General features: G+C 53.6%; 15 protein-coding genes across 15 annotated transcripts; 11 read left to right on the top strand and 4 right to left on the bottom strand.

The window, feature by feature from the left end:
• Positions 1-5,873: 5,873 nt before the first annotated feature.
• Positions 5,874-6,951, top strand: MIND_00403200 (uncharacterized protein; the record flags this gene model as incomplete). The annotated part of the gene is made up of 4 exons (XM_037360857.1): positions 5,874-6,370; positions 6,425-6,519; positions 6,565-6,650; positions 6,742-6,951. The coding sequence occupies 4 exons, from the start codon at positions 5,874-5,876 to the stop codon at positions 6,949-6,951; spliced, it is 888 nt and encodes a 295-aa protein (XP_037223742.1).
• Positions 6,952-39,276: 32,325 nt separating this feature from the next.
• MIND_00403100 (uncharacterized protein) lies at positions 39,277-40,611 on the top strand (the record flags this gene model as incomplete). The annotated part of the gene is made up of 4 exons (XM_037360856.1): positions 39,277-39,429; positions 39,484-39,617; positions 39,678-39,866; positions 39,918-40,611. 4 exons carry the CDS (start codon positions 39,277-39,279, stop codon positions 40,609-40,611), a joined length of 1,170 nt encoding a protein of 389 aa, XP_037223741.1.
• Positions 40,612-41,483: 872 nt separating this feature from the next.
• On the bottom strand, positions 41,484-44,171 carry MIND_00403000 (BHLH domain-containing protein; the record flags this gene model as incomplete). Its single annotated transcript, XM_037360855.1, has 8 exons — positions 41,484-42,251; positions 42,302-42,392; positions 42,441-42,757; positions 42,978-43,040; positions 43,338-43,491; positions 43,551-43,725; positions 43,773-43,903; positions 43,954-44,171. 8 exons carry the CDS (start codon positions 44,169-44,171, stop codon positions 41,484-41,486), a joined length of 1,917 nt encoding a protein of 638 aa, XP_037223740.1.
• Positions 44,172-45,339: 1,168 nt separating this feature from the next.
• MIND_00402900 (uncharacterized protein) lies at positions 45,340-46,424 on the top strand (the record flags this gene model as incomplete). Its single annotated transcript, XM_037360854.1, has 5 exons — positions 45,340-45,418; positions 45,469-45,669; positions 45,716-45,828; positions 45,874-45,904; positions 45,955-46,424. The coding sequence occupies 5 exons, from the start codon at positions 45,340-45,342 to the stop codon at positions 46,422-46,424; spliced, it is 894 nt and encodes a 297-aa protein (XP_037223739.1).
• Positions 46,425-46,603: 179 nt separating this feature from the next.
• MIND_00402800 (uncharacterized protein) lies at positions 46,604-47,891 on the bottom strand (the record flags this gene model as incomplete). The annotated part of the gene is made up of 4 exons (XM_037360853.1): positions 46,604-47,291; positions 47,336-47,512; positions 47,568-47,677; positions 47,733-47,891. The coding sequence occupies 4 exons, from the start codon at positions 47,889-47,891 to the stop codon at positions 46,604-46,606; spliced, it is 1,134 nt and encodes a 377-aa protein (XP_037223738.1).
• An 11,719-nt stretch (positions 47,892-59,610) lies between these two features.
• On the top strand, positions 59,611-60,603 carry MIND_00402700 (uncharacterized protein; the record flags this gene model as incomplete). The annotated part of the gene is made up of 1 exon (XM_037360852.1): positions 59,611-60,603. The coding sequence occupies one exon, from the start codon at positions 59,611-59,613 to the stop codon at positions 60,601-60,603; it is 993 nt and encodes a 330-aa protein (XP_037223737.1).
• Positions 60,604-70,216: 9,613 nt separating this feature from the next.
• MIND_00402600 (uncharacterized protein) lies at positions 70,217-71,565 on the bottom strand (the record flags this gene model as incomplete). The annotated part of the gene is made up of 7 exons (XM_037360851.1): positions 70,217-70,337; positions 70,411-70,596; positions 70,654-70,726; positions 70,780-71,060; positions 71,114-71,293; positions 71,343-71,451; positions 71,499-71,565. 7 exons carry the CDS (start codon positions 71,563-71,565, stop codon positions 70,217-70,219), a joined length of 1,017 nt encoding a protein of 338 aa, XP_037223736.1.
• Positions 71,566-72,191: 626 nt separating this feature from the next.
• Positions 72,192-73,211, top strand: MIND_00402500 (uncharacterized protein; the record flags this gene model as incomplete). The annotated part of the gene is made up of 3 exons (XM_037360850.1): positions 72,192-72,492; positions 72,541-72,650; positions 72,696-73,211. 3 exons carry the CDS (start codon positions 72,192-72,194, stop codon positions 73,209-73,211), a joined length of 927 nt encoding a protein of 308 aa, XP_037223735.1.
• A 631-nt stretch (positions 73,212-73,842) lies between these two features.
• Positions 73,843-74,991, top strand: MIND_00402400 (uncharacterized protein; the record flags this gene model as incomplete). The annotated part of the gene is made up of 9 exons (XM_037360849.1): positions 73,843-73,931; positions 73,973-74,071; positions 74,121-74,136; positions 74,193-74,267; positions 74,318-74,405; positions 74,453-74,562; positions 74,611-74,712; positions 74,769-74,826; positions 74,885-74,991. 9 exons carry the CDS (start codon positions 73,843-73,845, stop codon positions 74,989-74,991), a joined length of 744 nt encoding a protein of 247 aa, XP_037223734.1.
• Positions 74,992-79,437: 4,446 nt separating this feature from the next.
• On the bottom strand, positions 79,438-80,819 carry MIND_00402300 (FAD/NAD(P)-binding domain-containing protein; the record flags this gene model as incomplete). Its single annotated transcript, XM_037360848.1, has 3 exons — positions 79,438-79,905; positions 79,955-80,560; positions 80,625-80,819. 3 exons carry the CDS (start codon positions 80,817-80,819, stop codon positions 79,438-79,440), a joined length of 1,269 nt encoding a protein of 422 aa, XP_037223733.1.
• A 1,152-nt stretch (positions 80,820-81,971) lies between these two features.
• On the top strand, positions 81,972-83,286 carry MIND_00402200 (uncharacterized protein; the record flags this gene model as incomplete). Its single annotated transcript, XM_037360847.1, has 2 exons — positions 81,972-82,725; positions 82,778-83,286. 2 exons carry the CDS (start codon positions 81,972-81,974, stop codon positions 83,284-83,286), a joined length of 1,263 nt encoding a protein of 420 aa, XP_037223732.1.
• A 372-nt stretch (positions 83,287-83,658) lies between these two features.
• MIND_00402100 (uncharacterized protein) lies at positions 83,659-84,751 on the top strand (the record flags this gene model as incomplete). The annotated part of the gene is made up of 5 exons (XM_037360846.1): positions 83,659-83,685; positions 83,736-83,959; positions 84,006-84,037; positions 84,086-84,132; positions 84,188-84,751. 5 exons carry the CDS (start codon positions 83,659-83,661, stop codon positions 84,749-84,751), a joined length of 894 nt encoding a protein of 297 aa, XP_037223731.1.
• Positions 84,752-94,473: 9,722 nt separating this feature from the next.
• MIND_00402000 (FAD/NAD(P)-binding domain-containing protein) lies at positions 94,474-96,045 on the top strand (the record flags this gene model as incomplete). The annotated part of the gene is made up of 2 exons (XM_037360845.1): positions 94,474-94,866; positions 94,918-96,045. 2 exons carry the CDS (start codon positions 94,474-94,476, stop codon positions 96,043-96,045), a joined length of 1,521 nt encoding a protein of 506 aa, XP_037223730.1.
• Positions 96,046-111,474: 15,429 nt separating this feature from the next.
• Positions 111,475-112,154, top strand: MIND_00401900 (uncharacterized protein; the record flags this gene model as incomplete). The annotated part of the gene is made up of 4 exons (XM_037360844.1): positions 111,475-111,624; positions 111,680-111,742; positions 111,796-112,043; positions 112,094-112,154. The coding sequence occupies exons 1-4, from the start codon at positions 111,538-111,540 to the stop codon at positions 112,152-112,154; spliced, it is 459 nt and encodes a 152-aa protein (XP_037223729.1). The 5' UTR covers positions 111,475-111,537.
• A 5,326-nt stretch (positions 112,155-117,480) lies between these two features.
• On the top strand, positions 117,481-119,517 carry MIND_00401800 (Defective in cullin neddylation protein; the record flags this gene model as incomplete). Its single annotated transcript, XM_037360843.1, has 7 exons — positions 117,481-117,589; positions 117,701-118,237; positions 118,282-118,447; positions 118,498-118,637; positions 118,695-118,784; positions 119,229-119,323; positions 119,398-119,517. The coding sequence occupies 7 exons, from the start codon at positions 117,481-117,483 to the stop codon at positions 119,515-119,517; spliced, it is 1,257 nt and encodes a 418-aa protein (XP_037223728.1).
• Positions 119,518-141,056: the final 21,539 nt, after the last annotated feature.

Genomic DNA, 141,056 nt, shown 5'->3' with positions numbered 1-141,056 from the left:
CCCGAACGTGGGCCGTATGTTGTTTCGGATCGTCCGAATAAATCAGAATGTCATCCAAATAAACAATAACGCACACGTCCAGCAAATCTGCGAACAGACTGTTGACGAAGCGTTGCCAGGCTGCAGGGGCGTTGGTCAAGCCTTCAGGTACAACTCGCCATTCGTAAGAGCCGTAGCGAGAGCGAAAGGCCGTTTTCCATTCATCGCCCTCCGCGATGCGAAGTAGGTGGTAAGCGTGCCGCAAGTCGAGTTTGGTATAGATTCGGGCCCGTCCCGGAGCGTCCAAAAGGTCAGCGATAAGAGGAAGTGGATAACGGTCCTTTTTCGTGATCTTGTTCAAACCACGATAGTCAACGCATAAGCGAAGCGAACCGTCCTTCTTTTTCGCGAAAAGTATGGGAGCTCCGTGAGTCGATTTAGAAGGGTAAATGAAGCCAGACTTAAGGTTTTTGTCCAGGAAATCCCGAAGGGCCGCGAGCTCCTTTTCAGAGAGCGAGTAGATATGGCCAATTGGAGGGACTTCACCCTGTTCGGTTTCGATGTGCAAATCGTACTCCCGATGAGGTGGTAAGTTGAAGGCTTCCGACTCAGAGAAAACGTCAGCAAACTCCCGGTATTCATTCGGAAGAGCCGAGAGGTCTTCATCAACAGACCCGGCTCGCGCCCGTGCTTCCTCCGAGGGTTGCATTCGGAGGACGTACTGAACTGTACCTTTCTGAGCGAGAACAGCAGAGAAAGCACTAGCGGAGACCAGAGAGACAAGCGGTGCGGAGATGGGGGTTTCTGATGTCGAGGGAAGGGAATAAGGAATAGGATCCGACGAAGGTGTTAAAGTTGGGTCGTGAGCCCGAGGAAGGTTGGCAGGGTGCGAGCTAGGGACAGTTCGGGGCAGATGCGGAACTTCCGAAGCAGAAGGAGCCAGAGGCTCGTGTGTCGACACAGAATCTTCAATAACTGTAGTCCGGAAAGAGATACTAGCCATCGACCAGTCAATCAACGGATTGAAGCGGTGAAGCCAGTTGTATCCGAGTACCAAATCACTGGGAGAATCAAGACGGGTGACAAAGAAGTCCAGGAGGTGCACTTCGCCAGAAGGAAACCGAATAGGCAATCGGACTTGCCGATCGATTAGAGAGAAAGAGCCGTCGAGGTATCGGAGTCGAATCGGAGCGATCGAATACGAGGAAATATGATGCGTTTCACAAGTAGACGAAGATATAAAACAATGAGAAGAGCCCGAGTCGACAAGAGTACGCAACAGGATGTTGAAACCCGAGGCTACCTTCGCTAAGTCCGATACTACCGTGGTTGAATACGGCTGGGAGAGTCCGAGAGAGAGAGGAGAAACTAGAGAGACGAGTAGATCAAGGAAAAGGGCATTAGGGGAAAGAGCGGACGCGTTGAGGACAACCTCGGAAATCGCACCTGAGTCAACGCAGCTCTGGGCGTGCGAGGAGGTATCGCCAGAGCTGCTAACTATTTTTTTGACTCGTTAGCGTTGGAGGTGTTTGCGGATTTACCGGAGGTCTCCGCGGTCGACGCTTTCCCAGAAGCCGTCTTGTTGGCCGGAATATGGGGACATTTGTCCCGCATATGGCCGTCTTCGCCGCAGTACAGGCACAACTTGTTCTTTTTGCGCCTATCCTTTTCGGCTTGACTTAGCTTCCCGTCTTTGTCGAGCACATTGGCGTAGGGTTTGGAGGTATTCGGAGAACCCGAACCCTTTCCGTTGTTGTTGCCCCTGTTGCCGTTGTTGTTGTTGCCCGAGTTGTTAGACGACGAGGAAGAACCAGAATTTCCCGAAGAGGACCGATGATTGTCCTTCTTCTTCCCACCACCCTTCTGGTTAGAATTCGAACTCTGAGCAGAGCTCGAAGAGTCGGAGCGTCCGGCATTACCAGACGTCATGCCTTCGCGTTTCTTCTCGGCTACGCGTTGCCAGTAACGGTGATCAGCTTTCTTAGCTGCCGCGCTGACGCCGAGGAGAGTAGTGTCGTATTCCATATTAAGGAGTGCATCCTTAACCCGTGGAGCCAAACCTTCGTAAAACTGAGAACGAAGGGCGACTAGACCCCAGCCAGCAAGCGAAGCAAGACGGTGAAACTCGACCAAGTATTTCGAGATGTGGTCGCCGGAGGACATACGGAGATGCCGAAGGGCAGTCTCGGCGTCACCGACGGGGTCCACAGGGCCGAAGTGGTCTTGCAGCTCTTGAACAAAAGCTGGAAAGTTGTTATGCCAGGCTGGCAAGAAGTTGGGGTCGGCGTCGTAGATGGCCGGCTCGAACCAAGCAAGTGCTGATCCCTTCAAGTACGAGAGGACGTAGATGATGCGAGATTCATCATCGGGGAAGGCGTCAGGGCGTTCAGCAAAATGCAGGTAAACAATAGCCAAGAAGGGTCTTAGCTTTGAGGATTCAGAGCCATCAAACGGGTCGGGGTTCCGAAGGTTGGATCGGGATTGCCGCTGAGTCGTTGGACGTTGCTGGCCATTGCGAATGCCAGTCAAAACGTCAATCAGGGCGGCCATACCGTTACGGAACCACTGGCGATCTTCGCTCAGATTTGAAGACGCAGAAGACTCAGGTCTTCGACCTCCACCACCTCCACCAGGACCGCCGGGGCCTCCGGGGCCACCCGGGCCACCAGGTCCACCAGGTCCGCCAGGGCCACCTCCCGGAAGGGGAGAGCCTCGGTTCGGAGGGGTATCGGGTCCTCCGCCTCCTCCTGGCCCTTCATTTCCACCCTCGGGTTCCCCACCTTCATCCCCACCGTCGCCGCCATCACCTCCCGGATTTCCCCCACCAACACCTTCGTTAGTCTCCACAATTTCGTGAAGACGGGGCGAAGTTTGAGCGTCGGCGTATTTACGGAGGGGCCGAGGGAGGAGCGATTCATCAAAAAAAATAGCATCAGATGAGTGGCGACGAGGTTGAGGCATGAAGTATGGTGGAGCGGTATTGACAGGAATGTCTTGATACCGGGGAACCGCGAATTGAGGGGGAACAATGAATTGTGTGTTTGGACCAGGAGAGGAAGAGACGTACTGAGTAGGAGAGCGCAAAATAGGTACTTGACTGAACAAGCGGGATTGACGACGGTCGGCCATAACACGGACTTGTAGGCCTTGCTCCGTATGCGAGTGTCGATCCCGAGAAGGCATTTGAACCAAAGGAGAAACCAAAGGGGGGTTGTGAGGCGCTGCGTACAGAACCGCGCGTTGGGGAGAGGGAGTCGTTGGGGAAAAGTGTCCAGACATGGCAAGGCGAGTAGTTGAGTTTCGTTATACTGTTAAGTGCCGTGCAAGAACCGAAAGGAAGTAACGGAAAGTCCGAAGCAGAACCGAGTGGCTATCACAACACTATATCGGAGTGAGCGACTACACGTCTTGCAGGCCGAAAGCAAGTCTGAACAAATACGTGAACTCCCGCGGATACGTTCGGAGAAGCCGAAGGCGATAAGGCTTAGAACGCGGGGAGGAGTCGGACGAGAGCGGAGAGCGAGGCAAGAAACGTTAATAACGAAACTGAAGTACAGGAGCGTAGAGTATGAGTATTTATACTAAGTGGTAAGCATAAGGCATATGACCTCGCAGGGAGATCCGATGTGGTCCGCAGGATCTCCCTGCGGGTTAAGTACAAAGGCATAGTAAGTAAGGGGAACGAGAAGACATACACGAGGCAAAGGAAACAAGGCGAACGCCTAAAGGATATAAGTAAACAAACGCAAGTCCAAATGGGTAAAGATCCGAGTTGATGGTCGGAGGGTCCGAACAGGTCCGAGAGAGTCTGCGTGCAGATTAACTGTTTGAAGGGAAACGCTCAGATACCTTCATCGCGTAAAAACCCTGTTGCGCTCCAAGGATAACCTCGGAGCGTCCGAAGATGCACGGGATATAACAATATGTCTATTAAGTTATGGTTTGGTGAGGGCACGCAAGGTTAGGACTTTTTCTGTCTAAGGAGCCCAATCATTCAGAAATAGCATATGAGGGTGCTGATATGGGTAAGGGGAGCATATGATGTGACAGCTCCTCACAGAGACTATATACAGAAGAATATTATAATGTCTGGTGGCTGTCCATCTGGCTGTATTGTGTGTGCAACTGCAAACAGTAGAGCAAACAGTTTGTCATGTCATATTTCATCAGTACGCAGTTGTCATATCTCTGCCTGATGGGAATAGAGAGGGCAGGATTGCAGTGTCTTATCTGGCTGATGCACATTTTAGCTGAAGGCTGGGGTCACACTGGGACTAGTGCTCCCAGACATTCTTACTGGGAGAGGGTGCCACCAAGAAATAAAGATCCAGGGGGTCCAGTCATGCCTGTGCTGTGTATAGAACACAGTGTTGCCGGAAGACACCTTTCCAATCATCAATGCATTATGCTGAGGCGAGGACAATTCCGGTGCACAGGGCTTCGGTGGTCTCTTATTGGTCGAACTTGTGGCTGATACAGTCCTTTTTCCCAGGCCCAAGAGTCTGGGGTCTGGCACAGGGCAGGCCGGCCAGAGCAGTGTAAAGCATACTGGATGGAAGCATCAAGAAGGGTTGGCGTAACATTTGTGCAGGATGAGACTGCAGAGGAGCCAGCACATGCTGGAGCGGGTGGCAGAGGATGCAGAACAGCTGCCACGCTGTTTTGTGTTGCCCTGCGCAGACATTGGCAGAAGCTGCAAAAAGCTTAAAAGGAAACTAATGCAATCGACATATGCCCACGCTGTGCGCCGAACACGGTGTCTCCTCAGATGATCGATTGGGCTGGTATATAAGGCCGGGACAGACTAGCCAGTTCACAGGGCTGGTGCATCAAAGATGTTGGCGAGGCCTGTTGTGTGTTTGGGCACATCAGCAACAGCCGGCTGTCGCTGCCCTCTGTGCCAAAGTCTCTGACGGTTTCGAACCACCGGAGACCACTGCCGAGGCCGGGTATCCGGGCCGGGCGCAGAGGCCTGTTCTCACAGCCCGTCGTTGTGCCACGCAGCTTGTAATGGCCACTTGGAAGCAGCTTTTGAAGATCTGGGTGTGTGGGAAAAACCAGTTTAGAGCTCCCAGTGGCTCAGACGGGGTCTATCAGCCCACGTTTGACACTGACTGTAACTCTGGGGAGCCTGATGCGGAAGGGAGGACACTGGAGATGCCCAGGTTAAGCAGACAATCCCTGCAAATCAAAAGTTTTCAGGAGGCTCGCGCGAGTCCTTTTGGTGTCCTTGTAAATGATAGATATTCAGTTTAGACCATTACGAGGATAGCAAAAGGATGATATTGCAGTTGTCAACATGTTGAAAGAATGATATCAGTGATATTCCTTTGAAATGATTGATGTTTTGCATTGCCGAGTCAGTAAAAAAAAACTAGGAGGAAACTTAGCAGTCTGTTCCTTATGCCTGTGCTGTGCGCTGAACACAGTGTCTCGTGGGATCATAATGTGGACTGTGCTGTGAGGTGGGACCGGCCAGATGCCACACGGGGCTGGCAGTGGTGGGTGGAGGGCTTTGACAGGGGAGACTGCGGTTGTCGAGTATGTATGTGTGGAAATCCGGTAGTGCAGACTTCCGATCGGGCGCTGCATCCGCTGGGAGCGCTAGCGCTAGCAGTTGGTGTAGGCAAAAAGGAAGGGTTCCACGACAGGATCGAACCGGCGTCTTGCGAAGGAGGGACGGCGCGTCACGTTTGTTACTTGTATCCGCTTCGTTCTCCGTGCCATGCCGGAAGCGCGTGGGAACGCCGTGCAGGGCGGCGCTCGCACGGTCGGCTAATCTCCCCGACGCGATCACCTTCCTCAGGCTGTCTTCCTCCGCAGTGCACGGTGCACCGCCCCACACCGCCTCGAGGGTCACGGTGGGGCGTGGCATTCGCCCCTTGCCTCAGGCGATGATCCTCCTCCCCGAAGACGACGGCGACGCGCACGGCGAGAAGGGCGAGGGTGGCGGGACGGGCACAGCGGCGCAGTTCGCCCCGGGCTCGCCGTACCCGTCGGCGACCGTGCGCTCGTGGGCGACGTACCCGGGCGCCGCCTCGTCGCTCTCCCCTGCCTCCGAGTACTCGACGCTCAGCCCGGCGTGGCGGAGCGCCCCGCCCGCCGCGAGCGACGGCCACCTGCCCCTCTCCCCGCATTCCCCCGCCCATTCCCATTCCCACTCGCACTCCCACTCGGCGCTGAACCTGCACCCCGTCACCGTCGTCGGGCCGGCGCAGCCCGCGTCGCTCACGCGCCCGCGCGCGGCGGTGGCGCCCGCGGCGTTCGCGCCGATGTTCCTGCTCGCGGAGGGCAACTCGCTCAAGCGCGGCTTCCCCGTGATCCCCCCGCCGTCGGGCCAGAGCCCGCACCCGTTCAGCGTGCACGACGTCGGCGAGGGGGACTGGCGCGAGTGCGTCGTCCGCCACCATGATGCTGTCATGAGTTTAACTGAGTGTTTCTGCAGGTTCCTTGATGAGCTCAGGACCGCCGCGCGCCTCACGGAGAGGGACCGCCAGAACGCGTACCGCGTGCCGATCCTGTCGATGCTGCCCGTCATCAGTGCGCCGCCCCCCTCCCAGTAGTACCCCGTGCTCACGGCCCTAGACGCCGCCATCGCGAGCGCGCTGCGGCACCACATGCAGGGCAAGAAGGCCGCGCTCGTCGCGCTGCTCGTCGACAAGTGGAACCACGTGCGTCCCTCCTTCTCCCTTCCCCCCCCCCTCTTCCGTCCCCTCCTCCCTCCCTTTCATCCCGCCCGTTGCCGGCGCTGACGCCCCGCAGCACTTCTTCCACGCGCGGTCCCTGGAAGTCATCCTCATGCGCGGGCAGTCGCGCCTCAGCGGGCAGAGCGACAAGCCCGTCCCCGGCCTCCACACGCCGCGCACCGTCCGCTTCGCCGCGCCGCCCCTCGCGGCCGCGGGCACTGGCAAAGAAGGGGACGGGGACGGGGAGAAGACGTATCGGCTGTTTGTGGTGTCGATGGTCGCGTAGCGGCGTAGGGTTACAACTTACAACGGTTTGTTTCGGAAAAAAATGTACCCACTTATTGTACCGTCTAATGTGTATGCCGCATGCGTGGCAAATCGGTCCTTTCGCGTTTCCGCGCAGGAAGTACTAACATTTTAGCAGCGTCACCGGGCTCCGAGTCCATTCGGGAGCGCCTGCTAGTAGCGCGGGATCTCTCCGCCGGGGACGCGGACCGCGGCCGTTCGCGGCGGCCCGGCGCCCATGAGCGTGAGTTTTCTGACCCTTTTGACTTTTGACTTTTGGCGCGCAGCCTGAGGACGCCGGCACACGGTGGCCATGTGTGGTCACGAGTTGCTTTGGCGGTTCTGCGAAACTGGGTTGGATCAGTTGAGGGAAAACCGCGATCGTCCGCGGAAAGGACCGCGCGGACGGGGGGAAGACCATGAAAGAAACGTATCGTGTCGGGATTCGGCTGTTCGTCGTGTCGATGGTCGCATAGGGTTTGCGTTGGACGGCCCGGGTTGGGGTCGGGAATGTAGGACTAAGTATGTACTGTAATGCCAGTGGTTATGAATGTGTACTAGTATACATGGATGATGGAGTTGGCTGCATCCGGGAAGCGCCCAAGAGCGGAATCTTGTGTGACTGCTGAAAATCCTGGGCGAATTTAGCCTGCAAGAAAAAATTTAAGGTCTGATGGCTTCTCGACATTTGGCATCCGGGCTGTAAGCCCGTGACACGCCAAATTTTTTTGGCGCCGGAGGGTGACGCGTGACTGCTGAATTGAATAAATTACTACAGTAAAAGCTGTGGCTTGCAGGCCCAGCAAAGATTAATGAATCACTCAGCAAGGTTCAAGGCAGCAGGGACTAAAAAAAATCACCGTCTTCATATCCCCATGTCTATGCCCGGGCCATGTGCTGAACATGCTGTCCCCTGAGAATAAGACAACAACTTTGGGAATGTTATAGGGCTGGGACAGTACACAGGGCTGGTTTGTATGCTCTCATACCTATTAGGGGTGGTACAAGTTACAACGGGCCTGGGTACAGGTCACACCAGAGGCATGTCCCAAGGCATCAGGCTGCCTGATGCTTTACGGGCATCAGGCAAGCCTCAGGCAGATTAACTCACTTCTGGGAGAACTTCTGGATGCTAAACCACAATTTTGAAGTAAGTGGAATGTCTGATAGCTTAGTTTGATATCAGCGATGTAGATATGCACTGACGTGCTTGCTTGCCAAATGACAGGGTTGTATCTGTAGTCGTGTGGATGTGGGCAGGCTGATCTTCGTGCGGTTGATGGCACGGCTCGTGAGGTTGATGGCACGGCTCGTGAGGTTGGGCAACGGGCAGATCCCCGGTCGGTTATCTCCATGATCTTCGTGAGGTTGTCCGCATCACACTAAAGTGACAACTGACAGCTGTTGTCACACCACGGTGACGACAGCTGTCATTCTTTTTTGCTTCTTTCCTCCATCTCGTCCCCCACATTCTCGCCGTCGTCGACGACGACGCTCGCGTGTATCCAGCCAGGTATGGTCTTACTGACGTGCTTTCCCGCCCTTACTCATTTCTTTATGGCAGAGTTTTCCGCTCTCCTGTAGGATGTACGGCAACTACGAGGATCCATCCAGATGGAATGGCGACGCTTCTTGGATGGGAACTGTCAACGGAGCTGAACGTGGCATACCGTGGTGCAAGAGTCATTCAGTGTCTAACGTGTTCTTACCACCTGACCGTGTATGTAGGGAGCAATGGCAGTTGCTGTCAAGCTCCATTGGCCTGGAGCACACGTTTCCCGGACCAATGGACGCGTCTCCACCCCAATTCCCTGATTTGCGGTTTGCTCCGCTGTTCCAATCTGGACCAGCTGATGCCTACACCGGGGCCGAACCCTATCCCTCGTTTTCGACGGCTGGACGAACGCTAATGACGCCCGGGCATCTGGATAACCGGTGCGCAGCCGCTTTTGCATTTCTCATGTTACTGACCAGCTGGTGCAACACAGGTTTGCAGCTTTTGAACAGGATTTGTCTTCCTCCACGCACACCCAATCGATGGAGCTTTTCTATGATAGGTGCGTGATGCGCTGTTTTGATTTCCTTTGTATCGACCAATATCAGAGCAAGCACCATATCCCGCTGGTCGTCGACTGACCCCTTTGACTGGGATTGTGCGTCCACTTTTGCATCATCAACAAGGTGTGTTTTGTCTGTTCCCCGGAACCATCTCACATCCCGCAGATCAAGCAGCCCACCAGCGTACGAGCCGCCTATCATGCCTACTCACGGCTTGAGGTATGACTGTTGTGTGCCTTTGTTCTCTCTTATTCCCCTGGCAGTATTCCCTCTCCGCTCCCACCTGATCATCAGGCCCGCCCCACGAGACGTGCTCGTGGCCGTGGAAAGCGGCCGGCGGCAGTCGATCCATTCACCTGCGGCAATATCTTCGAGCTTGACTGGAAGCCCTCGGACCGGGTTTGGCTCGACGAAGGAATCCACTCCGAATATGTCGAATTCCCGCAGGGTCTCAAGCTGACCAGCCACAAAACAATATATCGACTTGAACGCGTCCATGGCATCCCGTCCGACTTCCCACACCCCGAAATCGACGGGCAACACCAATCTGTGGAGGCGTGATGGCATGTGAAGCGCTGGACCCGAGTTTCATCAACAAGGAGCAGCGCGACCTTGACCCCCAATCCCCGTACCCGTCTCATTCAGGCAACTCTTCGACAACACGAACAGCAAGATGATACTGAGGTTGGCCGAGCCGTCAGGTAGCTTCCGCTTTTCCTGTCTCTTTCACGAATTATTTCTCAACAAATTTGCTAGTTTTTCGCGTTCGTTGGAACATGTATACTGTCATGCTATTCTTGCTGATGGGACTCGTTGCAAAGGGACTGTGAGCACCGTTTCGGCGCTTAAGCAGGTAATATCTCCGGTTTGCACTCACAAGTTCTGACCAGTATCCTTGCAGCGTGTGCATGGCAAAATCTATGGACTGCAATGTAATAATAGTAGCGCACCTGTTAGCATAGGCTCAGTCCACTCGTCCGCGCCAATTCCCGGTGAGGTTGACGACAAGATTCTGCATGCGGCGGAACGATGAGAAAGTCTTAGAGGATGAGGATTACGAGGAAAAGTGTGCGATGGTGTGTAGTTTACGAGGGTTCTCTGGGAACTGTCGAGAATGTGGTATGTTGCCCATCTTTCTTGCGTACTATTGATCGATACCTTGTAGACTTCAATCATTTCAGAGACGGCAAGCCCTTTACCGCGATGTTGTACCACGTACCATGCATGGCAAAGCTCACCATCTATTGCCCTGTCGAGCTATCATACCGCGACGAGACCAAGTTTCAAGACTTGGTTCGGTGCTTCATTGTCGTTCCCGATCCGGAAAAGCCACACAAACATGTCTGCCCGATTGGGTCAAAATGTCCGTGTACGGTCGGCGAGAAATACAAAGAGGTGGGACAAGCATATGGACTGGGTGCGACAGTATCTCGCGTTGAAACTGGTGAGACTATATTTGTCTCGTCTGTCCTGCTTTCTCAATTAACTCTCAGTGCCTTCGACATTGGCAATCCTGGGCACCACGCCAAGCGAATATCATCCAAGTCTTATCAATGTCAAACTCAAGCAGCGACTTTTGCTCGAAGTACGATCTGAGACGTCACTGACCCATGATGTTGGCACCACCGCAGAAGGTTCGCTTCATATTATTTCCAGAATATAATCTGAGCTCGCTGGCAGAAATCGCAACCTATGTGGCACGTCAACAAGCTCTTGATGATCCAAAGTCTCGCTACATCCATGGTATGGTCTCTCACAGCGGTTCGCGGCTCATCTTCGGGCAGCTCCTATAGTCAGATCTATGCATAAGATATGGGTGGTGTCCAGGGAATATTATGCATAAGATATGGGTCCAGCTATTTGTAATATATAACAGGCCTTGAATTTATTATTATTAGACTACCTGAGAGGGTTATCAGTGATGAAGTGATGGCATCTAGATATATACCTTGATGTGGAACCATTTTTGATTGGCATCAGTGATTCTGATGGCTATATAGAGATCCATCAATTTCATCCCAATTAGGATGATAATCTCTTTTCCCTATCACACAGTCCCCCTAACTACATACCGGGTCATCGGCCTGAAGAAATAGGACTTAAGGATATTATATATGATATTACATAAGTGATATCTGTCAATCCTGTTGTGTAATATCAGTTTTGATCTCCTGTCACAATTTCTGTCACAAGTCTCACTTAGAGGTCTCTGGTGGAACACCCATATCTTATGGATAGCTTTCTGTGGACCTCACCAGCATTTTATGCATAGATCTAGCCATAGAGGGTGCTTCGGGGCACATCACGCGCTGCTGCGTCATGTCCATGATCTGCGGGCATTGGACTTTGACACTAGCTTCAAACCTGTCAAGGGTAAATTTCATATGTTTGAGATCAACGGTTGGCTTGCATCCCATAACTGCAGTGCGTATTTTCCCACTGGTGACTGGAATTCGCTTCCATCGTCAACCAACATCGGTGAAGGCCAACATAAGTGGAACAACGTTCAAACTGGCATTGACATGACGCCTGTGGAATCGATGATTAAGTGCGTAGTCCCGGATTGTTCAGCCCTGTTGATTGACTTTTAACAGATACGAGAAGTTAGACATCTCGACAGAGGCCCACTTGCAACAGGCTAGTGACACTGGCGATCTCCGGAATGAGCGTAACAATGTCGTCCCACCGCTATGCTGATCGTACGGCGCGCCGACCGCTCTCGGCAGGGCCGAGAAGCTGACCGACGGGTCCAACTGTTTTCTGACTCAGTTCATAAGTTGTCACGCGAGTTAGAAGAGGCAAAAGCGGCTGCCAAGGTCTGCCTACACCCGAACCCGAACTATTTTTATCACTAACACGCCTTTCAGTCTTCACCCTCAGTTACCGCTACCGAACGTGTACGTCAGCTACGAACGGAGCTCACAGAGGCCAAAGAACACCTTCAACAGTCGAAGGCCGAAGTTAAGGTTTGTGTACGACTACTCATTGTAATTGATAAGTTGACTTTTGGAAAAGTCCAACTCCTCAGGCCGAGTGACAGTTCCTTGTCGCAATTCAACCATGTTGCTTGCCAACGAGATTGTAGCTTCGCCGTCCATTGAGCCCAATCTAACAATACCAGATGACTCCGATGTAGCTTCTGCTGACAATGTGGAAGTCGTTGAGCAACTGGTGAGCTGCAGCCCTTCTCCGTCACTCAATATTGAAAGTCTAGTGTAAGGGCAACCTCGCGAGGCTTGAAATCAGAGTCCTGAGCAGAGGGGGAATCCTTAGTGAACTACTACAACAGGAAGGGACGCTACAGACTCACCTGAGCAGAGGGGGAATCCTTAGAGAACAAGCCAAGGAGCCCTCTGCTCAGGTGCACTACTATATACTAGTGACCGGAGTAATGATAGAGTGACTGCATAGCGACGGACGATGCATGGGAGAAGTCAGGTGTCGCTAATGGACCCTAGGTGAGTGTCGAGTAGCCCTCGAAGCTCCGGAGAGGCAGGTTTGGGACCGTGATGCCAAGGGAGGAGCCCAGGCATCCTTAGAAGGCCTAAGAAGGGCTTCGGGAGGTCCAAGCTGCCTATGAGCGTCTCCGCTTGTGACCGTGACCGTGACAACCGGAATCGGAACCGGAATCGGAACCGGAATCGGAATCGACTCCGGGTGTGTGAGCGTGACGTGACGGCCGGAAACCGGAGAGGGAAGGCGTGGAGCGGAAAGGGAAGGAGTCTGGTCTAGCCCAAGGGCCGGGGAGTGTCGGAGAGGACCAATGGGAATGGCGGCCAGCCATGACCACTGGAGGGTAGCGACAGGAGGGTCACTCGGAGACGTCCCCGGACGTCTCCAGAGAGGTGGGTGTGAGGGCGTGCAGCCTGGGGCGCTGCGGTAGGCACGAGCCTTAACGGCAGTAGGCCTCACCCAAAGGGAGACCCGATGACGGGGGGCCGTGGTGGCGGAGTGGGAAGCGGAGCCATGGCGAGGCTCAGCCATCCGAACGTAAGCCTGAACGCTGACATAGGTTGGAGACACCTAAGAGGTCCAGCAGGTAGAGATCGTAGGGAGACCTTGATAAGTGACAGCCCAGAGAGGCTGGCAGGCCATAGGCTCAAGGTCTAGAGGGAAGTGGTGCATCCACATCCGGAGAGGTCTCCGATGGCATTAGTGATCCCTGATGGTGACTCCGGAGAGGCTCCCGGAAAGGGGTGGCCAGGGAAGTCGAAGACTAGGGATTACTGGATGTGGGATGTGGTGCGGGCAGTGGAGGGAGAGCGTCAGGGTGTGGAGACACGGAAACACGAGCGGAGACGTGGAGACGCGAGCGGAGACGCGGCGCTTGATGGGATCAAGTGACGGCATCAGGGTTTCCCCTGACATCTAGTTACAGCCTGAGACGATGGTCGATACTGGCTCCAGCTCGGAACCATTGCCGATCCATGTGGATGCCTTAGGGCCAGCTTCAGGCTCAAGTTCCACTGCTCGGTGTCCAAAACGAGCAACTATTCCAAGCAAGCGATCGATGCCCATTGAAGTCGCTAAGGCGCCGCCCGCCAAACGAACAAAAAAAGACCCTTTGGGCTGGGGTTGTGAGGTTGACGGAGTAGAATACAAGACAGCTCGATTATTTGCACAGCAAGAACCGGAAAAATTCCGTGCTCTTTACCCTAGCTACGTTATACACCTGAAATAATTGTTTCGTGACTCACTGGTGCTGCCTTTGCATCCTTCATTCAAGTTTGTCCCTCAACCAACAGTTAACGTTCTTGTTGGCACCCTTTCTTCACTCTGCATCCGCTCACCCATTTCGACACCATCACCGTTCTGCGCACACGTTCGTGTGCTCCTCTGTGCATCGTCCGCAAAATCACGCCCTCGACTCCAGCCAACTGGCCTATAGTCCTCCTTCCCACCATCCCCAGCCCCCTCCCTCGTTGTACCTTACCTTATCCCAGCCTCCGCCCTCGTTGTACACGCCCGTTTCGCCCTATTCTGGGCTTAAATCTCGCAAAACAACGGCCCCACCGCCGCTCCCTCTCCCATTCAGCTCTCCCGCCCTCCGCGCCCCTATACTCGCTCAGAACCCGCTGACACGCACTAAACGAGCCACCGGTCAGCATTCTAGACGACGACACTCACATCTGGGGACTTCTGAAGCCCACGGCTCGTGTGGACTGGTGTGTCGATCCGAGGTCTGATCAGTGGGTAGGAACGGGACTCGGAATGGTGCAGGTGGGAATGTGGTCAAATATCTCCATTGAATGAGCAGCAGTACTCGCAACTCACTATTGGCAAGCGTCAGCTTTTGTCTCCAGTTGAACCAATGGCGAGCAACTCTTCATTGGCGATGAAAGTCGACCCCGGGCCTGCGACAGCCGCATGCAACAACACAATGGCAAATCTACTCGGAATGGTAAGCACGCGCTTGCTTGTTCAGAGGGAAAGACTCACCTTTAGTGCTGCAGCAAAGACGATGCCCTTTGTCCCAGCTGAGGACAGATCCGGCATAAACACAAACAAGCCAACGGCGGGCTCGACTGCTGTCGATAACAGGTCAGCAACTTCAAGAGCAACATTGATAAATACCTTCTCTCCTCCGCATTGCACTCCCCTGCCTGCCGCAATCGCACGAACTGGAGCGGTCACGGTTGCGGTACATCTCCCTTACGGAATCTCTCAAAGTGGTCTCTGGCAGCATGCGCTTTCCCTAAGACTCGGAGAGAGAAGCCATCTACTTTCCAACGTTGTCCTAATCAATATTGTCAACTTGAACGACGGGAACCAATGATAGACTTGTGGGCGTACCATGGCCGTCGAGCATCGGGGTATGATACCCCGCTCGCCAAACATCCAGACCTGAGACGAGTATGGCGTACAATTTCGGCGAATCGTCGAACGCGGGGCTGCTGTTGACATAATGGGGTGCCAGGCGGGTGTCGGCAATGAGATGACTAGATGTTCTCTCTGCGTCGGCACTATCGCACCACCACCGACTCCCATTTTGAAGTTCTTCTACCAGCTGTGCTTATCCACGTGAAGCATCCGTCACTGCCAAGTCCTGCATTGCATCTCTGCATGCTATCCGGTAGTGCTGGAGGGTGGGCATGAGAAGCGGCCGGGATTTAGACTAGTCGGTCGCCATTGCAGTGGAAGACAAGCGCAAGAGAGAGGAAGGACGTGGGAGCGCTGATCGGACATTGCCCCAGTCGGCGCCGATTGGCTCGTTGCACGTGCAATCAATGACACAACCGCGTGCCACATCCTTCCACTGCCTCGCGAGTGCGTGCACTGGTCTCACTTAGATCACATGAGCGCGGCACGGAGTCTTGGCATCCAGTGCTCATTATCTCACCCCTGTCAAATAATTGAATTGAGGTGCTAACCTCACGAGGACAGGCAAAGGCACCACCACACGAAAGTGGGACCCTCCCCAAATGACAAACAAGGACTAAGTGTGCAAGTGCCTTCAGAGCTAACAGTCAACACCAAGAACTCAGGAACTCAAAAGAGAACTCAAACTCAGGAGTGGAAAGGAAAGCAGCTCTGGAAGGAAGAGGATATGATGGAAGGGTATATGATATGATGCTAACTACTAACTATAGACAGGCTTTTATAGACTAAATAAATCAGGGCTAAATGAAATAGAAACTAAAATCAAATGAAAAATGAGCAACAAAGTCAGGAAAGATAGGGAATGGAAACTAAGTCAGGATGTGAAAACTAAAATAGGAAAATGGCAACTAGAAAAGGCAGTGGAAACTAAACTAGGAAATCAAACCATGTGACAAACTGTGACTTGTGACAAGCAGGCTTGTCACCACTTGAAGCTGCCAATAAAATATGATACGCCAAATAACAAAACAGCCGATTATTGTAACTTGTCATGCCTGTGCTGTGTATAGAATACAGTGTTGCCTCGAAAGATTTTTGTCATTGTGATGCCAAGGCAAGGACAATTCCAGTGCACAGGACTTCTGGAGTCTGGTTTGTTTCTCTTATTAGTTGCTGTGTGTCAGTGCTGACATGCCTAATGCAGGGGTTTCACCATCTCATCCCTAGGAGCACAACAGCCATTTTAGTACTGTAGCATTTTATTCAGTTTATTTGTCACACATCACACTAGCTATAGAATTCAAATTTTTTCACATGTCCCACCATTTTGCTCAAAATACTCTCACAAAAAAGTTCTGGCACCAAGAACTTCCCAAATAGGAAATAATTCAAATTTATATTTTCGTATCAAATCTAACACTACTTTGAGCATTCAAATTGAATAAAAAGTGACAGTATACCTAAAAAGTCATATCTCAGCCAATTGATATATATTTTGTATGTCAGTCTGAGAATACTTGGTTATATTTTCAGCATAATCAAATATAGACTCAATGTCAGTGATTATAACTTGGAGTATGAATAAAAATGTAATAATGTTGAGTTTAACCAAGACTTCAAATGGTCAAATATAATAGTCAAATACTTAAACGATACACAGATATTATTAAGTCAAGACAAAACTGGAACATCAAAACTAAAGATTTTGGTATAAAACTCTCTTCTTGCCATGATACTCACATTCTTGGCTAAAGATACAGGGGGTTCCTGGAGGCTGTAGCTGCCTTCCTACAATTTTTCAGAAAAATCTTTTTTTTTTTGCCTTTGAGTGTGTTGAAAGAATAGATGCAAAATTCAATGCCTATTGCAGAGTAACTACAAAGTATTTATACTACAATGAATATTCTAGTAGTTTCTATAAGTGTGAGTCAAAAGAAAGATGGAGAATATTCCCGACGCTGCGCGTCGGTGATGGCGCCGGAGCATGGGCCGGCGCTGAGTCATTACTCGGCGATGGCTCGTGTTCGCCTCTCCTTCAACAGAGTGTCCCCCCACTGTATTGATCAAAAGACATCTTCCAGGTGTCCATTGCGCATCTCCTGGTGCGAACAGGCGATCGGCGTCTTGAACAGTCCTGTCAGATCTAGAGATTCTGGCAGTGTGTTGGCTGGGTATGGCGAAGAAGGAGGATCTACTTCGCGGGAGCGGACCTGGCGCGTGATTGAGCAACGTCTATGCCTAATTGGATTCGACTTCTATGCGTAATTGGAATCGGCGGCGAGGATGCGGCTGCGGGCGTCCCGAGTCTTGCGGCTTGCCTCAGCTATGCGCGAGCCTTAGCGAGGGCGGCGTCGCCGGGCCGGATGTGCCTGCGTCCTCCGAGTCCAGCACCGGCATATTTTGCAGACCACTGCAAAGAAGCGCGGGTATTACGTGAGGGGACACTCCGAGCTCGACACGCGCGCCTGTTTCGCGCTTCTAGGCTCGCGCGCGGTGGAGAAGGCGGGCACGCGGCGCGCGCGTTAAAAGGACTGCCTTTTTTTGTGCTCTCGTCCTTTCCTTCCCCCCAGCTCCCTTTCTTTCCTCCCCCCACTGGCACGCATGCCCCTGCCGCCGCTGCGCCAGCTGTTCCCCGAGTACCTCTCCCACCCGCTCGGGCCGCCGGACGCGCTAGAGGGCCCTCGCCACGACACCACATGGCGGAACGCGACAGATTGCATTCCCCACGAGCGCCCGGAGTTTGGGCCGCCCCAGGGGCCTGCATCTGGTGCGCATTCGAGCTACCGGACCTCCTGGGCGCTGCCGCAGCCGGCTGCAACCGCACGCGAGTTCGTCGTTTGTCCAGTGGCGTCTGCACATTCCTGGTCCGGGCAGCCGATGACGGTGCTTCATCCCGCGGCTTTCAGCCTTCCGCTGAGCGGCTGGCGCGGGGACGGCCATGAGAACGGCCCGGCCAGGGTTACGGTGAGGGGGGGCATGCGCCCAGGGCACGACGTGCCGCGTCCCTATGCATCGGGGTCTTCGTCGGCGCATCGGGCGTCCCTTCCCACGCACAACCCGCCGCCCCGGCCGGCCCTGACGTCCGGCGCAGACTCGCGGGCACGGCTAGCTTCGGTGCCGGTGCTCCGGCCCGCCGTGTTTACACCTGCACCAACAGAACATGTGCACAATCGGCCGCCCGCCTTCCGTCCCGCTCCCGACGCGCCGCCGAGCTTCGCCGCTAACTCGGACTCGGCGCCGGCGGCACGCGCGCGGCTCCGGCCCGCCATGGACGTCAACACGATGCCCCGCGCCGACGTCCCTCCGATCGTGGATAGCGGCGGATGGGAGCCAGGGAGGCCTCTTGCTCCTTCGCTCTTCCCATCGACGACGCCGACCCAACCGCGGGATCATGCCCCTTATCTAGCGGCGCCCAGACCAACGCTGTACTTCCGGGCCGGAAAAACGAACTCCGCGCGCGGCGCGGCGAGTGCCAGGGAGCGCCGAGCGGGCCCCTCGCCGCCGAACTTCGCCGTCTGGCGGCCCGACGGCGTGCGTATTCCCAGCCCGCGCCCGCGCTTCCGCCCTGGAGCGGGCGGCACGTGTCCGCATTGCGGCCGGCAGTTCGTCTACCGGCGCAGCCTCGCAAAGCACGTCCAGCGACACGCGCGTGCCCGTCCCGCCAGCGCTGCCCCCGTTCCGGCGCCCACGCCGACAGCACAACCAACGCCGCGTGAGGTGATAACGCCAGCACCTATGCACACGCACACGTGCCTGCACACCGAATGCGGCGCGGTGTTCGCGGACGAGCTCGACATGCGCCGGCACTTCTACTGGCACTGGTTCACGCCGCCCGAAGACGAGGCCGATGCCGACACCGAGGCCAGGGACGCGAGCATGTCCAATGCCTCGGCCGCTCCGAAACCCGCGCCGGCACCGCCAAGTTCCCCCAGCCGCCCCCGGCGCCGCCGCCATCGCTACCACCTGCGGCCGCAGCCCCGTGCCGCGCGCCCGCGGATCCCGCGCTCCGTTCCGCCGCCGACGCCGACGCCACCCTATCATCTGCGCTCGCGGTCTCAGTCGCACGCTGGGGCCGTGGTGCCGGTCGCGAAAGCGGCGCCGCCTGCGGTGATTGTTGTTGTTTCGTTCGTTTCTTGGTATATTATTATGTTAATTGGTGTTGAATTTAAATTTGTGGTGGCAACCAGGAACAACAGTAATGTTTTATAATCCCAGAAAGTGTTCACCGTCCAAGCCCACTGCATATCCATCTGTTGAAGTGCAACTTCCTTCAGTGCACCAGTTTGATGCAAGCACAGACAATCACACATGTATTTGTGTTTTTTGCTGATGGATAAGTATCAGTCGTTCTGTCCCCTATGGCACAGATAGTACAGTTCTAGATTAGAGGTTGTCTGATGTCTGATCAATCTATACTTCTAGATAGTGTGCAACACAGCCATAGTTCTTCTTCTCTGTGCACACCTTGTTAGTGCTGTTTTGCACTATGCAGCCTGTTGGACACGGGTGTGGGCAATAATATCTTTGGAAGATGTCTGTGTTTTTGCTATACCACAGTGGCACTAGACTCCAGTTGGTGCTTTTACCCTAAGGTGTACCAGTGGTGCACCCCTGATTCAATAAAAGGAAAATTTCTTTTCCCTTTTAAACATGTGTTGAATTGAATATACACTATTAGATACATGTTTCCATAGATAAGAATTTTTTTACCTCCAAACCTTGGTCCAATTTCACCCCCTTTTTCTCCACTGCTTCTCTCAAACATTATTTATTGATATGTGGAAAGGACTAATGGGTAATACACTGACAAGTATGGGTTTTTGGGCTGCTCTGGGAGCCAGTGTGGGAAACTAGTCAACCCCTCCACTTGTTTTGCACATTGCTTACCCCATATAGACACCAACCTGCCTCTGTTGAGATTGATGGTGAATTGGTACTAATAGCAGTGTAGAAAAAAAATGCTTTTGTTTTTAAAAAGTCAGGTTACATTAAATAGTATGCATGGCAATGGGTTGCAAAAACACAATCTTATTTTGCAAGAAATTTATAAGTGTTCTATCCTTCTTGTTAGTATAAATATTCGAGGCAGGAGTAAGGAAACCATTAGAATTAGCTCTTCAATATCTCCATTCTGACTAGTAATAATAGAACCAGAGGATGATGTCTTCTTGCTAAGAATCACAGCTAGTGATATGCCCACACTTTATTGTAATCGCTGTTTGCTTCGTTGACTCTAATAGTTAACTAGTGCAGACAAACAGCTTCTTACAGCTTAGTAGAAGGAGGGCCATAAAGCATCAAGCAAAATAAGTTTGCAAGAGACCTTACCAATGCCCCTGTCACTGACATTGAACAGGTGAGGGGGTACATTCATATACAATTATTTTCATCCAGCTTCCGATTAGAACAGAAAGCATATCTATTAGGTGGGGGAGAAACAGTATTCAACAGCCAACCTTTTTATCTAACTTTCATCTATGGGATATATTTCACTCTTTTCATAAATAAGCTGTTTATATTCTCGTTTGTTCATTATATAAAAAAAAACATATTTTCATCCGTTTAAGAAAGGCCTTCTTTCTATACACCTTTAGCAGTAGATGCAAAAAAAAATCCAAGAAAAAAAGGAAGGTATGCTTTTTGTATCATCTTTCTAACTTTTTTAAAATAATGTGCTTTGTTTTTGTATGACAGATGAAACAAATTTTCCACTACAGATGTAAAGATGTTGTTTCTACAGATGTAAAAAAGCACCTGTAGGTGTAAGATTTAGCCTGGACTCTAGGAATAGCTAGAATAGCAGTAGCCTCAAACTCTCGGAAGACTTTTCCCAGCCAAGAAAGACTTTAGAAATGGGTTACCAGTGCTGGCTCTGCCAAGTTCCACCACTCATCGGCGCCGGCGCCGCCATCGCTACCACCTGTGGCCCCAGCCCCGTGCCGCTGCCGGCGCCACCGTATCATCTTCGGTCGCAGTCTCGGCCGCACGCTGAGACATTGGCGCCTCTTGCGAAATGGCACCGCCTGCGGTGATTGTTGTTGTCTTGTTGGTGTTGTAGTGCACCATGCAGCCCGTTGGACACGGGGGTGGGCAATGGAGGAAATCTTCAGAAATTAGAATATGTCTGTGTTTTTTCTATGCCACAGTGGCAGGAGACTCCAGTAGGTGCTTTTGCCCCTATAGTATGCATAGGCAGCATAGTGTGCCAGTGGTGCTCCCTTGATCTAACACAAGGGAAATTTAAAAATAAATGTCAGGGGAACCTCCCTTTCGACCCCTCGGAGACGATTCCGATTCCGGTCCGACTCCGGTTCCGACTCCGGCGATCGCATCACCGCCTCCGTCAGGCGCATCGCCGCCCCCCTGGCGATCCCCCTGGGACCTGGCCTGCGACACGGCGCAGGCATACTGCACGGAGCAACGATCAACCTTGGCGCGTCAAGAGCGCAGTATATAGTTCCGCTACCTAGCAGGCGGACCCTTAGAGTTTCTTCTCTTTGGATCCTCCCCTGCTAGGACCTTGATCTCAGGCCTCCGGGGTTGCCCTTACAGCAGAAGAAACTCTCTACGGGATCAACCGGACAAGATTGCCAGGTTCGGGCGCTGACTCAGGCTCGGAGTCCGAGTCCACTCCGCCCTCGCCACCGCCCCTGCCACTTGTCCCCTCCTCCTCTGCCACTCCTGTCGTCCCCGCACCTGTCATGCCTTCCGGAGCTACTCCTGACGCTGACACTCGGCTGGATGCACTCGAGGCGAAAATCGACCGCCTAACTGAGGCCCTTACTCTCCTCACCACCCAGGCTTCCGCTGCCGCTGCCGCCGCTAATACTGCTGGCGGACCCCAAACACCACCACCGGAGACGTCGATTCCGACTCCGACTCCGGTTCAGGGCGATTCCGAGGCCCTCTTTGGCGACATCAACCTCGCCTCAAAATTGGTTTTACGACCAAACCCCCCGTTCACCTTTAACGGCGATCGGAAACGCGGCCGCGCGTTCCTCTACGCGGTCCGCACCTACGCCCGCCTTGCCCCTGAGGCCTTCGTGGTCAATGGAGAGGCGAGCGAGGAAAAGGCCGTCCGCTATGCCATGTCGTTTATGGCAGAAGGACCTGCTCAGCAATGGGCGGAGTGCCACGGAAGCAAAGCCCCGTTTCCGTTTCCGTCCTGGGGCTCGTTCGTTTCCGAGTTTCGACTCCGGTTCGTCGAGGAGAATGAGCAAGATCACGCTCTCTCCAAACTGGAGACTTCCACCTATCACATGGGCACCAAGGATGTCTACCAGTACACCGACGACTTCGAGGACCTGATGGACCTCGCCGGGTTCGAAGACGCGTTGGTCAAGGTGACCAAGTTCCGCCACGGACTTGATCCCCTGATCAACAACGGAATCACGTCCTCGAATGACCCCCCGGACCTCCGGGACTATCTTAGCTGGCGCACCCGGGCCTTCCGTCAATACGAGGCCCTGGTCCGGGCCAAGCTGATCAAGTCAGCCGCCCCCAAGATGCCTGGCGGTTTGATTCGGACTCCGTTTCCGGTCAACCGCGTCCCGGCTCCGGCTCCCTTCCGCCCGGTGGCTCCGGTCGTGCCACCCGCGGCCCGCGCCCCCGCTCCGGCGCCTCCAGCTCCCGTCCCTGGATCGCACTCGGGGTGCCCCTCGTCGCGCCTGCTTCAGGTGCGGCGACCCAAACCATCTCGCCCGAGATTGCCCCCTCCCCGCGGATGTCCGCTCAATGGACATCCTCGACGAGGTGATCCAACAACTCGGTGACGAGATGTTAGCGGAGTTGATCGCCCGCTACTCGGACACAGCTGCGCTGCCGGAAACAGCCGCGGAGTCGATGGCCGGAGAGGATTTTGTCCCCCGCGACGAGTGACTGGTGTGCCCTCGTTCGCGTCCGTAAATCGTTTCGCTTGTTTGTATGACGAATCAATTCCTTTGCCCTACAACGAGCCTGAAACGAAAGACATACCCTCCTCCGCCCCCGTTTCGACTCCGTCTCCGACTCCGTCCGCGACTCCGGTCATCGTCCTTCGCCGCCTCACTGCCTGGGAAAAGAAATTGCCCAAGCAGTACACTGTCGCTGCTTCCCCTGGAGTGAACTCCCTCCACCTCCCGTTGGAGCTAGAGTCCACTACCAGCGCGCTTAAGCTCTCGCTCTCTGGCCTGGTTGACTGTGGTGCCACCTCTGACTTTATCGACACGAACTATGTCGCTCGGAATGGCATTCCGGTCCGCACCCTGGCGCAACCGATTCCGGTCTTTAACGTTGATGGCACTCCGAACGACGCCGGCTCCATCAACCAGATCGCGGACTTGGTCTTACGCTACAAAGGCCATTCCGAGCGTGTTCAACTCGCCGTCACTCATCTTGGTAAACAAGACCTTATTCTGGGGTACTCCTGGCTGCGGAAGCATAACCCGGAAATCAATTGGGAAACCAAGGAGGTCAAGATGACACGGTGCCCCCGCGGTTGCTCCACTTGCCGCGAGGAAGAACGCGTTGAACGGACTGAGCTACGGCGACTCCGGCTGCTCCAGAAGCGACTCCGCTCCGGCCCGTTCCCCTCGGTCTGCGCCATGGACCTCTCTGGGCCTGACGACGGAGACGATTCCGTCTCCGGTGACGACTCCGCCCTGCCTGATCTGATGCCGGACTCCGACGATGATGAAGACGATGGTCAGCTTGAAGATGGTGACCGCATCTTCTACACCTCGTTCCGCCCCTCGGAGGAGATACGCGCTGGCAGTACTGTCTCACAGCGCCTGGCCGAAGCCTTCGCCAGGAACTCCGCCCCTCCGCCCTCCGAGATCCCGGACTGGGCTAAGGAGTTTCAGGACGTCTTCAACAAGGAGTCCTTCGACACGCTACCGGAGCGGAGAGCCTGGGACCACGCCATTGAACTCGTCCCCGACGCTAAGCCCACCAACTGCAAGGTGTACCCCATCTCGCCCCTCGAGCAACGCGAGCTCGACGCGTTCATCGAGGAAGGGCTTTCGACGGGCCGGATTCGCCCCTCCAAGTCTCCGATGGCGTCTCCGGTCTTCTTCGTCAAGAAGAAGGACGGCGGACTCCGCTTCGTCCAGGACTACCGTGCTCTCAATGCGATGACTGTCAAAAACCGGTACCCCCTTCCGCTGATCAACGACCTCATCAACCGGCTCAAAGGCGCTCGTTACTTCACCAAACTCGACGTCCGTTGGGGCTTCAACAACGTCCGGATCAAGGAAGGTGACGAGTGGAAAGCGGCTTTCCGGACTAACCGAGGCCTGTTCGAGCCCTTAGTGATGTATTTCGGCCTGACAAACTCTCCCGCGACGTTCCAAACGATGATGAATGACATTTTCCAGGACCTTATCCTCTCCGGAGACGTCATGATCTACCTTGACGACATCCTGATCGCCCATTCCGACCTCCGGAAACACCGGCAGATCGTTCAGGAGGTCTTGCGGCGACTCCGAGAGCACAAGTTGTACCTCCGAGCGGAGAAGTGCGACTTTGAAAAATCGTCAATCGAGTACCTCGGAGTCATCATCTCCCACAACCACGTCGAAATGGACCCCGTCAAGGTCGCAGGCGTCTCCGCTTGGCCGACTCCGGAAAACAAGAAGGACATTCAGCAGTTCCTTGGGTTCGCTAATTTCTACCGCAGGTTCATTCGGGACTTCTCGACCCTTGCGCGCCCTCTTTTCGTGCTCACCAAGAAGGACCAGCAATGGACTTGGGGCGACGCAGAGGCCTCCGCGTTCCAAGCAATCAAGGACGCAGTCACCTCGGAACCGGTCCTGGCGATTCCGGACGACGCACGGCCTTTCCGACTCGAGGCGGACAGCTCTGATTATGCGACGGGGGCGGTTCTTTCACAATCCGCCCCGGACGGGAAGTGGCACCCTGTAGCATTCTATTCCAAAAGCTTAAATGATGTCCAGCGCAACTACGAAATCCACGACAAGGAGATGCTGGCGATCATCCGCGCACTCGAGGAGTATAGACACTTCCTCGAGGGCGCCGCACCATCCCGTCGAGATTTGGACTGACCATAAGAATCTGGAGTACTTCAGGAAGACGCAGCACCTCAACCGGAGACAGGCCCGCTGGTCCCTCTACATCTCCCGGTTCGACTTCACGCTGCACCACAAGCCCGGCCGCGACATGGGCCGACCTGACGCCCCTCTCTCGGAGACCCGACCACGGAATCGATTCCGACAACTCCGATGTCGTCCTTCTGCGGCCCGAACTCTTCCATGTCCGCGCTCTCGAAGGTGTTTCCGTTTCCGGCCCTGGTTCTGAACTCCTTCGACATCCGCGATGCCCTCTCCGGTGAGCCTGACTTAGAGGAGCCCGTCGCACTAGCGGCCCGGCAACTCCTAAAGGTCCAAGGTCAAGCTCGAGGCCCCCGCTCCTCGCGCTCCGACGAGTGGGCTGTCTCCGGTGGTCTTCTTCACTTTCGTGGGAAGATTGTCGTACCTAAGGATAAGGACCTCCGGAGACGCATCATCGAGCTCTGCCACGACACTCGAAGTTGCCGGACACGCTGGTCGCTTCAAGACCTTGGAGTTGGTCTCCCGGAACTACTGGTGGCCTCAGATGTCTCGCCATATTGGCCGGTACGTTGCGACCTGTGACTTGTGCTGTCGCACCAAAGCACTCCGGAGACTGCCCCACGGAGAGCTGCACCCGACGGAAACGCCCCCAGAGCGTTGGCATACCGTCTCCGTCGACTTCATCGTCGAGCTTCGGAGGCCCATGGGTACGACGCGATCATGGTCGTCGTCGACACCCTTGGGAAGTGTGCCCACTTCTCGGAGTGTCACACCACGGTCGACGCAGTAGGGGCGGCTCGCCTCTACTACCGGAATGTCTGGCGCCATCACGGGACTCCGGAGAAGTACGTCTCCGACCGCGGCTCGCAGTTCATCGCGGACTTCACCCGAGAACTCTGGCGTCTAATCGGCATCAAGCCTGCCACGTCCCACCGCGTACCACCCGCAGACAGACGGTCAAACAGAGCGCGTCAACCAGGAGCTGGAGCAGTACCTGCGGATCTTTACCAACTATCAGCAGGACGACTGGGATGAGCTGATTCCGGCCGCGGAGTTCGCCTACAACAACCACGTTCACTCCTCCACGCAACAAGTCCCCTTCATGACGGACACGGGACGACTCCCGCGCATGGGCTTCGAACCCGGAGTCCGTTCCGCTATGGAGTCCGTGAACGAGTTCCGCGACCGGATTGCCACTGGTGTTGCCGGGCCAAGGCCGCGCCACTAAGGCCAAAGAGGAGTACAAGCGCTACTACGACCGGAGATGCACTCCGTCTCCGGAGTTTAAGGTTGGCGACCGTGTTTGGCTGGATGCCTCTGACATCAGGACGACTCGCCCCTCGGAGAAGTTCTCCCACCGCCGCCTCGGACCGTTCAAGATAGTCGCGGAGATCAGCAAAGGTGCCTACAAGCTCGACCTCCCTCCGCGCTACTCGAAGCTCCACCCGGTCTTCCCCGTCGTCAAGCTCGAGCTCGCCCAAGACGACCCCCTTCGACGGACGCCCCGGCTACGACCAGCCCCTCCGGACCTCGAGGACGGAGTCCCGGAGTGGGAAGTAGAGGAAATCCTGGACGCAAGGGTGAGGTATAAACGGCTGAATTACTTCGTCAGATGGAAAGGCTACGACGCGTCGCACGACCAAGTGGGTCCGCTTCGACCGCGTCTTCGCCCCGGAGAAAATCGCGGAGTTCTATCGTAAGTACCCTGGCAAACCACGGCACATCGCCTCTGCAACCTTCGACTCGATTCCATTCCGGTCTATGCGTCGGGACGCCGCATTCAAAGGGGGGGGGTGATGTCAGGGGAACCTCCCTTTCGGCCCCTCGGAGACGATTCCGATTCCGGTCCGACTCCGGTTCCGACTCCGGCGATCGCATCACCGCCTCCGTCAGGCGCATCGCCGCCCCGCCTGGCGATCCCCTGGGACCTGGCCTGCGACATGGCGCAGGCATACTGCACGGAGCAACGATCAACCTTGGCGCGTCAAGAGCGCAGTATATAGTTCCGCTACCTAGCAGGCGGACCCTTAGAGTTTCTTCTCTTTGGATCCTCCCCTGCTAGGTCAGCCTCACTTGTATTTGCTTACTTCTATTCACTCTTTGGATCCTCCCCTGCTAGGACCTTGATCTCAGGCATCCGGGGTTGCCCTTACAGCAGAAGAAACTCTCTACGGGATCAACCGGACAAGATTGCCAGGTTCGGGCGCTGACTCAGGCTCGGAGTCCGAGTCCACTCCGCCCTCGCCACCGCCCCTGCCACTTGTCCCCTCCTCCTCTGCCACTCCTGTCGTCCCCGCACCTGTCATGCCTTCCGGAGCTACTCCTGACGCTGACACTCGGCTGGATGCACTCGAGGCGAAAATCGACCGCCTAACTGAGGCCCTTACTCTCCTCACCACCCAGGCTTCCGCTGCCGCTGCCGCCGCTAATACTGCTGGCGGACCCCAAACACCACCACCGGAGACGTCGATTCCGACTCCGACTCCGGTTCAGGGCGATTCCGAGGCCCTCTTTGGCGACATCAACCTCGCCTCAAAATTGGTTTTACGACCAAACCCCCCGTTCACCTTTAACGGCGATCGGAAACGCGGCCGCGCGTTCCTCTACGCGGTCCGCACCTACGCCCGCCTTGCCCCTGAGGCCTTCGTGGTCAATGGAGAGGCGAGCGAGGAAAAGGCCGTCCGCTATGCCATGTCGTTTATGGCAGAAGGACCTGCTCAGCAATGGGCGGAGTGCCACGGAAGCAAAGCCCCGTTTCCGTTTCCGTCCTGGGGCTCGTTCGTTTCCGAGTTTCGACTCCGGTTCGTCGAGGAGAATGAGCAAGATCACGCTCTCTCCAAACTGGAGACTTCCACCTATCACATGGGCACCAAGGATGTCTACCAGTACACCGACGACTTCGAGGACCTGATGGACCTCGCCGGGTTCGAAGGCGCGTTGGTCAAGGTGACCAAGTTCCGCCACGGACTTGATCCCCTGATCAACAACGGAATCACGTCCTCGAATGACCCCCGGACCTCCGGGACTATCTTAGCTGGCGCACCCGGGCCTTCCGTCAATACGAGGCCCTGGTCCGGGCCAAGCTGATCAAGTCAGCCGCCCCCAAGATGCCTGGCGGTTTGATTCGGACTCCGTTTCCGGTCAACCGCGTCCCGGCTCCGGCTCCTATTTTTGCACTAAAGTTGCATATCAGAATAAAACACCTTTAAGATTCCACTCTAAAATAAAGCCTTCAGAGATAGCATATAGGTAATAATTATTAAAAAAGTATTATAAAACATAAGGGGAGATAGTATTAGGGGAATGCAACTATAAATAAGCAATAGGCTGACAAGAGCATCTCGACTAAGGTCTGAGTCAAGATTTATAATATTTGTAACTGTAGTATACTAACAACAAGCTGCATTGCAAATAAAGAACATGTTATTTGCAAGGGCAGGTGTAGTAATAATTACTACAAGTAGGCTTGTTGTAAAACTAAAGATTGGTTAACTAACAGTAAACAAAAAGTAACTAAATATAGCAAGAGAGTAATAGGTGGTCAAGTAAACAAAATAGGAAAAGTTCTTATTATAAATAATAATAATAAATTATAATAATAAATTATAATAATAAGAAAGCTGGCTAGGTGTATGTAGGTGTAATAGTGGTTATATTAGAAGAGGGGAGTGATAGATAAGAAAATAGGTGTGGTGGTGCAATATGCTGTAATAAATAATGCTAATGTATTTAATATTGTTACTGCTCTAGAAACTGTAGAAAGGGCAGATAGCACTAATATATTAGCTATTACTCCTTGTAAGTTAAATGGAGAGCATAGCAAAGAGCGAAAGGAACAGTAGAAAACTATACCAAGTTAATAAGAATGTTAGATCAGGTATTTGTAAGAGTTTTACTTGTTAAGAATATTAAAGTGTAGTATGTGATCATTAATTTGGCGTGGAGCATTATACTTTTTAAGTTCCAAGTGGGTAGTTAAATATAGGGATATATCGGAACAGACAGTGAGTTTAATTTTATAGCTAGGTGTTTAAAAAGGTAAATTGCTAAGAGGAAGGGAAGTGCTCTTATAATAGTATCACTGTAGGTGCATGGAAAAAAATTTATATTCCCAGTAAAACTTAGGTAGAACAATCTAGTGGTCTAATTGTTTCTGTTAAAAGTGTATAACTAAGAGGTGTTGTAATTCAGTTTAATTGCATTAACTTAGACATACTAGCTGTTAAGCTATTAGTTACAACCTACTGGGCTTAAGGCTCTAATAGTACTACTTATATACTACTAGTGCACCTACTAGAATATTTTACAATATTCTATCATTACAAACAATAATTATTTAGCCCTATAGAGGACCTTAGGCTCAAACCTTAACAAGAGGAAGGGAAGGGCTTTATTAATAGCACTCTTAATAGTGATATGTGAAATAAATTGTATATATGCTTTAGAATGCTTGCTGGTCCTGGGGATATACTACTAAAACGGGGTGGGAGCGTTACTGAGCAATTTTTTTCTTTATATTTAGACTTTTAAAAAGATAGTAGAAATTAGGTATGGGTAGCCCGAATCACTGCAGAGCTCAGCAAAGGGTCTAAGAGATAATAAGACCCTTGGCTGGGGGTGATTCGGTCTATCCTACATGTACAGTGATATAGTGCTACACGTACGGTGATATAGTGCTATACGTATAGTAATGTAGTGTAAATAGAAAGAAAAAGTGTGATGTTACTATGTAAATCTACCAAGTCTATAGATGGACACACACAAGGTTGTCTAAGCAAAGGATGCAGAACAGCTGCCACCCTGTCTTGTATTGCCCTGTGCAGACATTGGTAGAAGCTGCAAAAAGCTTGAAGGACCTGTGCTGTGTGCTGAACACAGTGTCTCCTCAGATGATCAATAAGGCTGTTACATAAGGTGGGGACAGACTAAACGGTACACAGGGCTATTAACTGGATTGGATGGCCTTGGCAGAGGAGACTGCAGTTATTGTATGGGCTTGTGAATATTGGGTGGATATCCTCTGGGAAGCCAGCTACTGAGCCGTAGTGGTAATATTTAGGCTAAAAAGCTCTAGGAATAGCTAGAATAGCGGTAGCCTAGAAATCTAGGTATTCCTAGTCCCTATGTTTTAGCAGCATAATTACTGTAATATTATTCTTTATTTATTTATTTTCTGCCTTTATATTGCCTTAATTTTGATGGGGATTGTGATCCTTGATATATATTATTGATGTGGAACGATTTTTGATGGCCATCAGTAGTTTTGATCACTGTGTCAAGCTATATCATTTTGGTCCCAATTAGGATCCTACGGGTGGGGCTCTCTTAGTGTGCACCCGTTCCCACGGAGGCCCGTCCTCACGGCGCATTACGGGTCACGTAGCCCATGACAACCACCAGGCTCTCTGGGACCTGGCAGCTTTTGAAGATCTAGGTATTGGAAAAACCAGTTTATAGTTCCCGGTGTCCCAGACTTGGATTTATCAGCCTGTTTTTGTGCCATCGTGTTGCTTTCTTTAGCGCTGCACTCTGTTCTAAAGATAGCATTTGTCTGATGTATAAGTTTAATTATTAAGTTAGCTATCTTTCAGGCTCGGGAGAGGTCAGAGGGGCTGAACGGTGTGAAAAAAGGGGGGTGGGTGGAGGGGAAGTTGATTGTGCAGATGTGTCATAGGAGATTTATGCGGGATGGTGAAAAGGAGCTGGGGCAGGGGCGGGGGCACGGTATGCAGCGGTGCTAACAGCTGTCACTCTGTTTTGCATCGCTCTGCGAAAAAAACGAGAGAAAGAAACTTAGCACTCTGTTCCTTATGCCTGTGCTGTGCGCTGAACACAGTGTCTCCTAGGATGATTGTGCGGGCTGTAATATGAGGTGGGGACAAGCCAGATGGGGCACAGGGCTGGTGGGTGGGTGGATGGCTTTGACAGGGGAGACTGCAGTTGTCAGTATATGGGTGTATAAATCCTCGTGCGATCGGGCGCATCTACGGGCGGCCAGTATATGTATGCAAAAAATTAAAAGGCAGATCAACAATTCCAGAGCGGTGCCAAGATCGAACCGGCGTCCTGCAGAGGATCGACATACTTGTCCTTATCAGGTAAGCTGACAAGCGGCGTAGCACAAACTGATTGTACACTGAAGTCAAACTCAGAGGTTTTAGAGAGCAACCTCAAGGCTGCAAGCCCACTTGTAAACAAAAACTACAAATTTCTGGAATTGTTGACCAGGCTTGGACTGCCTAAAGACTCTGAATCAGATGTAGATAGCACACCTTGACTTCAAGACAGACTAGGTATATTTTATCTACCTAGCATGCATCAACCATGGAATGTATAACAGTATTATCACCAGAAAAGAGGCCAGCCTGGTATCCGGTTTGACATGAGAGCCATCAGTGTTACAGGGGTCGTGAAGTACTCGACGCTCAGCCCGGCGTGGTGCAGCGCCCCGCCCGCCCGCGAGCGACGGCCACCTGCTCCTCCCCCCCGCATTCCCCCGCTGCCACCCACTCCCACTCGGCGCTGAACCGGCACCCCGTCACCACCGTTGGGCCCGCGCAGCCCGCGTCGCTCACGCGCCCGCGGCGTTCGCACCGTTGTTCCTGCTCGCACCCGTTCAGCGTGCACAACGTCAGCGAGTGGGACTGGCGCAAGTGCGTCCCATTTTTTTTTTTGTGTGGCGGTGTTGCTGACTGCTTGCAGGTTCCTCGATGAGCTGCGGACGGCCGCGCGCCTCACGGAGAAGGACCACCATAATGCGTACCGCGTGCCGATCCTGTCGATGCTGCCCATCATCAGTGCGTTTACCCCCTCCGTATACAGTGCTCACGGTCCTAGACACCTTCCCCCCTTCCACAGTCCCCGCAGCTGACGCCCCTGCCCTAGCACTTCTTCCACGCGTGCGCACTCGAGGTGATCCTCATGCGCGGGCAGTCGCGCCTCAGCGGGCAGAGCAACAAGCCCGTGCCCGGCCTCCACACGCCGCGCACCGTCCGCTTCGCCCGCGCCGCCCCTTGCGGCCGCGGGCACTGGCAAAGAAGGGGACGGGGAGAAGATGTATCGGCTGTTCGTGGTGTCGATGGTCGCATAGGGCTTGCTTTGGTTGGTTGGGTCGGGAATGAAAGTATGTACTGTAACGGCTAATATGTATCCACAGAGGCGGCTCCATCCGGGCAGCGCTCAAGCGCGGAAAAAATCGGTCCTTGAGGTGCGGACACGGTGGCCATGTGTGGTCACGAGTCGCTTTGGCGGTTCCTCGAAACTGGGTTGGATCAGTTGAGGGAACACGAGGGCTGCGCCGCCGCTCCCCGGCTCCGCTATCGTCCACGGGAAAGGACCGCGTGGATGGGGAAGAGTCAAGACCAAGAAAGAAATGTATCGTGTCGGGATTCGGTTGTTCGTCATGTCGATGGTCGCAGAGGGTTTGCTTTGGACGGCCCCGTGTTGGGGTCGGGAATGTAAGACTAAGTATGTACTGTAATGCCAATACATGGAGTTGGCTTCATCCGGGTGACTGCCTAAAATTTTGGGCGAATTTAGCCTGCAAGAAAATTTTTTAAGGTTTGATGGCTTCTTGACATTTGGCATCTGGGCTGTAAGCCTGCCCAAATTTTTTGGCGCCGGAGGGCCGGTGTGACCCATAACTGCTGAATTGAATAAATTACTACAGTAAAAGCTGTGGCTTGCAGGCCAAGCAAAGATTAATGAATCACTCAGCAAGGTTGAAGGCAGCAGGGACTAAAAAAATCACCATCTTCATATCCCCATGTCTATGCCTTGTGCTGAACATGCTGCAACAACTTTGGGAATGTTATAGGGTGGGGACAGTACACAGGGCTGGTTTGTATGCTCTAATACCTATTAGGGGTGGTACAAGTTACAACGGGCCTGGGTACAGGTCATAGGTCACATTTTTTTCTGTCCTTCCTGATGTGGCGGCAGTGCTAGTATTGTCAGGCCAAGCCCTCAAGCCCTGCCCGGCCTGGCCCTCTCAGGCCCAGCCTAGGTCTGGACTTGGGTAGGGCCTGTCAGGGCTCAGGGCAGGCCGGGGCTTGACTGGGGTAGAGCCCTCAGCCCTAGGGCTAAGCCTTACCAGGCCCTGATGGCCGGCAGAGTGACCTGATGTCACAACATGTCACGATTGTGATGCTCAGAAACTTTCAGTCCCATCACAATCTAGTGATCGCTGTGATGGCGGACCATTTGTCACAGATAAGAACCAGCCTGTCCGCTCCAGCGCTGATGTTGGGCCATTGCAGGCCCGTAAGACACAGCACATGGCTTCACCCGGTCTTCCCCGTTGTTAAGCTCGAGCCTGCTAAGGACGACCCCTTTGATGGACGACCTGGTCCCCCCGAACTAGATGACAGAGTCCCCGAATGGGAAGTTAAGGAAATCTTGAACGCCAGGATAAGGTACAGGTGGGTGATGTCAGGGGAACCCCGGGCGTTGGCCTCCTTCGGACCGTCTGAGCGCATCCGAGGCGCATCCGACCAGCGCCCCTTGGACGCTCCGACCTACCCCGACCCTTGTCCTTGGACCCGCACAATCACCGATCCGTCAAGACCCTCCCAACAATCACATTGGGACAGAGCCTGCGACGCCACTCAGGCCTTCTGCGCTCTACGTCGGCAGTTACGGACGACCAGTATATAGTTGGCGCCCTAGCAGGCTGACCCTTAGAGCTTCTTCTCTTTGGATCCTCCCCTGCTAGTCCCTCCATGTATTTCCGTAGCTTTTATTTACGCTTGTTTCTTTAACAGTAAAGACACTGAAAACAAATAGTGCTGTCCAAGGATATGATAGGACAGATATATTTTGGATATATGGGTCAAAATATAAATACAATATGTGATTTCAGTGCGCATATCGTATCATATTGGTTTGATGGAAAATCATCAGTACAGAATTCATCTATATTGAGGCTCACCAGTTTTGTTAGGGGAACTCCTACTTCAGCCTCCTTCAGACCGTCCGAGCGCATCCGACCAGCGCCCCCTTCAGATGCCCCAACCCACCCCAACCCTTGTCTTCGGCCTCCTTCGCCTGCACAATCACCGATCCGTCAAGGCCCTCCCAACAATCACCTTGGGACAGAGCCTGCGACGCCGCTTAGGCCTTCACTGTGAGTCGCGAACGGGATGACTTTCATAGACCCAGTCAATGAAATTCAATTTTCATCCAGTATTATGATGAATCTAGATTGGGATTTCATACACCTAGTTCATCCAGTTATAATGCGGATATTTACCAGGCCTTTTTCATCCTGTTTCAGTACAAAAAATTTAAGTGAATTTATCTTTCCACTGTGATCATACGACATCACAGTGCTCCACTCCTTCCAGGAAACGACCACAAGCAACCCGGCACTCTTCATCGACAACCACTCATGTCTCCGACTTGGAGCCTGAGAAAGAACGTGAACGGTTAGCTGCAGAAGCTGCTGGTCAACGTCGCCGGCGCCGGTATCGAGACACCTCATCGCCCCAACAAACCCGAGCGTGAGAACCATTATCTGCCGTTGAAAACACCCTTCAAGTTCAAGGCCATGAATGCCATGACTCGAAAGACTCCATACGCATGTTGGAGCGCCGAGTAGATGCTTTGGAGAGGGATTTAAAGGTTCTCAAGGGTCAGAACAGTGCGTACTATTTTTTCATGCAAATATGAATCACTGACTGGTCAGTAGTCGCCGGTCTATTCGTCTCCGCCTCCCTCTTCTGTATGCCTCCCTTCAGAGTCCGGCCCCTACACCATCCAGACTGACCCAATCCTTGCACCATTACTTAACCAAACGTTCCAGAAGATGAAGGCCAGCGACCCCACATTATATGTACTACCCACACCTATTCGTCAGCAGCAGGGGTCTCGTGGAGTAACCCGTCGTCTTGGACATTGTTAAAACACATAGTTTAAGTTTGAATATATTTATTTTTCCGCAAAATTACATGATCGCACAACAGTGCATGATTGTATTCAGGTTTTTAGGCAGATCCCATTGAGTCTGGACGCTCATACAGCGCGTAGATGCATGGGCCACTGCTATTAGCTGGTACACGCGCGACCAAACAGCTTAAATCATCAACATCGATAACCTCGATTAGCTAGAATTGACCATCCTGATATACCGGAAATGGGTATGGGCTTTTCTTGGGCTCTTTGACTGGTTGAATTGCAGCAAGAAGTACAGGGGCATCAGTCACCCCACACCCAGCTGGAAGATCAACAGAGAATTTGAGGACACGGAGGAGTTGTCTATAGGCCACTCGTCACTCATACACAGAGAGAATATTATAAAGTTAAATCTAAGGAAAACCTATTTTTGCACTAAAGTTGTATACCAGAGTAAAACACCTTTAAGATTCCACTCTAAAATAAAGCCTCAAGAGATAGCATATAAGTGATAATTACCAAGAAAGTATTATAGAACATAAGGGGAGATAGTATTAGGGGAATGCAACTATAAATAAGCAATAGGCTGACAAGAGCATCTCGACTAAGGTCTGAGTCAAGATTTATAATATTTGTAACTGTAGTATACTAACAACAAGCTGCATTGCAAATAAAGAACATGTTATTTGCAAGGGCAGGTGTAGTAATAATTACTACAAGTAGGCTTGTTGTAAAACTAAAGATTGGTTAACTAACAGCGAACAAAAAGTAACTAAATATAGCAAGAAAGTAATAGGTGGTCAAGTAAACAAAATAGAAAAAGTTCTTATATTAAAAAATAATAATAATAAGAAAGCTGTCCAGGTGTATATAGGTGTAACAGTGGCCATGTTAGAAAAGGGAAGCAGTAAATGAGGAAATAGATGTAGTGGCGCAATATGCTGTAATAGATGGTGCTAATGTATTTAATATTGTTACCACTCTAGAAACTATAGAAAGGGCAGATAGCGCTGATATATTTGCTATTACTACTTGTAAGTTGGATGGAAAGCATAACGAAAAGCGAAAGGAACAGTAGAAAACTATAATAAGTTAATAAGAATGTTAAATCAGGTATTTATAAGCGTTTTACTTGTTAAGAATATTAAAGTGTAGTATGTGATCATCGATTTAGCGTGGAGTATTGTACTTTTTAAGTTCCAAGTTGGTAGTTAAACATAGGGATAGATTAGAACAGACAGTGAGCTTAATTTTATGGCTAGGTGTTTAGAAAGGTAAATTGCTAAAAGGAAGGGAAGTGCTCTCACAATAGCACCGCTGTAGGTGCATAGAAAAAATTTATATTCCTAGTAGAACAATCAGTAGCCCAATTGTTTGTGTCAAAAGTATATGACTAAAAGGTATTATGATTCAGTTTGGTTGCATTAACTTGGACATACTAGCTGTTAAGCTATCAGTTATAACATACTGGGCTTAAGGCTCTAATAATACTACTTATATACTACTAGTGTACCTACTAGAATATTTTACAATATTTTAGCATTATAAACAATAATTACTTAACCTTATAGAAGACCTCGGGCTTAAATATTAACAAGAAAAAGGGAAGGGCTCTGTTAATAGCACTATTGCGTGTGCTTAGATAGCAAAACAGAGGTAGTGCTGACTAGTCGTGGCACAGCCATAGGCTTAGAACAGAAGACAGAGACAAGTGTTAGTGCATAGGGCATTAATGGAAAAGAGGTAGTGAAAACTGGTAGAAGCGTAGCCAGATCTTCCTAGGAGAAGTGGGGAAGAAGAGTTTGCATGGAGATTACATTCTTGGTGGTAATATGTTAGTTAGATTGTATATGTGTTTTAGAACGCTTGCTGGTCCTGGGGATATCATACTAAGGCAGGGTGGGAGCGTTACTAAGCAAATTTTTTTTTTATATTTAGACTTTTAAAGAAATAGTAGAAACTAGGTGTGGGTGGCCTAAAAATACTAAAAAGCTCAGCAAAGGGTCTAAGATATAATAAGATCCTTGGCTGGGGGGTGATTCGGTCTATCCTACATGTACAGTAATGTAGTGTAAATAGAAAGAAAAAGTGTGATGTTACTATGTAAATCCACTAAGTCTACAGATGGACATACACAAGGTTGTCTAAGCATGTGGTTGGTGCACCAGTTACAGATTTTATGTTACATGCATGCAAATGTGTATACCAGCTATATATAGTAGAAGCGCATATGACCAGCATCTGGTTACAGTGATCTTTTGGCCTAGTTGGATTCTGTGTTAGTGCTTCTGCACAGATTTCACACAGAACTAGAGCGGGTGCAGGGTTGGTAGGCATCCAGACAGATGGTGCAGGCCATCCCTGACCTGGCTATTATTGAGCTTGTATATAAGGCCAAAATGACTGATAAATGATGGGATCAATGCCTTTATATATTGTCTTTGATGTGGAACCATTTTGATAAAGATTAATTGATTTGATTAATAGGCTCTGTTCCATCAATGTGACATGTGATTACATCAATTCCCTTGCCCTGTATTATAAACTGTTCTAAATTACATATCAAATCATCGGCCTGAAGAAATAGTGACTTTCATTACGATATATAGCATTAGCTTAGTCATAGCTATCAATTTGGCTCTTTAATCTAGTAGTTATATTACAGGCTTGTGACTGGTGGGCAGTGGCCCACATCTTTTGCAAAAGACCAGGTATACAGGGTGGTTTTGGAAACTGGACATCCTTGATGAAGAAATCCAGCGGTAAAATGCTGGAAGAACTACTTATTTGCTTATTGGCCGCGTTACAGTGGCACTTTGCACAGCCGCGGTGAGCAGCAGCGTAAGCGTCACTTCCATACACATGACATCATCCTTGTACTTGCATGTAGTTTGAGTAATTTCATTTCATTTATGTCCATATCAACAGCTAGTATACAATGAAAATATGTTTAAAAGCTTAAAAATGTCTGGTCATACTTGTGGTAAACAAGTACAAACAGCCGCTGATGGCTCCGCACAGCCTCAGCGGCACTAGTACTGCTGCACTGCCGCTGCATGTCACATATACAGTGCTGCTAGTAACAGACTAACAGTGCTGTGTGTGCTGTCTTAAAAGTAAATTCTTGCCAGCAACAACATACCTCAGTTAGGACTTACGACAACGACATCATTACATAAGTGTCATCTGACACAACACAGCTACACACCTCTTAACTCCAACATCCATCTATGTCTGGACACACAATAGCTTCTTGGCAGCTCAAACCTTGTTCTCTTACTAATCCTGGGGCTTTACCATCAGACATCCTCTCCACTGCAACCCAGCTTCACATAACGTAGAGTAACTACAGCCCTAGTAAAGGCATCTTTCAAGATTCTGCAAAGGATTTTGTCACTCCCAATGAGTAACTGGAGTGCCCTTGTTTGTGTCCATAAATCATGTCAGGCCTTCTGTGCCTGAACATTGTGGTTATGGATGACTAGTATATTATTGGTGCCCAAGCAGGTAGATCTGTTTCCTCTCTTTAGATCCTCCTCTCCAGGGTTATCCTTATAGATATATCCAATTTATATATGTATATATTATATCTTTGGACATCATATTTTATAATAAGATAATAATATAATATCATTATAATCTTATATTCTGGATATGCTGACCCATTTCGATCAATTCAGCGGGCCTGTGACCCATGACCGTTTGGCTGAAATGTTCAATTTGGCCGCAGGCCGAATTTCGAGTAAACTATTACCTGATTAGGAAATTCGGTGCACCGCAGGTGCAGAAAATTTAAAAATTTCACTGATTGGGAGTTTTTTTTGGGATGATTTGCCTGTAACCTGTAACCCGCCGAAATATTTCGGCCAAAAAATCTGACTTGACCGTGGCCTAATTGAATGAAATGGGTCAGTATCATACTTAACATCAGCATAACATTAATAGGCCAGCACTACTTGGCAGAGGCAGTGGAAGGATAAGGCAGATGTGAGACAATCAAGTGAGAAGCTGAACGACGAGAAAAGGGGCGACGTGAGAAATCATTTCTTACGTGGCACTACCGATTGATCCGATACCCTCTTTGCTTCTCACTGTCATCTTTGCCGGAATTTTCGCCTGACGACGACGGCTTCCAGCGGAATCGAGTACAGCAAGCACTAGACGGTCTTTGCATGTAGCACTCCCATACGTGTTCGCCAGGCCAGCCGCCAGTACCAGTGCGACGAATCAGCAATGCTGCCAATGCATCAGATACTGTTCTGAGGGGGGCAGATTCCAGTTACTGTGCCGCAGAGGCAGCCAATCCGATGAAACCACCTGTGTGAGTAAAACACTCACCCGCATGGTCTCCGTCCCCACATCCAAGATATCTCACCGCGGCATCGTCACTGGCATGTCGTCGGAGAGATGGACTGGCATAATTATGACCGTTAAGTGCGATGCACTGGTGGCGACCCATATAACCCTTCTCGTACGCTACCCACATCTCGCTCCCCTCTTTCTTCGGGAACATGCCGCCACTCATTCGGGCCTTCCCTTTCACATTCATTTGTCCAAGCAATTTCGGCGGCGCACTGACGGATTCAGACATCGATATTCAGGACGGGTTGCTTATGTGCTCATACACAGATGCAAGGGCTGCAGATTGTAAATACTTTCTTTCGGTACGCACTGGTGTTCAGGCTGACTGCTGCATGATGCCCTAACATATTGTGCAGGATGGCACTCTTGACCAAAGCCTCTCGCGGCCTGACTGTCCCGGCAACGCTCAGACGGCTGATGAGTCGACGACAACACGCATTCAGGCCGTTCCCGTCACGTCAACGGCCTTCAGGACGATGACTGTACTCGTGTGGGTTTGAAAGTTTCCCTTCAACTTTCTGCAACTACAGCTGACTCAAAACCAAAACAGAACGACGACCCAGACCCAACTACAGACCGTGGCGGGTCTGGCGACTGCGTTCACTCAGAGCGGCATCACTGTAACCCAGACAGTTGCAACTTCTGGAAGTCAAACCCCCGAGCTTCGTTCACTGATAGAAACAACGACTCTAACGAGTCAACCATCCTTCCTGCCAGTGCCAACAATACCACAAACACTGTGCGTTCAAGTTTGTTTCAGTCCTGTGTTCTAAAACTGAACACCTGGCAGAGTTCCAGCTGCCCAGCGCGCGCTTATCGCGTTATCCGTCGTCACCGGCATCTTGCTTATCTCCTTCTGCATCATTCTCATTCTCTTCCATCGTTTCTGGCGATCACGGCGCTGGGACACGGGCAAAAATACGCGCGATATCGACCCGGAGAAGGGCGCCTTCATCATCCATCGAGTTACGGGAGACGCTGGACTTGCGCAGGAGGTCCCGATATCACCATTGGCTGGCGGTGCCGTACAGACGATTGATCCGCCCCGCTCGACATTTGCTCCCGTTCCGGTTACCACCCTGTCCGACGAAGCCGTCGCAAATCCTTTCTCCAGTACCCCCAGTCTTGTGCAAACCTCCAGCCGGCTGTCTCAATCTACTGCACAAACGAGCAACCAAGTTGTGACCCAACTCGAGGACGACGAAACAAATATCAATATACTTGCACAGCGCGTCCTTTCCGTGGATTCATTCTCCGTCCCACCAGAACTCCGTCCACCATCGACCCAACTGGACATCGCACGCCAGAACGAGGTCCTGCGGCTGCGGCTGAGCCGGCTGGAGATGGAGCTGGGGCTGTTGGACCAGCTGTCCGTGGAACACGACTCCCTCCCGCCGTCGTACCACAGCCCCAGTCAGAAATCGGGCGCACAGCTGCTAGTAGAAGAAACGGCAAGCCAGTTCGGAGAGGGGAGGAGCATTTAGCGTTATTTTGCCCAGATGAGTATGATTCATTTCTTCTGGGTATCCTACGTCATCTATGGCTTCTGCAGCTTTGATTACACTTTGGGGAATGGTGTACACACCTGTTGTAATCGATATCCGACTACCTGCTGCTTATGAGTTCTACATGCGATCTACATCGCCTTCTCGGGGGGGATATTCTCAACACATTCATCCATAGCTAAAACCACGCATCAAACTTCCACGCCCACACAGCCATCTGCCTGCGCAAGATCCTTCCGAAGCAACGATACTTACCCTGGGACGATCCACCCAAGCAATCACACCGGTCCCCCCCACCCTCCACACGGTTGCTAGCTCAATACAGTATATATAAACTTAACGAACGTACACGCAGCAGTACAAGAAAGGGTCGGTACAAAAAGGAGCGGAGGGGGCTAAGCCTAACACAGATGACACGCATCCACCCGCGGCGAAGCGTGCCATATCTGCGAGAAGCGCCGGAGCAAGCCCGCCCGGAAGCATCTGGCAGATGGAAGCCGGGCAGTGCAGCGTGTCGCAAGGAGGAGGCGAGCAGCAAGCGCAAGTACGTGTACGTGCGCAGGGGAAGCGATGGTGGAAGTGGAAGTAAAGGAAGGAAGGGCACGCAAGCAGGCAGACAGGGCAGCAGGCAAGCAAGCATTCTATACGTATAGCAATAGAATAGATAGACGAGGGCGAGTCGTGAGCGGGAGACGAGACGGGTCAAACGAGTGTGCGATATAGTAGTCAGAACGACCAAGCAGGAGAGAGAAGACGAGGCAAAAGCAAAAGCAAGAGGTACAGTCCGTCAACGGCGGGGGCAGCGAGCATATGGGGGTAGGGTATCTGGCGTTGTTCTCGAAGCAGCGCGTCTAGAACGTCCCCATCGCCCGCGGCTGGTGGAGATACTGGCCCGGGGCGACGCCGGCCACGCCGTAGAACGCCGGGTGGGCAGGGTTGACGTTCGCCCAGCCCCCGTCAAATCCGTTGTACGACTGAGCACCAGCAGGGAATGCATCGTATCCATATGCGCCAGCGTTGTTGTAGCCAGGCTGGGCTGACGCGGGGGCATACTGCGGCTGTTGCTCGAAGCCCATATCGAGCCCCAAATCGTACGCCGCGCCGGCGCCCTTGACTTGCTGCTGCTGGTGTTGATAATACTGCTCCTGGTTGTAAGTCGGCGGCTTGTTGCGGTACATCGCCTTGACCGGGCTGGGCGGAGTCCGCGGGCCGTCCCACGAGCCGGCATCCGACGATGCGCCAGGACTGGGCATCGACATGGAGCCCCTCGTCGACGGCGGGCTGGGGATAGGCATGCCCATCGCCATCGCGCTCATCGGCCCCGAGATCGCGCTCATCGGGGACACCGGCGACATCTCGAATGCAAAGCGCGCGTCGTTGGCGTTGACGGGCGGCTTCACATCCTCCTCGTGGTAGCTGTTGCTCATCATGTTCTCCTCGCCCTCCTCTTCTTCGTCGTTCTCGTTCTCCTCCTCAAACTCGCCGATGACGTCTAGGTCGACCTCGAGCTCCTCGACTTCGCCGCGGAGGACCATGTCGAGGGCCTGGTTGTCTGTCTCGCTGCGCAGCGGCGCATCCAGAGTCGGGATACGTGCGCGCGTACGCCATTCGTTTACTTCCTAAACAAACATTAGCCCCCAAAAAATACAAGTGTGCTTAGCGAACTCACTCGGCGCAAAGCCTCAGTCTCCCTCAACATCGTTTTCAAAGTCTGGGCCGCAAGCACCCGGTGGCGCCTCGCAGCCTGGACGGTCGCAATACTATTCGACGATTAATCTGATAACGCTGCAAGGAGACAAGAAACTGACCTCGAATTGACGATGGCGCTCTTGCTGGGCCTTCGGATTACCCTCAACGGCGGCAACAGACTCGCCAATGCGAGGAAGCGCCCGTTGAGGGTCTCGCGGCGCGCGCGCTCGACCGCATTGTGGGTTGCCCGGCGCTCGGCCGTGGGGGCACGGCGCCGGGGGCGTTTGATTGGTGCAGCAGGGTTGGGGATGGTGGCGTCGGTGGGGCCCGTGGCTGGGGCGATAGCAGTGGTGGTGGTGGGGCTGCTCGACAGTGAGGCAGCGGGTAAGTTGGCGAGGGTGCTGGTGGTGGTAGTGCTCGACATTTCTTCTTCTAGCTGGGAAACAGTGGCGTTGGTGGTGGTGTTGATGTATGCGGTGGACAGTAGAGAGTAGTCGCGAGATTATCAGCGGTCTACAGTCTGATTGGGCTGGTTGTGGGGTTGGTGGGTGCAGCGGGCGTAAAACCGTGTGCGAGCAAGCGGTTCTGTCTGACGCTGTTGTGGTGTGTAGGGGGATGTTGGTCGTGGGGCAGTCGCGAGCTAGGCTACAGCGTACTGGGCGGGCAGAGGGAAGGGGTGGTGGAGGTGGTGAAGATGGGGCTGAAAAGGGTCGCGAGATCTGGACAGCAGGTGAGCATCGTCGTCATCGGCGTAGCGCAGGGAGGGGAGCGCCAAAACACAGGCATGGGCTGGCCGGGGAGCCAAGACGGGCACGATGCCCGCCCCAGCGAGATGCGAATCAGGCCACGTCGCCAGCGGGCCAGTGAACAAGCAGGCATCCCTCGAGGACCGTTGCCAGCCCGGCGTCCTTGTCGCAGGTCGCCTGCCCTCTCGCTCGCCTCGCTGCCCTTCTCGCTCCACCCCCACCCAGCCAGCGCCTTCCCCCAGAATCACAAGCGAAGAACAAGGGACTCACTCCAAGCGGTATCCTCAAGCAGCAGGGTGTGCGGGGCGGGGCGGAAAGAGGGAAGGACCGGGGAGGGGAAGGGGGCGTCAGACAGAGGCAGCGGGCATAGGTGGGAGAGCCGTCAGACTGGGCGGCAGCATATATAAGAGGCGGCCGAATAAGGCTAGGACACGTCGTGACACTGATGGCGTGACGAGATCTGCAGGCCCCGATCGCGATTACGCGAGATGGGGTGATAAATGGGAAAGTGGCGTTGGCGTGGCTGATGCCCGTGTCCGCTGTCGAGCGTCGTCAACAGTCGCAGGTGGCAGAGTCGTCGTAGACAGAGCGACTAGGCTCGTTGGAGGATGGAGGATGCGGAACGGAAATTGGCAATGTCTGGACCGGGGCCCATCAGCTGGGTGACAGATAATCAGACCATCCTTATCACATCGCTGCGCGCACGAAAATAACTCGGCAAAAAGACATGCGACCAAGGAGCGACATCGCGCAGGAACAGCCGCCCAGCGATGCAGGAGCCCAAACGGATGGCGCCCCGCCCAAGAGTCGGCGCTAAACCCGCAGTGTTATGCGCTCTAGCCAATGAACGCAGTCCAGCGCAATAGCCAGCCGCGTCAGAACCCACGGGACGATGAGGCATAGACGCTTACGGGCAGTCTTCTCGTTCTTCGGAACAGCCATCGGTATCAAAGTACACCCTATCAGCGAAATTTGAAACACCGCCCCGCGGCGCGCCGGCATCCGGTCAAGCCAGTCGCCGGAGACCGGAGATGCGTCCATGTTTGTGGCCATGGCGTCGTCCGTCGAGCGTCGAAGGTAAGCTACACATGCCGTCGAGGACATGGTGCTCGTACCAACAAGCCAAGGCCCTCTTGGTCTCGCGCAGACGAGAATCCTCCTGTTTACCTGTATTTGCATTCAAACTTTTACTACGGCTCCAGCCGCACATGGCCCCTCGAGGCTAAGCCTAACATCGTCCCCTCTCCAAGTTTGCCTCAGGATCCCCCAGCTACGCGAGCCTGAAGGTCGCGCCTGATAATCTTATCTTCCTTTAAGCCTTCTCGACAACCGCACACCCGCGCCGCTTCTTCGCCCAGGGAGGCGTTCTCGGGCATAGGCTCCTTCGGGCTTCTTTCGGGCTTCTTCGGCTCCCTCGCGTCACAGCCCAAGAAGCCTAGAAGTAACGTCGGTCAGGTGTCACGCCTCGAGGCGCGCTAATCCTGATTTAGCGCCAGTTCTTGGCGAAACAATAAGTGGGCCCGAAATGGAAGGTGGCGTGATGCACTCGGGTGGTGAAGCGTCGAGGCTGGGGGCGGAGCAGGCAGGTCTATGCAATGGTAATAGACTGAGAGGGAAGAAATACGCCGTGATGCCAACTGGAGGAGCGATTGGCGTGACACGGCGTGACCCGCTACAGATCTGACGCCTAGTTGAGGAACTCGCCCATCGGCCTGATGGTCTAGTAGTATGATACCTTGTTAGGGCGTTCTTGTCACTTCGAGGTGGTCCCGGGTTCAATTCCCGGTCAGGCCCGTTCGGTTTCTTTTGCGCCACGTCCTAAGCTTGGCCAACGTCTTCCGCCAAACCCTGTCTACTTGATTGCGTCCATTTTACTCCATATCTGGTCCAGCAGGTGTCACCTTCCGCAACAAGATGCCATCAAATGGATCTGCGCACAGCCCTGCGCGTTGTCATGTCGACTGCTCTCTTGCTTTCTTCTTCCATCCCGTCTGCGGCGTCAGCGGAGGTGTGTGCCTCCATTATTGCTCCGAGAAAAGCCCTGAACGCAGGCAGTGCCCCTCTGCAGCTGCCATGTCCGCCACAGCCGACGCTCCGAGAAGCCACTCACTCAGGCACACTGGGACGGCTCCAACTATGTCCTGCATCACGTCAACACGTCGCGACCCCCGCTGTCATTTCTGCAGTGGTCTCCCGCTGGTCGAGCTTTGATCTCTTCCCGCCTCTCCTGGTGACGTAGTCAAATCCTCCAATATAAAACGAGAGGGACACCATGCGCGTGCCGCGGCCCTGGTCCCACTCGACCATGAAGCTCTGCCCTCCGTTGCTTCTTGCGGCAGCCCCGACGTTGAGTGCGCTGTCATGCTACCAAATAAACGCTCACTTACTATCCGATGCACAGACGTCCTGGCGACGGAAGTAACGCTCTGGCAATTTGGCGCCGGCGGCGTGGTCGGCACCGCGATTACGACCTATCCTCTAGTGCCTCTGGGGACGGCTCCCGGTGCAGCGGCGACAACATACCTCTACCAGGCTATCAACCAGGCCACTATCATCACGAAGTTGAGGGGGAATACGAAGACTACGGTCTCTACGACCACAGGTGAGCCGCTCTAGGAATGTTATACTCCAGCCGAATCCATTTCTAGCTCCACGCACTATTGTTGCGTCTGCGTCCGGCTGGATTGAGCATGTCCCGCCGAATCGGGATATCGCCTGTGCTTTCGTGGATGCGACACATGGGGAATGTTATGACCGAAAGGTAACAACAACAACGCTCATTGGCCAGGGAAAGCCCACTCCCCAGGTGTTCATCGTCTCGACGCCGCCAAGCGATGGTCAGTTGCCGTTTTACGCCCTAAAACGTGGAATTTTGAAGGGTCTTTAGCTCCTTCGGCAAACCGCACCTTGACATCGACCATCCCGAACCAAACCCCCACATCGTCTACCCCTGCGCTCCCACCACCGACTCACGGCAAAGCCCAGACGGCGAAAGTTATCGGGGGCGTCATCGGGGGTGTCCTACTGTTGACGGTTCTAATATGCGTCGCCTTGCTAGTTCGCCGTCGACTCTGCCGACAACGCAACCCCCATGTCGAACGCTCAACAAAACCTTGGCCATTCCTCATCGATGACCCCGCACATCCCCATGTGCTCCGCCCATCAGATGCCATCCCGTTAGATCTTCCCTCAGACCTGCCCTATAGCACTGACATCACGGCCCCGTCTCCCTCGCCCAAGACACGTAAACGCATGATGTATTTGACGTCGACGCAGCCGCGAGGCTCATCCGACTCCCCGGAAAGTGTAGCGCCGCCCATGTACTCGGAGAATGTTCCGCCTGAAAAAGCACCGTAGATTGTGTGTGAACAGAATAATGTACAACTTGTAGTCGGGCGATATAGTAGCCCCTGATAACAACAGTGTACGATACTGTCCCATATTATAATACAAGTTAGAGAAGTGTATACAAATCCCCGCGAAATAAACGAATGTATAGCGACCGTCTACTAGTCCGAAATACGTGCAAAAACACGCTACATGGTCGTCGCCTCTCCGAACTGGGTGCCAGATTTCTGACTTGGACTGTGGTATGACGGCGGGAGAGAGTCGTGTTCGAGAGACAATTGGTCCAGCAAGCCTAGCTCCATCTCCAGCCGACTCAACCGCAGCCGAAGGACCTCGTTCCGGCTTTCGATGTCCATTTGAGTCGATGGTGGATGAAGTACTGGTGTGACGGAGAATGAATCCATGGAAAGAATGCGCTCTGGAAGCTCAGGCTCCATTATAGTTATGTTGATTTCGTCGTCTTCAAGTTGAGTCACAATTTGGCTACTCGTTTGTGTTGTCGACTGAGATAGCCTCCTCGAGGTTTGAACGAGACTCGGGGTACTGGCGAAGGGATCTGTGAGGGCCTCGTTTGACGGGGACCCAATGTCGCTCAACAGAACGGCAGCAAATGACGAGCTGGGCGGAGAGCGCTGTAAAATCTGCTCGGCGCTACCAGCTGATGATAATGGTCGTTCTTGCACAAGTGCGGAGTCTCCCGTAACGCGATGTATGACGAACGTTCCTTTCTCAGGCCTGGCGATGTCCCGCACATTGGCGCACGATCGGTGTGCTCGCCTCAGACGACGGAATAGGATAAGAAGGATGCAGAACGAGATAAGCAATATGCCCGTGACGACGGATAATGCGATAACTGCGCGCTCTGCGGCTGGAAATCTATGCAGCAATGAGTTACTGAGGAACTACGAGGACGCACGCACAGTGTCTGTTGGACTTCTGGTAGAAAGGATGGTTGCGTCCGAGTCAAGGTCGTTGTTTCGACCCTCTTCGAACTAAACTCGTCGGATTGACCCATAGAAGTCGTCACTGTCTGGGTTACCGTGAGACCGCTCTGAGTGAATGTTGTCGTGACAGTCTGTATTTCGGCGACTTGGGTTCTTGTTCTGTTTCTCAGTTCACCACAGCAACAGGAATGAAAACTTCAAGACTCACAATACCACAGTCACTGTCCTGAGCTCGGTGACGGTACTAGTAGTAGCGGCTTGAACATCAGCGTTGCCCGGACAGACTGCACCGGCAATGCTTTTCTTGAAGGTGCCATCCTGCATATTATATTAGTGCGTCGTATACTTAAGTTGAGGGCACACAGAAGCGAACCGAAAGAAAGTAATCACATTCAGGCAGCCTTTGACCTGAATAGAAACAGGCCAGGGTCCCCCCCTCCACGTCAGTTTGCGAACCAAGCAGTTCACCAACAGTGCTGGGACAAGTAAATGCGACATTCCGAGTGGATAGGTCTCGGCGGAGCGGTGGCATGTTGCCGAAGGGAAGGAGAGTAGGATGTCAGGAAGTTCAAGATGACTCGGTTATATGGGTCGCCGTCAGTGTCTCGGACTTAACGGTCCTAATTCTGTCCATCGTCCCAACAAGATGATGATGGCGCGGTGAGATATCTGAGATGTCGGGATGGAGACCCTGCGGATGAGTGTTTGACTCACACAGGTAGTTCTATCGGATTGGCTGCCTCTGCGAGCCTGCAACCGGAATCTTCCCTCCAGAATAGGCCATGATACATTGCTTTCGTCGGGTGGCAAGTCAAAAGTTGTGCTGTTGAACACGTATGGGGAGCAGTGCTGCAAAGACCATCTAGCCGTTGCTGTACTCGATTCAGCTCGCAGGGGTCGTCGTCAGGCAAAAAACTGAGGCAAAGATGACAGTGAGAAGCAAAGAGAGTATCGGATCAATCCGTAGTGCCATGCCATATGACGTGGGGATGTCATAACGTGATTTTCACCTCTTCCTTTTACCCGTCGCGCAGCGCGCTGGTGGAGCATTCGTCGCCGTGGCGGTTATGCCGATTATGTGGATGACTCGGACCCGGGTTCTGACTGATGGTCTCCCGTCTGCCTCATCCTTCCTGCTGTCCACTGCCTCTGCCAAGGTCTCAGCTGGCACCTTTTCAGCAACCTGAGCTCATCTTCGGATCCTCCCCACATGTTTTGCACGAGAGGTGCCGTTTTGGCGTGGCCGAATGGCGTGCGCCAGCGCCAAGTGGCGTGGCGTGGCGTGGGAGTGGCTTTTGGCTGACGATCAAAGCCCACGCCAGCCATCAGGCGTGCACGCCATTTGGTCGGCTTGGCACGCCCGACCAAAATGGCGTGTGCCCAGCATCTCCAACGCCACCCAACGCCACCCTCCGCTCTTACTGACACAGAGGTCACGTTTCCGACCTCGCGGGCGTTGCACCCGGTTCCTCGCTGCCCGCCTCCACATCGACCACATAGCCGTTCACTCCAGCATTGGCAAGCTGCCCGTCCGCGACCGCCGCCGTCGCGCCCTGTGCCTCTGCGTCAACGACACGCTGACTGTGGAGGTTACGCGTGACCCCATCGACCACCCTCACCTCCGAGCCCCCGCCACCTGCTACCCGCCCGCGCCCGCTGCCTCCGTGCCCAAAGTCAAACTGCCACTGGAACACCCCAGCCAGCACTGACCGCCGAACCGGCGCATCCGGGCTTGTCTCGGGCTTCCCGACAGCGGGCTGGGCCGGGCTTCGGCCAGCGTGCACACCGAGTCACCGACATCCGCGCCGGGCGTGGCGCGGGTCCGAGCACAAAGTCAAACACCCCAGCCAGCACTGACTGCCGAGACATTGAGAATGGTTTAGGGCCCTAATTATAACAGTAGTTGCGGAGTGGCCAAGTCACACATGCTGGCCAGTAACATCTGTCACACATTCCTGATGCGCCGCCGCCGGGCGCGTTGAGGCCACTAATTCGCACCTTGTCATGTCACATAAGTTGCGAAGGCTTCCCAGACGCCATATGTCATCGGAGTATGGGCGAGGGAGGCATATGGTTGCCTCGCCGGTTGATGCCGGGAAGGCCGGAGCACACCGGTCGGCGACACCGGAATCGTAGTAAGCAGCTATATGGGAAATCGCTACAGCCACTGGGACGCACCGAGGAACACGCCGAACGGCGACGAACAACAGAGAGAACCCTTCGGAAGTGTCCCACGCCATCACACGCCACGCCACCACCATCAGTGGCGTGCACGCCGGCGTTTGGCGGGCGCACGCCATTCGGCCACGCCACTATGCAAGCTCTGTGTTTTGCACCCTCCTCACGGTCCTTGCGCTAATTGCATGTATTTAATCGTGCCTTTGTTCGATTAGGATGTCTGCTGACCCCCAATAGCAACCCATTCTCAGACGCGAGTCACAATTTGGCAATTTGGGGCTGGTCGTCTTGCGCCGGGCCGCTCCACCATTCTCCCCCTTGTGCCGCTGGGGACGCGTACGGCTCCCGATGGGTTTGCGACGACCTACCTCTATCAAGCCGTCAACCCAGGGGTTATAACAACAGCGGTGAATGGCATTCAGTCAAAGGAGACGGTGCCGGTCACTGGTATGTGCCAGTGCCCAAAATCCCTGAATATTAACTCACTTGAATAATGTTTTTGCGAAGATTCACGAACAATCGTTGTCTCCGCTTCGGGCTGGGTGGAGGATTCCGTCAATTTCGACAACGGATTCCATATCTCTTGTGGGCTCGTCGATGTAACATTTGGCGAGTGCTTCGACGGAACAGGCACAACAGCGACCTTGGCAAACAGTGGAAAGCCAACACCACAGGTGCTTGATATGGCCACAAGTGTGTTATTTTTGTATGTCAGGGATATGGTGATACTGACAATATTGGATAGCTACTAGTACAGCAAATGTACTATCTTCCATGAGCACGAACACACAAACTGCGACATTTGGGGTCCCTCCCACCCCCACAGCCCCCCGTTCGACGCCTGTTTTCCCACATCCCTCGAGAGTAGGTCGCATTGTCGGCGGAGTTATTGGCGGCCTGGTTGCTGTGGCAGTTCTAGTTGGGGTGCTCCTGTGGCGGCTAAGAAAATATCTCCCGGGGCAACAGCGGAAAGAAGGAGGCGACCTTGGCACAACCATAGTGCCATTTCCCAGCACTAATCCGAACCCACCTCCGATCACAGAGCTGTATCTAGACTATCCTCCCTCTGCTAGCTCAGACCTTCCCTACACCAGCTCAGGCAATGGAACGGTTGGGGATGGAAGCTTTGGCACCACAACTAGTAACTATACTGCCAGTGTCTGTCCTGCACGCTCACCAGGGGATCGCAAGCGTAACAATCATGGTCAAAGTGATTTTATGGCAGCCCCACCCAGGACTGGGAGGCGCTTTGGTTATGATGAGCCTCTGCCAGAGTACGAGCCACATCATGATATGTAGGGGTTACACTGGGGGCACAGGCTACGGCGTGCCGGAACACGCGGACTGGCCGCGTGGCCGGCCGCGTGGTTGGCTCCTACCTACCGCGTTCCTACCGCGGGCTCACTCTGTTGCAGTAAGATGAAAGAAAAATGACATCATAGCTCGAATTTTTCTCACGTCATGCCGACACAGCTTTCCTCTGCCTACGATGACAATCTTTTTTCAACCTGCCAAATGGCTCCAAACCTCACTCCGACATCTTCAAAATGCTCGACATGTGGCCTACTTCAGCATTCAATATCTAGTAAGCCTCATTTAAAGTCCTGAAAACACCTTAAAATGCTGGTGAAGGCAACGCGTCACCCGGCCGTTTGGCAAGAGGGATCACACATGTTCGGGAGGCCTTACGGTGCGTGGCCGAATTGCAATAGTAGACCGCTCACAAAGCCTGAAAGACCACTCAGAGTAGCACACGAACTTGACCCCGAAGGCTTCGTCGTTCCTCGCCAGAACGACGCTTGTCTCTGAAAACAGAGGGAGGGCCGCGCAGATCCAGGCGCCGGCTCGTTCCGCCTGAGATTCTCAGGAAATGGAAGGGAGCATTGCGCCGTCGTATTCTAAGACTTTCAGGCGGAACACGTCGGAACTAAGCCTGCTGGACGCGAATTTCGCGCAACAAATGTCAGCGAGCGCAGGGCTAGCCGCTGGCCCGTTTCCTTCAGGATTCGGAGGAATTTGAGCACCATGTTGGCGCTACCCGTGCTAATGGTTTCAGCCAGAACGACCGAGAACTGAGCCCGGCACTCACCGATCTCTGGGAGAACACGCCCTGGTCCCTAGTAGAGCGGCACCGAGCGCTAAACCGCGCCGAAACGATCAGCGTACGTTCCAAGAGCTTTCGCCGACATGGGCGACGCGCACCGGGGCCATTCCAAGCCGAAGCGACTCAGATTGAGCTACCCTAAGCTCTGCGCTGGCCCAACAACACCAGCACCATCTTTCCCTCCCCATCTTCAACGCTCGCCCCTCCACCACATCAGCAAAATTACATTTTCTTGGGCGGTCTTGGGAGCCTTGGGGCCATGCCATCCCAAGGCACCCAGACAGCCAGAATGAGTTTTGGGCCCAGAATTTATTCTGGGAGCATATTCGCCTCATAATCCCACTATGTGTTCTGAGCACAGAACAGGCAACTTCTGGGCACCCCCTAGCTATTTACTTATACCAATGCTCATTCATACGGATGACGACTAACAGATAGATTGACTGTATTTGTATTTACATACATCCAGAGTGTCCCGATTCATTCCCCAACCCACACCACTTCAACATCGCACCCGCCTTCCTATCTCCACCTCCCCATCTCCTACCAGACCATCTTCCGCCCCTCGAACGTCTCCCTCGAACGCCTCTGTGTATCTTCCCCGCCCTGTTGGCACACATATCCCGCCCGTCAAGGCCCGCAATGGTGCTGGCCCGCTCCTCCATGTCTGGAGCGAGGAGACCCAGGGCAGCGTCGTGCACATCTCGCGCCAGCCCCAGGCGCCTCCGCTGTCCATCGCCCTCTGCCGCCTCCACATCATGTGTCATCCCCACTCTGTTCGCTACCCCATCTCGCTTTGCACGCTTGAGTCCCGAGTCTTCGGAAGCTTGATGAGTTGCGCAGGCTGGAGGGAAGCTTGAGGGGCTTGACGAAAGCCTTGACCACTTGACAGCATTGACTTCACTACTTGCGGCGCTTGCGAATACTTGCGGCAGGGTAGTTTGGGTCTTGGGTGATTGAGGGATCGTTGTTTGAGCTGGCAGAGGTAACATTGGGGGCAGATGAGGACAGGGATGGAGAGTGGTCGCAGGGGACATGGGGGGAAAAGGAAGGAAGGACGGCGGGTGGTGCACCGCATTTGGTATCATTGACATCAATCAAGCACGCCATATCACATGTGATCACCGGCCCGACAACTTCCGACTCACAAGCGATCAAGTTAACTTCAGAAATATTTATTATGAGTGTCTTCAGACACAAATGGAGCCTGCAAGCCATGTTGGATGAGAATTTGGCATTGAAACAAGCTACAGTCACCTTTCAGCAAAATTATGGGAAAATATTCCAGAACACCCAAGACATCCATGTCACCCAGTCTCCCCCAGAGCTCCCCAGGGCGCCCAACAGAATGTAGTTTTGCTGATGCACGCATTAGTATCAGACCTACCTGACCGGTCACCCATTTCGCGCGCCTCGGCGTGGCCAAGCCGTGCAGTCTGTGGGGCTGCGAAACGGGGGCCACCTGCGGTCCGTTGACCAAACCGCACTTCAGCGGGCATCAACGGGAACGGGTACAGGCCACCCCGGATTTATCCGCGGGTGGTGATCATCTCGCGGTTGGTGCGTATCCGCTGGGGTATACACCAACGAAATACCCCGGGCTTGTGGTGCAGATGCAAGTTGCCTGTTGCGGCGGCGCCGGCGGCCAGGATCAAATTTGGCTGGAGGGTGCGGAATCCCTAGGAGAGTTTCAGGCACGACTCAGCCCAGCAGCCCCGGGCTCGCCAACACATACCCTGGCAGCGTCCCTTGCGCGAGCGCAGAGGCAACGCCTGGCCCATTTCCCTTGAAAGTTTCAGGGATTGGACCCCGCTCCCACTAGTACTGGTAGGAATTTCAGGCCGGGCAACCAAGAAATGGGCGCGGCGCTCACCGATCCTGTGGAGAACGCCACCAACACATCCTCTGAGAATGTCCCGACGTGGCCGGAGCAGGCCGAGGCCAATCCGGGCCCAAACGGCGAGGTTTTGCGCAAACTGGTGCTCTTGCGCTGTTAGGATGACCGCCAAGGGCACTCGATCGCGTCGTGGAGGGTGGCGCAGTGGCGTGGGTGAGTACTCCATGCCTGAAAACACCTGCGCTCACCACCGGGAGAAGATGGGATGTTGTGGGACGGCGGCGGTGTCTCGCTCGAGCTATGCATTAAAGTTAGGCGCGCATATAGGCTTTACCCCGGTGTGCACTCTCGCGAAGAAGAACACGCAGCAGATGGGCTGGAACGCCGCAAGCCGCCAAAAACCAAGGTCGGGCCACGCAGGGCCAGCGACTGACCCGTTCCGCCTGAGAACTTCAGGACATGTGACCACACTATTCCCATCGAATATTCGCAGGTGAGACGCGGCCACTGCCGAGCCTGGCACACGCAGCCCGCCGCCAACGTCCGGGACGCGCCGAACACGCTGGGACAAGTCCCTCGCCCCTTCCTCGACTGGCCGGACGTGGCCGAGGGCCTTTCCGGGGCGAAACAGGCGGTTTCTTACACACTCGGCAGGTTGCTGGGGAGCGTCATCCAGCTGGTCGATCGCCGCCAAAGTCCAGTATATTGCCGAGGACGCTAGATTGTGCACTTCTCGTGTGAGTAGGAACACTTTGATTTGTCCACCACTTTCCTAATTAACACCGCTTACTAGGTCATAACCATCACTCGAGCCTCAAATTCATCCAAACCAACCTTGCTGAAGTGTAGACGAAGGAACGAAGGACGATTGGATCAGTAGTGTGGGGTTGACTGGTGCCCGGTCTGGTATAAAGAATTCCCTCCTGCTAAATCTCACCCTGGAACTTGAACTGGGGAGACGGTAGAAAGGGCAAAATGGCAGTAGAGGATGGATGGATGTTAAGTACAGGGGTTGTATTGAACTCTAATTGGAGTGGGCAATGCCCTGGTCTGTTTGCTGTGAGACAACCGAATCTTGAGGGTTGCGGGACACTGTGCTGCATGCGAAGCGCTGTGGTGGATTTCGGGCTCATCGGGTGACATGCTGATGACAACGTGCACTAAATGCGGTATCAGTTTCTTTCATGACTAAACATAATTGACAGTACCTACTCTTTGTAGCAACGCCAGAGGTCAGAGGCAAGAACGCGGGGTCAGAGGTCAGCCCGGAGTCAGTCACGCGGCCGCGCCGCGTGTTCCGGCACGCCGTGGGCTGTGCCCCCAGTGTTACTAGATTGGTACAGCGCAACTGAATAGCACTACCTCTAATATGGCCCTGTCAGTGAATAAAGTCAGGTGTATAGGGTTTTTTTTTAAAAAAAAGATCACTTGTAATTAGAATATTAACATTTTTAAAAAACATCAGTGATTTACAAGTCTTCCCCTCATTTTAATAAAATCCACGCTGTCAAACTCTGTATCTTTCTTGGCACCTTGCATCAACAATTTTTTTCATCTTTTTTAGCCTTTCCCCTACTCAGTATTTTCCCCATACTTAAGGAATTTTCCACACATCAGGTCTGGGGCCTTATAGCTACCACACTGCCCACCCTGACAAGGCTTTTCAACCTTTTAAACCTTTTTTTGATCTCTCATTTCCCTATGTAAAACCCGCCTTTTGGCAGGGACATAAATTAGAGGCATTTTTTAAAAACATTAACACTGGTAATGAGAAGGCTTTTTTAAAAAAAAACCCGTGTACAGGTGATAAAGTGGGCAAAGCAAGTCCACTGCTTCTGAGTAAAGGTGAATGAATGCTTCCAGAGATGTGACTGTTCCAAGTCCCATCCCAGTCAATAAAACTAATTTTGTCAGAAGTGAACTAAGGCATCAATATATATAGTATAATATAGATGTGTATAACAAACCCTTAAATGTCACATACCAGTGTCACATCTTGTTGTCAGAGTAAACCTGACAATTGGTTAGAGGTAATAGGCAGGACACATATCATGGTTGCTAATACAAGATTATCATCAAGTTACTATACCTTAGTATCGTCACAAAATTCACTATCATCACAGAATGTCACACTGACCTTGTGCGATAATACAAGAAATAACTTAAAGCCTGGGGTCTCAAAGATATTGCAGTTTTATAGCCCCCTTTATTGTAGTATAGGGCTTTTTACATGCAGGTGACCATTCTAATCAGAATCACACCAGAAAAAGCAAAATATCAGCTCGAACAGAAACTGTAATTGATTTTAGACCAATCTGAAGTAGAATTAGGCCGACTTAAATGCAAAGTTTTAATTGAGCAGAAACCTACTCAGAATTTGGACAAACATGTACAAAAATCAGCTCCAACAAAACCCCTTCTTTCTTCTAACCCAAAACGGCCACGGAAACTACGCCTATCAACACTAGTTTCCGCGGTATTGAAAGTGGCAATTTATAGCTCACTGATTCTTGTACAGAAACAAAGGGTTTCTGTCACTGGGCTGATTTGGAAATTTACTCCTTTGGAAAGTTATAAGATAAAGGCAAGAGTAAATTTTTCTAACTATTTTTATGTAATAAAATGGCTATATAAATGATAGCTTTTAACACAAAGAAAATCTGTGGACAAAGCTGTCCTTTTTCCACCAGAAAAACGGGAAGTAAAACTGTCTGATAAATGCCACATTTATTCACTAATTTGAGTTGTGATTTTGACAAAGGAAAAAACTAGGTATAACACACGGGAAATTCAAAAATTTCTTTTCCCTTTTAAACATGTATTGAATGTACATATTTAGATACATGTTTCCTCAACCAAGAAATATGATATATTAATTATTTCATAAATGACTCTTCTTTATCAAGCTTTCTGTAAGAACAAAAAGAATGTCTTTCACAGGGATGGAAAAGTTATTGAAAAGCTAACCTTTCCATATGGCTTTGAATACCCCTTTCTGTGTACTATAAAGAATATATTTTCCCTCATTTCAAAAATATGTGGTTTATATTCCTCTTTATTTGTGGTATAAAAGATGATATTTCTGCCATTTTTAGAAAGGTCTTCTTTATATGCACCTTTGTTAGCAGATAGAAAGAACATCTTTCAAGACAAAGAGAAAGGTGTGCCTTTTGATCACATGAAAGATGCTCTTTGTTCTTGTATGAAAGGGGAAACAAATGATGTCCTTTCTGCCAAAGATATAAAGATGTTATTTTCATTGACATGAAAACATGAATATAAATAGCTTCTTTGTGAAAAAAATAAAAACATTTCCTTTCTGCGACAAAGAAATAGGTATACAAATCTGTATTGAAAAGATGAACTTTCAATTGACATTTCAGTTTTTCCTGAAACAGGTCCTTTCCATACAAGGGAAATATCTTTGAAAAGCAACTATTTATGCTAATTCAGATATATGATCTTTCTTCCCTATAGAAAGAAGAATTAAAATGTTTACATTAAATTCATCTTTTAATGGGAAAAGAAAGTTTTGAATTTTCCCTGTGTAAATCTTAGATATATCTGAGCATTGATCTCCAGGAAAAACCTGAGATTTTCCTGACAGATAAAGCAACAGATAAACTTGGCTTTGTCTTTTGAATGGCAATTTTTTCTGTGGCTTTATCCAGTAGGAAAACCCCACATTTTTCTTACAGATGAATGTCTGGATTTATCCAAAATTTATCTCTAGTTTTTTCCTTTGTGGAAATGTCAGGTTAAATTGGTGTATAAATATGGTATTTATCTATAAGTTTTACCATGGGTTTGTGTGCTGGAAATATGTCAGTGTTATTCCTGGATTTTCCTTGTAGCAAAAACTATCATTTATACAGGGGTTTTATCATACAAAAAAATCCACAGATAAATTTGGAATTTATTCATCCGTTTATCCTGTACCTTTCCCAAAGGGGGGAATTCCTACATCAGCCCAGTGTGTGCAAGAATCAGTGAGCTAGAAACAAAGCACTTTAACAATGCTGAAACGCGGACAGAAACATTGAGTTTCTGTGTCCATTTCAGTCCTCCACAAACAAAGGGATTCCTTAAGCACCGGTCCGGGTCTGGGTTTGGGAAGGCTGACCCTGACCCTGACAAACCCTGACCCTTCCGGGTATGGGTCCAGCCAGGTCCAGGTTGATCCACAGGTTGGAGATATGGAAGCAGAAGATGTGTTTGGGACAATAATTTGGATATAATATATATGTTTCGCAATATGATATGGTGTTAGGTATAGTATCTGTAGGCTTGAAGTGTTGCGGCTCTATCCTTGCTATAAGTGCCATGCCCCTTTGGACTTCCCATGCCATTCACCAACTGCCCAGTCTCACAAGGCCTCGGCTCCTACTTAGGCTATCGCTATGAAACTTCACAGCCCTCCGAGACTGCTGTCCACAGCCCTCACCCGAGTTTAAGCCTCTGCCTTCCACTCCAGGTCGAGGGAAAACTGGACGATATCGGGCTGGACTTCAACTCCCGGACGCACCAAAAGGCAGTGCCAAAACGGCATTTGCTATGTCGGTCGTCCCATGCTCAATAAGCCAAGCACTACGAGGACCCAATGCCCCATACTGGGAAGCTGCTTTTGGAAAATAAAAATTGGGACACTCGAGGCACATCAGACCTTCACGGTCATTCCCCGGACTGAGGCTGGCGACGAGCCAATTCTACCGCTCATGTGGGTTATGCAACACCGACACGACGACATTGGCGACATCCAAATTTTACATCGAACAACCCAAAGGCATGGATTCACAAAAGATGCCTCGTCGTTCCTATATCTGGAAACTACACAAAGCTCTCAACCTCAACGCTCTTCTCCAGCTAAAGGAGCAACTCCATGCCAAATTCCCACTCAAGGTCAATGGCAAAGCGACTCTCTATCTGGGTACGACTATCCAACAGGATCACGCCGCCGGTACCATCTCACTTGGGCAAGCGGCATACATTCACAACGATGTCGCTCTCGCTGGCCAACAGACAGCCAAAGCGGCACCAAATCCGATGGCGCCGCGTTTGGGAAAACGGAATGAGGGGGAGTGTTAACTATATTTATTCTACATACTTTGCTTTCTTACCTTTCATTCCGCTACCTACCGCACTCGATAATAGTCATTACTCATCACACTTATGTCAGCTCATCTTTTCTCTTAGAGCTGACACAATATTCTAACATTATTTTTGAAGGGGTCCATCTTATGATGTAGCATCAGTTAATTTACCTACAAGCCCATCTAGAGCAGTATTACAAGTGAGGAAATGATATCTTCCCTCAACTGAACCTCATTAACTCAAGTATGCTATCACAAAATTGTTGATCATTTTTATGTTCCATTTTCAAACCTTAATAAATGTTTTCTTATCATTTACATTAAACATTTAGTTTACCGCAAATGAGAAACTAGATAATGGGAGCCCATCTGTAGGTTGGCAATGTTCTTTACATGAAGTGTGTTCTGTAGCATTAAAGAGCGGGGCACCCGCCATGGACCGGCGGAGGGCGGGCCTCACAGTTGCGCTTGGCTGGTGTCGCAGATAGTGATGTCTGATCGGGGGAGAGGAGAAGCGCAACGCGAGGATGGCAGGTGCGCGTGGAGCCCGGGTGCGTGCCTCGGGTCGGCTCGCGAAGCGATCGGGTGTCGCGGGCGGGTCGCGGGTCGCGTCGGGATATCGCGCTGTTCCCCGGTTCGGGCGCGCTGCACGGAGGGAGTACTATAGCTAGCCAGCTGGTCTGGTCGACGCGGGGCTCGCATCGTCGTTCGTCGCCCGACCGACGTCGAAACGCCCGCTAGTTCTGAAACGGATGGCCAAAGTTTATGGTTTACCCGACGCGCGGGATCAGTGCAGCGCTGATTGTGATCCGGGCGGAATTGAGTCAGTTACGCGAGCGTGGGAGCCCCGCAGGCGTTCTTCGCACTGTCCGTCAGCAGTGGAGTGGGTATTCATTTTCTTTCTTTCTTTCTCCCTCGACGCTTTGCGCTTTGCCCTTCGCCCCTCGCTCTCGACGAGCCGTTTTCCCCTCTTCGCTCCTCGCTGCCCTTTTTATCTTTTGTCACGACACTCCTTCTTTTGCTTTTCATCCACGACACGACCATGCAAGCACGGACGCCGCACTACCTCCCCCACAGCGCGTACCAAACACACGCGGCGACCAAAGCGGACAGCAGCGCGCCGCTCTCCCCCGCGAGCGAGTTCTCGGCGCGCCTCGAGACGGCCAGCGTCGTTGCCGACCACGGCCATGACGCGACGACGAAGCGGGCAGCGCGGATATTCGTGCCGGTCGCGTCGCTCCAGCCACCCCCGCCGTCGAACACGGCAGCTGGCAGACCGCAGCTTTTCCTCCTCCGCCAGCCGGTCTCCCCCGGATCGCCCCGCCCGTCCTCTTCCCCGTCCCCGTCTCCCTCGGGCCGCTCCTTCCCGTCCACACCCTCCACGCCAATGACGCCGCTGACCCCGCTGACGCCCGCCCCGGTGCCGGACCCGCGCAGGAAGATGGCGAAACTGACGCGCACGCTCGGGCGCCCCCCGCCCGCCGAGCTCGTTTTCGCGGCCGAGCACGAGCGCCTCATGCCGTCGAAGCACGTCGTCCCCGCGATCCTCGGCGCACTCGGGCCTGCGCCGCCCCGGATCCCGCGCCGACAACGCCAGCGGCAACACCCGGGCCCCGCGCCGTCCGTCTCGTCCGCGTCCGATTACTCCGCCGCATCCTCCGCGTCGCACCTCAGCCTGCACCGCACGCACTCCGCGTTCTCCTTCGACTCGGCCGCCACCGGGCACTCGGCCCCCTCCGCCCCAGGCCTCCGGCCCGCATCCCCGGCGCCGCCGCAGTGGCACATCGACGACGCGCCCGCGCACCCGAGCACGACCTCCGGCGCCACCCGGCACGCGCGCTACCTCTCGCGCGAGATCGCGTTCAGCGCGCCGAGCTCGCGCGCCGCCAGCCCCGCGTCCGGCCCGGACTCCGATGACGAGAGCCCCGCCGAGGACGGGCTGCGGCGGCACGAGGCGCGCGAGGGCTGGAGCGGCGAGTGGCGCGGCGCGGCGGGCATGCACGACGTCGTCGCGCGCCTCCGCGAGCTGCGCTGATTTGTATGATTTCATTGCCATTGTTGCTATGAACTGAATCCTTGTTATCCGGACCCCTCTCGCAAAATTATTGTTATTAAGTATATTAGCATAGTTGTTTTATTTAGCTTGCCAGGCACTATTGTGCCTTTTTCAAGAGAGAAAAAGTATATCTGAGCATCGAGACTCTGCCCTGAGCATATACAGCTCTTGTCAAGTGGCAGAGGGCAGCTATCTTGCAAAAACACACAGTTGCGCAATACTCAATTGACTCAGCCAGTGTAAGTCTTTCAAACTTTTTCTCAATAATGGAAAAAAAAATGCGCATTGTCAGGCTATATCAGCACGCCAGCATCCTGTGTTGAACAGATGCAGCTGGCCACACACCATCAAGGAGTTTGGATGTCCACTGATATGCTCATTACTCAAGAGCCAGACCAACAGTAAAGGGGAGACCCAGCAGAGCAACGGCCCAGTGGAGGCTCCGCTGCACACCTAAAACCTATAACATATCAAGCTCGCACCCCCAGCCCCGCTTATCGGGACTGCTCTTGTTATGATCTACTTATATTACCATAATTGGCTATTTGGCATGCCACCTCTTGAGCCAACTTTGTGTCTTTTAAAGAATAGATCTGCCAGTGGCCCAGTGAATACCTCTTTCCAGAAATACACAGGTGTGCGTATGCTGTAGACAAGAAGACTGGTTCAAGTTTAGTAAGAGTCCAAGATCCAACTCACAGATATAGGGTCGGAATGTCGTGCTTGTGGGATAGTTGTGTATAATGAGATAAGTAATAGTGGATGATTATGAAACATTATATCAAATTGTGGATAGGTTCCCTGTAGTGCTGGCCTATTATGATGTTATCATGCTCAAAGCCTAACAACAATATAATAATATCATCCTCCACGGCATAATATATCTATAATATAATATAATAATGATAATGTGAAATATTATATTATAATTCTATTGTGATATGCTCCACAAACTTCTGGCATTTTCAACCTTAGTTTTCAGTATATCATGCAGTAGCAATATTATGCAATACTCTGGAATAGTAGCTCACTCAAATTGCTCTGTTAGATTGTGTTTGGAGGAGGCTTTTCAGTCACATATCTGCAGTGAATTGTCATAATAATAATAATAATAATAATAATAATATGGCATAATGATCAGATGTAATATAATATTCAAGGCCAGCACTAGTTACCTGGCGGATTCCCTGATGTGTTTTGGTCTAGGCTTAAGATAAGTGTTGTCTAAGACAAGAAATACTTGTGAGAAGCTCAGCTAGCTACTTTATCTACTCGTGCTATTAGTCTACATGACATGTAGGAGACTGGATAGTGGATGCATACCTCGTTCAAATCGAGGCGGGGCAGCCACCTCGCAACATGAGCAGATTCTTTTGTTCTCCTGTCGGGCGCTGAGGCGTAAGAATGCACTGGAGTGGCAAACACTCCCTTAGACTTTTTATCTTTTGTTGTGAAAATAAATGACTGGTTTTACTGTATTCCATTTGCTCGGTGTGACAAATGGCGTGATAGCAATCTTTGATCCATCTGACATCAGCCCGTTGTTTTCTCCTTCTGCCGTCATGCCTCAAACCGCGCTGCCCACCCTTCCTCACCATATCCCCTGGTGGACCCGCGATGCTTGACTCATTTCCTTTGCTGTTAGCTTGTCGGCTTCCCCCCTCAGTTGACCTCGAAGGAGTTGAGATAGGAGGAAGTCCGGTGTGTGACTGTGCCCTTATACTATAAACCCTGCGCCCTTCTAAGCACATCATTTGAAAGATTAGGACTCAAGGCTTGACTGCCTCTCTCACACATCTCAAATTATAGTTACTATTTCTTTGCAAGCAAGATGTTGTTGCGCACCTGCGCGCTTTGCGCTCATTTGTACGACTGTAAGGGCAACCCCGGAGGCCTGAGATCAAGGTCCTAGCAGGGGAGGATCCAAAGCATGAACATTGGTAAGCGAATACAAATGAAGCTGACCTAGCAGGGGAGGATCCAAAGAGAAGAAACTCTAAGGGTCCGCCTGCTAGGTAGCTGACTATATACTGCTTGTCCGTAGCTGCCGCTGTCGGGCGCAGAAGGCTTGGGCGGCATCGCAGGCGAGGTCCCAGGGCGACCGTCGGGAGGGCGTTGACGGATCGGTGATTGTGCGGGCGAGATGGAGGGCCGGACCAGAGTCGGAACCGGAGTCGGACCGGAATTGGGCGCGTCTCCGGGCCGAAAGGGAGGTTCCCCTGACATCACCCCCCCCTTTGAATGCGGCGTCCCGACGCATAGACCGGAACGGAATCGAGTCGAAGGTCGCGGAGGCGATGTGTCGTGGCTGCCAGGGTACTTACGATAGAACTCCGCAATTTTCTCCGGGGCGAAGACACGGTCGAAGCGGACCCATTGGTCGTGCGATGCGTCGTAGCCTTTCCATCTGACGAAGTAGCTCAGCCGTTTATACCTCACCCTTGCGTCCAGGATTTCCTCTACTTCCCACTCCGGGACTCCGTCCTCGAGGTCCGGAGGGGGCTGGTCGTAGCCGGGGCGTCCGTCGAAGGGGTCGTCCTGGGCGAGCTCGAGCTTGACGACGGGGAAGACCGGGTGGAGCTTTGAGTAGCGCGGAGGGAGGTCGAGCTTGTAGGCACCTTTGCTGATCTCCGCGACTATCTTGAACGGTCCGAGGCGGTGATGGGAGAACTTTTCCGAGGGGCAAGTCGTCCTGATGTCAGAGGCATCCAGCCAAACACGGTCGCCAACCTTAAACTCCGGAGACGGAGTCCGTCTCCGGTCGTAGTAGCGCTTGTACTCCTCTTTGGCCTTAGTGAGCGCGGCCTTGGCTTCAGCAACACCAGTGGCGATCCGGTCGCGGAACTCGTTCACTGACTCCATGGCGGAACGGACTCCGGGTTCGAAGCCCATGCGCGGGAGCCGTCCCATGTCCGTCATGAAGGGGACCTGCTGCGTGGAGGAGTGAACATGGTTGTTGTAGGCGAACTCCGCGGCCGGAATCAGCTCATCCCAGTCGTCCTGCTGGTAGTTGGTGAAGATCTGCAGGTACTGCTCCAGCTCCTGGTTGATGCGCTCTGTCTGACCGTCTGTCTGCGGGTGGTACGCGGTGGATGTGGCGGGCTTGATGCCGATTAGACGCCAAAGTTCTCGGGTGAAGTCCGCGATGAACTGCGAGCCGCGGTCGGAGACGTACTTCTCCGGAGTCCCGTGGTGCCGCCAGACATTCCGGTAGTAGAGGCGGGCTGCCCCTACTGCATCGACCGTCGTATGACACTCTGAGAAGTGGGCGCGCTTTCCGAGGGTGTCAACGACGACCATGATCGTGTCGTACCCATGGGCTTCGGGAAGCTCTACAATGAAGTCGACGGAGACGGTATGCCAGCGTTCCGGGGGCGTTTCCGTGGGGTGCAGCTCTCCGTGGGGCAATCTCCGGAGTGCCTTGGTGCGACAGCACAAGTCACAGGTCGCAACATACCGGCCGATATGGCGAGACATCTGAGGCCACCAGTAGTTCCGGGAGACCAACTCCAAGGTCTTGAAACGACCTGCGTGTCCGGCGACTCGGGTGTCATGGCAGAGCTCGATGATGCGTCTCCGGAGGTCCTTGTCCTTTGGTACAACGATCTTTCCTCGGAAATGGAGAAGACCGCCGGAGACGGCCCACTCGTCAGACGTGAGGAGCGGGGGCCTCGAGCTTGACCTTGAACCTTAAGAAGTTGCCGGGCCGCTAGTGCGACAGGCTCCTCTAGGTCTGGCTCACCGGAGAGGGCATCACGGATGTCACGGAGGAGTTCAGAGCCGGGACCGGAAACGGAAACGCCCTCGAGTGCGCGGACGTGGAAGAGTTCAGGCCGCAGAAGGACGACATCGGAGTTGTCGGAATCGACTCCGTGGTCGGGTCTCCAAGAGACCACCGGGCCTGTCTCCGGTTGAGGTGCTGCGTCTTCCTGAAGTACTCCAAACTCTTATGGTCAGTCCAAATCTCGACAGGGTGCGCGGCGCCCTCGAGGAAGTGTCTATACTCCTCGAGTGCGCGGATGATCACGAGCATCTCCTTGTCGTGGATTTCGTAGTTGCGCTGGACATCGTTTAAGCTTTTGGAATAGAATGCTACAGGGTGCCACTTCCCGTCCGGGGCGGATTGTGAAAGAACTGCCCCCGTCGCATAATCAGAGCTGTCCGCCTCGAGTCGGAAAGGCCGTGTGTCGTCCGGAATCGCCAGGACCGGTTCCGAGGTGACCGCGTCCTTGATCGCTTGGAACGCGGAGGCCTCCGCGTCGCCCCAAGTCCATTGCTGGTCCTTCTTGGTGAGCACGAAGAGAGGGCGCGCAAGGGTTGAGAAGTCCCGAATGAACCTGTGGTAGAAGTTAGCGAACCCAAGGAACTGCTGAATGTCCTTCTTGTTTTCCGGAGTCGGCCAAGCGGAGACGCCTGCGACCTTGACGGGGTCCATTTCGACGTGGTTGTGGGAGATGATGACTCTGAGGTACTCGATTGACGATTTTTCAAAGTCGCACTTCTCCGCTCGCACTACCTATTGCTGATTCTATGCAAAAGATGCTGGCAATTGCTTACCAGGCTAATGCAAAAGATGTCAGGCCCCTTGTATTTGCTAATTTTCTCAATGGAACTGATGCATATGACTAATGTTTTGACATATTATGTCAGATAAATCACCTTTTCTTCAGGCCGATGACTCGGTATGTAACATTGGAGACTTGATAGGACAGAAACAAGGAAATAAATAATGGCTTAAGTAAGATTGATCTAACAGAATTCAGCTATCAAAAGCAGTGATGGCAATCAAAAATCGTTCCACATCAGTCAAAATACCTTATTACCATCAATCCCATCAATGATATCATCTCCCAGGTGCTAAAAACACAGTAATACTTCTTTGAATAATATATTATAGGCCCTTGCCATCATCTTTTGCATTAGCCTGGTAGGCAGTGGCCATCATCTTTTGCATAGATGGAGCTATATGAGCTGCCGCTCGAAGGTACAACTTGTGCTCCCGGAGTCGCCGTAAGACCTCCTGGACAATCTGCCGGTGTTTCCGGAGGTCGGAATGGGCGATCAAGATGTCGTCAAGGTAGATCATGACGTCTCTGGAGAGGATGAGGTCCTGAAAAATGTCATTCATCATCGTTTGGAACGTCGCGGGAGAGTTTGTCAGGCCGAAATACATCACCAAGGGCTCGAATAGGCCTTGGTTAGTCCGGAAAGCCGCTTTCCACTCGTCACCTTCCTTGATCCGGACGTTGTTGAAGCCCCAACGGACGTCGAGTTTGGTGAAGTAACGAGCGCCTTTGAGCCGGTTGATGAGGTCGTTGATCAGCGGAAGGGGGTACCGGTTTTTGACAGTCATCGCGTTGAGAGCACGGTAGTCCTGGACGAAGCGGAATCCGCCATCCTTCTTCTTGACGAAGAAGACCGGAGACGCCATCGGAGACTTGGAGGGGCGAATCTGGCCCGTCGAAAGCCCTTCCTCGATGAACGCGTCGAGCTCGCGTTGCTCGAGGGGCGAGATGGGGTACACCTTGCAGTTGGTGGGCTTAGCGTCGGGGACGAGTTCAATGGCGTGGTCCCAGGCTCTCCGCTCCGGTAGCGTGTCGAAGGACTCCTTGTTGAAGACGTCCTGGAACTCCTTAGCCCAGTCCGGGATCTCGGAGGGCGGTGGGGCGGAGTCCTTGGCGAAGGCTTCGGCCAGACGCTGTGAGACGGTGCTACCTGCGCGTATCTCCTCTGAGGGACGGAACGAGGTGTAGAAGATGCGGTCACCATCTTCGAGCTGGTCATCTTCGTCATCCGAGTCCGAGTCCGGCGTCAGATCAGGCAGGTCGGAATCGAGACCGGAATCGGAATCGTCTCCGTCCTCAGGGCCAGAGAGGTCCATAGTGCAAACCGAGGGGAACGGGCCGGAGCGGAGACGCTTCTGAAGCGACCGGAGTCGCCGCAGCTCGGTCCGTTCGACGCGCTCTTCCTCACGGCAGGTCGAGCAATTGCGGGGGGCACCGTGTCATCTTAACCTCCTTGGTTTCCCAATTGATCTCTGGGTTATGTTTCCGCAACCAGGAATACCCCAGGATGAGGTCTTGCTTGCCAAGATGGGTGACAGCCGGTTGAACTCGTTCGGCATGGCCCTTGTAGCGCAGGACCAAGTCCGCGATCTGTTTGATGGAGCCAGCGTCATTGGGGGTGCCATCGACATTGAAAACCGGAATCGGCTGATCGAGGGTGCGGACTGGAATGCCATTCCGAGCAACATAGTTCGTGTCAATGAAGTCGGAGGTGGCACCACAGTCAACAAGCCCAGAGAGTGAGAGCTTCAGCGCGGCTGGTGGTGGACTCAAGCTCCAACGGGAGGTGGAGGGAGTTCGCCCCAGGGGCAGCGGCAACAGTATACTGCTTGGGCAGTTTCTTTTCCCAGGCAGTGAGGCGGCGAAGGACGATGACCGGAGTCGCGGGCGGAGTCGGAGACGGAGTCGAGGTGGGGGCAGGAGAGGGTGTGTCTTTCGTTTCGGGCTCATTGTAGGGCAAGGAACTGCATTCATCATACAAAGAGGCAAAACGATTTATAGACGCGAGCGAGGGCACACCAGTCACTCGTCGCGGGGGACAAAATCCTCTCCGGCCATCGACTCCGCTGCCGTCTCCGGCAGGGCAGCTGTGTCCGTGTAGCGGGCGATCAACTCCGCTAACATCTCGTCGCCGAGTTGTTGGATCACCTCATCGAGGATGTCCATTGAGCGGACGTCCGCGGGGAGGGGGCAATCCCGGGCGAGATGGTTTGGGTCGCCGCACCTGAAGCAGGCGCGACGAGGGGCACCCCGAGCCCTAGTGCGATCCAACTCCATGGGGACGGGAGCTGGAGGCACCGGAGCGGGGGCGCAGGCCGCGGGTGGCACGACCGGAGCCACCGGGCGGAAAGGGGCCAGAGCCGGGATGCGGTTGACCGGAAACGGAGTCCGAATCAAACCGCCAGGCGTCTTGGGGGCGGCTGACTTGATCAGCTTGGCCCCGACCAGGGCCTCGTATTGACGGAAGGCCCGGGTGCGCCAGCTAAGGTAATCCCGGAGGTCCGGGGGGTCGTTCGAGGACGTGATTCCGTTGTTGATCAAGGGGTCAAGTCCGTGGCGGAACTTGGTCACCTTGACCAGCGCGTCTTCGAATCCGGCGAGGTCCATCAGGTCCTCGAAGTCGTCGGTGTACTGGTAGACATCCTTTGTGCCCATGTCATAGGCAGAAGTCTCCAGCTTGGAGAGAGCGTGATCTTGCTCGTTCTCCTCGACGAACCGGAGTCGAAACTCGGAAACGAACGAGCCCCAGGACGGAAACGGAAACGGGGCTTTGCTTCCGTGGCGCTCCGCCCATTGCTGAGCGGGTCCTTCTGCCATAAACGACATGGCATAGCGGACAGCCTTTTCCTCGCTCGCCTCTCCGTTGACCACGAAGGCCTCAGGGGCAAGGCGGGCATAGGTGCGGACCGCGTAAAGGAACGCGCGGCCGCGTTTCCGGTCGCCGTTGAAGGTGAACGGGGGGTTTGGTCGCAAGACCAATTTTGAGGCAAGGTTGATGTCGCCAAAAAGGGCTTCGGAGTCGCCCTGGACCGGAGTCGGAGTCGGAATCGATGTCTCCGGCGAAGTTGTTTGGGGTCCGCCAGCATTATTAGCGGCGGCAGCAGCAGCGGAAGCCTGGTTGGTGAGTAAAGCAAGAGCCTCAGTTAGGCTATCGATTTTCGCCTCGAGTGAGTCCAGCCGGGCATCTGTGGTAGGAGTGACTCCGGACGGCATGACGGGTGCGGGGACCACAGTAGTAGAGGAGGAGGGGACAAGTGGCAGGGGCGGTGACGAGGGCGGAACGGACTCGTACTCCGAGCCTGAGTCAGCGCCGAACCTGGCAATCTTGTCCGGTTGATCCCGTAGAGAGTTTCTTCTGCTGTAAGGGCAACCCCGGAGGCCTGAGATCAAGGTCCTAGCAGGGGAGGATCCAAAGCATGAACATTGGTAAGCGAATACAAATGAAGCTGACCTAGCAGGGGAGGATCCAAAGAGAAGAAACTCTAAGGGTCCGCCTGCTAGGTAGCTGACTATATACTGCTTGTCCGTAGCTGCTGCTGTCGGGCGCAGAAGGCTTGGGCGGCGTCGCAGGCGAGGTCCCAGGGCGACCGTCGGGAGGGCGTTGACGGATCGGTGATTGTGCGGGCGAGATGGAGGGCCGGACCGGAGTCGGAACTGGAGTCGGACCGGAATCGGGCGCGTCTCCGGGCCGAAAGGGAGGTTCCCCTGACAACGACTTCCTTTTCCTTTCCGGCATTGTTATCCGAGCTGCTCTCCGAAAATTATTGTTGTTAGCTATATTCCCATAATTCTTTAGTTAGCCTGCCGCCCCTAATGTTGTTGCCCTTTGAACAACAAGTATCTGATGTCCTGCATAATCAGACATACAGCTACATTCTAGTAGCAAAGTATTCTTTCCAAAAAAACAAAAAGCCAGACAAGATCTGCTAAAATTCAGCAGGAGTCAGCACCCCACATTGAACAGAGATGGCAGACCCAAGAGAGCCAAGGAGCTGTGACAACATCATGCAGAAGATGTATTATCCAAACCTAGAAGGTGTGAGCTAGTATTACCTCATGATCTGTTTATTCAATATTATTTACATCATTGCTAAGAGTTATATTATAGTGTGTTATGAGGTCTGATTAAGAATGTCATCAAAGGCGAAGGCAGTTGGGAAATGGGAGACTGATGGCAGACCAAACATGTCAGGTGTCAGGGAAACCTCCCTTTTGCGGATACGGGTATGGGTAGGGGGTCCGGTATCCACGGATCTATCCGTGCCCATCCCTAAAGGCGCTGTGGGTGACGACTGGCGCCACCTTCCTCCAAGACACGGCCCGCCGTCACTCAATTGGAGCGAGGTTTCACGGGCAAGTTGAGATACTGTGGGACAGTAAGTGCTACGCTGAATCGCCCAAATGCAGTGCTACACTGCTGTAGCTCAAGTTCCCAACAAGATTGGCCAAAAATATCTTTCCAACGTGCGACTCTCGATCGTCGTAATTGATCTACGTCATATGCTGACTCAGCACTTCGGCTTTTCACCTGCCACTACTTGCTCGCTCCCCGCTGCTTCCAACCGACAAACAGAGCCCACAACCACCTCTAGTCAAACGATATGCTTGTCCCTCGACATCCCTCCCCTCCTATCACCCCTCCCACGGCTCTGACTCGTCCACCCGACGATCGACTCTTAGCCGGATCGACCTCTGACTCCGCCATTGTCTGCGATGCCGCCGACAGGCACACGCTAATTGTCTAGAAACAGTCAAAAGCAAAGGTACTGCGTCGACTCACCTCCATCAAAATGCCCGTCTGCAACGGCTGCGGGAACGAAGTTTCCTTGGGGCGGTAACCGCTGCTCCCGTTGCCTCGACCGCGATGTTGGGAAGGAGAACATGTTCGCTCAGTGCAAGGGCTGTGGGGGTACCTTCGAGTACCTCAATGCAGCGAGCTGCGGGGCATGCAAGAAGAAAGGTGCATGTTTACGATATGACACTCGCCGTTGCTGACAAGTTTGAAGATACCTCACAAACGGTCGAAACTATTCAAGATGCGATGGCCCACCCTCCAAACCCACGCTCGCGGCGACATATACATCCCCCCTGCTAGTGTGGCTCATGCCCACAACCCACAGGTGCCCCCAAACAAACACGGCCACCTCCCTAGAGTCCAAGTCAGACACGGTTAAGCTCACTGTTTAGGAGCACAGTGCCACACTGGCAGAGCAACACTCACTGGTGGATTGGGTCAGCCGGGTGATACCCTGCCTCGATCTTCCCTGCTTCGTACTGATACCGAACGTTGGCAAGTTCTTTCTCCCAGAGAGGTCGCCAGTTCCGCTCACGAGTGATGTTATACACACTTTTGACCGATCGATGGGCTGGGACCACCTCGAGTGAGAGCTCGGGAAAAGACTGTTCGCTATAATATCAATTTGAGCCTGCGGTATGAAGAACGTGAAAATGTTGTATAACATACCGAAGACTTGTTTGAAGTGCTGCAAGGATGCCAGTCTCGGTGCCCATGTCCGTCGTAGTTTGGATTGGCATCCCTTCATACATAGGAATCAGAATTGGAGTGAAAAAAGATCGGGAAATCACGTACCGCCCAGCTCGTGGACAAGTCGAAGATACAGTGCAGGAGGAATGTTCGCGCGACGAACCGAACGCATAGCAAGGAGGAGAAGCTCTTTCCGCGAGTATTTGTCAATAATGCCGTAGATACCGATGCCCATAGATTCAAAGATTTTTTCGTGGCCGTCAATGCACCATTCCTCGTTTGGCCCACTGCTGAACAAACCACTCTTGTGTACCTTTCTAGTGGCTGGATGGCGTTTACTGACAGCGTCGGCGTTGAGGGTGCGCTGTACGTCATTAATTTGAGGTCTATAGATTTTGCACTATCAGTAAACCAAGTGAATGGGAGGGCATTGACCCACAGAGAGATATGTACGGTGTCAAGCGCAAGCTTTTCCTTCACCCTTCGCCCTCCCCATCGACCCAATGGATCATCCTCAACAAGCGAGAGAATGGCAGTGACCTTCTCAATGTCGGTAAGGTTGGAGTGACGCGTTGTGCAGAGATTGTGCTTTTGGATGATCCGCTCGACGCTCCGAAGCCTGACATAAAAGAGTTAAATCAGCACAGTGAGATCGAGGCTGCACAAACCCAATTTTGATTCCGTTCTCCTTCAATAGCGTGTCTGGAATATTTTCCTGTCGGACATGCTCGTCGATGCATTTCTGAATAAGGCGGGGAAGCTCTGGATGTTGATCCACTAGCGTCGATATTGGTCAAGGCTCATCAAGGAGGATTACCACTTACCCAGTCTTCCTCGACGGTGCTGATTGCCCTTGAATTTCGAGGGCCCTGGGTCAACGTCGGAGCTCATAGCACACGCTCGGTCTTTGCCTCATCGCGGCCAAGGTATAAATAGCTTAAGAGAACAACTAATACTACATATAGAACAACAACAGACCGACAAGGTCTCTGAGAACAAAGCCCAACCTAAAAGGGTACAATGGCTGGCTCGGATGGGTACCATGCCAGGAACTGAGCCAGCATCAGTCCATCACGTCAGATCTACCTGGCGGGTAATGAACACCGTAAGCATGACATAATCGGTTTTTTTCCTCTTCCTGCCGTCATGCTCCAAACCCGTGGTTCGTCGATGGGCTCCATCTCAAGCATCGACTTTGAAGGAGTTGGTTGAGGTGGCAGACACTGGCAGTGGGCGCCTCTGTGTAAGTCTGGCCTCATCCCGCTTGCGTGCTTATGGTCTTAGCAGTGGAGCAATGGGACCTGAGGAAACTCCGTTTAGCCGCCGTTCTCAGCTCTTCCAAACTACTAATTAATGGCTCAGCTAACAGGAAACGACATCTCACCTGGACAATTCGTGCTCGGTACCTCGGCCGTGCTCAGTCACTTCTCAATTGCCGTTAGCAAGCCATTCGGCGGCCTTCCGAATTAGCGGACTATAAGCCTCCCTTCCGCCACACTCCTTGTCTGCACACTACAATGCTCTTCTATCGCCTTCTTCCCCTGCTTGCCTCCACTGTCGCTGTCCTCGCCGCACGGTACCCGTCCTTCGGGACGCTGCAGACGCAAACTTCCAACGGCGTCATGCACGTCGTAATTAACAACACGTTCTCCGAAATCAACGTCCTCGACTACCACCTCGCGTTCGACCTGGCGAACCTTCTCGAGCGCCTGCAGGGGAATGGGACAGACTCTGACGTCCATGCCGTCGTGTTCTCGAGCGCCAACCCAAAGTTCTTCATCGCGCATGTCGACATAAACCTCTTCGTTACCGGATTCGGTAAGTTCCGTCCCCTCCTTTGCCTGGTTTTAAAAGTCAGCGCCGCAGAGTCTCCGCTCCCGAAGTTCGACCCGTTTAATCCGGACATACTGTTCTTCGACGCGCTCATGTGGAACATAACAACGCTCCCGCAGGCGACCATCGCGGTCATCGAAGGGGTACATGGCTTGACTACCCTCCAATTGGACACTAATGATTCTCAGCGTGCGCGCGGGATCGGCAACGAGTTCCTCATGGCTTGCGACATGCGCTTTGCGCTCTCTTCCCCGAACGTCCTCCTCTCCCAAACGGAAAACTCTGTGGGCGCCAACCCCGGCGCAGGCGGAGCGATGTACCTTTCCAACCTCATCGGCCACGGACGGACGTTCGAGTACGTGCTGTCTGCTACAGACGTCAATGCCGACACAGCTGCGCAAATTGGGTGGGTCAATCGCGTCTTCGACACGCCTCACGAGCTGCATGACTACGTCGATAACCTGGCTGCGCGTATCGCGCTATTCCCGCTCCCGGGGATTGCCGGCACGAAGCAGGGCGTGAATGCTATTAGCCGGCCGCCACGAGACGTGTTTGTGCGGGACTCGCAAGACGTCATTATAAGCGTGACGTCGACGGCTGAGGGCCAGGAGTTGCTGGATGCCGTGTTGAAGGCAACGAATAACCAGAGTCTAGGCGCATTCGAGCTGGACTGGCCGACGGAGGTGGTGAAGCTCTACCAGTAAGGTCGCTGGCCGGGGCGAGAAGCCGGTTCTTTTCCGAGTTTCTTTGTGTTTACTGCGGGTATTGCAATGATTGTTGACTATGTTTAAAGCTTTATTAATGTCGTTTGCATTCCATCGGTGCGTCGAACATGCTTGCGCGCGCTTCCGGCGGTCTGCTGACGCTCTATGACAGGCTATACTTAGCTGCCGACTCGGCGCCGATCGGCGCTCCGTGTGATTCCCGCAGCTGTCTGTATTGCGACCACGTCATGCAGCCTGGCTTCTTCGCTCCTCCCATCGCGCAACAGCCACCTGGTGCCGTCCAACTCGTCTCTGCAGGATTCATCTGCGGTCGACATCGTTGCACGGGGCCGTCTATTTCCGTTTTGTGGAGCGAAAAGGCCTCGAGTGGCTTCGAATATCTGATTGCTGCCCGTGCGGCGCTCGGCGCTGGCACTAATGAGCGGCGGTGGAAGCACATATAACGGCAGATTGGAAGACCAGGCTAGACTCTGCACGCGGGTACGGCGTCATGAGGCTTACCCTTGACCGGTGGAGCTGCGTATAAAGGGAAAACACGTTGGAACGGTTCGGTAGCAGACGCGTTCGTCTCTCTCTCTCCCTTGCCCTCCCTCCACAAGCGCAAACAGCAATGAAGTACATCGCATCCACACTTGCGCTCGCTGCAGCCGCCTCGGCGCGCACGATCACCGTGTACAATGCGTGTCCGTTCACGATCTGGTGCGTACTCTCGTTCAATACTTACTGAACTTACGGTGCAGGCCTGCGCTGTTTACCTCAGCAGGCGGTCGGCCGTCACAGCCTACGGGCTGGTCGGCGGGCTCCTTCACCTCTGTGACGTTCTCCGTCCCCGACCAATGGTATCGGTCTCTTCAATTCATGGTCTCACATGTTTACGCATATCCCCAGGAACGGCCGCATCTGGGTAAATCCCCCCATTCACACCAGCTAATCGTCCACTGACACATTCCTGTTCAATAGGGCCGCCGCGACTGCGACTTCTCCGTCAACCCGGGGCCTAACTCGTGTGGCGATGGCGGCTGCAATGGCGGACTGGTGCGTCTCCACTCTCCGGCCTCACCCTAGGCTCCGTTGATATCGGCTAGCTCTGCGACCCCTCGACGGGAACGGGCGTGCCCCCCGCGTCACTCGCGGAGTTCAACCTTAACGCCGGCGGCACGGACTTCTACGACGGTGTGTCCCGCATCTCTCCTGGCCGCAGAGGCTGACGAAACTGGCAGTGTCGCTCGTTGACGGGTATAACCTCCCCATGCGTATCGACAACAGCGCCGGGTGCGGCGCGCCGGCGTGCGCTGTCGACCTGGGGCCAAACTGTCCAGCGGAGCTCAAGGTAACGTCCCCCATCAGCCCTATCAACGCGAGTTGATCGTCTGCGCAGGGCCCCTTCGACTCGACGGGCTTCCCGATCGGGTGCAAGTCCGCCTGTGTCGTGGATGCGCTCAACGGAAACGCCGGCAACTCGCCAAACTGCTGCAGTGGCGTGCGTGCTTTCCGCATAAACTAACCATTCGGCGCTCTGCTGAGGAAATGAAATAGCAATTCGACACGCCGCAGACGTGCCCGTCCAGCGGAGTGAAGGACTACAGCTACTTCAGTGCGTATTCAGGCTGTTATAGTTAGCGATCTCACGCTGATGACGGGACATTTCATAGAGAACGCGTGCCCCACGGCCTACGCGTACGCGTACGACGACGCGACCGCGCTCTTCACGTGTCCCGCATCAAGCGGCGCCACCTATACCGTTACATTTTGCCCCTGAGCCCCCAGCCTGTATTTTTTATGAACCAATTTACAAAGTGTTTGTGTATGAATCCAGAATATGGCCATATTGGTTGCCCTGTAGCATGTTGCTGTGACGCAATCAGACTTCACGTTCAACATTCAAGTTTACGAAATAAGCATATGTTGCAACTTAAACGGGAAACAACAACCCTAAAAAAATTTGAAACTTGAAAAAAAATATTGCAGAGGGGGATTAAAAGGTCTTTTGATGATTTTAAAATTGTCTTTCTATATCAGCATTCTCTTAGTGCCAGTGACATTAAGTATATATATAATAAATGATATATTTATGTGTATATTTGTTTAAATAATAAAGGATATATTGTTGGATATTAGATGTTGTAAATACTCCTAATTACTCTTATATTAAGCAGATGTCGTGTGAATGTATGCGCATGTTTGGTATTAGCTTTAACAATTGATTTACTCCGCACTTCCATTTTTGGGGGTCACTGCTGTCAAAGTCCTAAATTGGTAAGAAAAGCTGTAAAATGTCACCAATCCTGATTGGGATGCAAAGCTGTAAGTGATATCTTGCACCCAGTACTGTGAACAAGTTGTATGAAAGGTTATATTCTCAAATTCCCCACAAATTAAGAAATTAAGTACACAAAGCCTGAGTTTAGCACTCGACATAAACTAGCAACAGATATTTAAGAAGGCAATTGGGCATCTGTGTGCCATTCTATAGTTAGTGGCAATATTCTTAATGGAGAAAATCATGTTATTCAAGCAACATTCAAGTTCAAAGCTGGGGCGTAGCCCCTGCCCTGTCTCGTAGTGCATATAATTGATACCCAGGAAAAATCAAAGCCCACACAAAGTTCAAGACAGTTATAACCATGTGCAAAGGTTTGTACACTGACAGTGTTGAATGGCTGGCAGCACCACTGGGTAATCTACTTATCTCTGGCACAGTGCAATAATTACGTCATTAGCTTCTTTGAGTATACCTTAGTATTATCTTTGTCACTATTAGAATTCTTTGTATATATATACTAAGTAGTATTACTCTTATATTAAGCAGATGTCGTGTGGATGCATGTGCATGTTTGGCACTGGCTTTAACAATTGATTTGCTCTATACTTCTATTTTTGGGCTCACTGCTGTTAAAGTCCTAAATTGGTAAGAAAAGCTGTATAATGGAACCAGTCCTAATTGGGTTGCAAAGCTGTAGCCTGTAAGTGATGTTTTGCACCCAGTACTGTGAACAAGTTGTATTTAAGGTTATTTACGAGCAAATATTCTCAAATTGCCCACAAATTGAGAAACAAGTACACAAAGAATGTGGAGCAAATGAATTGCTCAGGCCTGTGACGGTTCGGGTCGGGCCGTCGGGCCCTATACGGCCCAACGGGCCCTCACCACCCTTAGAGCCCTAGGGCTTGACAAGCCCTCATATATTCACAAGCTCAAAGCACTGAGCAACAACACTAATATCCCAGAGAAGGGACCTAATCACGGATCGCGCTCTAGTCAGCCATCAAGCCATCATGACCCGCCATCAGGGATCATGATGCGCCGCCGGACGCCCTTGACAGCGGGCCCAATCGGCCCCAGACAACCACAGGGATCAGGAGGGAGCTCCTTACTGTTGCATTGCCAAACACTCCTTAGTGTCGACTTTGGCATGGCTCCTTTCCAGAGGAATGGTCCCTGGGCTCCTAGCGGAGCGACCAGGGACGACCAGAGACATCCCCTGCTCCCTTCTGATCGACCCTCAGCGGGCCCGATCGGCCCCTAGCGCCCACCGTATATAAAGACTAGAGTATTACTCCTGTACCTTAGGTTTAGCATTGAAGTCTCTTCCTTTGAACCCTACTCCGGCCTGGTCCCCTAGAGCGGGGTTGCTGCGACCATACCCCGGGAAAGGGGCGTCTAGACGACTTCCAACACTCCAGGCTAGCTTGCCTCATTGACCTGAGCCCTTGGTTGGGCTGGACAGCTCAGGCTCTTGTCTCTTATGTTCACCCTTGTCCTAGCCACTTCTTCTTGCTCTCTGGCCTCAAGCTCTGGGTTCCCCTGGTACGGGGCGATGGGAGGGTGCGGGCCCGATCGGGCCCGCATGCCACGCGTCACACCGCGCAGTCACGCGGTGTCTAGGAGCCACAGCGACTCGTTTCTCCAGGAAAGGAGATATGTCGCCCCTTGGACTGGCAACCCTTCTCAAGCGCTCCAGGGGTCTCGGGCCCGCAGCCCCTGCTGCGGGGCGACTCCCCTCGACCCTCCGAACCGTCGGGTGTGACCGCGTTACGTCACGCCCCGCCCGAACGGCTTGTTCAACTGGCCCAGCCTATGCCTTGCCCTATGCCTTGGGCACCAACTCTACTAGGCAGCACTCTTTGGCTATGGACTCGTTCCCTTCAGCAGGGGTAGGACACTCTAGACGACTACTCGTATCCTGTGACACCGCTGTCACACAACGTGACAGCGGGGCATCTCGAGTCGCCCCGAGCTGTCCCTACCCTGCTCTCTATTGCAGCAGTGGCACCATCTACGCTGCCTGGTTGCCGACCACCCAGCTATGGGGGTTGAACCATCTTTCCCACACTTGTCAGACTGGCAGGAGACCGTCACGTGGGCCCGGGCCGGCCCCGTTCCTGACAAGGCCAGTGCCAAACATGTGCATACTCGTACATTCACACAATATCGGCTTAATATAAGAGTAAAAAATGCCTCTAATTCATCACCCTAGCTAAAAGAACCCATTTAGATACTATTGAAACTACTAGTAGTGATCAAAGAGAGTTTGAAATGCTTGAAAGGCATTTTATGGTGGACAGGATGGTGCTTATAAGGCCCCCAGACCTGTAGTCTACTAGATGTCCCTGAGGCATTGGGGGTGATACTGAGTGGGGGAAAGGTCAAGTATGAAATGGCATTCAAATCGAGTCAACAACATCAGTTATCATTTATCATACACTAAACGCTGGGGGATTCTCCAAATTGGTTACTGGATACCTGACTGGGACTGTGGTATGAGGGTGGCAGAGTATCTTGGGATTCTGATTGCTGTTCCCAGTCCCTTTCTTGGCTGCCAAACCTTGAGTGCAGAAACACATTCTGGTCCTCCACTGGTATGGAGCTGGGAGGTCCATGGAAGTTGGATGAATGAATCTGTATGAGCGCAGGCTGGGCAGCAGTATTCAGCTTGTTGTCTGGAGATATTATGAGGTTATGTCTTTCTGCTGTGGATTGAAAGGGCTGGCTTTGGGGATTGGCAATGTCTAAACTCAGGGAAGATGGATGATTTGGGACTGCTGATCCAGGACATATCACTGGGAGCACTGCTCCATGTGACAGAGGTATGAGGATCTCGTTGTCCTCTATAGCACTGACACCGGCACTTGTTGATGCTGCACCGGTGACAAGGTCACGGTGAATGGTGAATGGTGCCACTGGATTTGTGCGATATCCATGTCGAAGTTGGTGCAATTGACAATGTCGATAAAAGAGGACTAGTACAATGGCAAATGCGATGACGAGGACTCCCATAAAGGTAGATAATATGATCAAAGTGTGTTGCGATGAGGGAGTGCTATTCTTGGAATAAGTGCTGAAAACAGTTCATAGTGAGCTACAAACATCATTTGATTGATTGGTGCTGTGAATGGCGGTGGGAGGCTCTGACTCTGGCTGGCAGATTTTGTCTCGATAACAGTGAATTGCTGGCTAGATAGCTCCTGCCCGGTGGTCACAATCTGGGTGACAACACCCTTTGTAACCTCAAGGGTTGTTGTATGAAGTTCAGTTTGAAACCTGGTGCTGTTGCCTGGATTAGCCAGACTAAATGAATGAGGCGGACAGCAAGACACCCACACAACATCAGTTCTGGTTGCGAATACGGTAATACGGTCATTGGTGACTGGTTCCAGACTCGACCCATCCGCGTTGGGCGGACAGAGCAGGTTTGAGCTGTTTCCATCGAGGTTCCCATCCTACAGCTTGGTATGATATGATATAAAGGAAAGGAGCACTATGTCCCACCGAAAGTGAATATTGACAGGTGAAGTTGTCGGAAGAAGAGCCGGAGTATTGACATGCAAGAAAGCCATTGTCCAAAGCACGGACTTCTTGTGTCAGTGTTCCGTCCGAGGCGGCACTGGGACAAATGAACCTGATGGGTGAGCGGGATCGGAGGGTTGGCATTCACACAGGTCAAAATGGACTGGGAGAGACAGCTGCTTATGAACGGAGTTGGAGGTGCTAAATTTAATGTGATCTTCCAACACGGATGTGTATTGATTCGTGGTGGATAGAGACCATGCGTGGGAACTTGGTGTTCGCGTCAATGGAGAATCTTGGAATTGAAAGTGTATGGATATAGAAAGAAGCTAGGTTACCGTCATCATGGAATGACCGGCAGAAGGCTCGTCCTAAGGGTCGGTTAAATCACGTTCCGACTACTCGTAAAACTCAATACTAATGTTTCCCGGAATGATCCAACTGCAGGGTATGCAAGTCCGCCAGCCCACTTATCCGGTACGCAAAGGAGCGGCGGACGAGCTGGAACTTGGTCAGCGCCCAGAGCACGTAGCTGCGGCCCCACGAGACCCAGTCCTCCCCGCCCGCCTCGACCTCCATCACGCCCTCGACGATGCCGATGACCTTCCGCGCGACTACCCGGCGCTGGTTAGCGTACTGCGCCAGACTCCCGCCCCCGCTAACGGCCACGTGCTGCGCGATCGCATTCGCCAGCGCACATCCGTCGCCCAGACCAACGGTCATGCCCTGCCCGCCCGCCGGGCTGTGCTTATGTGCCGCATCGCCCGCCAACAGCACGTGAGCATGACCCGTCGCAGTGCTCCGGAGGAAGTGCTCGGCCAGCGCGGACCGCGTGCGGTAGCGCGTGCTCTCGAAGACCTCCGCAATTTGTGGCACGGGATGGGTCTTCTTGTGGCTCCCCGGGCCGCGGGTGTCGAGGATCGCCTGCAGGTACGCCTGGCTCGGGTGCTTGGGCGGCACGTCCGGACCGGGGATCGCGAAGTAGATGCGGAACGAGTCCATGGCGTCGTCCATGCGCAACGGGGCGGAAAGTACCATGCCCCCCGCCGCCGATGATCACCTGGACCGCGTCCGTGGGCATGTTCGGCGGGATCGGCGTCTTGAGCCGGACGTCGGCGACGATGAAGTTCGGGTCGTCAGGTGACGCGGCGGAGATTTGGTTGGTGTGTGGGTTGAGATAGCGAATTCCGGCAAGGTCGCGGATGGTGGAGTTGGAGCCATCAGCCGCGACGACGTATTGCGCTGAGAGAGTTTCGCCCGACTCGAAGCGGACTTGGTAGGCGCTGCCGTCGGCGCTCTCCTGCAGTCCAGTCACGCGCTGCTGCCAGTATATTGGCTCCCTCAACGCCTCCCGCATCCGCAGCTCGAATCGATGCTGAGGCAAGACGAGCACGTAGGGGAATTTTGTGTAAGGGGCCAGGTCGCTGACGGTGACGTAGACCACGTCACGTTCCCAGACGTCTTTAGTGCAGAAGGTGCCACAGGGAACACCATCAGCGACAAGGATATCGGCCAGGGCAGGAGACAGAGCGTGGAGTGCCTAAGAACAAAAAGAAATACTTAATGTCAGTGGAAGTAAGTAGTACGTGAGATGGCTGACGCACCTCCATCCCCACCGACTGCACGCCCATCGCCCTCGAGCTGTTGTGTCCCGCTGCTAGCGCATCCACCATTACAAAGGGCACACCCTTTGCCTGCAGCCCCAAGGCGCACGCCAGCCCCGTTGGCCCTGCGCCGACGATACACACCGTCGTCGACGCAGGCAGCGCTTGTGGTTTCTTTTCGTCAGAGGGGGCCATGGTAGTTGTAGAGTGCTATCCGTCCAGGGTCTTTAAAGGCCTGCGCCGGTCTGTACGTGGGCTCGAGGCTGGCTCGAAGAGGAATGAAGTTCCGCGGGGCCAATCCGTAGTTATGTGGTGACCAAGGCTGGTTGGTCAGGCTGCGAAAATCGCGTCAGCGCGCTTGCGTGAGCAGGCGTTGCCACGCCGTTGACGCGCGCGGCGCGCCAAGTCGATGGGGGGTGTGGAGGAAGGTGATGGCGAGCCGTGGCCATTTCACGCTTTGACTTTCGGCTGGTAGGTAGCGTTTGGGGAGTGCCCACCGACGACCGGGACGACTGTGAAGTACGTGTGTGCATGCTCATAGTCCGTCTATCCGCGAATCCCAGTTTGCCCACGCTCCTCTCGGTGCGATCGTCAGCCTCCCTCACGTCCATGCTCACAAAGCCAGCAGAACCGTTGTCACTGGCCATGGGTCATGCGAGCCGAGGGAGCCCGGGAGATCTGTATATCCTGACGTGACCAGTGAAAGTCGAGAAAGAGGCTCCCACGCACCGTAGAAGTGGGCCGCACATTTCTGAATTCAGACTTTCGGAGTGGCAGTCATCCCACCCATTGGCCATGCGTCGCTACGAGAGACAGGCTCAAAGCTACCCGTCACTGTGCAGCGCGCTACGCGAGCATGGACAGTTCAGAGGGGAAGAGGAAAAAAGAAGCGCTGAGTCATCGGAAGGCGGTGATGCGTGATGTGTCCCGCGGTGATGCGTGATGGTCACATCAGCACTGCCTTCGCTTGCCATTTTTCGCTTCATTCTCTTCTGCACAAGGAGCTGACGTCGCTGGCGGCTTGGAACGGTCCGGGCCAGCGAGAAGGCAGCATTCCGTCCCAAGATGGATTTCGAGTGGCGCTCCGGGGATGTGGGGCAGAAGGTGAAGGTGGTGGAACTCGACGGGCACTGGCAAAGTACGTGATCGCATTCGCCTTGCAGCGGCCCCCCTGACGCAGGCTCACAACTCTCCCTCAGACAGCAGACGACTCGGGCATACGCCATCACGTCCTCGGTGAAGTACAGGTCCCGCCCGACGACATCTGACTCGACATGATGGCTGTGGCTGCCAACGCCCATCCTGCTTATAACGACCACCACGACCACCTCTGGCAGGCGGGTTCCAATGGCTGTTGCGCTTCCCCCAGAAATCACCGACTCTATCATCGAGCAGATCTACCTCTCCGCCTCGCCGCCCTCCGCCTCTTTCCCCACACTGCGGGCCTGCTCGCTCGTTTGCCGCGCCTGGCTCCCCGCCAGCCGTCATCACCTCCCGTCGAAACTCTCCCTGTCTCCGCTCAACTTTCGCCTCTTCGTCAGACACGTGGAAACGCCGGAAAACACCCTTTTTGCCTACCTGCGCGAGCTACAAGTGTCGTCCCCGCTGAACCCCGTCCACCTACGCACGCTCGTCGACCTCCTCGGGCGATTTAGCGTTCTCGCAGTGCTCAAGCTCACACAGTCGCCCATCGCATTCGAATTCCCTCCCGTCCAATGCTTGACAAGCCTCGAATTGCGCCACGTCCGATTCGATACCTTCGACCGGTTTACGCAGATGCTGCGCTGTCTGCCGAACCTGCGGCGACTTTGCGTAGCCCAAGTGGTCTGGGCATCGAATTCGGGGGAAATTTTCGAGGCGTTGCCGCTGCCGGTGGCCGAGGGACCGCCCATCGAATTGGAGCTGTTTGAATTCGATTTGTGGCCAGCAGATGAAGGCTTCGGAAGCCAGAGATACTTTTTATCCTGGTTGAAAGCAGAGAGTGGTTGGCCGCGGGCGTCCAAGCTCGTCGTCAGGATACAAGCAGGAACTGACGATCTTTCTAACTATCTCGAACGACTAGGGGCGCACCTGATCGAACTGAATGTTCGGGACGTGAATGGTATGAAACTACCCCGTTTATAATTAATATCCGCGTTAAATATTATCTTCAGACAGAACCCTCTTGGTCGAACTACGGCACAACACCGCTCTCCGCAGACTTCGTCTCTGCCCCGCGCCGACCTCGTATGCGTGGCGCAGCACGCATCACTACCTCATGTACACCCTTCCGAACTTCTTCTCGCAGTCAAGTCTGCTCTCACCACATCTTGCCGTGCTCACCTTGGATCTTCCCGACATCACGCCTGACGACCTTCGCGACCTCCCGCAGGACGCGATGGACCGACTTGCAGCGCTCGTCGCCACTTGGTCGAGCCCCTTCCCGCGTCTCCGCCGCATCGAGTTCAATATCCGCTGTCGGCGCCATGTCGAGGATGAATATGGGCTCGCGGCCGGCCACCACCGTCCAGGGAGCGGCGAGATCGGCGAAGACGGGCTGAAAATGTGTGAGGTCGAACGCGACTTCCGCACCCATGTTCTGGACCCGCTCGTCACTGCCAGCGGTAGGTTTGATATAGACATGGTGATTGCGTTGGCGGACGTTCCGGGGTCCCTCGCTTAGCGCTGATGATTTGTTCACCGCTCAACCACGAACCTTAAATTTGTGCCCTCACACCTCCAATGATCAGATGGTTGACCAAAGGTCCTAGCTCAAAATTTTGGACTAATTGATTTTAATGTGAGTAAGTGTCCTGTAGTCCGGATTTTGGTTCTGGAATGTCCGCTCACTCCATATCACCCCTTGAAACACTCTGTGCTATTTTGATTCCTTGGAGATCGTTGCTGCCAGTGCCAAAGGGTGAGGTCCGCATAATAACAAAATCGGCAGAAGATCAAGAAAAAGATGGCTTTCCCTTTGATAGACTCATATAAACCCGACAAGGTTTTGCACCGTGAAGGGCAACTTCTAAGGCCTCCCTCGTTCTCTACTATCATGTCTGGTCTAAACTGTAGCTCACTGGTAATTTCTACACCTATTGATATACTTGGCTTCTGCTAAATCTGCTCAAGGCCAATGCGGATGCCCAAGGTCCCTGTGATGTTGCTAACAACTTCTGCTACGACCTTCCCATTCAATATGGCGCCAGTATTGCTGCAAGCACGACGCACTGTGAATGCAGCACTTTGGCCTTTTTCCTCTGCTCTGCTTGTGATGTTTGCGCCGGGCAGGCCGCAAGCCCTGGCCCAGCCTGGGGAGTGTATTCTGAGTCGAAAAGCTGCTCTGCCGATACACCGTACGTGGCGCTTTCAAGTGTTATAATAATCTGATCCACATTGAAGCCCCACGTTGCCTCCAATAAAAAATGGGACTGGTAAGCGCCAGAATCTGCTGTGTCCCAGAACACTTACTTCATCTGAAGTCGCTGTCCCGTCATGGGCAATGCGGATGGCATCGGCGACCCCTACGGTACGTTACGTATGCGCAAGAGAGTATACCCTACTGACGTGATTTTACATCACAGGCGAGCGTGTTTGATCTTCAAGCGGCGCTCGATCTCGCAAAGGCCAGCACCATCGCCACCTCGTCCGCCGACAGCTCCCGCTCCCCAAGCTCCCAGGCCAGCACCACGGCGTCTTCGACGCACCGCCTTCCGCCAACATCCTCCAGCTCCGACATTTCCCAAGCGCACCACCGTGGCGCGCGTCAAGCGGCGATCATCGCCGGGGCCATCGTGGCTGTGCTCGTGGCTGTGGCAATCATCGGCGCTTATCTGTGCTGGCGTCGCAAATCGATGCGCGCGGTGCGATCACAACTCTCAGCGCGTCCCTGGCTTGCCGGAGCGGAGCGCGGCCACGAGGAGCGCAGCCCGGCAGAGCTAAAGCGAGGAATGCGTAGTCTAAGCAGCGTGGGAAGCGATATGCAGACAAGGGGGCCTGCGCCGGCCGGTGATGCGATACTGAGACAACAGGTGCAGTCCGTACAGGAGGAGCTTCAACTGCAGCGCGATGAGCTCCGACATTTCCGGGCAGCGACACAGCCCCCGCCCAGCTATGTGTCCGGCGCGGCCCAACTTCACGGGTACTAAACATCGGGTATCTATGTAAGAAAATAAACATAGTTATTGGAATGTGGAGCCAAGTGTGGATCCGTGGGTGCCGGACACACCAGATGCGACTACAGGCAGTTAAACAGATGTGACACTTCCTTTGGACATCCATTCAGATGCAACATTTATACCTTCAGATGCAACACACGGGCACAGATGCAACCAAGGGGGTATCAGAAAAAAAATAACGGAACATACGTTGGACTTTTTGTTTAAGCCCTTCCAGGGGACCCACCGACCGTGACTGTGACGTGACATTACCATATTAGGAAGATAATTTACACAGTCATGTGATCTGATAGCATCAAACTCAGTCAGTCCTCTGAATTTCCAAGAACATTAATAGAAACATAGACTTCTAGCTATATATATATCTTGTAGACAAAGTCCTGATATAGTCATTGTCTTACAAATCTCACTCCAGAGTACAGATATCCATCCCCATATGGTCTGATTTGTCACAATGTTCCATCTGATGATGAGATACTGAAAAATAACCACTTGTGAGATTGTTGATACTTAATTATGGATGTATAGTGCACCAAACAGTACTTGTAACCCATCCTAAGACAATTTTGACTTACCATTTCAGCCAAAAAGTTTCTACCAAAAAAATTTTTTAAGGGTCCAGAGGGGGGACCGACCGACCATCCTGGTTGTCACTTTTTGACACGTGACACCCCCTTGGATGCAACAGTCTGTGTCAGGGGAACCTCCCTTTCGGCCCCTCGGAGACCCCTCCGATTCCGGTCCGACTCCGGTTCCGTCTCCGATCCGGCCCTCCATCTCGCCCGCACAATCACCGATCCGTCAACGCCCTCCCGACGGTCGCCCTGGGACCTCGCCTGCGACGCCGCCCAAGCCTTCTGTGCCCGACAGCGGCAGCTACGGACAAGCAGTATATAGTCAGCTACCTAGCAGGCGGACCCTTAGAGTTTCTTCTCTTTGGATCCTCCCCTGCTAGGTCAGCTTCATTTGTATTCGCTTACCAATGTTCATGCTTTGGATCCTCCCCTGCTAGGACCTTGATCTCAGGCCTCCGGGGTTGCCCTTACAGCAGAAGAAACTCTCTACGGGATCAACCGGACAAGATTGCCAGGTTCGGCGCTGACTCAGGCTCGAGTACGAGTCCGTTCCGCCCTCGTCACCGCCCCTGCCACTTGTCCCCTCCTCCTCTACTCCTGTGGTCCCCGCACCCGTCATGCCGTCCGGAGTCACTCCTACCGCAGACGCCCGGCTGGACTCACTCGAGGCGAAAATCGATAGCCTAACTGAGGCCCTTGCTTTACTCACCAACCAGGCTTCCGCTGCCGCTGCCGCCGCTAATAATGCTGGCGGACCCCAAACACCATCGCCGGAGACGTCGATTCCGACTCCGACTCCGGTCCAGGGCGACTCGAAGCCCTTTTTTGGCGACATCAACCTCGCCTCAAAATTGGTCTTGCGACCAAACCCCCCGTTCACCTTCAACGGCGACCGGAAACGCGGCCGCGTTCCTCTCTACGCGGTCCGCACCTACGCCCGCCTTGCCCCTGAGGCCTTCGTGGTCAACGGAAAGGCGAGTGAGGAAAAGGCCGTCCGCTATGCCATGTCGTTTATGGCAGAAGGACCCGCTCAGCAATGGGCGGAGCGCCACGGAAGCAAAGCCCCGTTTCCGTTTCCGTCCTGGGGCTCGTTCGTTTCCGAGTTTCGACTCCGGTTCGTCGAGGAGAACGAGCAAGATCATGCTCTCTCCAAACTGGAGACTTCCGCCTATCACATGGGCACAAAGGATGTCTACCAGTACACCGACGACTTCGAGGACCTGATGGACCTCGCCGGATTCGAAGACGCGTTGGTCAAGGTGACCAAGTTCCGCCACGGACTTGACCCCCTGATCAACAACGGAATCACGTCCTCGAACGACCCCCCGGACCTCTGGGATTACCTTAGCTGGCGCACCCGGGCCTTCCGTCAATACGAGGCCCTGGTCCGGGCCAAGCTGATCAAGTCAGCCGCCCCCAAGACGCCTGGCGGTTTGATTCGGACTCCGTTTCCGGTCAACCGCATCCCGGCTCCAGTTTCCGCCCGGTGGCTCCGGTCGTGCCACCCGCGGCCCGCGCCCCCGCTCCGGCGCCTCCAGCTCCCGTCCCTATGGAGTTGGATCGCACCAGGGCTCGGGGTGCCCCTCGTCGCGCCTGCTTCAGGTGCGGCGACCCAAACCATCTCGCCCGGGATTGCCCCCTCCCCGCCGATGTCCGCTCAATGGACATCCTCGACGAGGTGATCCAACAACTCGGTGACGAGATGTTAGCGGAGTTGATCGCCCGCTACACGGACACAGCTGCCCTGCCGGAGACGGCAGCGGAGTCGATGGCCGGAGAGGATTTTGTCCCCCGCGACGAGTGACTGGTGTGCCCTCGTTCGCGTCTATAAATCGTTTTGCCTCTTTGTATGATGAATGCAGTTCCTTGCCCTACAATGAGCCCGAAACGAAAGACACACCCTCTCCTGCCCCCGCCTCGACTCCGTCTCCGACTCCGCCCGCGACTCCGGTCATTGTCCTCCGCCGCCTCACTGCCTGGGAAAAGAAACTGCCCAAGCAGTACACCGTTGCTGCTGCCCCTGGGGCGAACTCCCTCCACCTCCCGTTAGAGCTCGAGTCCACCACCACCGCGCTGAAGCTCTCACTCTCTGGGCTTGTCGACTGTGGTGCCACCTCCGACTTCATTGACACGAACTATGTTGCTCGGAATGGCATTCCGGTCCGCACCCTCGATCAGCCGATTCCGGTTTTCAATGTCGATGGCACCCCCAATGACGCTGGCTCCATCAAACAGATCGCGGACTTGGTCCTGCGCTACAAGGGCCATGCCGAACGAGTTCAGCTGGCCGTCACCCATCTTGGCAAGCAAGACCTCATCCTGGGGTATTCCTGGTTGCGGAAACATAACCCAGAGATCAATTGGGAAACCAAGGAGGTCAAGATGACACGGTGCCCCCCGCAATTGCTCGACCTGCCGTGAGGAAGAGCGGGTCGAACGGACCGAGTTGCGGCGACTCCGGTCGCTTCAGAAGCGTCTCCGCTCCGGCCCGTTCCCCTCGGTCTGCGCCATGGACCTTTCTGGGTCTGATGACGGAGACGACTCCGTCTCCGGTGACGACTCCGGCCTGCCTGATCTGACGCCGGACTCCGACGACGACGATGACGATGGTCAGCTTGAAGATGGTGACCGCATCTTCTACACCTCGTTCCGCCCCTCGGAGGAGATACGCGCTGGCAGTACTGTCTCGCAACGCCTGGCCGAAGCCTTCGCCAGGAACTCCGCCCCTCCGCCCTCCGAGATCCCGGACTGGGCTAAGGAGTTCCAGGACGTCTTCAACAAGGAGTCCTTCGACACGCTACCGGAGCGGAGAGCCTGGGACCACGCCATTGAACTCGTCCCCGACGCTAAGCCCACCAACTGCAAGGTGTACCCCATCTCGCCCCTCGAGCAACGCGAGCTCGACGCGTTCATCGAGGAAGGGCTTTCGACGGGCCGGATTCGCCCCTCCAAGTCTCCGATGGCGTCTCCGGGCTTCTTCGTCAAGAAGAAGGACGGCGGACTCCGCTTCGTCCAGGACTACCGTGCTCTCAATGCGATGACTGTCAAAAACCGGTACCCCCTTCCGCTGATCAACGACCTCATCAACCGGCTCAAAGGCGCTCGTTACTTCACCAAACTCGACGTCCGTTGGGGCTTCAACAACGTCCGGATCAAGGAAGGTGACGAGTGGAAAGCGGCTTTCCGGACTAACCGAGGCCTGTTCGAGCCCTTGGTGATGTATTTCGGCCTGACAAACTCTCCCGCGACGTTCCAAACGATGATGAATGACATTTTTCAGGACCTCATCCTCTCCGGAGACGTCATGATCTACCTTGACGACATCCTGATCGCCCATTCCGACCTCCGGAAACACCGGCAGATTGTTCAGGAGGTCTTGCGGCGACTCCGAGAGCACAAGTTGTACCTCCGAGCGGAGAAGTGCGACTTTGAAAAATCGTCAATCGAGTACCTCGGAGTCATCATCTCCCACAACCACGTCGAAATGGACCCCGTCAAGGTCGCAGGCGTCTCCGCTTGGCCGACTCCGGAAAACAAGAAGGACATTCAGCAGTTCCTCGGGTTCGCTAACTTCTACCGCAGGTTCATTCGGGACTTCTCGACCCTTGCGCGCCCTCTTTTCGTGCTCACCAAGAAGGACCAGCAATGGACTTGGGGCGACGCGGAGGCCTCCGCGTTCCAAGCGATCAAGGACGCGGTCACATCGGAACCGGTCCTGGCGATTCCGGACGACACACGGCCTTTCCGACTCGAGGCGGACAGCTCTGATTATGCGACGGGGCGGTTCTTTCACAATCCGCCCCGGACGGGAAGTGGCACCCTGTAGCATTCTATTCCAAAAGCTTAAATGATGTCCAGCGCACCTACGAAATCCACGACAAGGAGATGCTCATGATCATCCGCGCACTCGAGGAATATAGACACTTCCTCGAGGGCGCCGCGCACCCTGTCGAGATTTGGACTGACCATAAGAATTTGGAGTACTTCAGGAAGACGCAACACCTCAACCGGAGACAGGCCCGGTGGTCTCTGTACCTCTCCCGGTTCGACTTCACGCTGCACCACAAACCTGGCCGCGATATGGGTCGGCCTGACGCCCTCTCCGGAGACCCGACCACGGAGTCGATTCCGACAACTCCGACGTCGTCCTTCTGCGGCCTGAACTCTTCCACGTCCGCGCACTCGAGGGCGTTTCCGTTTCCGGTCCCGGCTCTGAACTCCTCCGTGACATCCGTGATGCCCTCTCCGGTGAGCCTGACCTGGAGGAGCCCGTCGCACTAGCGGCCCGGCAACTTCTTAAGGTTCAAGGTCAAGCTCGAGGCCCCCGCTCCTCACGTTCTGACGAGTGGGCCGTCTCCGGCGGTCTTCTCCATTTCCGAGGAAAGATCGTCGTACCAAAAAGACAAGGACCTCCGGAGACGCATCATCGAGCTCTGCCATGACACCCGAGTCGCCGGACACGCAGGTCGTTTCAAGACCCTGGAGTTGGTCTCCCGGAACTACTGGTGGCCTCAGATGTCTCGCCATATCGGCCGGTATGTTGCGACCTGTGACTTGTGCTGTCGCACCAAGGCACTCCGGAGACTGCCCCACGGAGAACTGCACCCCACGGAAACGCCTCCGGACGCTGGCATACCGTCTCCGTCGACTTCATCGTAGAGCTTCCCGAAGCCCATGGGTACGACGCGATCATGGTCGCCGTTGACACCCTCGGAAAGCGCCCCACTTCTCAGAGTGTCATACGACGGTCGATGCAGTAGGGGCAGCCCGCCTCTACTACCGGAATGTCTGGCGGCACCATGGGACTCCGGAGAAGTACGTCTCCGACCGCGGCTCGCAGTTCATCGCGGACTTCACCCGAGAACTTTGGCGTCTAATCGGCATCAAGCCCGCCACGTCCACCGCGTACCACCCGCAGACAGACGGTCAGACAGAGCGCGTCAACCAGGAGCTGGAGCAGTACTTGCGGATCTTCACCAACTACCAACAGGACGACTGGGATGAGCTGATTCCGGCCGCGGAGTTCGCCTACAACAACCACGTTCACTCCTCTACGCAGCAGGTCCCCTTCATGACGGACACGGGACGGCTCCCGCATGGGCTTCGAACCCGGAGTCCGTTCCGCCATGGAGTCAGTGAACGAGTTCCGCGACCGGATCGCCACTGGTGTTGGCTGAAGCCAAGGCCGCTCACTAAGGCCAAAGAGGAGTACAAGCGCTACTACGACCGGAGACGGACTCCGTCTCCGGAGTTTAAGGTTGGCGACCGTGTTTGGCTGGATGCCTCTGACATCAGGACGACTCGCCCCTCGGAAAAGTTCTCCCATCGCCGCCTTGGGCCGTTCAAGATAGTCGCGGAGATCAGCAAAGGTGCCTACAAGCTCGACCTCCCTCCGCGCTACTCGAAGCTCCACCCGGTCTTCCCCGTCGTCAAGCTCGAGCTCGCTCAGGACGACCCCTTCGACGGACGCCCGGCTCGACCAGCCCCCTCCGGACCTCGAGGACGGAGTCCCGGAGTGGGAAGTAGAGGAAATCCTGGACGCAAGGGTGAGGTATAAGCGGCTGAACTACTTCGTCAGATGGAAAGGCTACGACGCATCGCACGACCAATGGGTCCGCTTCGACCGCGTCTTCGCCCGGAGAAAATTGCGGAGTTCTATCGTAAGTACCCTGGCAAGCCACGACACATCGCCCCCCGACCTTCGACTCGATTCCGTTCCGGTCTATGCGTCGGGACGCCGCATTCAAAGGGGGGTGATGTCAGGGGAACCTCCCTTTCGGCCCCTCGGAGACCCCTCCGATTCCGGTCCGACTCCGGTTCCGTCTCCGGTCCGGCCCTCCATCTCGCCCGCACAATCACCGATCCGTCAACGCCCCCCCCGACGGTCGCCCTGGGACCTCGCCTGCGACGCCGCCCAAGCCTTCTGTGCCCGACAGCGGCAGCTACGGACAAGCAGTATATAGTCAGCTACCTAGCAGGCGGACCCTTAGAGTTTCTTCTCTTTGGATCCTCCCCTGCTAGGTCAGCTTCATTTGTATTCGCTTACCAATGTTCACGCTTTGGATCCTCCCCTGCTAGGACCTTGATCTCAGGCCTCCGGGGTTGCCCTTACAGTCTGGTCCAAAAACAGATGCAACAGTAGAAACATGAATATTTTGTTTTAAGTAATATTTGTTAGTATTTGTTAGTGTTGGTTAGGGTTGATTAAGGTTCGGTTAGGGTTTGGTTAGTTAGGGTTAGGATAAGGGAAAGGTACATCTATATACTGTAGCAATTTATTCAATTTGGCAGTCACGTGTCACACCGGCCCTCCGGCGCCGAAATATTTCGGGCGTGTCACGGGCCCACAGCCAGATGCCGAATGTCAAATGCCCATCAAAGCATCAAAAAAATTTAATTTAATTTCGGTGCCGATGTCACACCATTTTGGGGTGCCAAATTGAATAAATTACTACAGTATGCTGTTGGGGGAAATGCTGAGTTAATGTTGTAACTATTTGTTAGGGTTTGGTTAGGGTTGGTTAGGGTTATTTTTTGTTCAGAGGAATATTAACTACCAGTGTGATACAATCAATTGATTTGTCACGGATAAGACCCGGCCAATCAATTGATTTGTCACGGATAAGACCCGGACCGTCCGCTCCGGCGCTGGTGTCGGGCCATCCCGGGCCCGTAGCACGCAGCATGTCACGATGGGGAACATGCGCCCCAGTAGGAGGAACGCACACGTGGGAAGCACATGACCGAGAACGGCGCCTCCAGCCGTCGCCAAGCCCAACTCGACACAAGGGGACTGGGGAGGAGTGCTAGGAGGTTAGGAGTAGCGCCTGGCCTGCAAGGGATGTACGATCGTCCCCTCTGCAGCCAGGAATGGGGACGAGGAGGAGCAGGAGAGGCCAGGGTGTCCGATTACCCTCTTTGCGGGCCCGCATATATAAGACGCGATAGTGTACCCTTTACTCTATCGCTTAGATCGTCTGAAGAACTACCTTACTCTGTGCAAGGAGGCGTTATCGACTCATCGGGCCTGACACGACCCGATTCGAACCTTCGACCACCGATAGCGACAAGGGACCGAGTTCACGGGCCCTTTCGGTTTAGATCTACCCGACCCACCATACTTGCGGGCCCGACTATCCGTCCGTTCTGTTCCGGGCGCGCGTTCTTAGGAGAGATCCTTGCACGGCCCGACCCGCAGTCTGACATGATTGCTGTTGTGGTGTCACATCTGGGCCATCGAAAACAGACGCACCAGCAGGTATGGAACAGATGCGTACACCTGTCGCGTCTGTTTTCCTGCCTGTTGTCACATCCGTATAATCCGTGGGTGAATCGGGGTTCAAACTCTGAATCATGGATATTATATATGTGCCAGCTTTATGTGATGGACTGATGAATGCCGCGCGGTACCCACGAGGTCTAGTCGTGCCACTATTAATCATATTAAAGTGATCTGCCAAGGTCATAATATATTCATATCATATAATTCTGGTCAGCACTACTATGTAATGGTTGGCTTTAAAATCACCTTTCTATCCTTCAAGTTTCTAAAGAAATTTTTTTTTCAGGAAAAATCAATAAGTAGCCTATGAAAAGATGATCTTTTTTTTTTTTTCCTTTTTTATATTTTTGGAGGGTTTAGAGTAATGAACTTCAGTCTGCAGAAGCATTCCAAAGAACATCCACTGGGTGCACTGGGAATAGCCAGTAAAATGCCGGGAAGTAAGCTCAGGGGGAAATGCCTTTATACACGTTTTAAAACCAGTGTGGGACTCCTACTACTAGTGTGGTTCATCCAACACCTTTCTTCAAATGTAGAATACCCACTAAAACCTGATCTAAATATTTTTAAAAGGCACAAGAAACTGTGGTTTTTATTCTGTGCTTGCCTTTCACAAGTGTAATATGTCCCCCGGCCTCGCGCCTACATGTATCGACCAGCCGAATAAAAAAAACATAGCCTTTGGTGGGTAGTGAGAGAGTACAGGCGCCGGCCCGAACCGATCGAGCCGCCGGCGTCTAGAGTGCGTAGGCCATGGCCATGGCCTTTCATGGGCGAGGCCAAGGCTGGGCCAACAACGGACGAGACGAATATGAGGTGACGTTGCGATGACGTGACGCACGGCTCATGGGCGCAACGACGTCATCGGCGGCGTCATCCGAGGGCGTTCTTCTGCAGCTTGTGCAACGCAGGTTGCCTTCGACCACGCCCGTCCTGGGTATGCGGTGGCCATTCCGCCTGCGAAGGGCTGTGGCGAGCCAGCCCTTGCCCCTGGGGCCTGGCGAGTCGCGCGTGGAAGGGAAGGGGGTGGTTCTGCCCTAGGCCTGCACGATGTCTCGATGCGCAGATGTCGATAACGCGTCCGGCGTGCGTTTGGCGATTCAGCTCGCGACTCGCCCCCCGTGGCCATCCGGATTGAGGTGGGCATGGCGGGCCGGCGGCATCGGCGGGCGGAGCGAGTGGCGAGGAGATGCTCCGGGCTCCACGATGAGCATTGCGAGTGGAGCGGGCGTGGAGTCAGCGGGGCTGGGATAGACAAGGGCTTGCAAGGTATGTGGCAGTATGAGGACCTCCGCGGACTGCCAATGGTCTCCTCGTCGACTTTTCAAGTTCAAACACGCTTCCACACTTGCACTTCTCGCCCTACTACTCGGCGGACGGCGGACCAGCCGCCCGTCGAGTCAATCATGCACTCAGTGATCTTCCCGACGAGATCGCCGCTGTCCCCGAGCCCCGTTCGGATCCCGTCGTCCTCGCGATCGCTTCCCGCCTTCCCGTCTTCTTTGCTTCGTGCGATCGCTTCTATTCTCGGCGGACGGGCGAATGAGGCAACGCCCGTCTCGTCCGCCCACCCTGCCGTGCAGGGAGGTGAAACGCGCGCGCGTACGTACGCCAGGCACCACCAGGACGGTTGCATACATAAGGCTAGGATAGGTAAACGCCGCTTCCGTGCAAGCGACCGCGATCGCATCGCATCGCGTATCACACTCGCGACGCGGCGACATATCGTGTCGCCGGTGGTCTGCGCCACTTATAGCTTTCCCTTCCTGCCCCCCTCTGGCCGCTGCACCTCGTACCCATCCATTTTTCACCCCGCGAAGTTCCACGTCTAGACAATGCGCACCGCAGACGGTCCCGGTCTTTTGACAGCGAAGGCGGCGGCGCTGTCGTCGCTGACAGACATATTGCATCAATCACCCGCGCTCCATCACTGCCGTATCGCAGTGGCAGCCGGTAGCCGCGACAACGGGTATTCCGCGGATATATACGCCCCGCTCCCACCCACACGCCCCTTCATAGCTCCCCCCTCCCCCTCACAACTGCGAGAAATGCCAGCGGAAACAGCCCTTCCGGAGGCGACGACCGTGTGTGTCGTCGGCGCGGGCCCGAGCGGGATGGCGTGCGCGTTGGGCCTCGCGGCGCGGAGTATACCTGTTGTTCTTGTGGATGCGCTGGAGGCGGGGCATAATAGCTCGCGGGCGATCGGGATCCAGGCTAGTGCGCTGGAGGTGCGTCGCCTTTCTCCTGCCCTTTCCAGCCCCCCCTCACGAGGGCTGTAGGCCTTGAATGCCACCCACCCACAACTGGTGACCGACCTCCTGAGCGACGGCATCCCCTCCAAAACGTTCACGACCATCGACCTCGCGGAGAGAGAGCTGCTCCGGCTGCGCCTCTACGACCTCGCGCAGTACACGCAGTTCCCGTTCATGCTCCTCCTCACGCAGCACAAGGCCGAGCGGCGCATGCGGGCCGCGCTGTCCGCCGCGGGGGTGCCCATCCACTGGAACACGCGCGTTACTTCGTATACCCCGTCCGACGCGGGGCACGTGGTCAGCTTCGCCTCGGGCCAGACGCTGACAGCGCGCTACGTCGTCGGGGCCGACGGGCACCACTCCACCATCCGGTTCCTCGCTGGCATCGCGCTGCTGAACCCGCTCACGCGCCAGCCGTCCGCGCCGTCCCCCGCGGACCCGAGCTTCGTCGTCGCGGACGTGCTGCTCGCGGAGCCGATCCCGCCGAACCTGCCGCGCGACCGCATCCAGATCATGGTCGGCGGCGGCGGGATGGTGCTCTCCGCGCCGCTCCTCTCGGACTCGCCCAACCCGCGCAAGAAGAACTTCTTCCGGCTGTACCTCGGGGTCGGCGAGACGCCCCCGAGCAGCCCGGACCTGGCGTACGTGCAGGCGATCCTGGACACGCGCGGGCCGGGCGCGGTGGTGAAGACGGAGCACGGGGTCGTGAAGGTGGAGGAGCTGCTGCATGCGGCGCGGTACCGCACGCGGCCGGCGCTGGTCGAAAAGATGGTGCAGCGCGCGGAGGGGAGGGAGGCGTGGACGGTGCTGATCGGGGACGCGGCGCACGGGAACGCGCCGGCGGGCGGGCAGGGCATGGCGCTCGGCATCTGCGACGGGGCCGAGCTCGCGGCCGCCATCCACGAGCACCTGACCGCACCCGCCGGGCCCGGACCGGACGCGATGGACGTGTACGCCGCGCGAAGACACGCGGTGGCGTACCAGGTCGTCACGCTCGTGGAGGACATCATGCAGGTCGAGAAAGGCGGGATGGACTGGAAGAGCCGGGCGCGGAATAACGTTATCTGGGCCGCGGGAAGGGTGGCGCCGGTGAATAGGTTGTTGGCGTGGAAGATTAGCGGGCTGGGGAATAAGGATATCAAGGGGAAGGTCTGAGTCGGTGATTTTGGGTTTGGGGCTTTTGTTGGTACTTATGCCCACATAATATTATATATAGAGACGTGCCTTTTTCAAGTGGACTATCAACCACTCCCAAAGCAGGGTGACCCACACCTTCGGCAAGTCATAATTTTCAAGGGGGGTTCAAGATCCTTATCAGGCACATGGGGTAGGGGGGAGGGGGGGGTAGGGATCGGCACCGTACCGTATACGGAGGTATTAACATTTCAGCAACGTCACATGCCTTCCCAAACGGGTAATGGCATCACATGGTCCCGCCGCCCGCCCATCACGCAATGAGTGACTGCTGAGTCACACTTGACGTTCTTCCTTTTACCCTCATCCACACCGCCAATTGCCACCCTTCCGCATCACTAGGCCCATCCAACCGGCTTCTCCCCCAAATCCCCCGTGGCATCGCGCCGCCACCCAACCTTTCCAACACGCGGCGGCGGAGTCGGCGCTCGATCTCCAGACCGCCAGTGACTCCTCAGGCTGGGGTGGGGTGGCATGGCCCATCGCGCTCCGTATGCAAAGCACCCTCGGACACCGCGCGGGCCTGGTGGCATCGCTGGCAGGGATGCAGCGTGCCTGTCACCGCTTCGGACAGTCTGCTGTTTTGGCGGGGCCGGGTCGCGGAGGACTCGGAGTCCGCAAATCAGAGGCCGGCCAAAGGAAGGGAGTCCGAGTTAGAAAGGTGTAACGTGTGTCAGTGGGCGCTGGGGAGAGGATCGTGAACCAGGAGTGGATGACTGATGGTGGGATGGCGAGCGGAGAATGCCCGGCGCTTGCGGTGTGGCCGGGCGAGTGGTTGTCGGCCGTTGAGCTGCACTGAGTTAAGCTCGCCTGTCAACCACTGTAGTCGGCATGTAATAAATATTTACAATGAATTCTAATTTCTCAGTCAACTTGCTAAGTATAATATTAATGATATGCCACCCTGTGAAGCGCATCAATCCCGACCTAAGGCGGCATCACGTGCATGAATTTCCTTTTTGGATGCTGTGCATCCGCGTGACGTTGCTGAAATTTTCGCAACTCGTATACGGTTACGGCCGTAAATTTACGGCCGAACCGGGACCGTCACCGTACCGTACCGCGTCCTCGCGCGGGTCATTACGGATACGGTACGGTCCGTAATACCGTATACGGTCATACGGTACGGTGCCGGCCCTCGCAACGTGATCCAGTGGTTATTTTGGATCACCAAGGGAGTGGAGGAGGTAGTGTGGAGGATCTCCCGGCCGCCTGCTGTCATGGGGCGGCACTGGTGGGTATGTTGGCCACAGGAGGCTTGAGCGAGGGCTCGGTCGGATGCACCGAAGGCCGGTCCGGCGCCGGATTGCCCCGTCTGACGACCCGGATGCAGGCCCGACAGGCCCCGACCTGTCGACAGCTTCCAGCGGAAGCGGATTCCCATGCCGACATCTACATAGGGCTGATTGATGGCTTGCTGAGGTGTCTCGGCAAGCCATCAACCGTAACCCGTATACGGGCCGTACTACGGGCTACGGTACGGCCTCGTACGGCCCCCGTCCCGTAAGGGACCGTACTGTACCCAGAGACCTAGAACCCCGGTACGGGTACGGGTACGGTGGCACCGTACCGTAACCGTACGCCGTATGGTACGGTCCGGTGCCGATCCCTAGGGTCCCCGGGGGTAAAAAAAACTTTTTATATATAAAAGATTTGGGCCTTATATGGGTGTAAAGACACTGAAAATATAGTGTATACACTCTTATTTCTATAGTTCACAACCCCCATACTTATATCTATATACTTTCAGGCCCATGAGCCTGGATAGTATACCCTATCACAGGCCCATCATCAGGTAATGGATGAGAGGTGAACATATTGAACAGTGATATGGCCTGCCATGTATATTTAAGGGTTCCCGGTATATAGATACCTACACACATACATATACAAATACATAATTTTTTTTGAAAAAAAAAGTTTCATAAAGATTAAATTTTTATGCCAATTTTTGATCGCATCAGTGGTCACATGATGCTAATCGTGGGAACATATTACCCTATATGGCAGGAGGGGGGGTCCCCGGAGGGTCAGAAAAAAACTTTCTGACCCTATATCCGTGATTCGGATCTTGAACCCCCCTTGATAATTTTACACACATTTTGTAAATTTGTTTGAGTGAACAAATCATTTTCCATAGCTTTTTTTTTCAAATTCACAACTAACTCCCCTGTAAATCCTGATACTTACTCTGCTTACTACGCAAGGTAGCATTGTGCAACTGGAATTGGAAGAGGTCATCAATGTTGCAGGGTAAAGAAGAGGTTACATTAATATATACTCTTGAAATTATAACAAGCTAGCAAGCCATATAGAGCAGTTAAGTAAACAACTACAAAAAACTAGGAGTAGATATGTTAATAGTCACCTTCACATACTGTATAGTAGGAGTCATTGTCAGAATCATCCCCTGGAAGCAGCCAGGTTTATCCTGATATATTGCCACTGGGAGTGCCGCATCTTGATCCAGAGGTAGCTCAACTATCTGTGTCGATCCCTTATATGCTACGGCCTGAAGTGCTGTTTGGTATTGGCGATCCACTAAATTAATATGGGCACCCCAGCTCAAAAGCAGCTCTATAATTTCTGTTGCTCCCTGGACAGCTGCAGCTTGGGGTGCTGTTCCATATTGACCACTGGCACCAACCAAGTTAATATTAGCACCCTTGTTTAGAAGCAGCTCTACAATCTCTAGTCATTCCCGATATGCTGCAGCTTGGAGTGCTATTTATGGGCCAGAAGTAGCTCTACAATGTCCATTGATCAATCAGTAGCAGCTTGAACTGCTGTTCCATATCTGCCACCTACTACAACTAAGTTAATATAATGATGATTCATCATATGCTAAGGTCATATTTATTAATGGCATCACCTATTCAAAACCTCGATAAACCTGTTTGTTCTACAAGAAACCTACTCTAAAGGCTTACTTTAGAGACTAGTTGCATGATTTTGCCCCTCTAAACCACTGGCCCTTCATTTCAGGCAGTTTACTGACTGATGTCCCAATTATAAGTCACATGATGATATAATCAGTTGACGTGGAACAGTTGTTTTGACATCACACCGCATTTAGTCAAATATATCTCGCGGCTGAAACGGTCGCTGCAACTGTCAGGGAAATTTCGAAATCGGAATCACACACTAGAGCTAGTCACCAAACTTACAAGTCAGCCACCTTACATTTTAACAACTGCTAAATAATCTCTCTTCTCGATAACTGCATGGTCAATATGGTAATCATATCACATGGTAATAATCAAGAAAATCTGATCAATCAATAGTACTTTTGAGGCCCTTCATGCTAGTACTTGATTCATGCTTTTAGCCCAAGTTCAATAGGATTTGTCCATTGGAAGATGCTGTCTACAGTTTTTCACAGGCTTCTTTCCAAATCTGATGTTTTTTAAGAGAAATTTTCATTCTTACAAATTGTGTTTATTCTGTGTAAAAATACATATGGGTTATTGGGCATTAAAAACATTGCTCAGAGAGGGCAGGTATCACAAGACAAGTGTCAGTATCTTAATTTGAGAAATCCCTTGTTGTCTCTTGATGAATTAAGTATCACACTGACAAAGTGCTGTTTCATGCTCCCCACTAACTAAATCAACATCTGCATTTTTTTTTTTCAGAGATGCTTTAATATGCCTACCATCAACCAGGTTAACATCAGCACCTTGGTTCAGCAGCAGCTGTACAATCTCCATTGAATCATGGGAGGCAGCAGCTTGAAGTGCAGTTCCATATTTACCACTAGTTGAGTTGACATTAGCACCTTTATTCAGAAGCCTCTCCACAATCTTAGTAAAGCCCTGAAACACTGCAGCTTGAAGTGCTGTTCCGTATTCACCACCAATCAGGTTAACATCAGCACCTTTATTCAGAAGCATCTCTATAATCTCGGTGAACCCCCAAACAGCTGCAGCTTGAAGTGCTGTTCCATCTGTGCCACCCACCAAGTTAACATCAGCATCTGCCTGAAGAAGCAGCTCTACAATCTGAGCTAAGCCATGGGAGGCTGCAGCTTGAAGTGCTGTTCCATATTCACCACCAATCAAGTTGACATCAGCACCTTTATGCAGAAGTAGCTTGACAATCTCCTCAAATTTACAACAAACTGCAGCTTGAAGTGCTGTTCCATATTTACCACTAACCCTGTTGACATCAGCACCTTGGTTTAGAAGCAGCTCTACAATCTCTATTGAGTCATGGGTGACTGAAGCTTGAAGTGCTGTGCCATATTGGCCACCAGTTAAGTTAATATCAGCCCCTTTGTTTAGAAGCAGCTTTACAAGATCTATCAATCCCTGGAAAGCTGCAAGTTGAAGTGCTGTTCCATACCAACCATCAACTAAGTTCATATCTGCACCTTGGTTCAAAAGTAGCTCTACAGTCTCTGTTGATCCCTGGATAGTTGCAGCCAGAAGTGCTGTTCCCAACTGTAGAAAACTATCACTTTTATCTGGTTTCCCATTTATAGCAGCACCTTTGTCTAAAAAGAATGCAACAGTCTTTCTAGACCCCCCATAAGCTGCTGCTTGAAGTGCTGTTACCAGGTATCTGGCCATCCCATCATCATCCTCCATTTTGCTGAGCATAAGCTCTATAGTTGTCTCAAATCTTTTGTCATCCGTGTTTACCTGACCATTCTTAATTAGACTGAGATTCCTGGCTCTTGTGGCTTCACTGTAGGATGCAGCCCAAAGAACTACTCTACACTCACATATGGTATTGATAGAAGTACCATATTGCCAAAGTGATAAGATGATTGTACAAGCACTTCTTCTCATCTCTATATCTCTTATGTGCCCATGGTACTGTATATTTATAGCAAGGGATGCTATTGCTTGATGCAGTAGTGACCTATCAGTTTGAGTCAGAATATTGATGTTAGCCTTTTGGCAAAGTAACATATCAATAGCAGTAGTATTGTGATTTGCTACTGCTAGTTCAAGTGGTGTTCCATGAGACTGGCTGACTATATTAATATCAGCACCCTTTTCCAGGAGAAATACCATAAGATTAATATAATTCTCCTTCATTGCTGCATGAAGTGCACTACCAGCAATCTTATTACATACATTGATATTTGCTCCTAATGACAACACTTCACTTTTCAGCTTTTCTTCTGAGATGTATTGTAGATCACCTCCAACTGCAATCCATAAGGGACTGATTTCATATTTAGATACCCACTTCCAGGGTTGAATGCTCCATGATGTTGGTATCCTATTCAGGTTAAGAAGCTTTTGTAACATGCTGACTGATATGGCATCCTTAAGGAGGGTAAGCTGCAATTGGGCTAATAGAAACCTATAATATGAATCAGATTAGGAACACAGCTCAGTTAGGTTTTCAAACACTTACATTCCGTCAGCCATGGAAGTAATCTTTTTTACTATGTCTTCTTGCAACAATTGATCTTTATTAACAAGCTGTTGTAAGTCATCATCTTCAGCTATTTTAATATGAATATATGTCTCAATGTCTTTTGCTTCTGCAGCAATCTTAATTTCTAGGGCAGACCATTCCTTGAGAGGCATAATAGTTGGACGGGTAGTTATCATTAAGTTAAGATGTTCTCCAATAGCAAGTAGTTTCTTAACAAGAGATAGCTGTCCATGTCCTGGGTACTCATCTAGGGCATCAACCACAATGAAAACTTGGGAGAATTTTGCTGTTGATATTTGTAGGAGTTGCTGAACATCCTTGAGGGGAATGTGTAGGATGTTTTTCTTGGTATGAAGGTCATTAAAGAGACTTGTAGCCTCTGTAATTTCCTGGTCCAAAGATAACTGTGCCCACATGGCCCCTAATATATTTGCATCATGTTGTGTTTCTGCTTCCTTGTAATTGATATAAACCCATGCAATGCCTCTAGTTTTATCACTGTATGTGTTTTGCAGATACTCCACAACCTTGGACCTAAAGCTAAGTTCAGCTTGGATCTCAGTTGATTATAATCACTCTTACGTCAGCACAGTCTTTCCAGCTCCAGCTGTTATTTGCAATGAGCACCACCTATGTTTAAGTATGAACAACCCTACTTACAGATGCCAGAGCACCATAATAGTTTCCCTGTTGTTGCCTCCCATTCTTTGAATTTTGGATGAGCCAAAAACCACTCTCCTGTTTTCTCCACCCGAAGTCGAAGTGCATTAATTTCACTCTGGCGGATGAAAAAATTTAAAGGAGCAATCCATGCTCTGACTTTGTTCCTGATATCTGATAGTATATGTCAGAAAAACACATTATATAAAATTGGACTTGCTGTCTGTATCTTCTTTATTATGTACACTGAATGAAGAAGTGATTGAAAGAAAGCAATATAAAAGAGCACATACTGAATGTTGGCCTGCCCCATGAGGCTAAATTGGGGCCCCTCACCCATCCCACCTAGCCCACCCGCTGCAGGGCCGCCTGCCCCACCAATGCCACCTGTCATGTGTGAGCCCAGACCCTCCCTCTGCCACTGTATTGCTTGCCAAATGCATTTATGTAGACCGCATGAGACAGAGGTTCATAAGTCGGGGTGGGCAAAATGGGAGAGAGCTGGGACATCATGGTTGGGAGGCAAGAGTGGCATGACAAGACCTCGTGTATTCCATGCAGCATTCATGCCGCGTGTCCAATCTGTCCATCAGCATATTTACAGTACCGTTTTCCCTCAGCACAAGCGGCATGTATCCAATTGGCTCCAATCAGCCCGCTCGTCATCCTTGTCAGAACAACAGCAAGGATTATTATGACAGACGCCAAGGCTCGCTCTCCGTGCCGCAAAGATTCCCAAGTTCAATGACCTCTTCAGGCCCGGGCGTGAAAAGCCTGCTGTCGCCGGCGTCTATGTCTGAACGCGACCTCCGCAGCTCAAGGGCCCGGGGGTCGCGCTGGGCCCCATCCCGAACGCGCAGCTCATCGTATTGAGGCGCGCTGGGAGACGGGGCTCGCTCCGCGCGTGCATCGTTGTGTGGGACCTGGACGGACATGTTATGATTCTGTGAGTGGTGTGTTGGTGCAAGCTGACGGTTGATTGGTTACGCGCAGGGAGAAGTATCGAGCGAAGGCGGAAGAGAGCAAGAGTGAGAAGGCAAAGGCGAAACTGTGAGCTTGTATCAGTCGCGACGTCGTCTTGCCATTGTGGCCCATGCTTGTGGCTCCAGTGAAAAAAAGGCATAGTCCATCACCCCATTTCGATCGATCAGCATGGGCCCAGACCGTGGTCTGTCTTGGCTCCGCAATCAAGAGGACACTTTTGCCTCCGACCGCCACCCACCCACGCGTGCGGCCCTCGCCCGCGCATCTCGCCCGCGCATACGACGCATCACACCCGCGCACGACCGCTGGCGGTGATGAGTGTGGAGTGGGGACAGCAAATGAGCTCTCTAACTAACCAAACCAACAAAAACAACCAAAACTCCACTTTTCGTAGAGAGAAAGATGTATAATGTCGAGTAGGAAAAGTCACAAAACCCAAAAATCGTCAACTCCTTGTGCGAGTACAGGCCCCTGTGAACAGAGCCTTGGCACAGATGTGTAAGGTTGTAGGGTAGATACGAGTTTCTTGCGAAAAACGTTGATTTGTCGTGCCTCAAAGCGTACTATCGACGAAACTCAGCAATAGAGAAGCGCCAATACGATGCCCGGAGAGTTTATACTCGTTGGATCAGGACTAACTGCCTTAAACCCTCTGAGTTGTCTCGAGTCAGGAACTAACTGCCTTAAACTCTCGACCAGCAACCGAAACCCAATAAACAGCAACCGGAACTCTTGTATTCAGCAACCGAAACCCTCAACCAATAATCCTTCCGACGCTGATGATACTATTTCGAAAGAGCTAGCAAGATAGATTGACGAGCTAGATCCCCAGATGCACCTAGTAGAGCGGGGCAATCCGTGAACCTGCCAAATACAAAACAGAGATATAAATACTAAACAGAAATTGATAGAATCAGGGAAAATCTTGAGTAAGAAAAGTCGTCCATGTGCATAATTGTATAGGTATCGTTTCGCCATACGGCCCAGAGTCGAAAATCCAGGTCCAGATGACTGGTATCGCGTGTATTGGAGTCAATGACCTGTGTAAATCTTCCGTGTTCGCGACCATCTAGTTTGTCTTGTGAAGAATCCCTCGATCTTGAGTAGGATAAGTGGATAGCTCTGCTTCCCAGCTTTCGATTGACACCCATAACTCGTATCTTGTGCATATGGCCTCAGCGGTGGTTGTCCCAACTCTCCTGGCGCATTTCCAATGTTCACATGATCAGTTCCTCGACAGTGTTTTAGAGTCGCCGTTGATCACAGGTCCAGGCCCCAATCAATTGAGTAGGTTTTCGCCGTTTAACCGTCCCTTGGCACTCTCGATCCTCCAGCATGATCCGAAACCACGTTCCAATGATGTCAGTCATCGATACCAACAGAGATAGGGGTGTCCCTTATCTAGGAGAAGTCGATCTCGAGTCTCCACTGAGCGCCAAACCGAATATGCCTTTTAGAATACACTCCCTTTGGGTATTTTGCATAGAATTGGATAGATTCTAGCGAGGAACGGGCTCTGCGAACTTTTCCTAGTCAAGATTTTGGAATCACTGAGAGCGATTTGATAGATTTTGACTGGAGTTTGACTGGTTCTTGTGCAGGTAATTCCCTAGTTGACCATTCGGGACTCATGTCAACTCTGAGACGTGCGCTGAGCAACAAAATCAACAAAAATAGTCGTTTCCTGGTCTGTGCCAGACTGCGGCTTATCAGCGGCCCACGCGGAGAGACGAGCCGCCCATAACAGTGTGTGGCCCACTTCTTTTGTCTGCTTCACTGATGGTCCTGCTGGCTCCCCATCCTTTCTCCTCTTTCTTTCACCCCCAGTGCCCACCACCTCCTCGATGCTCGGCAAATACGTGCGCCTGACACCGCCTGCGCCGTCGGGCTCGCCCATCGTCGCGTTGCTCGATGCCCAGGCACAGTTAGCACCCTCCGTGTGAGACCTACTCGTCGTAGACACCCACATCCACGATATATGCCAGCGCCTCCACCGCCGAGAACTGGCGCGGTCACTTTCGGGGCGTGTGCTGGCGCTGCCGCAGCTTGACAAGCGTCGTGGATCCCTACCCGGGCGGTCAGTGACACTTTCGCACTGAACGCTCCGCCTCGTGCCCAAGCATGTGCGGCGCCAGCCCTCTCGCCCCCTCACAACCAGAAATGTCAGCGAACACAGCCCCGCCAACTGAATCAGCCCCACCATCGCTGCCGGCGACAACGACCGGGTGTGTCGTCGGTGGTGCGTGGCCGAGCGGGATGGCGTGCGCCTTGGGCCTTGGGCCTCGCGGCAAGGAGTATACCGGTGGTGCTGGTATGCGTGCTGGTATGCGCTGGCGCTGGAGGCGGGGCATAATAGCTCGCGGGCGAGGATACACGCGCGGGCCGGGCGCGGTGGTGAAGACCGAGCACGGTGTCGTGAAGGTCGCGGAACCGCTGCATGTGGCGCGGTACCGCACGCGCCCGGCGCTGGTCGAAAAAATGGTGCAGTGCGTGGAGGGGAGGGAGGCGTGGACGGTGCTGATCGGGGACGCGGCGCACGGGAATGCGCCGGCGGGGGGGGGCAGGGCATGGCGCTCGGCATCTGCGATGGCGCCCGAGCTCGCCGCCGCCATCCACGATCACCTGACTGCGCCGGGCCGGGCGCCGGCGCCGCGGCAGCCGGGCCGGACGCGATGGACATGTACGGCGCGGCGGCAGCACGCGGTGGCGTACCAGGTCGTCACGCTCGTGGAGGACATCATGCAGGTAGAGAAGGGCGGGATGGACTGGAAGAGCAGGGCGCGGAATAATGTTATTTGGGCCGCGGGACGGGTGGCGCCGGTGAATCGGCTGTTGGCGTGGAAGATCAGCGGGCTGGGGAATAAGGATGTCAAGGGGAAAGTGTGAGTGGGTGATTTTGGGATTGGGGGTTTCTGTTGGTATTTACTTGTGGGCATAATATTATATAGATGGGGCTCATTCAAGAGTTATCAACCACTGTTCTTGATTCCACATACATGTTTTATAAATCTCTTGTGGTCAACCATTCATCTTCTCTAACTTGCTCTTCCAAATTCACAGACAACTCTTTTTCACTCGACCAGAGGGACAGAGACGGAGTCGGAGTCGGAGTCGGAAACGGAATCAAAGTCAGAGAGCACTTGGGGCGGAACACCATAGAAGGATATTTGGGTGACCGGGGCTTCCAGTTGACCAAGACAAGACAAGAAGAGAAGAGCGGAGTCGAGACGACGCTGGGAGATAGAGACCAGCAACGTTAATTGACAAACTGAAGTACGTAGTAATACATCAAAGTATTTATAGTACGAGAAGTAACGGAAACGGAATACGGGATAACAAAGTAAGTAACAAGATTAGAACAAAGTCAAGTAAAGTATAAGAGGAGTTGCATACGAGAAACAAGGCATAGATGATTGCATAGATCATAAGTCGGGGTAATTGGAAACGCTCAATAAATCTTCATTGTGTAAAAAACCAAATACCGGAGATGGATATTGGAGACGGATGCCGGAGTCGGCACAGATATAACAAGAAGTGAGTATGCCATATGTGAGTAAACAGAAAAGAACTATAAGTGTATGAAGGCGGCGGAGTCCCGCCTAAACCAACTTGCGGATAAATGGAACCCACAAAAGCAGGGCAGGCAAAACCCGCGGGGCAACACGGAACGCGCCATGGACATTGACCCAAGTGACTTCGAGGAGGCGCACCTTTTCGTGGCACCGGCGTCAGCACAGAACTTAACGGAGGGCTTCAGGGCGCTTATGAACATAATTCAGCTGCAATACCCCCAAGGCATACGGCGTGGAGAGAGGAACAGCCAGCCTCAAGATGAAGAAACATGCGCTTACATCGCGGGGGCGTGTGCGTGACAAGGCTACAGCTCCCAGAGCAGGTGGTGCGGTAGCTTTTGCAGGAGGACGGAGTGAGGAAAATGTCACAATCTGGGTGCCTGCCGACTTGGGGCAGACCACGCAAACCACAGAGGTACTAGCGGCCATTATGGCCATGCGGGGAACTAAACAGGACGCCAACCTAGTCATTATCACCAACAATCAATATCTGAGCAACACAATGTGCAAGAAGCTCACAAAGTGGGAAAGCCAAGGCTGGACCGGGGTAGAGGGCAGAGAAGCCCTGAGATGCCTTGCTAACAAGACGCGGGCGCGGCTGGGGCGCACAGTCTTTGTAGTAGCAAGAGACACGGATAACGCCTTGAAATCTGTGAGGAAATTGGTGTGGAAAGCGTGCGAAAGAGGCCTACAGCCATCCGACTAACCAGCCGGGAAGGCTTTGACGTCCCCGGATTGCAACTGGTGGTTACTGGTGCAGAAAACATGGTATGAGGCCATTGGAGATGATCAGCTCCCTGAGGAATGGCTTAAATGGCCCAGGGTTTTAGTGGGTCCCACAAGAACACTCCACCCTCCTTAGCGGATCCCCACACTGCCGCATAACGGCGTGTATTTGTACATTTCCCTGGGCGGTGGCCTCTCCCCTCTCTCTCTCTCCCTCTCCCCCTAGGGGTGCTTTCCCGGATCGCACCCTGCACCTTACACAAATCCTGCGGGATAACTTTGTTCACTGTGCATCTTTCGATATGTACCACCAAAAAAAAAAAAAAAAAAAAGGATATGGCTAGATCAAAATATCTGATAGATAATCATTAGATAGTGTGGATACACAAATAAGATTAAATTAATGAGAATATAGACCCTACCATTCAGGTATCCTTCGTGGTACTTCAATCAGCTGTGTAGCCTGTCTAGTTGTTAAGATATCATCTTATCAGGTATACATCAGCTAGTGATTGGCTTATGCTAGCATTACCATTCAGCTGTGACTATATGTTACTTAATGAAAGTTGTTTGTATGGACAAAACATACAACTTAGGCCTACCATTAAGCAATTGATGAGAGGTACATATATTGAAAAGTTGACATAGCCTGTCATGTGTATTTGATAGTTCCAGGTGCATACAGATACATAAATCTTTTTTTTAAAAGAAAGTTTCACAAAGACTGGATTTGTTATACCACTTTGTGATCGCATCACATGATGGAAATTGTGGGAACATATTACCCAATATGGCAGGAGGGGGGAGGGGAGGTCCCTGGAGGGTTGGAAAAAAAACTTTCCAACCCTATATCCATGATTGGAACTTTAAACCCCCCTTGGTAATCTTGCACAATTGGAAGAGGTCATCAATATTGCAGGGGGGAAATGTTACATACAATATATACTCTAGAAATTATAATCAGGTAATATGCATAATTAGAGCAGTTAAGTAAACAACAACAAAAAACTATGAGTAGCTATGTTGACAGTCACCTCCACATGCTGTATAGTAGGATTCATTGTCAGAATCATCTCCTGGAGGTAGCTCCACAATGTCTAGTATATCCTGGTACATTACAGTCTGGAATGCAGTATTTTGTAGCTCTACTCTCTCCTTATATGCTACAGCTCGGAGTGCTGTTCTATAGTGGCCATAAACCAAGTTGATATTGGCACCCTTGCTCAGAAGCAGCTTTATAATTTCTGTTGCTCCCTGGGCAGCTGCAGCTTGGAGTGCTGTTCCACATTTGCCACTAACCAAGTTAATATTGGCACCCCTGTTCAGAAGCAGCTCTACGATCTCTATTGATCCCCTAGCAGCTGCAGCTTGGAGTGCTGTTCCATATTTACCACCAACTGCATTAACATCAGCACCTTTGCTCAAAAGCAGCTCTACAATCTGTATTGCTTCACAGGATGCTGCAGCTTGGAGTGCTGTTCCATATTTACCACCAACCAAGTTAACAAGTCATCATTTTCAGCTATCTTCTGTTGAATGTATGTCTCAATGTCCTTTGCCTTTGCAGCAATTTGAATTTCTGATGCAGACCATTCCTGGAGAGGCATGATAGTTGGACGGGTAGTGATCATCAAGTTAATATGTCCTCCAATAGCAAGTAGCTTCTTAACAAGAGATAACTGTACTTGTTCCGAGTACTCATCTAGAGCATCCACAACAACAAAAAATTGAGAAAATTGTGCTGCTGATGATTTTAAGAGAGCCTGAATATTATTGAGAGGAATGTGTTGAACTCCTTGCTCAGTATAAAGCTCATCAAACAGTCTTTTAGCCTCTGTGATATCCTGTTTCAGAGACAACTGCCCCCATATGGCACCTAATAAATTGGCATCATTTTGTGTTTCTGGTTCCTTGTAATTGATATAAGCCCATGCAACACCTATAGGTCTGCCTCTTTGTATATTTTGCAGATAGTTCACCACCTTTGATCTGAATGGATGTTAATCAATATCTAGTAGATGCAGATGATTACTATTACACAATGACAGTTTTCCCAGCTCCAGCTATTATCTCTATCTGTAAGGGCAACCTCGCGAGGCTCGAAATCAGAGTCCTGAGCAGAGGGGGAATCCTTAGAGAACAAGCCAAGGAGCCCTCTGCTCAGGTGCACTACTATATACTAGTGACCGGAGTAATGATAGAGTGACTGCATAGCGACGAACAACGCATGGGAGAAGTCAGGTGTCGCCAATGGACCCTAGGTGAGTGTCGAGTAGCCCTCAAAGCTCCGGAGAGGCAGGTTTGGGACCATGATGCCAAGGGAAGAGCCCAGGCATCCTTAGAAGGCCCAGGAAGGGCTTCGGGGGGTCCAGACTGCCTCTGGGCGTCTCCGCTTGTGACCGTGACCGTGACAACCGGAATCGGAATCGGAATCGGAATCGATTCCGGGTGTGTGACCGTGACGTGACGGCCGGAAACGGAGAGGGGGGGCATGGAGCGGAGAGGGAAGGAGTCGGTCTAGCCCAAGGGCCGGGGAGTGTCGGAAAGGACCAATAGGAATGGCGGCAAGCCATGACCACTGGAGGGTAGCGACAGGAGGGTCACTCGGAGATGTCCCCGGACGTCTCCAGAGAGGTGGAGGTGTGAGGGCGTGCAGCCTGGGGCGCTGCAGTAGGCACGAGCCTTAACGGCAGTAGGCCTCACCCAAAGGAAGACCCGATGACGGGGGCCGTAGTGGCGGAGTGGGGGGCGGAGCCATGGCGGGGCTCAGCCATCCGAACGTAAGCCCGAACGCTGACATAGGTTGGGGACACCCAAGAGGTCCAACGGGTAGAGGTTGCAGGGAGACCTTGATGAGCGACAGCCCAGAGAGGCTATAAGGCCATAGGCTCGAGGTCTCAGAGGAAAGTGGTGCGGCCACATCCGGAGAGGTCTCCGATGGCATTAGTGATCCCTGATGGTGACTCCGGAGAGACTCCCAGAAAGGGGTGGCCATGGGAGTTGGAGGTTGGGGACCACTGGATGCGGGATGTGGTGGGAGAAGTGGAGGAGGAGCGTCAGGGTGCAGGAATACAGAGACTCGGGTGGAGACACGGAGACGCAAGTGGAGACGCGGAGACGTGAGCGGAGACGCGGCGCTTGATGGGATCAAGTGACGGCATCAGGGTTTCCCCTGACACTATCAGTATTAGCAGTAAAGAGACACAGCAACTTACGCATGCCAGAGCACCACAAGAGTTTTCCTGGTGTTGCCTCCCATTCTTGAAATTTTGGATGAGCTAAAAACCACTCCCCAGTATTCTCCACCCGAAGTGTGTTGATTTCACTCTGGCAAACAAAAGAATTGATAGGAGAAACCCATGCTCTGATGCTCTTCCTAATATCTGAAAGCCATGTTAGACACAAGTGGTCATAAACTAATAATTTGGACTTGCTGTTTGTATTTTCTGTGTCATGCACACTGTATAACTTGAGTTAAAGAAGCCAATACTCAAAAGACAACATACTAAATGTTGGCAGATTGGATGTGATCAAATCGGGGGCCTTCACCAACCCCACCTGGACCACCAGCCCCACCTGATGCGGGGCCGCCTGCCCCACCAGCGCCACCTGTCAATATAAGCCAGAGAATTTCCTGTCTTGGGAGGTTCTTACCAATTGCATTTATGTAGACTGCAGCAGATTGAGATCCAGAAGCTGGGGTGGGGGAAATTGGAGAGTGCTGGTACATCGTAGTCGAGAGGCAAGAGTAGCACGACTAGACCTCGTGGTTTCCGTGCGGCGTTCATGCACCGCGTCCATCTGTCGATCGTGTGAAGCCCGGTGGACTCTTTACCTCGGCGCTCGCGGCATGTGCAGAATCGGCCCGACCAAAGCCCATGAGCCAGTAGGGGCGTTGCAATGCGTGATGGCCACTTGTGGGCTCATGCACTGTGTCTTCCCCAGTCGCACATCTGCATAGGTAGTTGGTGCTGTCGACAGACGGCCATCCACGTATTGTGACAGACGCCTGCCAGTCACGGTGGCGTGTGACGGAGAATCCCGGCAACGTGGAGCGGAATACTATAGATATATCTCGCTCTTGCTGACCCGTCACTCTCCACGATTGTTGTGGCACATGTGGAACCCGCCCAAGGCCAATGACCTCTTCAGGACCTCGGCGCGGAAAAGCGCCGCACCTGCCTCAGGCTCCCGCCCCGTCTCTGTGCGCCACGTTATCGCTCGCGCGGAGTGTGCTACTGACCACAAGAAACCAGTAGGCACCCACTCGCTTCGGGTTCCACAAGCGCCTCTGGCGAGGGCCGGAGGGCCCCGACTTCTCCGTGCGTCGTTCCCCGTGCCGCTGCTCATATGCGTGACCACTCTGCACTGGCAGCTCAAGGGCTCCATCGCGCCGGGCCACATCGACGCGCAGCTTATCGGCGAGTTCGCGGAGGGGAAGAACAACAAAGCGCTCGCTTCAATCAACGGCGCCATTGGCCCAGGCGTAGCGCCTATTGAGGTGCACTGGGTGGCGGGCCAGCTGCGCGCGCGCATCGTTGTGTGGGACCTCGATGGCCATATTATGGTGACGCATTCGGGGCCGCGGATCGGGACGGCGACCAGGCGAGTGATGGAGATTCCGTGAGTGGTATTTCTGCTTGCAGTGGCAGAGGTTGATTGAGTACGTGCAGGGAGAAGTATCAAGCGAAGGCGCAAGAGGGCAAGGGTGAGAAGGCGGAGGCGAAACGGTGAACTTGAGGCTCGGTATCAGCCGAGGAGAAGCTGTACATCTGGTATACATACTGTACGTCGTTGTGCGATTGCGGCCGAGGCTTGTGGGCAGGTCCCACATTGCTGGATGACGTGGCTCCGGTGAAAAAAAAAGATAGACGCCGAGCTGTCACATCCGTCGATCACTCCATTTCGATCGATCAGCATGGGCCCAGAACGTGGTCCGTACGCCCGACGCTTCCCGCTTTTGTCTCCCACCACCACCCACCCCGCGCTTTGCGGCCCTTGCCCGCGCATACGACGCGTCACACGCGGTATTCGCAGTGCTACACGACCGCTGGCGGCCCACGAGGCGAGACAAGCTGCCCATAACGGTGTGTGGCGCGCTTCGTTTGTTTGCTTCGCTTATTGTCCTGCCAGGCCCCATCCTTTTTCCTCTTTCTTTTGCCGCAACACACACTACCTTGTCGATGTTCGGCAAATACGGGCGCCTAACACCGCCCGCGCCATCTGGCTCGCCCATCGTCGCCGCGCTCGACCCCCAGCCGCAGTTCCGCAGTTCGACCCCAAGACACTCTTCCTTGCTGAGGGCGGGACCCCGGTCGTGCTTGGCCGCGCGTCAAAGGCGGCCGCCAATGGGCGCCTCAACGACGCGGATAACGGCTTTTTGAAGGTACCTACGGGGAGGACGGCGCTGGGGAAGAGACATGCGGCGCTTTGTGTGCGGAATGGCACGGTATGTGGCTTGTGATTGTTGTCGCGCTCTCCATCGTTCATTTCGCCCCTTCTTTCTGACTTGGCTTTTGCGCTACGTTTGCGAGATCTTGGCTTCCATCTGCGACTCTCATGCCGTCCCCGCCCTCCATGTCCTTAGAATCTTCTTCTTTCAATTCTCGCTGTATTCCTCCCCGCCTCAAATTCATGCTTATTTCCCCTCAGCTGTACATCGCAATGCTCGAGCGCGACCGTGACGGCCTCGTCTCGCCCGCCGAAAGCAGTCCACCCCGCGAAGTCTCTCCCAAGTCAGAATTCATTGCCATCCGCTCCGTGCGTCCTTCGCTCACTCCTATCATTCTCTTCCTAACGAATTGGTAGCGTCTGGGTGTTGCTGGCGCCGCATCCCCGGGAGTTACCCTTCTCGTCGACATCCTCATCGAAATTGCCGATGTCGATGTGTGGCGGATACCCGCCTGCGCTCTCAAGCAGCACAAGAGCGCGCGGTTCCTGCGCGAGCTGCCGGGCGAGGAGAGCGATGAGGACTTCGCGATGGACGTGTGCTAGACCGTGATAGGAAGAACGAATTTGTTGTATCATTTGTCCGTGCTTTGCTTGTTTTCGTGTTTTGTTTGTGGGCTCATAGTTTGTATATGTACCTACGCTAGAGTGCGGCCGTTCGTCGCGTTAATGAGAGATGAAATATAGTACGCCTTCCTGCTGTCTTCAAGTCTGATAGACGCTATCCAGTTAATACTCTCCGGATGTGCTCCTCGTGGAGCACCCTCCCAAGTGCCTGGAAGTGCTCTATAATTCTTTCGTTAACCTCTGCAGGGTCAAAATAACAATACAGGGGCACGCTCACCGTTCATCTGTGCGCTGTCCAGCGCGGTTATGCAGAGCACATGTACGAGGACCAGGCTTGGGCTCAAAGCATTTCCGTTCTGCGGTAGCACCCTTGGCGAGAAAGAGAAGGAGAAGATCTGGGGCGGATCATGCCTGTTGATATCATTCTCTGGGCCGGCTGCGCACGGTCCGTCAACAGGGTCACATGTTGAAGAAACTAGACAAAATATTCCATGTTTATTAGAGTAGGACTACCAAGTATTTATACTACTCTCTTTATTCTAGTATATTCTGTATTCTGAGTCAATAGAAAGTGGGAGAACATTCCCGACGCGCTGAGCGTCGGTGATGGCGCAGCCGCTGACGTCATCTCTCGGCGATGACTCGGGTTCGCCAACCCGCTTACTTCAACACTCCCCCTCGAACACGAGTCGAGCCGTGCTTTCGCAAGCATGGTGCGCAGTGGAATACCTCGCCTGGGTTAGAGGCTTTCTTGTGGTGTTGTAGACTCCCCCTTTCTCCATGCAGTCTCTGATGCTGACTGTAAATCCCAGTGTCTGTTGCCCATGTGCCGTTTGCTGCTTGGCCGTTCCTATGGTCCTTCCTGGCCGCCCTCGGCGCCAGCGTCAACCCGGAGTCCATGCCGTGCCCATACCAAATCCGTTGCCGCGGCCCATAAGCCCTCGGTGTCCATGTCCGTGTCCGCGAGTACATTCCCATGTCGTGGTCGGTAGCCTCCGGCCCGGTTCCAGTTCAAGTCCATCCAATTCCGAGTCCGACTGTGATCCAGCCCATCGTGGCGATCCCTTTCGTGACTCTGTTCCATTCCATTCCAGGTCCCAACCAACTGATCCAGCCCATTGGCGATCCCATGGCGGTAACCCATCCCAAGCCAAATCCATGCCGCTCCGGCGCGCCGTGAGCCCGAAGCTGTGTCGATGACCGATCTGTGCTGACCATGCTCATCTGTCCGTGTGCTGGCGATGCTGAGCCATCTGCCATCCGTGATCGAGTGTCTGGTACGTGTCGTTCCCTTCGCCGCTCTTTCCCGCGCTGCTCTGCCAGCCCATTGCCGTAGAGGGATCACATCCCAAAAGGCTGCTCCTGGAGCCGTCCCATCGCGTGGTCGCTGTGTGTCGGAGGAGGGTGGTGCAGGGGATAATAAGTGGTGTCGCTACTGTGGGGTGCTTGGCCAATGTGAGGTGCCGGGGCCCATAACCTGTTGAAGAAACTAGACAAAATATTCCATGTTTATTAGAGTAGGACTACCAAGTATTTATACTACTCTCTTTATTCTAGTATATTCTGTATTCTGAGTCAATAGAAAGTGGGAGAACATTCCCGACGCCGCCGAGCGTCGGTGATGGCGCAGCCGCTGACGTCATCTCTCGGCGATGACTCGGGTTCGCCAACCCGCTTACTTCAACATCACATGCTCGCGGGATTCGTTTCTCCTTAAACACCACTCGCTCCGGAGGGACCGTCACCCAGTCTCCGCGTCCAGCTCTTTTCGTATATGAGCAGGGCGATGCCATCATTTATCATGTTGCGGCGCTGAGTCGCCGCTGACACGTGTAGCGCTGCCACAATAAGCGCTCGGCTGTGCAACATCGCCAATGCTCCTTGTCCTTGCACTCATCACTCTCCCCAGCGCGTCGCCCATGTCCGTGGTCCTGGATGCTCCAACGGTCTGCGGCAACCACCGGACGGCATACAACATCGTCTGGGGCTGCCTCGCCACGGTGTTCGCCTGTGTCTGGGTGCTACCCGCGCGGCCTTCATCGCCCGCGCCGCCCGCCTCCGCACCCGTATGCACGCGGTGGCGGTGGCAGCTCGCTGATGGGACACTTGCCCTCCGCGCGCGGGCCAGGCTGATGCTCGTTGGCCTGCCGGCATCCGAGCTCATCGCGGGCTTCGCGCTGCGCCCGCGCGTCATGGCGGGGGACTTTTCTGAAAGTACGCAGCATTGGATTGGCGAATGATGGTGTTGATCATGACGCTGCTTAGAGCTATTTGCCTCCCGGACGCACGGCTTCTCCATCTGCATGGTTCGTCGATCCGGCCGGCCACCCGCTCGTGACGTGGGCCCAGCTCACGGGGGCGTCGGGTTTCTATGATGTTACGACGCGGCATCTCGACGAGCATCCGCCGCCCACGCTTGGGGCACTCCAGGACACCGCCCGGAGCGTGATCATGGACAAGAGCAAGGGCGACGTGTTTGCCAAAGCCATCGCCTGCAGCCAGGGCGTGTGGTTCGGCGTGCAGTGTCTCGCGCGCATCGCACAAGGTCTGCCGCTGACACAGCTCGAAGTCGCGACTCTGGCGTTCGCCGTCGTCAAGTTGAAGACGTCAACCTGCCATTCACGTGGGCGCTCTGGTGGGACAAGCCGCTCGACGTGCAGGAGCCCATCGTGCTCGCCGCCGCACCGGAGGCGGTCCCGTCCGGGCCGTTCCTGCCGCCGAAGGACGCTGCTGACTCCTCGGCGGTTATCTCGGGCTTTGTCCGTCTTGTCGGACTCGCGCACTCGGCGGACACGTGGCGCGCAGACGTCGCGGCCAGCGTGCCCGACACGCCGCTCTCCATGGAGAACACCTGCGTCCTCGGCGAGCTCGGCATCGCGGCGGTCTTCGGCGCGGTGCACTGCGCGGTGGAGTGGGCCACGCGGACGGAGGTGGTGGCTGCGGATAATGGATCGATGGGTCACATGCTACACTGATCTACCCTACTACAGGTGCCCCCTTTTGAAATGGCGACGTCCTCGTCGCCGGCTCAACTCTCTAAGCCCATAAAACCTAAACTCTGTACCTCTGTAACTGCTATAGTCTGCTGAATGGGATAGTGGCTGTTGATGACCAAATCATAGGGCAATATTGATGGTCGATGGGAGGGTGTAGTGTCGAAAAACGGATGTAGGCACAGGGAAAGGTCGACCATGTTGTCCCCCCACACGACTCCACACCCTTGGATAACGTTCCGATGTAGACGGCCAGCCCTTGCTGACTCTACACCCTTGGACACGCTCCGATGTAGACGGCCGATGGCAAGGATGACACAGCCTCACGAGGACTGTGACGGCCTGGATGACGACTGGGAGATGGTGGTGGTGGTGGTGTATAGACTAAGGAAGGTGGTGGGAAGGATGCGCTGACTGCTGACTGGCTGCTGGGCTGAACTCGACACTACGCCAACTCGATGGTGCTGACAACAACTCTTCGATGGTCAGGTGGCAGGGATAGATGGATGGGAGACATGGGGATGACCACCCATGGACCGAGCATATAGAGCTGCGAACGAAACACACTCTCGTCACCACAATGGAGTGGGCCACGCGGACGGAGGTGGTGGCTGCGGATAATGGATCGATGGGTCACATGCTACACTGATCTACCCTACTACAGCGGCCTGGGCTGCGCCGTTCCCCTCCGCCGCGGAGAAGTGGCTGTGGCGATCCTCTGCGCTCCTGTTGACCAGTGCCCCACTTGTGGCGGTGCTCCCTGCGGGCATCGCAGGCACAAAGCTGTCCCCGCGCAGCCGTCCCTTCGTGTGGCTTGGCATCGGGCTGTATATTCCAGTCCGTCTCGTTCCGCTTGTGCTCCCGTTCACTGCTCTGCGGGCGCTCACGCCTGCAGACTTTGTTGATGTGGTTTATATCCTCCACCTATACTAGCTGTTGACGGGTTAGCCCGGGGTATCTCAGTCAGCATGATGTCATACTGTAGATGTATGTAGAAGACGGACGACTTTGAGACGAACGACTTGACGCCAATAGCTTCACAGACGTAAGCTATGTCTCCCGTTCTTGCGCTGCCACCATTGCCCAGTTCTGACGCATGGTCCCACGTCAACTTCTTGACCACCACCATCGGCACCTTCCTCTGCTGCGCTGCGCGTTCGCGTTAAGGAATCCCTGTGCCAGCCGGTCTACTTGTTTTGGTCGAAGAAGAAGAAGAAAAAAGTGGCGTCATGTCATGCGGATGACGTGATTTATTCGTGTCACTCCCGACAGCCGACTCACCCTTCTTTCCTTTCCGCCACGACGACCGCCGCGACGAGCTGGGCGCTGCTGCTGCTGCTCGCTGCCGCCGCCTACCTGTACCTCTTTGGTCCCGTGAGTGCCCGCGCCGCCGCTGTCACGTCATCGCTGACCTCGTGCCCTTTCCTTCTCCGACCTTCCCCACCTTCCACGGCCCCATCGCGCCCATCGCACCCGCTCTCGCCCTTCTACGCGCCCCAAAGACCCCGCCCCCGCTGTCGATGGTTGACAAGAAGATGGAAGAGAACATCGCGCAGTTTTGCGGCGTTACCGGCGCATCGTGCGTGCTCTTTCCCCCTCCCATTGTCGTTGCCGACTCCGATGGCGCCAGAGTGAAGGACGCGCGTCGCTTTCTAGAGAAGTATAAGCGGATGGACGCCGCGGTCGACGCCTACTATGGCGATCCGGACGCCATTCCCGCCTCACCCCCACCCCAGTCCCACTTTGTACGACCGGCGTCTGGCGCGTCTTCCACGGCCAGACTAAATGGGTTGTTTGATAAGTACAAGGGTGCGTCGCAACTGGGGACTACTCGCCATACTCACCAGCAACAGACGCGGATGGCGAGCAGATAACGGTCGATGGGACGATTCGGATGTGCGAGGACCTCAGCGTCGACCCCGAAGATGTGGTGTTGCTCGCTGTTGCCTTCGAGCTGAAGAGCCCTCGTATGGGCGAGTGGTCCAGAGCGGGCTATGTCGATGGCTGGAAGGCACTGGGGTCCGTCCTTCCATTCTGTCCCTCTTTCTCCGTGGCTCACTTACAGCCAGCGCTGACTCCATTCCCGCGATGCAAGCCGCGCTCTCCCGCCTCCGCACGCGCCTCACGTCTGGCGACGACCCCGAATACTTCCAGAAAGTCTACAACAACACGTTCGAGTTTGCGAAGAGCGAGGGGCAGCGGAGTATTCGTGCGTGTCGTCGTTTTTTCCCCCTGTCGATGGCTTATCGATGGCGATTATGTACAGCGCTCGAGACGGCGACCGCGCTGTGGGGACTGCTGCTGCCGTATGCCACGCTGGGCGGACGAGTGGACGATCATGGGGACACGCTTATGGGTGCGTGTACATTGCAGTCTTCCCTCCCCGTTTTTCCCGTCCTTCATTCTTCCTATCCCACTTTCGCTGCTTTTCGTGGCATGATGGTCTGTTATCACCACGCTTGTTGTCGGCGTCAATGGTGCCCTTCCGGCACGCTATGATTTGCTCCCTTCATACTATTCTTCCACCTTTCACCCTTCTTGCTTCTTTCCGCTCCTCGCATCCCCCCGGTGATCTCAGGAATGGTGGCGGCTTCATCGCTGTCAGTGCTTCTGGCGGTCAAGCGTTATCCTGTCCCATGTACTTTATCTTCTATCGCCGTCTCTCTCCATTCAACGCTGCCGTTGTGGCATGATATAATCACTATGCTACGAGAACGCGGCTTGCGCTTCTTCCCCTGTATCTTTCGCTCTTTTTATACCCGTTCCCTCTTCCACGACTCCGCTGACCTGCGATCTACAGACGGCGACGGGTGGCGTCCCGAATACAACGACTGGTGGTCCGAATTCCTCACGGAGAAGCGCAGCAAGGGCGTGAGCAAAGATACGTGGATCATGGTGCGTATCCTTCCCTTCCCCATCCAGCCCGTTCCTCTTTCGCCAACGCCGCCCTGGTGCTGACCCGCTCCCAGTTCCTCGACTTCGTCCGCTCGATCGACGCGCGCTTCGCGACATACGACGTCGACGCCGCGTGGCCGTCCTCCATCGACGACTTCGTCGAGTGGGCGAAGGAGCGCCTGGGCCCGGCGTAGCGCATCGCGCTGTCGGTGTACATGTTTTGTTTCTTGTTTGTCTCGTTTGCAGTCTGAATTTGTTGTCCGTGTATTTGATGTAGAAACGCCGCGGTGGCGACGCGCAATATATCGAGCTGTTGTTACGGTGTACCGAGCCAGATAACTTGCAAGTTTCCATGGTCTTGCGCAGTACCGGCCAAGTCTGCGATCACTCGCGATGCACGGGCTTCCTTTCCTTCCCTCGATTGAGGTGCATGAGACCGAATACCCTGGCGTTGCGCTTGCCGTGCGCGGGCCCCCCATCTACAGTAGTGTAAAAGTAGCTTCTGGTACTTGTCAAAGAATGAGGGTAGGTTAGTCTGGCCTATTGTGATATTATTATGCCAATGCATAATAATAATATCATGATATCATAATATGGTCCTTCACAGGATAATATATCCATGATTTAATACAATAATAATAATAATAATCTCAAATATTATATTACAATTGTAAGGGATCATGTGAGGTGACAACTGTGACTGATCACGTGACTGGTTTGTGTGCAGATAGCCCTGTACTTACAGCTCTTTTCAATGAGATGTGGAATGACACGAGCGAAACTCTTCTCGGCTAAGCTGTCATGGACCCCAGGCCACCGCTACCTTTTTGGGAGTTTTCGCCGTTTGGCTGTTGATAGGCAAGTAAACGACTTCGCAATTGCAGAAAAGCTAGACTAGAGTGTACCTAGTGTCCATTTGAGTATATAAAATGACTAAGTATTAGATCTCGTACTGTATGATGAGGCAATGCAAGGAGAAGACGATGAGCAGTAGTGTAAATCATGATATGCAAGCAAACTAAACGGAACAGAGACCAACGAGTGCAGCGGCAGCAGCATTAGTATCCCAGTAGCCTGAAGAGTCCGCTGAAGGGCTGGCCGGGTCGTAGAGTCCACCAAATGGTGTTGGCGTTGGAACCATACCCTTCGGGAGCGGCAGCCATTGGTCAAGATGCTCGTCATGGTACCAGGTGACCCGGTCCTAATAAGACTACAGGAAATACACGGAGGGACCGACCTAGCAGGGGAGGATCCAAAGAGAAGAAACTCTAAGGGTCCGCCTGCTAGGGCGCCAACTATATACTGGTCGTCCGTAACTGCCGACGTAGAGTGCAGAAGGCCTGAGCGGCGTCGCAGGCTCTGTCCCAAGGTGATCGTTGGGAGGGTCTTGACAGATCGGTGATTGTGCGGGCGAAGGAGGCCGTGGACGATGGTCGGGGTGGGTCGGAGCGTCCGAGGGGGCGCCGGTCGGATGCGCCTCGGATGCGTTCGGAGGGTCCGAAGGAGGCCGAAGCGGGGGTTCCCCTGACATCACCCCCCCCTTTGAATGCGGCGTCCCGACGCATAATACGGAAGGGCAGCGAGTCGAAGGTTGCTGAGGCGATGTGCCGTGGTTTACCCGGGTATATCCGATAGAAGTCCGCAATCTTGTCTGGCGCAAAGACACGGTCGAACCGGACCCACGAGTCGTGTGAAGCATCGTAGCCTTTCCACCTGACGAAATAGTTAAGACGCTTATACCTTATCCTGGCATCCAAGATTTCCTCGACTTCCCATTCGGGAACTCCGTCCTCTAGTTCGGGGGGCGGTTCGTCGTAGCCGGGTCGTCCATCGAAGGGGTCGTCCTGAGCGGGCTCGAGCTTAACAACGGGGAAGACGGGGTGGAGCTTGGAGTAACGCGGGGGAGGTCGAGCTTGTAGGCACCTTTGCTAACCTCTGCGAGCACCTTGAACGGTCCAAGGCGCTTGTGGGAGAACTTCTCGGAGGGCCGAGTCGTTCTAATGTCAGAGGCGTCCAACCAAACCTTATCACCAACTTGAATATTCGGAGCGTCCGAACGTTTCCGATCGTAGTACCGTTTATACTCGTCTTTGGCTTTAACGAGCGCGGCCTTTGCCTCGGAGACGCCGTTTGCTATCCGATCGCGAAACTCGTTCACCGACTCCAACTCTGAGCGGGCGCCTGGCTCGAAACCCATTCGGGGGGAGCCGACCAGTGTCAGTCATAAAGGGTACCTGTTGAGTGGAGGAGTGAACGTGGTTGTTATAGGCGAACTCAGCGGCAGGGATAAGCTCATCCCAGTCGTCTTGTTGGTAGTTGGTGAAGATCCGGATGTACTGCTCGAGCTCTTGGTTAACACGCTCGGTTTGTCCGTCGGTTTGCGGGTGATAAGCCGTGGAGGTAGCCGGTTTGACGCCAATTAAGCGCCAGAGTTCGCGCGTGAAGTCAGCGATGAACTGTGAGCCACGGTCCGAAATGTACTTCTCGGGGGTTCCGTGGTGCCTCCAGACGTTCCGATAGTACAAGCGGGCAGCTCCGACCGCGTCTATTGTCGTATGGCACTCAGTGAAGTGGGCACGCTTCCCGAGGGCGTCAACCACTACCATAACCGCGTCATACCCATGGGCCTCGGGCAGCTCGACAATGAAGTCTACAGTGACAGTGTGCCAACGTTCGGGCGGGACTTCGGTCGGATGCAGCTCTCCATGCGGAAGCCTTCGGAGGGCCTTCGTGCGGCAGCATAAGTCGCAGGTCGCGACGTAGCGTCCGATATGGCGAGACATCTGCGGCCACCAGTAGTTGCGCGAAACCAACTCTAAGGTCTTGAACCGCCCGGACAAGTTCGGAGCCAGGCCCAGAGACGGTGACGGCCTCAAGCGCGCGAACATGGAACAGTTCGGGGCGTAAGAGGGTAACATCCGAGTTGTCATCGGAGATGCCGTGGTCAGGCCGACGAGAGAGAGCGTCGGGGCGGCCCATCTGGCGACCTGGGACGTGGTGCAGCGTGAAGTCAAACCTAGAAAGGTACAACGACCATCGGGCTTGCCGACGATTAAGGTGCTGTGCCTTTCGGAAATACTCCAAATTCTTATGGTCAGTCCAGATCTCGACCGGATGCGCGGCACCCTCGAGGAAATGCCGATACTCCTCGAGTGCGCGGATGATCGCGAGCATCTCCTTGTCGTGAATCTCGTAGTTGCGCTGGACATCATTTAAGCTTTTGGAATAGAACGCTATAGGGTGCCACTTCCCGTCCGGGGCGGATTGTTGTGAAAGAACCGCCCCCGTTGCATAATCTGAGCTGTCTGCTTCAAGTCGGAAAGGCCGGGAGTCGTCCGGGATCGCTAAGACGGGCTCTGAGACGACCGCGTCTTTGATAGCTTGAAAGGCGGCGGCCTTGGCGTCTCCCCAGGCCCATTTCTGGTCTTTCTTGGTGAGCGCGAAGAGAGGTTGCGCTAGGGCCGAGAAATCCCGAATGAACCTGCGGTAGAAATTAGCAAACCCCAGGAACTGCTGGACGTCCTTCTTGTTCTCGGGCGGAGGCCATGCGGAGAGTCCGGCAACCTTAACGGGATCCATTTCGACGTGGTTGTGAGAGATGATAACCCCCAGGTACTCGATCGATGATTTCTCGAAGTCGCACTTCTCCTTGCGGAGGTACAGCTTGTGCATTTGGAGTCGCCGAAGGACTTCGTGTTGAGGATATGCCCGGCCGGCCGGCCGGACCATCCACGGTCACATGACCTCGGACTGACTCGCCTCCAACGCGGCTCAGTCAGCACTTAGCAAGACTTGTAGATAGTTACAGAACATTCTAGATACTCTTACTTGTAGTATATATACTGGGCTGAAAGCCCCCAATATCATCTCATTCTTGTTCTCTCCGGTTCATCTACTCTCAACAGGTTATGGGCCCCGCCCTAAACTGAACAGTCTCTCGATATCTGTCTTACCCCCGCGTATCAGTCTTATCGATCAGCCAGCACATCGCTACGTCATAATCCTCATTATCCAGCATGTCTGACGCTACCACCTCCGCTTATCGCATTCAGCACCTTGCCGGGTCCACCGACTATCCCACATGGGCTGTCAAGCTCACCGACATCTTGACAGATCTTCAGCTCGATGACTATCCAAAGGGTCGCATTCTCAAGCCTGGCGCCGCAGCGCCTGTCGTCGTCGTTTCGCCTCCAGCAGGCACCGGCACAGCCTCCGCCCAGCAAACTGCTGCAGCCGCGCCCGCGGCACCTGCTTCCACCAGCACACAGACTGTCGCTGAGTGGGAACGCAAGGACCGCCAGGCCCTGTCAGCCATCCGACTTCGCGTATCAGACGGCCCGCTCGTCTACATCACCAACTGCACCACCTCCAAGGATGCGTGGGACACATTGGAGAAGATGTACCGACCGCGCGGCGCATTCGCTGTCATTCTCCTGCGCCGGAAGCTCTTGCATCTCCAGTGCCCAGAAGGCAGCGACATCGAAGAGCACATCCGGAAGCTCACTGCACTCCGGACACAAATCCAAGCCCTCGGCTCTAAATTTGAAGAAGACGAGTTCTCCACGGCCCTCCTCACATCCCTCCCGGAGTCCTGGAACTCATTCATCCAGACTGTCGACACCTCTTCCTTCACCGACTCTGCCCCGATCATCGCGCGCATCCTCGAGCAGGATCGCCAAAAGAACGCCAAGCCCAACTCAGATGCTGTCGCGCTACCCGCCAAACCCTTCAAGCCCAACAAGTCCCGCGCGGACACCGTTTGCTATGGGTGTGGCCGACGCGGACACATGGTTGGCGATTGTCGGGACACGAAGAAGGGCAAGAAGTTCACGGAGGAGCAGAAGCGCCAGAATTACCAGCGGTCCCTGGGAAACGGCAACGGCCAGTCGGGCCGTGCTCACGTCACGGAGGTGACATCATCTCCTGACGAAACGGCTAACTATGCCTTCACTGCCGCCCCGTCTCTTACCACCGGCCTGGATGTATGGCTCGCTGATAGCGGCGCCACTAAACACATAGCTCGTAATAAATCTATCTTTTCCTCGTATACGGAGACCCCCGGCCAGTCTGTCACCGGCTTCGGCGCAATGCCAAGCCCCGGTATCGGCAACGCCGAGATCGCTTCCCACGTAGGCAACAACGCCTACTCGCTCACACTCAAGAACACACTGCACGTCCCCGACGCGCCGTACAACCTCATCTCTATCGGTTGTCTCACGGCTGGCGGATGCTCTGTCGAATTCTTGGGCGACACCATGAAGGTCTTCGCACCGGGCTCCAAACGCGAAATCATGCGCGGCACGCGCACCGGTAACCTATACAAGGTCCGCATCACGCGATCATCACGGATGCCGGCGCCACCCGCATCACCTCCCTCTATCGCACTCCCATCCGTCTCTCCTCCGTCTCACTCCTGGGACAAATGGCACCGTATCTTCGGCCACATGCAACATAAGTCAGTCAAGTTGCTCTATGACAAAGACATGGTCACCGGTATGAAGGTTGACGCGTCCAGCACGCCGACTTCCCACTGCGACATCTGCGTCAAGGCCAAGTCTCACTGTCGTGCGCGCAACGCGCCAAGTCGTGGAAACGGGCCGGAACGGCCATTCGGGCCACGTTCGGGCAGGCGGGTGAGCTCCGGAGCGGACTCGGACCGGGCCGCGGCCGGCCGGACACCCCCAAACACCAAAGGAGGGCGCGTTTGGGCTCAAACGCGAGCAGGGCGAAACGTGGGCCCTTCAAACGAAGGGATGCAACGTTTATGGAGACTGGGACGCGTAGCAAATGCGAAACGCGGGGCTGGGACGCGTCAGAAACGGATGAAACCGTTTCAAAACGGGGCACGTGACCGCGGAGACGCCGTGGGCCGCGGCCAATGATTAGATAAGGCGGGGAGCCTCCAGGTATATATTCCCGCTGTAGATTACAGTAGACTTCAGAATCCAACGCGCCTCTCAAGCGGTTGTTTTGCTCCCCATAGTGGAAAGTGGAACTGCTGCCTTCGAGAACGACTACGACGACGACGACGAGACTTTGATTTTGTGAACCAGATAAGATTTGTTTTGTTGATCTACGCTGCCCGAGAACCCCGAACGCTGTTGATATTGCTGATCTTTGCAGAAATATTGTTGTTGCCCATCCCATCCATTCTTCACCACCACCACACCCATTGTTGAACCTATCTGAATTGCAGCAACCATATACTTTGGTTGGAACCCCCGAACACGCGCGCTGAACACGAACTTTGATTGGATTGGATAGTAAACCTAGCCTAGGGTTAGGGTTTACATTAGGGTTAGAGAGTGTTGATTTGAGTGTGGAGTTTTGTGTGTTTTGTGTTTTGTGCTAGTGTCTATCCTCCCTATCCTTTCCACCCATTGTCCATATTTCCGCGTTTCATCTGGAGCCCACCGCGAGGGGGTTCATTCAGATAAACAACAACACTATCCATATACGCTGAGCGTATACCATCATCAACAACGTCTACCGCCGCAGAACGTCGAGCGCAACGAGCTCTTGATCGTGCTGCACGTCGAGATCAACTAGAAGAGAGCTTGAACCAAAACCCTACCATCCAAGAAGAAGAAGAAGAAGAAGAAGAACAAACTATCATTGTTGAACCAGAAACAGAACATTCCAGAGAATCATCACCTATTCCTGAGGGAGATATCACAGAAGAGTATACCAGAGACTCTCCTGAACTAGACTATTCTTCATCATCAGAGGAAGACTACCCACTCCTACCAGGTTTCTTTGGATTTGACCCCAGTTCAAGTTCATCATCATCATCATCATCATCATCTTCTGATTCAGAGATCAACCACAACAACCACCAACAACAACAACAGCAGAACAACATGGCCAATGCTAATGTCCAAGGCTTCAGAGTTCCTAGAGCTTGGGAGACCAATGCACCCAAGTTCACTTCTGATGACAAGGAAGACCTCCTTGACTTCATGGAACATGTGGAGCAGATCTTTGACTTGGCTGGTATCACTAGTGATGCTGAAAAGAAGAAGCTATTGACTGGCTATCTTGGAGCAAAGAAGAGAGAAGTGTGGAGGGAGCTGCCTGAGTACCAAGCTGGTACCACTTATGTTGCCTTCAGGAGGGCAGTCATGAAAGTATACCCAGAGGCAGATGAAGACAGGGCTGGAACCCTTGATGAGTTGGAGGAGCTTTGTGATGAATACAGAGGCATCAGGCATACTTCAGAAGGGAAGCTTACCAGATTTGGCATGAAGTTTAGAGCCTTGGTGCAGAAGTTGTACAAGGCCCCTGCCATCATTCTGAACAAGGAGGCATGCACCAAGTACTTGTCTACCTTGGAGAAGGGCTTTGCCCAATCCCTGAAGTTGGCTATGAACACCAGGAACCTATTGAGGGATGATAATGCTGCACAGGCTGGAGCAATCATTGGCCCTGTAGGTCTGGACAGGAAGGAGGACCCTATCCAACTGGATGAACTGATCAAGTTGGCGGAGAAATTCTCAAGGACTGGTGGGACTGATAGTACCTTTGAACCAGATGCTCCTGAAGTGAGGAGATCTGACAGGTTCCCAAGGGTCAAGTTGGAAGAGAGAGATGTCAGGCTTGATGATCTTGAAGGACAAGTGTCTGGTCTGAGAGATGCAGTAGTGGTTGGGCAGAAGCAGACCCAAGCCTCTATTGATGAATTGGTCAAGACCTTCCAGAACCAGAGGAATGCACCACCACCAAGGGATGATTATGAGCAGAGGCAGTCAGCTCAGAACTCCTATGGGCAACAAGAGCGCCAATACAACCGTGGGAATTATGGTGGCAACAACTGGGGTCAGAGGAACAACTACAACAACAACAATGGTGGCAATGGAGGATGCTACTACTGTGAAGACCCAGACCACTTTGCTAGAGATTGCCATAAGAAGCATGCCCACTTGGCCAAGGGATGGATTGTTGTAGAGGATGGCAAGCAGAAGCTGTCTGATGGAGGTTTCATTCCAAGGGGACCATCATCCACATCCAATAGGGTGGAGGAGTACTGGCAGAAGAAGAGTGCTGTTGGACAGAACATGTTCATGGAGGGGCCACCAGTGACTGATGATGACTTTGATCTACTACGAGATGAAGTCAGAACCATACATGTCAAGCTTAGTCAGCTTACAGACAAGATGGTCAGCACCCCTCAACAAGCACAACCTGCCTATATGACTGGGAGACAAGTCAATCCTGCCATGAACCAGCCTAGACCCTCCTCTATGGGCAGCAATGCTGAAGCTTTGGGAAGAGCTGTGATGAATATGCTGAATGTTCAGGAGGACTTTCCTGACCAATATGTTCAGACTCGTGGTCGGCCTGGTACCAACCAATCTGGATCGGATTTTTGAATATCTCAAGGAAGGAGGCTAAATCTCGAAATAAGCCACCTGAGAGAGTCAGATTCGAAGACGAGGAAAATTCAGCAGAAAATTCAGAAAAATCAAGCAAAGCCCAGAAGGACTCAGACAAGGAGAAGGAAGTGATTAGTGAAGTACTCAAGGAACTGCCATACAAGTTTGTCAAAGTTGGGAAGAGTGGGGCTCGAACTCAGCCACCGCCCAAAAAGGACACCTCTCCGCCAAATGAAGGCGATGCAGGCAAATTGTTCAAATTGCGGGCACCGATTCAGCGCGAAGGCCTTACGGATGAAATATTGGAGCGCATCAATGACACTGAAGTCACCATCAGACTTGGTGATCTGTTCGGACTTAGCCGAGACCTTAGGGAACAGGAGCGACTGCGGTTGACCCGTGTGCGCCAACCTATTGACCCTATACAGGAGGTGCCAGCTATATCCCTAGCTCCCAAAGGTGCCCAGAAGGTTCAGAAAGTTGGAACTTTCCAGTTGGACAATGATGCTCTGGAAGTCAGTGACTTGCCTGATGTGACTGGGGTATTTGTGGTCAACACAGATGTGGATGGCATACCTGCTGGATCTATGGTTGCACAAGACCCTTACCTCCAGTACTTGGAAAATCTGGATGTTGATGAGAAGCCAAAGCAGATCTATGTGGCCAGGGACTCTGAACCTCTGAGAGTTGCCTTCCCACTCATCAACTCCAAAGGACCTATTGAGTGTGTTCTTGACTCTGGATCTCAGATTGTGTCCATGTCACTGGAAACAGCCCAACAGTGTGGTTTGATGTGGGACCCTACCATCAACATTTTCATGCAGAGTGCAAATGGTCAATTGGAGAAGTCAATGGGCATGGCCAAGAATGTGCCATTCAGATGGGGAGACATTACCATCTTCCTCCAAGTGCATGTTATCAAGGGACCAGCTTACAAAGTCTTGCTGGGCAGACCCTTTGATGTGCTGACTAATAGTCGAACCGAGCATGATGGCGAACGCCAGATTCTCACCATCACTGATCCGAACACTGGCAATCACTGGACCCTTCCCACGTACGATCGAACACGCAAAGAGAGTCGTGAGACACCTGGTTCAAATTCGGCACACAACGGCAACGGCAATGAACGGCACCATCAAGAGTCGAACCAGGGTTTTCAGGGGTCTTCGATGATTTGGCCTGGATGGGACAAGGAGAAGAGGTCGCAGTCTTGGTAGGATTTGATGAGGAAGGGGAAGCCCAAATAGAAGGATTTTATCAACCTGTAGGCGGCATTATGACAACACGCAAAACTGTTGAATCATACCTCTTGGCATCAAAGTCTGAGATATCTATTCACGACAAACCGGCGGCAAACCTATTCGAACAATTCCATCAATCGCGGACAGACATGGTGGATGGAGTTCAACACAAAGTGGTGGGAAATGTGCTGGTTGACAAGGACGAAGCAGCAGTGAAGCACACTTCTGGCATAGAGCGATGCTTCTGCTGTCAATCAATTGATTATATCAGTCCTCCGGGAGCGAGCGAGGATGATGTGATCGGGGACGCTGATCCGGGAACGAAGTCGGTGTTTGCGGCGAAGAAGTACAAGCCCGTGGGACTTAAAGTTCGACCGGTGTATACTGAGTTGCCGGACCGGTATCGCATCAAGCGCGAGATCAAGGGTGATCCGTTGGCGGACTTGCCACCGCTCAACCCGAACCCTCCCGAGTATCAAGACCGACAGCGCTATACCCGCGAGCGGATGGTCGACATGGAAAAACGACATGCGGACTTCTTGCAACCAGAGGAGCTGAAATTGCTGCATGATGTAGTTGGAAATCATGAGTATGGCTTTGCATGGACAGATAACGAGCGGGGGGATTTCAGGCATGATTTCTTCCCACCTGTGGAATTCCCTGTGATAGAGCATGAGACTTGGGTTGAGAGGAGTATACCCATTCCAAGGGGACAGTTTGAAGAATTCTGCAAAGTTATCAAGAAAAAGTTGGATGCTGGTGTCTATGAGCCTTCCAATGCGTCCTATAGGAGCAAGTTCTTTGGAGTCATCAAGAAGGATGGGAAGAGTATCAGACTTGTGCATGCTCTGGAACCTCTGAATGCTGTCACTATTGCTCATTCTGGAATTCCTCCTGCTACAGAGGAGTTGGCCAACCATTTTGCTGGAAGAGCATGTGGAGGATGTTTGGACCTCTATTCAGGATATGATGCCAGAGACATTGCAGAGAGCTCAAGGGACTACACCACATTCCAGACACCCTTTGGAGCCATGAGACTAGTCAAGCTTCCTATGGGTTGGACCAACAGTGTGCCCATTTTCCATGATGATGTGACATATATTCTGGAGGATGAGATTCCACATGTCACTCAGCCCTACATTGATGATGTCCCATTGAGGGGACCTGGCTCTAGATATGAGCTTCCAGATGGAACACCAGAGACAATTCCTGAAAATCCTGGAATTAGGAGATTTATCTGGGAGCATTTCCAGAATTTGAACAGAGTAGTGCAGAGGATGAAATACTGTGGAGGGACTTTCAATGGTGCAAAATCAGTACTATGTGCTGAAAAGTTCCATGTGGTGGGGCACCTCTGCTCATTTGAAGGGAGAACTGCAGATGCAGACAGGGTGGGAGTCATTGCCAGATGGGGACCATTGAAGGATGTCTCTGCTGTCAGGCAATTTCTGGGAACAGTTGGAGTGCTGAGAATGTTCATCAAGGACTATGCCATCATTGCAAGGCCAATCCAGAAACTCACCAGGCAGGACATAGAATTTGAATGGGGACCACAACAGGAGAAAGCTATGGACAGGTTGAAGCAAGCCCTGATCAATGCACCAAGCCTGAAACCATTGAATTATGAATGGGACTCAGATATAGTCCTGGCAGTGGACACCTCCTGGATGGCAGTCGGCATTCAGATCTATCAGTGCGACCCTGCAGATCCGCGCAAACGCTACTATGCAAAATTCGCATCAATACCTCTGAACAAAAGAGAGGCGGAGTTTTCACAACCAAAACGAGAACTGTATGGACTCAAGCGAGCACTGGACGCGATGCGCTACTGGCTATTGGGATGCCGGCGGTTAGTCATTGAGACGGATGCCAAATATATTCAGGGAATGTTGAACAACCCAGGAATGGGACCCAACGCAACAATCAACAGATGGATCGAGCAGATTCTGATGTTCCAGTTCAAACTCAAGCATGTGAAGGGTGCAGCATTCCCTCCTGATGGACTGTCAAGGAGAGAACCCCAACCTGGAGATGAAGTTTGGCCAGCTGATACAGATGGCTTAGAGCCAACTATTCCTCCAGAGATGCATGAAGACTGGGATTATTTTGCTGAGCAACCTCTGGAGTTTGAGGAGTTCAAAGGGGACATTGACACAAGAGGAGGATATTTGCAGACAATGGAAGGGTTGGCTGTCGCTGTACAAGACATACAACAGGAGTTGGATTTGGCTCAGCAGGAGACGAGTGCATTCAATGCTCAAATCAGGGCAGCCTATGCTGCTGAGGGCTTGAACATGCCAGTCTACCTACAAGCGGACATGCCAGAGGATAAAATGTTGCCAGATCAGATGCTCAAGGATGATGCAGAGGAAAGAGAGCCTTACAATGAAGAGCACAGGAGTAAAGGTGCCAAACTTCAGGATGACAGGTTGCCCATTGTGGAAAAATGGCTGAAGGAGCCTATGGTCAGGCCTGCTGAGGTCCAAGATGACCTGAAGTTCAAGAGGTTCCTCAAGTTGGCAGCCAAGTTCTTCATGAGCAAAAATGGCAAATTGTATAAAAAGGGGGAGGACTCCATGCACAGACTGGTGGTTGAGAAGCACCACAGGATGTACATGATGAGAGCAGCCCATGATGCCCTGGGACATAGAGGAGCATTTGCAACCAAGTCACTACTGGAACTCAGATTTTGGTGGCCGGATATGGAAGGAGACATCAGATGGTACATCAAAACCTGTCGACTTTGCCAAAAGAGAAAACAGAGCATCATGAGAGCTCCTCCAGTGGTGGCTGCTGTGCCCAGCATATTCCAGAAGGTGCATGCAGATGTGATGTACATGTCAGAGAAGTCGTATGGTCACAATTTTGTGGTGGACGCCAGGTGTGCGCTCTCAAGATATTTGGAAGGCAGGCCTTTAAGGGAGCAAAATGCCAAGAATATTGGATTGTTCTTGTTGGAAGACATTATATGCAGATGGGGTTGTCCAGAGTGGCTCATCACAGACAATGGAGCACCATTCGTGGCAGCTGTCAAATGGCTTGAGGCCAAGTATGGCATCAAGGGCATCAAGATAGCTCCCTATAATTCTCAGGCTAATGGGATTATTGAAAGGGGCCACTGGGACTTGAGGCAGTCACTGTTCAAAGCTACAGGAGGGGATCTGAACAAGTGGTACTGGTTTTTCCACCAGGTACTATGGGCAGACAGGATCACAGCCAGAAAGGGAATGGGTTGTTCTCCCTACTTTGCGGTCTGTGGTGCACACCCAACACTCCCTTTGGATTTAGCAGAAGCAACATGGTTGGCAGAATACCCTGATGCCATCATTTCAACGGACGAGTTAATCGGACTCCGAGCGAAAGCACTGGCGAAGCATGTGACACACATCGAAGATATGAGAGATCGCATGCTGAAAGTTCGCATACGATCAGCGGCGGAATATTCTGCAAAATACAAAAATGTCATCAAAGATTTCCTATTTGGGCCAGGAGATATAGTGTTAGTCAGGAACACAGTAGAGGAAGACTCTCCAAGTGCTAGAAACAGGGAAAGATGGTGGGGACCTCTCATAGTGGTCAGGAGAACCAAAGGTGGAGCCTATATAGTGGCTGAGATGGATGGCACTGTATGGTCCAAAAAGATTGGAAGATTCAGAGTTGTTCCCTATGAGCAGAGGAGAAAACTCACTCTCCCAAGGCCAATAGAGGACATGATTGATGTGTCCAAGGCTATTCTGGACAGTCTAGAGGCTGAAGATGAAGATGACCTGGAGTATCATGGCCCAGACTATCAATTTGATGGCGTCAAAGTTCGCATCGTCAATGCCGATGATGCCGAGTCTGACATCAGTGATGCCGATGATGCCGAGGGCTCCATCAGTGAGACATCAGGCCAGATCAGCAAGATCAATACGGAGCATGCTACGGAACTGGATTCTGAAGACGAGGAACCGACCGGAGGCCTGCGGCGCACTAAGCGGCAGCCAAAACCGCGCATCAGACAGGACTAGAACAATGGAGGCAGCAGCTTTCATTTTGGAAATAAATATGACGACTAGCGGCTACGCATAAATAACTACACAAGATATTGGGGGCAGCTTTGGCCCAGCATACATTCAGTGGCAAGATCAGGCCTTGTTGGGATCACAAGCGTCAAGCTATGTTCAAGATCAGCGGGGACAAATAAGCAGAAAATGGAAACACACCAAAGCCTCGGTAGAGATGCCGCCAGCGGACAAGTCAACGCGGTCGGCAGTCGCCTGAACAAAGAGTTCGGCAAGACGGGTACGGAACCTGGGAAGCTGGGTGTTATAGACCATGATGTCGTGGTCGTAAACAGCACGGCGGGCTTCGCAGTATTCAATGCCCTTTTTGTTGGCTCGAATGCAGAGGAACTGGCGGGTCGCGTCGAAAGAGAGGATTTCTGCCTTGGACAGAACAGGGGGAGGGCGCTGAGTGTCTTCTTCCTCGTCGTTGAGGATCTCATGGATGTGCCGCTTGCGCGGAACCGAGCTGGCCGGAGAGCCGGTGGGGGTTGTATGGAAGGAGTGAGCGGGAGTAGTAGCGTGAGCGCCCGCGGCCACAGGAACAGATGGTGCACCTATAGCGCCCATGGCGGCAGAAGGCGCGCCCACAACCGCGGCAGCAAGGTCGCTCCGCACAGGCATTTGAGTCGGCGCTGGAGCCACGAACGGCTGGCCATAGGCTGCGACGGGCACCTGCACCGGCGCGGTGTTCGAATGCGACACTGGAATGGGTGCGATGGGGCGAGGCCCATAGTGCTTGGTGACATATTCGTGGGTGTGCTGGTAAGCGCTGGCCGGTGGGAGATGGGCGACGCGCATACCGCCCGGAGTGAAGAACGGAGGAGGGATGGGACTGGCGACTGTCGCGGGCGGAGTAGAACCGGCAGCGGCCGCCGCCGGCACGGCCTCAGTGGGACGAGGGGTGTCAGTGCGAGCAGGTGGGTCGACCTGGAGGGTAAACTGGTGCATCATCGAAGGCGGCGGCATCGCGGGGCTCGATGAGTTCTCTCGGGATACACTGGGCGGAGTCGAAGCGTTGGCTGGAACAGGGTCCTTGGGGGGACCATGCTTGCCGCGACGAGATGCGCTTGGGGCAGCTGGCTTCTTGTTGCCAGTGCTCATGCGGCGAGTACGGGTGCGGGAGACTGGCACGTCAACCAGCTCGTCTGCAAGCTCAGCAGGAGGAACCGGGGAAAGATGGGCGTGAGTGGAAGCGGCGGCCGGCGCAGGCTGAGCAGAGCGCGTGGAGCTGATCGCAGGAGGAGCGGGAAGCTGAAGGACAGGGTCAGCACTGGATACAGCACAAAGGACACCACGCACTGCCATCCGACCGATATTTGCAACGGCCTCCAACTTGTCGAGGTAAGCGTTGACACGGGCAGAAAGGGTCCGCACGTCCTCGGCCAACGCGAAATGGCGCCCGCCGTGGAGGAACTCGTTGGCGGTGAGGTGGGTAACGAGCTCGCCGACAAGGACACCGGGAAGGTGCCCTTGGTCGTCAGCCGTACCGAGCCATTCGAGGTCGTTTTTGTGAACGAGCTAGAATTGTCAGAAGACAGCAAGAAAAAGAGAGATTGCACATACCACGCGTTTGCTGACGAGGACGAGCACATCGTTGACGTCGGTGGGCTCCGCGCGCACGATCTCGTTGAGGTTAAAGGTGTAGAAAAGGCGAGAGAGGAGAGTCATGAGGGAGGATGAAAGCCCCCGGGTGTCGAACCGAGCAGGGGTCTCGTTAGCAGTGGCGGATTGACGAGGCATGAGTTAGAAGGACAAGCGGGAAAGAGTTAGAATGCACGATTTCCACGGGGGTGGAAGTTTATAAGTGGGGGGAGGGGAGACCTGCGAAGCAACGACGCACCTGTCGACGCGTCTGTGCCTTGAAACAAGAAGACTGGAGGTCTAGACTGCGTTGTAACGCAGAAGCCACAGTAGGGAGCTCAGAGAGGCTCAACCCGACGCGTTGCAGAACACCGTGTCGCAAAACGGCACGAGGCAAGCTAGAGCCAGCGAGAAGACAAGACGACAGCGGATATCACACAAGATGGCGACACGGACCCAGACACGTAATGGGGATACAAGAACCTGGTGAAAATTGCATGGGGACTAATCGACGAGGTACAGAGACTCTAGTTCACGGCAGGGCAGTCGCGGGCGGCGTGAAACGCACACTCACAAGGGAGCACAAGGTCGTCAATATATCTAAAAGCTAGCATTAGCTAGAGACGAGAAGAAGGCGGCGCATCACGTACGGAGGAGGAATACGCGCTTCCTCGCGCGGGGGAGTCGTTCTCTTCGACCGACGGTGTCCGCGACGGGTGCCAGAGCGGCTCGCCGCAGAGATAGACGTCGAGCTGCCAGGCTGCGCAGCGACGGTGTCGTTCAAGGGATTGAAGTTCGGAGTTGATACTGGCGAAGTTCGCGACGAAGGAGGTAGCCGGGGCTCTTGGAGCGGCGGCGACGGTCTCCAGGACCGCGGTTTGGAGTTCGGGACGCGCGACCGGTGGACGAGGGCGAGGTTGCGAGCGAGGTTGCCGGGTCAGCGGGATGAACGGTGGTGCGGTTGGATTGAGAGCGCTGGGGTTGGGCGCCGCCGGGCTGTTCGATGCGCGGGCTGGCTGGAAGAAGCCGCGCACCGTCGCTGGGGACGGCGGGGTCATTTGCGACGGCCGAATGACCGCGGGTGTCGGAGGCGGCGGCGGGGGGAAACCTGAATGCAGTAAAAAGTCGCTCCAGATCAGACAGCGATGGAGAAATAGCTGCAACATACTACGGTCAGTTGCTCAAGGAAAAGACTAAGAAAGAAAGCGGGACATACCTTGAGTGGGAGAAGTAGGAGGGGTCGGCTCAACAGCGACTAGTTGAGGGAGGTCGGGGTAGCGAGAGCCATTGGAACGCACAACATGAATGCCTGGCGGCACTGCCGGAGGCTGCGCGGAAGAGAAAAAGCTAGACTATAAAGCAATAAGCACAACACAAGATAAACGACGGGAGGTGACCGACCTGGTACCGGCCCAAGTCAGCCATGAAGTCGAGAGCGTCGAGCTGCTCGCGGCGGGCCGAGGATAGGTGGGACTGGTGGAGATGCTGACGAGCCGCGCGCTTGCGCTCGCGGACAAGCCGGGCGGGTGTGGATTATCTCCTCGCAAAAACCTTGGATTGAGGCAAACGCCTCTGCGAAGAGCCCAGTACGGAGAACGCCGCTACGGGCCATGGCCGACCGCATATCGAAGACCGCGTCGCCAGCGGCGGGGATCTCCACGAAGGAGAGGACCTGAGAACGAAAGCCGAGCTGGAACAGATCAGCCACGTAGCAAGAAGAAGAAATTAAAAACGCACCAAGAGGTTAGCCTGGCCCAGCAGGAAGATCATACGACCGTCGAGGTCGTTCGGGGTCTGTTCGCGGACAGCGCGGGCGGACTCCAGCACCGAGACAAGCTCGGTGGTGGTCAAGTATAAGGAAGGGACGACGGAAGACATGTGAGCTTGAGCGTGCTGCGGTGTGAAGAGCGGTGGGAAATGTGATGGGATATTCAATGGAAAAACGGGAAAATCTCGGGCTCTTTTAAACGGGCACCGGAGCGGCGCCGGCGGCCGGCCGGGCGGCCGTATTCTGCAGGAAACGAGCAAAATGCACCACTATGGGGCCGAAATGACCTTCAGGCGGCACGGAGGACCTCGCCTGAAACGACCGCGGACACTGGAAACGTGTCGCAGAATCCAGGAGGCGTTCCAGGAACAGAGCGCGGCGAGGCCACCATGAAACTACAGAAGTTAGAAGACTTCAAGAATTCGCGCCGCGGGCTTTCACGGTGGACTGGAAATCGCAAAAAGGCAGAATTGACATTCGTATAGAGCAAGTTAACAAGATAATTCAACAGCTATTCGATCTGGGAGCGAGAGAGCGCCGAAATGCGCTCGCCGATGGCTGCAATGACGTCTGGGTGGACAGTGCCGGCGGCGTGCAAGACAGCGGCCAAGTGGCCCAGGAACTCCACGTCGTTACAAGCAGCAATAACTGCTAAGAATCCGCTGAAAACGAGGCCGTCGATAGCCTGAGAGGTAACCTGGAGGACGATAAGGCGGGGGCATGAAGGAGGAGAGAGAACGCACCTGGAAACGCTCGATACCGCCCTGAATGGCGCGGTGAGTGCGGTTGACCGCGTATTGGTACATCGGCCCTATAGAGTGGTCAGCGCAAGAGTAAAACGAGCAAGCGGGGCGTACCGGCCTCCTCCTCATCGATCTCGCCATCAGCCAGCCGAGCAACCAAGGAGTCGCGAGCTTCCGCCAACTCGGTGGCGCGGAAGTCGCTCAGAGAGTCGACAAAGACTGCGCGGTCGAGAAAGCAGCAGGAGTCCGAACCAGCGGCGGCGCAGTTGGCGCACGGCACGCCCATGGAACGGAATAGACAGGTCAGGTGGCGCTCGGCGCAGTATGCGCATCGCTGGAGATCCTGGAAAGAGCATGAGCTAGGACTGCGGGGCAGCCAGAAGGGGACACGCACATCAGCGCGGTGCTGGGTGGCGCGCTCGGACTCGGGATGGGCAGCAGGCAGAGGATGGAGGCTGACGGGGGGGAGGATAACCTGCCCGTTAGCGTCCAGAAGGACGTCGAAGGCAGCAGGTGGCGCCGGAAAGCGCCACTGGTAAGGCTGTTGGACAGCTTCGACAGCGGTCGAGAACGCGGAGTCGGCCCACATCGACGTCTCGTTGGGGGGAGGACGACGAACTGGAATGGAGGCCGGGCATGGGTGAAGAGTGAAGAACTGGCAAGCACGACTGGCCAGAGATGTTTTATAGAGGGAGAGTGTCGTTCCTGGAGCTGCGAGAAGGCGGAATTCCAAAACATGAGGCGCCTGTGGACAGCGGAAGAAGCTCCGAAGCATGGGCCGGGCAACAGGAAGCGTAGAAGACGCCGAAGTGGGGCCCAGGAACGAGCCGCGAGGCAGAAGAAAGGGCGCCGTTAGCCCGGGTCGACGTCTCAGAGTGTAGGACCGGGGGCTGGGCAACCACAAACAAGTTGGCATTCACTGCAGGACAAGACCACAAGCACAAAACAGCCCGTATCTATTCGAACCGCGAGTCGAGGGCGAGGCAAAGCACGCGGCCGAGGTGCTCGGAGTCACTGGGGAGTTGAGCCAGGTCAACGTATCCCTCCCGTGCGAACCCGCGCATGGTGGTCGTAAGCGACTGTGGAGGACAGCAGTGAGCAATGGGGAACCAAACGGAACATCGCCTTACCTCAAAGAGGGCGATAGCGCCTTGAGCTGAGCGCTCAGCGTGTTCTACAGCGTACGAACGACATATTTCTGGAGGAAAAACAAGATCAGAACGCGTGGGTGTTTTAAAAGGAGGCAAAACTACGCACCCAGCTGGTTGGGATCGGGGATTTGAAGTGCTAGTTCGGCCCAGACACCCCGGATCTCGTCCTCGCGCCATTCTTTGAGTGAAAATAAGAAGAGTGCTGGGTCGACGAAAGAGCAGTCGTCGATAGCGCCCGAATATGCAGTTTGAACAGGCAATCCCGTTTGAGCGGAAGCGGCACACAAGGCCTTTCTCGGTGCAGTACGAGCACTTTGCAAGAGACTACAGGGCGGGAGGCATCAAGAAGTTGCAAACAGAGCAGAAAGGGCACGCACCAAGCCCCGAGAGCGCATGGCTCGGAAGACTTCGTTGGTGTTGGGGGGTAGAGGATGTTCGTGAAGACGGGGGAGTTCGGCCTCGCCGTTTGGACCCAACGAGACCTCCAGGGCAACGCGGGGAGCCGGAATGGGTCGCTCAGCGACAGGTGAATGTGCGGGGGTGTCATACTGGGCTGGCAGCGACAGCGCGAAAGCAGAAAAGTCGAAGGTGGATGGATAAGACATGAATGAAGGGGAAGAGAGGGATGCGCTGGCAGCGGGAGCATTTAAGCGAGCGATACGGCATTGCGCAGCCGGATCAAACATGTCACCGCGGACAATCTAAACAGAAGATCAGCGCAAATCAATGTGAGTGGGGACACTCAGGATTTTAAAAAGGGGGAGATGTCGTGGCGCGCAACGCGCCAAGTCGTGGAAACGGGCCGGAACGGCCATTCGGGCCACGTTCGGGCAGGCGGGTGAGCTCCGGAGCGGACTCGGACCGGGCCGCGGCCGGCCGGACACCCCCAAACACCAAAGGAGGGCGCGTTTGGGCTCAAACGCGAGCAGGGCGAAACGTGGGCCCTTCAAACGAAGGGATGCAACGTTTATGGAGACTGGGACGCGTAGCAAATGCGAAACGCGGGGCTGGGACGCGTCAGAAACGGATGAAACCGTTTCAAAACGGGGCACGTGACCGCGGAGACGCCGTGGGCCGCGGCCAATGATTAGATAAGGCGGGGAGCCTCCAGGTATATATTCCCGCTGTAGATTACAGTAGACTTCAGAATCCAACGCGCCTCTCAAGCGGTTGTTTTGCTCCCCATAGTGGAAAGTGGAACTGCTGCCTTCGAGAACGACTACGACGACGACGAGACTTTGATTTTGTGAACCAGATAAGATTTGTTTTGTTGATCTACGCTGCCCGAGAACCCCGAACGCTGTTGATATTGCTGATCTTTGCAGAAATATTGTTGTTGCCCATCCCATCCATTCTTCACCACCACCACACCCATTGTTGAACCTATCTGAATTGCAGCAACCATATACTTTGGTTGGAACCCCCGAACACGCGCGCTGAACACGAACTTTGATTGGATTGGATAGTAAACCTAGCCTAGGGTTAGGGTTTACATTAGGGTTAGAGAGTGTTGATTTGAGTGTGGAGTTTTGTGTGTTTTGTGTTTTGTGCTAGTGTCTATCCTCCCTATCCTTTCCACCCATTGTCCATATTTCCGCGTTTCATCACGTCATGCCATTCCCTGCGAAATCTGACACAAAATATACGGAGATTGGCGAGATGACGTTTACCGACGTCTGGGGCCCATCCCAAATCACTGGGATCGACGGCTCCCGCTATTATGTTTCATTCACGGACGCTGCAACACGCCGCACTCTTGTTTACTTCATGAAATTGAAGTCAGAAGTCAAAGACAAGATGCGCGACTATGACCAGTATGTCCAAACTCAGACCGGCAAACGCGTCAAATGTTTCCGCTGCGATAATGGGGGAGAATACGTCAATCAGGACGTCAAAAACTTCCTCGCCGAGCGTGGCATTCGTCTCCAGCTCACGGCTCCTTATTCCCCATCTCAGAACGGCGTCGCCGAGCGCCTCAATCGGACGCTAATCGAGCATGCCCGTGCCATGCTAGCTGCGCACAATCTCCCACTCTTCCTGTGGCCCGAGGCAGTCGCGTACGCTGCTTACCTGAAGAACCGGTCGCCAACTGCCGCTCTCGCCGAATTCATCACGCCGGACGAGGCTTTCTGGAAGCGCAAGCCCGACGTCTCCGCTCTCCAGGAGTTCGGCACACCTTGTGAAGTCCTCAAACAAGGTGCCGCTGTCTCCGGCAAGCTCCCTGTCAAGACACGGCCATTCGTCTTCACCGGCCTGTCCGACGAGTCAACGGCCTGGCGCTACTACAACCCCGAAACTCGTTCTATTCAAACTACTCGCAACATCAGCTTTGCTCCGGACACTTCAACAGCTCCACTAACCTCCTCCACCATCACCAAGCCTGCGTCGATGCCGCTCGAGGGGGAGAATGAGCCTGTCGCGCAGCCATCGCCGCCGGCCCCGGTCGATCAGCCCGCCGATCCGAGCATCGCCACCCCCACACCCGTCATTCCCATGTCTCGGCAACCGCTTCCCCGGTCCGCAAAGACCACGCTGGACTACCGGCTGCTGAACAACCCGGACGCCCGCTCGCCCAAGAAGCCTGACGCGTGGAAGCATCGCGTCGCTTCCCATGATGCGCCGAACGTCGCGCTCGCCGCTCGTGTCGATCCCCTTGCGGATCCACTCACTGTTGCTGAGGCACAAGCGCGCGCCGACTGGCCGGAATGGCAGCAGGCCATGGAGGAGGAGATAAACCAGCTGCGCACGCTGGGCACCTATACCATGCAGGATCTCCCTGCTGGCCGCTCCGCCGTCGCATGCAAGTGGGTTTTCCGCGTCAAACGCGATGA

This window comes from Mycena indigotica, assembly GCF_014461135.1.
Source record: "Mycena indigotica strain 171206Taipei chromosome Unknown Mind.scaff0003, whole genome shotgun sequence".
Lineage (NCBI taxonomy): Eukaryota > Fungi > Basidiomycota > Agaricomycetes > Agaricales > Mycenaceae > Mycena > Mycena indigotica.
The sequence above is the reverse complement of the archived record's forward strand: the minus strand, read 5'-3'. Positions and strand labels throughout refer to the sequence as shown.